The sequence below is a fragment of the Nerophis lumbriciformis genome, linkage group LG17, assembly GCF_033978685.3.
Source record: "Nerophis lumbriciformis linkage group LG17, RoL_Nlum_v2.1, whole genome shotgun sequence".
Lineage (NCBI taxonomy): Eukaryota > Metazoa > Chordata > Actinopteri > Syngnathiformes > Syngnathidae > Nerophis > Nerophis lumbriciformis.
In genome coordinates, this window is record NC_084564.2 from 35,815,824 (window position 1) to 35,960,002 (window position 144,179).

The window sequence follows — 144,179 nt, forward strand, 5'->3', positions numbered from 1 at the left end:
GTAAACCCAATTTAAGCTTGTACATCAGACTGATCCAAACCTGCTTTTAAACAATACTTACACAGTAGTCAGAGATTAGCTCCTGTCCACTCTCTCCCATGTATCGTATTTTTCGGAGTATAAGTCGCACCGGAGTATAAGTCGCACCTGCCGAAAATGCATAATAAAAAAGGAAAAAAACATATAAGTCGCATAAAAAAAACTGTGACTTATAGTCCGAAAAATACGGTACTCTATGAGGCATCTTAGAGTCACATCTCTCTTAGTCACTGCAGAGGCACTTGGGTCCTAGAGTTAATAGAAGAAGAATAAATAAATGAATTTTGTTGGCAATTTTACTCCAAATCTGTGATACCGTTCTTCGAGCATGATTACAGATTCAGTTTTAAACTTTTAAACCACTTTTAACCCACCTGTATCAGTTCCATCAACAAGTTCTGGTTGCGCTGACCAGTCACTCCTCCTTTTGCACTGAAGAGCTCCAGGAGTTGTGGCGTGTACCTGTCCAGCTGGGACATACATGTTGATTCCAGTGGAACAGAACAGCACTGCACCTTTGGAACTCTTCATTAATCTGTAAAACAGCAAATGTTGACCGTTACTGATATTAAGGGTTTTAGTATACATTTTCAGGCAAAAAGTGAGTCTAGTATGTCATGTCCAAGTCACAATGGAAACTTGGTCAGGAAAAATAGAATGATAAATCATTTACCTGGAATGGTTCGAAGAGGGCAGGCCATCGTTCCTTAAATTCTGCCACCCCAGGAGACTTGGCAACAACTTCCTGTCTTCTCCAACTGTATAGCCCACGTTCTGGCCATCAAATCATTGATGCTCCTGGCACAGTCCTTTTACACAGGGGGGCAGGTGAATGAAGGACTTACTTGAGGTGAGTTTACGAATTTGACTTCTGGGTGGTATCTTGACAGATGAGAGCGAAGGGAACTCCAGCATTTAAAAGAGCATGGGCAACCTATATGAATGCAAGGGAAGGCATGGCTGTGTCCAAAGGTCCCATTGTGCAGTCTGTAATGCTTTAAAATGTCACTCTTGGTTGGTACAACAGTGCTGCACAATTTACAGGGCCATCCCATCTGTCATTGGAGAGAGAGCAAAATGTCTAAACTCTTGGATATACAAACCCTGTTTCCATATGAGTTGGAAAATTGTGTTGGATGTAAATATAAACAGAATACAATGATTTGCAAATCCTTTTCAACCCATATTCAATTAAATGCACTACAAAGACAAGATATTTGATGTTCAAACTCATAAACTTTTTTTTTTTTTGTGCAAATTATCATTAACTTAGAATTTCAGGGCTGCAACACGTGCCAAAGTAGTTGGGAAAGGGCATGTTCACCACTGTGTTACATGGCCTTTCCTTTTATCAACACTCAGTAAACGTTTGGGAACTGAGGAGACACATTTTTTTAAGCTTCTCAGGTGGAATTATTTCCCATTCTTGCTTGATGTACAGCTTAAGTTGTTCAACAGTCCGGGGGTCTCCGTTGTGATATTTTAGGCTTCATAATGTGCCACACATTTTCAATGGGAGACAGGTCTAGACTACAGGCAGGCCAGTCTAGTACCCGCACTCTTTTGCTATGAAGCCACGTTGATGTTGACGTGGCTTGGCATTGTCTTGCTGAAATAAGCAGGGGCGTCCATGGTAACGTTGCTTGGATGGCAACATTTATTGCTCCAAAACCTGTATATACCTTTCAGCATTAATGGCGCCTTCACAGATGTGTAAGTTACCCATGCCTTGGGCACTAATACACCCCCATACCATCACAGATGCTGGCTTTTCAACTTTGCGCCTATAACAATCCGGATGGTTCTTTTCCTCTTTGGTCCGGAGGGCACGACGTCCACAGTTTCCAAAACAATTTGAAATGTGGACTCGTCGGACCACAGAACATTTTTCCACTTTGTATCAGTCCATCTTAGATGAGCTCAGGCCCAGCGAAGCCGACGGCGTTTCTGGGTGTTGTTGATAAACGGTTTTCGCCTTGCATAGGAGAGTTTTAACTTGCACTGAGCGACTCTTTAGGGTTCATATGTTTGTAAATCTGACTGTGATGAAGTCAGTGCCTCACCAGTCATGAACCTCACCGCACGTCACTGGGTTTAAGACAAAATAACTTATGCCTACACTGCCAAATACGACATCAAAGCGCCTGCGCCGATAGGTTTTTTGTACAAGTCACTATATCTTTAAAATGTTAAACTACCACGCAAATATAACGATAATTATAAACTGCACAGGTATAAAACATGTTTGGTTGAAGTTAATGAGCTGTTGGAGGTAAGAGCACATTCGAAATGGCGGTCGGCGGGAAAAGTAGCAAACAAAATATAACGTTGAGCAATGCTTTTGCAAATTTATACATTTCAATTCTGGCAAAATCTGACTTTTAACAATATAAATTGTTACTTACATGAGTTCTGTAAAGCGTTTTCCTTGGGCTCTGTGACAAAACGTGTCTGGGCTTGCGGATCCTGACGTTTTAGGTCTGATATTAACGTTTGAACTGAGTTTTGATAAAAAAGTTACGAAAATATTCACAGTTTTTACTTATAGATAACTCAAAAAACTATAAAAAGAAAAATAAATTGATTTTTTGCAATAAATATACTTTTAAAAATAAAGTAAAATGGACAATACCACTGAAAGAGTTTTTACAGTGCACAAACTCCTTCTCTGTTACCTGCCACCGCTGTTTCTCATCCCCCCACTTCCACCCCCACTGAGAAAGCCAGCCGGGTGTGTCTGACACCTGGACATGTGAAACGACTGCTGGAGAGAGTCAATCCAGCCAAGTCAGCAGGCCCTGACCGAGTCAACCCCTGGGTCCTGAAGACTTGTGCTGCTCAGCTAACTGAGATCCTGCACTTAGTCTTCAACCTGAGTCTGAAGTTAGAACGGATACCAGCGCTATGGAAAACATGCTGCATAGTACCGGTGCCCAAGAAGCCCATCGCATCGGGCTTGAATGACTTCAGACCTGTTGCCCTGACGTCCCATGTCATGAAGGTCCTCGAGAGACTTGTGCTGGATCAGCTGAGACCCCTGGTGGCTCCTTTCCTGGATCCTCTACAGTTTGCATATCAGCCCCATGTAGGAGTGGATGATGCTGTTATCTACCTGCCCACTCTCACCTGGATGGTAGGAAGGGCACTGTGAGGATCATGTGCTTTGATTTCTCCAGTGCCTTTAACACCATTCAGCCAATTCTGATGAGTGACAAATTGCTCAGGATGGGTGTCAGTTCATCCATTGTCTCCTGGATCACTGATTACTTGTCTGACAGGCCCCAGTTTGTGCGACTGGGGAGCTCTCTGTGGTCAGTGGTGTAGGTGCTCCACAGGGGACCGTCCTGTCTCCTTTCCTGTTCACCCTGTACACCTCAGACAGTGCACACATCGCACTGTATGGAATGGCCTCAATCTCGTTACCTTGCGTAATGACAATAAAGCTGATTCTGATTCTGATTCTGACTTCCGGTATAGTTCCAGGTCCTGCCACCTGCAGAAATACTCTGACGACTCTGCTGTGGTCGGGTGTATCAGAGAGGGACAGGAATTGGAGTACAGGACACTGATCGCTGACTTTGTGGAGTGGTCTCAGGTGAACCATCTGGTCCTTAATGTGGACAAGACCAAGGAGCTGGTAATCGACTTCAGGAAGAGAATGACCCCGGTGGAGCCCATCAAGATCCAGGGCCGGGAGGTGGCAGTAGTGGGGCAGTACAAGTACCTTGGAGTCCACTTGAACAGCAGACTGGACTGGAAGGACAACTGCAAAGCTGTTTACAAGAAGGGCATGAGCAGACTCTTTTTCCTGAGGAAGCTTAGGTACTTTAATGTGTGCAGCAAGCTGTTGGAGATCTTTTATCAGTCTGTTGTGGCCAGTGCCCTGTACTTTGCAGTGGTTTGTTGGGGGATGGGGGCGTAGCACCAGCAAAATGGACTCAAACCGGATTGACAAACTGATCCATGAGCATGAGCATGTTATGTTAATTAAGACCAAGTATTATTCCTAGTTTTATCAGGCGATTAATATTTTTTACGTCAAGGCCCGGGCGCACGTCAGTGCGCATTCATGTGTGTGCTGTACTGAGCGTACTTCCAGGAGCTCGCCGGGCGCATGTCAGTCCGGCGGCAGCAAGTGGCTGCAATCAATCACCAGCAATCAGCGCACCTGTGGCTGATCAGAGGACCTGACTTCTTAAGCCTGCACAACCTGCCATCCCGTGCCAGAACATAGTCATCTGTTCCAGTACAGTGAGCAATCATCTAGCTCTATGCAGTCTCTCTCTGTGTTTCTCCCCCGTCGTGTTGATTGTCTCGTGTCCTCCTTGTCGTCCTTCCTGCAGCCTGCCCTCGTTCCCACGTCACGGGCTGTGTGTCTTGTCTTCCCGCGTTCCCTTTGTTTTCCTGGCTGCCTCTTGGATCTCGACCTCCCGCTTGGACACGCACCTTCGATGCCTCTCTATCGCCCCGACTTCCTGCCTGTCTCACCAATCTACGAGCCTGTTCTGCCCCTATGGGACTTCCGTCTCTCTCGCTCAACACTCACGGTAACACTCAGCAGTTAATCCCCACACATAGTCACACACCACACACTGTTCGATTAGTTTCACTCTTCATTTATTATTTATATATATATAAATAAATATAGCGCTTATACTACGCCTCCCCTGTCTGTGCCGTCTCCTCCTTCTGTACACGTAACATTTCATCCTATTAATCAAAGGGTTATTGCCCTCCATGGGCAATAACCTCCATGTGCCTCCATGGAAATGCCCCCCTCTACCTCAAATAACTACTCACCCCCACATCCTCCACACGACACCTCCGCTCCGGACAAGCTAACCTCCTCCAACCTCCGAGGACAAAGCTACGAACAATGGGAGACCGGGCTTTCTGCTCCGCCGCTCCCAGTCTGTGGAACGCTCTCCCTGACCACCTGAGGGCACCACAGACCGTGGATGCTTTAAAAAAGGCTTAAAAACCATTCTCTTTAAAAAAGCCTTTATATATATTTATATATATATATATATATATATATATATATATATATATATATATATATATATATATATATATATATATATATATATATATATATATGCATACTAGTTCTAGTTATAAGGCTGTTCTAGTTTTTATTTTTATTTATTTTTATTATCTTTTTATTTTATTTTATTTTTTTATTTCTTATTTTTTTAATACACTGTAGCACTTTGAGGTTGTTTACTCAATGTAAAGTGCTTTTTACAAATAAAATCTATTATTATTGTTATTATTATTATTATTGTGGATTGATTTTGAGAGAGAGATTAAAATAGAAAGAAGGAAATATATATGCACTCAACGTGTTTATTAGACACCTTGAACATCATGTTCATGTCATCAAATGTATGTTTTTTTAAATAAACATTTATCCACATTTATGCATACTCTTCTTCCTGCAGAGTGTGCATAACATTTTGTCGGTCGACTGTTCCCTCATATGTTTTTAACTCAAATTTCTCATCGAGAGAGCGAACGTGCTGTTTAGTGCAGGGTTCTTCAACCTTTTATTCTTCTGAGAGCTACTTTTAAAAAAACAAAAAAAATGATGAGAGCTTCTCAATTTTTATTTTCGTAGCTTGTTTTAACCCAGGGGTGTGGAACTTGTTTTCATGGAAAGCCACATGGCAGTCATAGCTGCCCTCAGAGGGCCGCTTGTAACGGTGAATGTAAGACTTTAAAAGTATACTCGCCTCATTGTATTATTGCCTATATGCATTTGTTGATTTGAGTTTTGTACATACAAATTGATGGATAACTTGCTTTGAAATCGTAAGTAAAGGCGACAAGCAGATATTTAAGTATTCATTGTTATTTTTTACAAACTATCATACAGTAAATAATAATTAGGGGTAATTTTCAAAAATCTAATTTATTTTTATTTTTTTGACAAATTCATTTTAAAAAAATACATTGTTTAGGCCATCTCTATGCTTACTTGGTGCACGTATGTGTCATAAGTCAGCAACCAAAAGGAGGTTTTGTAATCTGTAAGCTGTTTTGTTAAGGTGTTGTCATTATTATACCAAATAATACATTGCAAAAATCAGTTTGAATCGAGTATCGATTATGAATCAAATCCTCACCCCAAGAATCGGAATCGAATGGCGAGGTGCCCAAAGATTCACACCAATAACAAATGAATATTTGTAGATACAAAACCCAAAACCAGTGAAGTTGGCACGTTGTGTAAATCCTAAATAAAAACAGAAAGTTGAAATCCTTTTCAACTTATATTCAATTGAATAGACTGCAAACACAAGATATTTAATGTTCCAACTGAGAAACTTCATTTTTTTGGGCAAATAATCAATAACTTAGAATTTAATGGCAGCAACACATTGCAAAAAAGTTAGCACAGGGGCATTTTCACCACTGTGTTACATGGCCTTTCCTTTTAACAACACTCAGTAAACGTTTGGGAACTCCATCCATGCATTTTCTACCGCTTGTCCCTTACGGAGTCGCGGGGGATGCTGCAGCCTATCCCAGCTGCACACGAGCGGAAGGCAGTGTACACCCTGGACCAAGTCGCCACCTCATCACAGACATTGGGGAACTGAGGAGAACACTTTTTGAAGCTTTCCAGGTGGAATTCTTTCCCATTCTTGCTTGATGTACAGCTTAAGTTGTTCAACAGTCCGGGGGTCTCTGTTGTGGTATTTTAGGCTTCATAATGCACCACACATTTTCAATGGGAGACAGGTCTGGACTACAGGCAGGCCAGTTTAGTACCCGCACTCTTTTACTATGAAGCCACGCTGTTGTAACATGTGGCTTGGCATTGTCTTGCTGAAATAAGCAGGGGCGTCCATGATAACTTTGCTTGGATGGCAACATATGTTGCTCCAAAACCTGTATGTACCTTTCAGCATTAATGGTGCCTTCACAGATGTGTACGTTACCCATGCGTTGGGCACTAATACCCCCCCATACCATCACAGATGCTGGCTTTTGAACTTTGCGCCTATAACAGTCTGGATGGTTCTTTTCCTCTTTGGTCCGGAGGACCAGACGTCCACAGTTTCCAAAAACAATTTGAAATGTGGACTCGTCAGACCACAGAACACGTTTCCACTTTGCATCAGTCCATCTTAGATGAGCTTGGGCCCAGCGAAGCCGGCGGTGTTTCTGGGTGTTGTTGATAAATGGCTTTCGCTTTGCATAGTAAAGTTTTAACTTGCACTTACAGATGTAGCGACAAACTGTAGTTACTGACAGTGGTTTTCTGAAGTGTTCCTGAGCCCATGTGGTGATATCCTTTACACACTGATGTCGCTTTTTGATGCAGTACCGCCTAAGGATCGAAGGTCCGCAATATCATCGCTTACGTGCAATTATTTCTCCAGAGTCTCTGAACCTTTTGATAATATTACGGACTGTAGATGGTGAAATCCCTAAATCCCTTGCAATAGCTCGTTGAGAAATGTTGTTCTTAAACTGTTGGACAATTTGCTCACGCATTTGTTGACAAAGTAGTTACCCTCGCCCCATCCTTGTTTGGGAATGACTGAGCATTCGGTGTGGGGACAGCGTGCCACAGTGGTTCGATCCCCACCTTCTACCAATTTTGTTGCGTCCAATGTGTCCTTGAGAAAGACACTTCACCCTTGCTCCTGATGGGTCGTGGTTAGGGCCTTGCATGGCAGCTACCGCCATCAGTGTGTGAATGGGTGAATGTGGAAATAGTGTCAAAGCTCTTTGAGTACCTTGAATGTAGAAAAGCGCAATACAAGTATAACCCATTTACCATTTTTCATAGAAGCTGCTCTTATACCCAATCATAGCAACCGCCTGTTCCCAATTAGCCTGTTCACCCGTGGCATGTTCCAAATAAGTGTTTGATGAGCATTCCTCAACTTTCTCAGTCTTTTTTGCCACTTGTGCCAGCTTTTTTGAAACATGTTGCAGGCATCAAATTCCAAATGAGCTAATATTTGCAAAAAAATATGTTTTCCAATTCAAACATTAAGTAATCAAATCAAATCAAATCAACTTTATTTATAAAGCACATTAGTATCTTGTCTTTGCAGACTATTCAATTGAATATAGGTTGAAAAGGATTTGCAAATCATTGTATTCTGTTCCTAATTACGATTTACACAACATGCCAACTTCACTGGTTTTGGGTTTTGTACATTAAAAAAAATTGTTTTTACAAGCATTCATGTCGACAATATAGGATTGAATAGGATTGACTTTATTTATCCCACAACGGGGAAATGAACACATGAAAACAAAGGAGAAAAATCTAAGATAACAAACAACATTAAATACATGAACAGTGTCAAGAGCGGATGGAATCAGCCGCTACTTTAACACAATAAAAAAACAAAAAATGAGCAATAAATACCGTATTTTCCGCACTATTAGCCGCACCTAAAAACCACAAATTTACTCAAAAGCTGACAGTGCGGCTTTTAACCCGGTGCGCTTTATATATGGATAAATATTAAGATTCATTTTCATAAAGTTTCGGTCTCGCAACTTCGGTAAACAGCCGCCATCTTTTTTCCCGGTAGAACAGGAAGCGCTTCTTCTTCTACGCAAGCAACGGCCAAGGTAAGCACCCGCCCCCATAGAACAGGAAGCGCTTCTTCTTCTACTGTAAGCAACCACCCGCCCGCGTAGAAGAAGAAAAAGCGCGCGGATATCACCGTACGTTTCATTTCCTTTGTGTGTTTACATCTGTAAAGACCACAAAATGGCTCCTACTAAGCGTCAGGGATCCGGTTCATGAAAAGACGCAATATCTCCATCCGCACACGGATTACTACCGTATTTCACAGCAACTGATATTCCTGTGAACCGCACTGTGGAACGGGAGCACGTACGGTGAATATTCGCACCACAGGGAATGAGAAGTCATCCTTCACTGTGGTTCTAGCTTGCCATGCTAATGAAACTTCCACCCATGGTGATATTCAAAAGGAAGACCTTGCCAAAAGAGACCTTTCCAGCCGGCGTCATCATAAAAGCTAACTCGAAGCGATGGATGAAGAAAAGATGAGCGAGTGGTTAAGGTAAGTTTAAGTTTACGCGAAGAGGCCGGGTGGCTTTTTTCACGCAGCTCTGTCCATGTTGATATACGTATGTTTGTGATTGCACATTTGCGTACATTTTGGGAGTGAACAGAGTTGTTAGAACGCTGGTTTTTAATATATTATTAAAGTTTGACTGACCTATCTGACTGTTTTTTTGACATTCCTTTAGCGCAGTTAGATGTGGCTTACAACACCGGGCGGCTTATAGGTGGACAAAGTTTTGAAATATGCCGTTCATTGAAGGCGCGGCTTTTAACCCAGGGCGCCTTATGGTGCGGAAAATACGGTAATACATTTTGCGCACATATCATTGCACCACACATAGACAAACAACAAAACAAAACCATACATGTCTTGCTCTATGCCATCATCTGCTGGGGTGGGTAGCCACATGGCCACAGACAGGAACAGACCTAACAAAGCAACCGAGAGAGCCAACTCTATCCTAGGCTGCCCACCAGCCCTCGGTCAATATGAGCAAGAATCCTTCCAGGGAGGCCTAACTGTCCAGTAAGTGCTTATTTAGCCAGGGCTCCGTGAAGCTCGTCCATGCCGACACTCAACGTGTTCTCCGCAGCCCCGTCGTTTCCTTCACATTGTCATGTCTGTGTGATCATGTTTTGTTTTAGTCATGTTCGGTTTTGTTTTTGGACTTTTTTTGCACTTTTGTTGTTTTGTCACCATAGCAACCATTAGTTTTCACCTGTCACGTCACGCACCTGTTTCACGTTTTGAGTCACACACCTGCTTTCACTAATCATGTCTATAGTATTTAAGTTCATTGTTTTCAGTTCGTCGTGCTGGCGACATCTGTCAGGACTTGGACTATGGCGTGGTTTGTTCTCCCGTGGTGCAAATGATTTGGACCAGACATGGCGTGAAGGTGAAGACATATTTAATTTTACTATAACAAAAAGAACAAACTAAAGGCGCGCACAAGGCGGAAGTACAAACTTGACAAATGAAACCAATACTTGCACGTGGGCAAAAAACTAAGGACATGAACAAAAGTCGCTAACTGTGGCATGAATCGAAAAAACTTACTTGGACAGGGCATTAAGTGCGCAGAGGTAAACAGAGTGTGACAGGGGTATGAATGCGGGTTGTCGCCAGCACGACGAACTGAAAACAATGAACTTAAATACTGATGACAGTGCCACACTATGTTGCACAGTCACAAAAGGGGCCGAAACAAAAATCAAAAAACACATGAAAATAAGAAGAAAACATCAAGAACACAAAAGTAGGCTACACAAGAGCACAGAGCTCCTGCAACCAGCAGCCACTACAGTGGCGCCACCTTGGAAGAAAAACAAAAACAAATATGCACATCCATCCATCCATTTTCTACCGCTTGTCCCTTTCGGGGTCGCGGGGAAATATGCACATACCATGATTATTTGAAAATAACCTTACCTTCTCTTGTGGTCCCTCACACCAAGTAGTAATGTAGGTAGTTAGGTAGGTAGGTCTTTATTGTCATTGCACAAGTACAACAGAACTTTGTTTTAAGCACAAACCCGTTCAAGATTAGACAAACAAACAGTTTACAGGGTTACAGAACAGGAACGCTGATGTGTCGCCACAAGGCGCCCCATAAAAGACCGGAAAAAGGTCAACGCTGGGGGAGGATGAGTAAAAAAAATACAATCTAGACTTGGCTCCTAAGGGGGCCCAGTCTGGAGTGGGGAAAAAACCTCCATAGCAAAGCACATATATGTCACGGCGGGGTTGCAGCTTACTGCGAGGTTCGTTCTCCCGGGATGCAAACGGACGACTCCGGACAGGACTTGCAGGTAGGAACATGATTTAATCTTGAAAAGTCCAAGCAGCACCACAAACAGAAAAGTAACAAGAGCATGAAACAAACAATGACGCCAGACTGAGCGTGGCGAGCAAGGTGACTAAATAGCTCTCTGATTAGTGGTTGACAGCAGCTGAGCGGGGGACTACTAACCAGAGGCAGGTGAACCCAATTAATCCCCATGGTGACCAAAATAAACCCAGGAGTGCACAAACAAGAACTAAGGGAGTCCAAACTAACAGAACATAACAAAACATGATTCGGACCACGGATCATGACAATATACATATTACAACATACATCTCGAGATATCTAGCAACAGAGGGGAGGGAGTGGGGGGCCACGGTGTGAGGCTGCAGCTCTTCAGGCGCTGCCCATCCGTCCATCACCCCCAAGGGATTTGCGTCAAGGGCGTTGGATGGGGTGTGGGGTATGTGTGTGTGGCGTATATTTTTTGTGGTGATGTTGTGCAGCCGATAGTCAGTCCAAAGTCAACAACAACAGGTGTGTGTCCATGAGAGACAAGAAGGGAGTATGTTGTGTCTTCTCCGCACTGTCCTTCGGAAGAGTCTTGAAGCCAGGGAAACAGTCCAAGTTAGAATGTTTTGTATGCGAGTGAAAATAAAATTTGCTTTTCACTCTAAATTGTCTATGACTGATCCTCAAAATTCATCCTGCGGGGCAGACAGTCCGATGTGATCCAAATCACAAGAGTGTCCACAGTTCTTCCCGCATCCTCCAATCATTTGTGGCAGCTTTGGGGTACTCTGAAGACTGCCAGCAACTTCCAATTTGTGGACAAACCAGAGCAACGCTTACTCCAATCAGCAGATGTCCTGTTGTCATAATTCCGAATACCCGTATTTTCCGCACTATAAGGCGCACCTAAAAACCACAAATTTTCTCAAAAGCTGACAGTGCGCCTTATAACCTGGTGCGCTTTATATATGGATTAATATTAAGATTCATTTTCATAAAGTTTCGGTCTCGCAACTACGGTAAACAGCCGCCATCTTTTTTCCCCGTAGAAGAGGAAGTGCTTCTTCTTCTACGCAAGCAACCGTCAAGGTAAGCACCCGCCCCCATAGAACAGGAAGCGCTTCTTCTTCTACTGTAAGCAACCACCCGCCCGCGTAGAAGAAGAAGAAGCGCGCGGATATTACCGTACGTTTCATTTCCTTTGTGTGTTTACATCTGTAAAGACCACAAAATGGCTCCTACTAAGCGACAGGGATCCGGTTCATGAAAAGACGCAATCTCTCCATCCGCACACGGATTACTATTTCACAGCAACTGCCTAAAGACTTTCAAGAAAAGCTGGCTACTTTCCGTGCATATTGTAAAAACAAGATAGCTGAAAAAAAGATCCGGCCAGAGAACATTATCAACATGGACGAGGTTCCACTGACTTTTGATATTCCTGTGAACCGCACTGTGGATACAACGGGAGCACGTACGGTGAATATTCGCACCACAGGGAATGAGAAGTCATCCTTCACTGTGGTTCTAGCTTGCCATGCTAATGGCCAGAAACTTCCACCCATGGTGATATTCAAAAGGAAGACCTTGCCAAAAGAGACCTTTCCAGCCGGCGTCATCATAAAAGCTAACTCGAAGGGATGGATGAAGAAAAGATGAGCGAGTGGTTAAGGTAAGTTTACGCGAAGAGGCCGGGTGGCTTTTTTCACGCAGCTCCGTCCATGTTGATATACGACTCCGTGCGCGCCCACATCACGCTGGTTTTTAATATATTATTAAAGTTTGACTGACCTATCTGACTGTTTTTTTGACATTCCTTTAGCGCAGTTAGATGCGGCTTATAACACGGGGCGTCTTATAGGTGGACAAAGTTTTGAAATATGCCGTTCATTGAAGGCGCAGCTTATAACCCAGGGCGCCTTATGGTGCGGAAAATACGGTAGGTAGATATCTTCACGTCCGCGACTGAAAAGGGTCGCCAGGCACGCAGCACTCCTTCTTCTCCCCAGAGTCCGTCGTGGGTCCAGCAACAACCGCTCCGTCATGACAGGCAGGTTCCCCCAAACCAAGATCTTGTCAATTTCGTTGAGGCCAGTTAAATAGTTCCAATGTTTAGATTTGGAGAGCAGTGCAAAAAGAGGCAACAAGACAAAGAAGCAAACAGGAGAGATAAGGGAGAGGAAAGGGGAGCCACCGCCCTCGACGAGTGCCAGTGAGAAATGTTGCAATGACGCCATATTTCTCCATCCATCCATCCATCCATCTTCTTCCGCTTATCCGAGGTCGGGTCGCGGGGACAGCAGCCTAAGCAGGGAAGCTCAGACTTCCCTCTCCCCAGCCACTTTGTCCAGCTCCTCCCTGGGGATCCCGAGGCGTTCCCAGGCCAGCCGGGAGAGATAGTCTTCCCAACGTGTCCTGGGTCTTCCCCGTGGCCTCCTACCGGTCAGACGTGCCCGAAACACCTCCCTAGGGAGGCGTTCGGGTGGCATCCTGATCAGATGCCCGAACCATCTCATCTGGCTCCTCTCGATGTGGAGGAGCAGCGGCTATACTTTGAGCTCCTCCCGGATGGCAGAGCTTCTCACCATATCTCTAAGGAGGAAGCTCATTTCGGCCGCTTGTACCCGTGATCTTGTCCTTTCGGTCATAACCCAAAGTTCATGACCATAGGTGAGGATGGGAATGTAGATCAACTGGTAAATTGAGAGCTTTGCCTTCCGGCTCAGCTCCTTCTTCACCACAACGGATCGATACAGCGTCCGCATTACTGAAGACGCCGCACCGATCCGCCTGTCGATCTCTTGATCCACTCTTCCCTCACTCGTGAACAAGACTCCGAGGTACTTGAACTCCTCCACTTGGGGTAAGAACTCCTCACCACTCCAACCTTTTCCGGACGAGAACCATGGACTCGGACTTGGAGGTGCTGATTCCCATCCCAGTCGCTTCACACTCGGCTGCGAACCGATCCAGTGAGAGCTAAAGATCTTGGCCAGATGAATCCATCAGGACCACATCATCTGCAAAAAGCAGAGACCTAATCCTGCAGCCACCAAACCAGATACCCTCAACGCCCTGACTTTGCCTAGAAATTCTGTCCATAAAAGTTATGAACAGAATCGGCCACAGCCATATTTCTCATCAGAGTTAAAAGCTAATCCACCTTCGTAATGCGCCGAAGTTGATAAAACGATTGTGTGTAGAATGTTGTGGACAAACATACACGGAAGTATTTATTTTATAGACATCAGGGAAGGCGGGACAGCATGAGAGGAGAGGGAATGACATGGGAGGCTGCAGGCTGTTGCCACAAGCTTGATCAGAGAAGAGGGGCCTGGTCAATAGCATACTAGGATGCCCACATAAGTTTTGATTGTCTGTCTGTAAAGGCAGAAATAGTCCTCTGTTCAGAAAAAAGACTGCAAAACACAGCGTTCTAAGGCATTCAAAACTGTGTGCAAGCGAACATCCTAAGTGTCAAAGTCAAGGCCCGTGGGCCAGATCTGAATCATCTATGTCCCCCAGGATGATATTTGATTAGTATTAGAACCGGCGCGCAGGCCACAGCCGCCTGCTGCTGTGTTGCACACACCAATACTCCATCAGTGTTGGTGCTAGGAATTTTCAAAATGGGGTACCAGGGACCCCATCAAGTCATAAAAATGGGGTACCGCTAGGGCTGCAAAGGGGTGGAAAGTTTACGTTAAATTTCCAGAAAGTTTCCGGAAATTTACCAGGGGAAGTTAAGCTCGGGAAGTTTGGAAATATTGACCATTTTTTTGATTATTCAAAGTTGGACACCGTCAATGGGAATTAATGGGAATATATGGGAATGAATGGAGAATTACAATAATGATATATTATTGGTCTATATGCTGCTGCATCTTTGTGGCATTTTTGACGTAGCTCTTTGCGCAGTATTTGCAAATGTACACAGCCCTTCCGCCTACATTGGTTGGGGTGAAATGTCTCCACACATCAGATGGTGTACGTGGCATTATTCTGTTTGTATTTATTTATTCTTGTAAAACACTAATGCAATGCCACACACAGATATAAATAGTCAGCTAAACAATTGGAGTAGTCTTTAAAAATATGTTACTGATGGACAAATGAATAGAAATAGGCTAGATGAATAAATGAATCAGCATGCTAAATCAAACTATAACCTACATTCTTGTATGACAACAGAATGGCTAGCAGAACAGAAGGCAGAGGAAACTACACCTTTTCATTTAGTATTTGCTAGTTGAACTTTACAGATCACAAAAAAGGTCAATTCGGTTCGCTAACATTGTTAGCATAAATGAATGGGATTCAACATAGAGAAAATTAGCATCGAGGCTAACGGAGAAATATTTTCGGTTCATTATGAGACTGGTGGTGGTACATAAACCTAGCTAGCTAGAGATATTGGCCCAAAAATCATTTAGCAAGTACAGGAACATCTAGCTAGCTTGAGTGGAAGTCTGCAGGAGTAGTCTACAGTCATACAGTAACAAGCAATTACACCTCTGTTACACTTAAATACCATAGACCAAATATATTTACCCCAGTAATATCATCAACACTTACCTGACTGGATGAAGTCTTTGGGCTCAAATACTAGTGTGGCCTCAATAGCCCTGTTGTAGTGTGTTGCATGCTGGGAATGATCTGTGCATGTGATAGAAGAATGCACTGCACATGTGATGGAGGAATGCACTGTGCAGGGTTGAAATTCTACTGAATTTGCATCAAATCAGGTTGTTTTAGCTAATAATCATGCTGCAAGATCTAGCATGTTGCATTCAATGTTTATTCCCATGAATTCTCGTTAATTCCCGTTAATTCCCATGGAAAGTTTCCAACTTTGAATATTCCCGGAGTTTTGCAACCCGAGGTACCACAGTAAATTTTTGGGGTCACACTTTTTTGTAACCGTTTTGAAAACAAATGATAAATGTATGCATTATCCTGTTATATCTCACATTCTGTATTGTGTTTTGGAAAAAGGTTGTCATTTATGCATTCATCTTGATATAAAAGGAACATATTTTATTTTCGAAGGACATTTACTTGTTTGCTGTTTGCCAGGTTTCCTTGAAATAACGGACAAGAGTCATAAGAAAATATTGCTTTATTCATTGAATGTCAGGACATGTGATTTTTCTTTGAAGGACGTTTGTTTTTGTCTCTGAGCCTGTTGAAAATTGTTTTCACTTTAAATTAGTGACAGAGCCATACAAAAAATGTTGGATTATTCATTTAATCATTACAGTACATTGTGTTAGGTCTTGGTTCAATAGATTACATGCTATTATTTTTATATATTTTAATAAACATAGAACCAGTCCGGTTTCTCGGCTGGTAGCAAATTTGATTTGTTGGCCCTCTGATGTATTTGACTTTGACATCCCTGCGGCCTAATGCATTAATATGATTTGACGCTTTGGCATTGTTTAAAACAAGTAACCAACATTTACTGCTGCTGCTGCTGCTTTTTGTTTAATGGTGGGCCACTCAACGTTAAAGGTGCATTACCACCACCTAGTGTATTGCTCGATTGTTGTTTCATCTGACATCATGTGGACAAAGATAAGACCTTCTGGAGAAAAGTTTTGTGGTGAGATGAAACAAAAATTTAGCTGTTTGGCCACAATACCCAGCAATATGTTTGGAGGAGAAAAGGTGAGGCCTTTAATCCCAGGAACACCATGCCTACCGTCAAGCGGTAGTATTATGCTCTGGGCCTATTTTGCTGCCAATGGAACTGGTGCTTTACAGAGAGTAAATGGGACAATGAAAAAGGAGAATTACCTCCAAATTCTTCAGGACAAGCTAAAATCATCAGCCCGGAGGTTGGGTCTTGGGCGCAGTTGGGTGTTCCAACAGGACAATGACCCCAAACACACGTCAAAAGTGGTAAAGGAATGGCTAAATCAGGCTAGAATGAAGGTTTTAGAATGGCCTTCCCAAAGTCCTGACTTAAACGTAAGGACAATGCTGAAGAAACAAGTCCATGTCAGAAAACCAACAAATTTAGCTGAACTGCACCAATCTTGTCAAGAGGAATAGTCAAATATTCAGCCAGAAGCTTGTGGATGGCTACCAAAAGTGCCTTATTGCAGTGAAACTTGCCAAGGGACATGTAAGCAAATATTAACATTGCTGTATGTATACTTTCGACCCAGCAGATTTGCTCACATTTTCAATAGACCCAAAATAAATTCATAAAATGTCAAGACAGCCATGACATTATGTTCTTTACAAGTGTATGTATACGTTTGACCACAACTGTACATACACCTTCCTATACTAAACAACATTTGTAAGTCAGAAAAGAGGAACATCATCATAGGTCTCCTTTAAGGTTGCAGTCATTTTAATGTAAGACACAGTAGTATGTACAGTAACACCCTTAGAAATGTACAGTATAATACAACAGTATTACAATTTGTTTGTTTCAATGACATCATGGTAAAAAAAAAAGCGGGCTGTTTGCAACCTGACTGAACCTTTTTGCGGATGCAAACTGTGCTAACTTTCCGGTGCATTTTGCACTTTGGGCCATTGACCAGAGGAGACCCAAGAAAGTGAACAAGAGAGCGGAGTCTGTCCTAGGCTGCCCACTAGCTCTCCAATTAATGCATCATGTTTATTCTATCATAACAAAAACACAACAGAAAAGTAGTAGATGTAGTTGCGTCTCTTGGACTAATTCCTGGGGCCGACGAGCTTATTTTAATCCATACAATTAGTAATTGCGGAAAATATAACCACTTAAAAAAATCTAGCTATTTTTATTCAATATAATTAGTAATTGCGGAAAATATAAACCACTTTAAAAATATATATATATTTCTGCCAAACCACTAATGCAGCGTTTCTCAAAGTGTGGGGCGCGCCCCACTGGTGGGGAATAGAGACATGACAGGTGGGGCGCGAGGAACGGGAGGACATTTCACTTTCATTATTTAAAAAAAAATTATATTCTTAGATTTTTTTTTTTTTTACTATGCTTTCATTTTCTATACACACTGTAAATCACTTTGTGATTCTGTCTGTGGAATCCGCTATATAAATAAATGCAAATTACTTATTTTTCCTGTAGGCTTTAAATGTCTCGGTAGGAGCGAAAGTTTGACAGACATAGCAACAGTAACTAATGGGGCGGGGCTAAGCGGATCAAACTTTCGCGCGGATGGGTAGCAGGCTAATGTGTGAACCACAATTACACAAAATGGATACATTTGTGACTGGCACCTCAAAGGTCGTCGAGCCAGAGCCAGAGCCAGCGCCTGCAGAAAAACAAAAATCTGACGGGCCTAATCAACCATAAAGCCAACCGAAAAGAAAATATGATGAAGGGTATCTTAATGCTCTTCGACTCACGGCAGCGGTGGTGGAGGCAGAGAGACCCCTGTGTGTTCTGTGTCTAAAAGCGCTAGCAGCAGACAGCATGAGACCCAACAAATTAAAGAGACACCTCGAGACCACACACCCCAATCACGTCAATAAGCCACTTGATTTCTTTCAAATAAAACTGACAGAGTGCCGTCAACAGGAGAAGCGCCTGGTAAAAGCTACATCAGTAAACAGTAACGCTCAAATGGCTTCATATAGAGTTGCATACAGAATTGCACAATGCAAAAAAACATGCTATGTCCTCGGTTTCACCTATGTGCTTATTTAGGTGTCTTAATTTAATAATAATCAGGCAACACGTTTCAACTCAATGCCTCGGATCGCTCCCGTTTATTAACAACTTCGAGAGTCCAAACTCTCCCTCCCTCCCGTGACGTCACACACTGAACACATGCTACGGTGGCTCGGACATGACAAAACAGTACATGACACCTCACACAATTGCTGAGCAGCTCATTCTCCCCGCTGCAATAGACATGGTGTCAGTCATGCTTGACGAGACAAGCGCAGCAAAATTAAAAGCTGTCCCACTGTCAAACGACACAGTTGCGAGACGTATATGCGACATTGCAAGTGATCTTGAGGAACAACTCGTCGACACATTAAAAGAAAGTCGTTTTGCTTTACAAGTGGACGAAGCTACTGACAGCAATACTGTTCATCGCATACGTCCGCTTTGTGAATGGCGAGTCACTGCGAGGATTTGCTGTTTTGCAAATACATCAAAAATAGAGCCACTGTTGATGAGCTGTTCAAGATAATGGACAGTTTCATCAAAGAACACGACCTTTAAATGTGAAAACTGTGTGGGCTTTTGCTGTGATGGCGCACAGACCATGGCAGGGTCAAGAAACGGGCTGCAGGCTCTAATAAAGAGGGTTGCGCCAAATGCGCATTGGACACACTGTGTCATTCACCGGGAAGCACTTGCGTCAAGGCAGCTCAGCCCCGAACTCAATGAGGTTTTAACAGATGTTGTGAGCGCGGTAAATTTGATCAAAACACGACCACTGAAAGCGCGAATGTTCTCTGCACTGTGTGAGGAAATGGGAGCTGATCATACAGCGGTGCTGTTTCACAGTGAAGCAAGGTGGCTCTCCCGGGGCAAAGTGCTGTCACTTGCCCTGTCTTGCCAAATGCATAGCTCCTCCTTTTTTTGTTGTTGCAAAGATTGCAAAGTGGCACTTTTATTTTATTTATTATTGAACTTGATGCAAGTTATAATACTTTTTTTGATTTATTATTGAACTTGATGCTAGTTATAACACTTTTGTTTTATTTATTATTGAACTTGATGCAAGTTATTTTATTTATTATTGAACTTGATGCAAGTTATACCACAGCTGCACAGTTATTTTATTTATTATTGAACTTGATGTTATGTTATGTTATTGAGTTTGAATGTATACAACTTGATGTTACTTGATGTTCAATAAATTTGAAAATGTTAAGCTTGGCATTAGCGTTCTGTTGGGGCGATGGGGGCAGGTGGGGCTTGAAAACTCCCCCTTGTCCAAAGTGGGGGATGACAAAAAAAGTTTGAGAACCACTGCACTAATGGTAAAATAAGCTAGCCGGTGGAGTTATTTTTATTTTTGGGTCTAAAAAATTTAACTTTGAGTAAGTTCTAAACAGCCCCTTTAACACATGCAATAAAGTGCTGATTGATTGATTGATTGATTGATTGATTGATTGATTGATTGATTGATTGATTGATTGATTGATTGATACTTGTATTAGTAGATTGCACAGTACAGTACATATTCCGTAAAATTGACCACTAAATGGTAACACCCGAATAAGTTTTTCAACTTGTTTAAGTTGGGGTCCATGTTAATCAATTCATTTGAAGCACAATCTCCCACTGTTAGAAAATGTAACAGGTGAACATGAAGCAAACTCTACTTCTTCCTACCACTTTTCTTTCGGACATGTGATGTTTCATGTTCCAAACAAATAAAATCATTAACATATGTCTCTTGCCTCCTCTCTGAGCTGCCACCTTACCGTGGTAGAGGAGTTTGCGTGTCCCAATGATCCTAGGAGCTATGTTGTCCGGGGGCTTTATGCCCCCTGGTAGGGTCTCCCAAGACAAACAGGTCCTAGGTGAGGGATCAGACAAAGAGCAGCTCGAAGACCTCCATGATGAATAAAAATAAAGGACCTAGATTTCCCTCGCCCGGACGCGGGTCACCGGGGCCCCCCTCTGGAGCCAGGCCCGGAGGTGGGGCACGATGGCGAGCGCCTGGTGGCCGGGCTTGTCCCCATGGGGCCCGGCCGGGCACAGCCCGAAGAGGCAACGTGGGTCCCCCCTCCAATGGGCTCACCACCCATAGCAGGGGTCATAGAGGTCGGGTGCGATGTGAGCTGGGCGGCAGCCGAGGGCAGGGCACTTGGCGGTCCGATCCTCGGCTACAGAAGCTAGCTCTTGGGACGTGGAACGTCACCTCGCTGGGGGGGAAGGAGCCTGAGCTAGTGCGCGAGGTCGAGAAGTTCCGGCTAGATATAGTCGGACTCACTTCGACGCACAGCAAGGGCTCTGGAACCAGTTCTCTCGAGAGGGGCTGGACTCTCTTCCACTCTGGCGTTGCCGGCAATGAGAGGCGACGGGCTGGGGTGGCAATTCTTGTTGCCCCCCGGCTCAGAGCCTGCACGTTGGAGTTCAACCCGGTGGACGAGAGGGTAGCTTCCCTCCGCCTTCGGGTGGGGGGACGGGTCCTGACTGTGGTTTGCGCTTACGCGCCAAGCGGCAGCTCAGAGTACCCACCCTTTTTGGATTCGCTCGAGGGAGTACTTGAGAGTGCTCCCCCGGGTGATTCCCTCGTTCTACTGGGGGACTTAAATGCTCATGTTGGCAGCGACAGTGAAACCTGGAAAGGTGTGATTGGGAAGAATGGCCGCCCGGATCTGAACCCGAGTGGTGTTTTGTTATTGGACTTTTGTGCCCGTCACAGATTGTCCATAATGAACACCATGTTCAAACATAAGGGTGTCCATATATGCACTTGGCACCAGGACACCCTAGGCCGCAGTTCCATGATCGACTTTGTAGTTGTGTCATCGGATTTGCGGCCTCATGTTTTGGACACTCGGGTGAAGAGAGGGGCGGAGCTTTCAACCGATCACCACCTGCTGGTGAGTTGGCTGCGATGGTGGGGGCGGATGCCGGACAGACCTGGCAGGCCCAAACGCATTGTGAGGGTTTGCTGGGAACGTCTGGCAGAGTCTCCTGTCAGAGAGAGTTTCAATTCCCACCTCCGGAAGAACTTTGAACATGTCACGAGGGAGGTGCTGGACATTGAGTCCGAGTGGACCATGTTCCGCGCCTCTATTGTCGAGGCAGCTGATTGGAGCTGTGGCCGCAAGGTAGTTGGTGCCTGTCGTGGCGGTAATCCTAGAACCCGTTGGTGGACACCGGCGGTCAAGCTGAAGAAGGAGTCCTATCGGGTTCTTTTGGCTCATAGGACTCCTGAGGCAGCGGACAGGTACCGACAGGCCAAGCGGTGCGCGGCTTCAGCGGTTGCGGAGGCAAAAACTCGGACATGGGAGGAGTTCGGGGAAGCCATGGAAAACGACTTCCGGACGGCTTCGAAGCGATTCTGGACCACCATCCGCCGCCTCAGGAAGGGGAAGCAGTGCACTATCAACACCGTGTATGGTGAGGATGGTGTTCTGCTGACCTCGACTGCGGATGTTGTGGATCGGTGGAGGGAATACTTCGAAGACCTCCTCAATCCCACCAACACGTCTTCCTATGAGGAAGCAGTGCCTGGGGAATCTGTGGTGGGCTCTTCTATTTCTGCGGCTGAGGTTGCTGAGGTAGTTAAAAAGCTCCTTGGTGGCAAGGCCCCGGGGGTGGATGAGATCCGCCCGGAGTTCCTTAAGGCTCTGGATGCTGTGGGGCTGTCTTGGTTGACAAGACTCTGCAGCATACCTCTGGATTGGCAGACCGGGGTGGTGGTTCCTCTCTTTAAGAAGGGGAACCGGAGGGTGTGTTCTAACTATCGTGTGATCACACTCCTCAGCCTTCCCGGTAAGGTCTATTCAGGTGTACTGGAGAGGAGGCTACGCCGGATAGTCGAACCTCGGATTCAGGAGGAACAGTGTGGTTTTCTTCCTGGTCGTGGAACTGTGGACCAGCTCTATACTCTCGGCAGGGTCCTTGAGGGTGCATGGGAGTTTGCCCAACTAGTCTACATGTGCTTTGTGTACTTGGAGAAGGCATTCGACCGTGTCCCTCGGGAAGTCCTGTGGGGAGTGCTCAGAGAGTATGGGGTATCAGACTGTCTGATTTTGGCGGTCCGCTCCCTGTATGATCAGTGTCAGAGCTTGGTCCGCATTGCCGGCAGTAAGTCGGACACGTTTCCAGTGAGGGTTGGACTCCGCCAAGGCTGCCCTTTGTCACCGATTCTGTTCATAACTTTTATGGACAGAATTTCTAGGCGCAGTCAAGGCGTTGAGGGGATCCGGTTTGGTGGCTGCAGGATTAGGTCTCTGCTTTTTCCAGATGATGTGGTCCTGATGGCTTCATCTGGCCAGGATCTTCAGCTCTCGCTGGATCGGTTCGCAGCCGAGTGTGAAGCGACTGGGATGAGAATCAGCACCTCCAAGTCCGAGTCCATGGTTCTCGCCCGGAAAAGGGTGGAGTGCCATCTCCGGGTTGGGGAGGAGACCCTGCCCCTAGTGGAGGAGTTCAAGTTCCTTGGAGTCTTGTTCACGAGTGAGGGAAGAGTGGATCGTGAGATCGACAGGCGGATCGGTGCGGCATCTTCAGTAATGCGGACGCTGTATCGATCCGTTGTGGTGAAGAAGGAGCTGAGCCGGAAGGCAAAGCTCTCAATTTACCGGTCGATCTACGTTCCCATCCTCACCTATGGTCATGAGCTTTGGGTTATGACCGAAAGGACAAGATCACGGGTACAAGCGGCCGAAAGGAGTTTCCTCCGCCGGGTAGCAGGGCTCTCCCTTAGAGATAGGGTGAGAAGCTCTGTCATCCGCGGGGAGCTCAAAGTAAAGCCGCTGCTCCTCCACATGGAGAGGAGCCAGATGAGGTGGTTCGGGCATCTGGTCAGGATGCCACCCGATCGCCTCCCTCGGGAGGTGTTTAGGGCACGTCCGACCGGTAGGAGGCCCCGGGGAAGACCCAGGACACGTTGGGAAGACTATGTCTCCCGGCTGGCCTGGGAACGCCTCGGGATCCCCCGGGAAGAGCTGGACGAAGTGGCTGGGGAGAGGGAAGTCTGGGCGTCCCTGCTTAGGCTGCTGCCCCCGCGACCCGACCTTGGATAAGCGGAAGAAGATGGATGGATGGATGGATGTCTCTTGCCATTCCTTCAAGATAAAACATTTTATTGTTAAAACCACTATTTAATCCTTAAAATTAATAATAAATCACTACACGCGTCATCCTGTCATTTGGGCCGCTGTGATTGAGCATTTTGTGCGTTTTTTTTTGTTGTTGTTGTTATCCTCAGCTGGATTGAGGTCAGTTCACGTATGCCCGGGCATAGACCAGAACAGACCCAAGAAAGTGAACAAGAGAGCGGACTCTGTCCTAGGCTTCCCACTAGCTCTCCAATTAATGCATAATGTTTATTATATCATAACAAAAACACAACAGAAAAGTAGTAGTTGTAGTTGCGTCTCTTGGACTAATATCTGGGGCCGACAAGCTTTTTTTAATCAATACAATTAGTAATTGCGGAAAATATAACCACTTAAAAAAATCTAGCTATTTTTATTCAATATAATTAGTAATTGCGGAAAATATAAACCACTTTAAAAAAAGATATTTTCTGCCAAACCACTAATGGTAATAAAAGCTAGCCGGTGGAGTTATTTTTATTTTTGGGTCTAAAAATTGTAACTTTGAGTAAGTTTTTAACAGCCCCTTTTAAAACATGCAATAAAGTGCTATTTAACATTTTGAAGCACATTCTCCCACTGTTCGAAAATGTAACAGGTGAACATGAAGTAAACTCTACTTCTTCCTACTGCTTTTCTTTCGGACATGTGATGTTTCATGTTCCAAACAAATAAAATCATTAACATATGTCTCATGCCATTCCTTCAAGATAATACATTTTACTGTTAAAACCACTATTTAATCCATAACATTAATAATAAATCACTGCACGCGTCATCCTGTCATTTGGGCAGCTGTGATTGAGCATTTTGAGTGGGTTTTTTGTTGTTGTTATCCCCAGCTGGATTTGGGGTCAGTTCACGTAAGCCCGGCCATAGACCAGAACAGACCCAAGAAAGTGAACAAGAGAGCGGACTCTGTCCTAGGCTGCCCACTAGCTCTCCAATTAATGCATCATGTTTATTATATCATAACAAAAACACAACAGAAAAGTAGTAGTTGTAGTTGCGTCTCTTGGACTAGTTTCTGGGGCCGACAAGCTTTTTTTAATCAATACAATTAGTAATTGCGGAAAATATAACCACTTAAAAAAATCTAGCTATTTTTATTCAATATAATTAGTAATTGTGGAAAATATAAACCACTTTAAAAATATGTATTTTCTGCTCGGCTGGATTGAGGTCAGTTATAGTGCACCTGCGCCACACTGGACTCATGCACATTCGGCCATAGACCAGAACAGACCCAAGAAAGTGAACAAGAGAGCGGACTCTGTCCAAGGCTGCCCACCAGCTCTCCAATTAATGCATAATGTTTATTCTATCATAACAAAAACACAAAAGAAAAGTAGTAGTTGTAGTTGCATCTCTTGGACTAATTCTTGAAGACGACAAGCTTTTTAAAAAAAATCAAAACAATTAGTAATTGCGGAAAATATAACCACTTAAAAAAAATCAAGCTATTTTTAGTCAATATAATTATTAATTGCGGAAAATATAAACCACTTTAAAAATATATGTTTTCTGCTTAACCACTAATGGTAACAAACTGGTGGACCAGAACAGACCCAAGAAAGTGAACAAGAGAGTGGACTCTGTCCAAGGCTGCCCACTAGCTCTCCAATTAATGCATAATGTTTATTCTAGCATAACAAAAACACAACATAAAAGTTGTAGTTGTAGTTGCGTCCCTTGGACTAATTCCTGGGGCCGACAAGCTTTTTTTTATCAATACAATTAGTAATTGCGGAAAATATAACCACTTAAAAAAATCTAGCTATTTTTAGTCAATATAATTAGTAATTGCGGAAAATATAAACCACTTTAAAAAAAGATATTTTCTGCCAAACCACTAATGGTAATAAAAGCTAGCCTGTGGAGTTATTTTTATTTTTGGGTCTAAAAAATGTAACTTTGAGTAAGTTCTAAACAGCCCCTTTAACACATGCAAAAAAGTGCTGATTGATTGATTGATTGATTGAAACTTGTATTAGTATATTGCACAGTACAGTACATGTTCCGTACAATTGACCACTAAATGGTGACACCCGAATAAGTTTTTCAACTCGTTTAAGTCGGGGTCCATGTTAATCAATTCATTTGAAGCACATTCTCCCACTGTTAGAAAATGTAACAGGTGAACATGAAGTAAACTCTACTTCTTCCTACCGCTTTTCTTTCGGACATGTGATGTTTCATATTCCAAACAAATAAAATCATTAACATAGGTCTCTTGTCATTCCTTCAAGATAATACATTGTATTATTAAAACCACTATTTAATCCTTAAAATGTATGATAAATCAATACACGTGTCATCCTGTCATTTGGGGCAGCTGTGATTGAGCATTTTGTGCAGTTTTTGTTGTTGTTGTTATCCTCAGCTGGATTGAGGTCAGTTATAGTGCACCTGCGCCACACTGGACTCATGCACATCCGGCCATAGACCAGAACAGACCCAAGAAAGTGAACAAGAGAGCGGACTCTGTCCTAGGCTGCCCACTAGCTCTCCAATTAATGCATAATGTTTATAATATCATAACAAAAACACAACAGAAAAGTAGTAGTAGTAGTAGTTCCGTCTCTTGGACTAATTTCTGGGGCCGACAAGCTTTTTAGTAATTGTGGTTATTGCGGAAAATATAGCCACTTAAAAAAATCTAGCTATTTTAGTCAATATAATTAGTAATTGCGGAAAATATAAACCACTTTAAAAAAAAAGATATTTTCTGCCAAACCACTAATGGTAATAAAAGCTAGCCGGTGGAGTTGTTTTTATTTTTGGTTCTAAAAATTGTAACTTTGAGTGAGTTTTTAACAGCCCCTTTAACACATGCAATAAAGTGCTGATTGATTGATTGATTGATTGATACTTGTATTAGTAGATTGCACAGTACAGTACATATTCCGTACAAATTAACCACTAAATGGTAACACCCGAATAAGTTTTTCAACTCGTTTAAGTCGGGGTCCATGTTAATCAATTCATTTGAAGCACATTCTCCCACTGTTAGAAAATGTAACAGGTGAACATGAAGTAAACTCTACTTCTTCCTACCGCTTTTCTTTCGGACATGTGATGTTTCATATTCCAAACAAATAAAATCATTAACATATGTCTCTTGTCATTCCTTCAAGATAATACATTGTATTATTAAAACCACTATTTAATCCTTAAAATGTATGATAAATCAATACACGTGTCATCCTGTCATTTGGGGCAGCTGTGATTGAGCATTTTGTGCAGTTTTTGTTGTTGTTGTTATCCTCAGCTGGATTGAGGTCAGTTATAGTGCACCTGCGCCACACTGGACCATGCACATCCAGCCATAGACCAGAACAGACCCAAGAAAGTGAACAAGAGAGCGGACTCTGTCCTAGGCTGCCCACTAGCTCTCCAATTAATGCATAATGTTTATAATATCATAACAAAAACACAACAGAAAAGTAGTAGTAGTAGTAGTTCCGTCTCTTGGACTAATTTCTGGGGCCGACAAGCTTTTTAGTAATTGTGGTTATTGCGGAAAATATAGCCACTTAAATAAATCTAGCTATTTTAGTCAATATAATTAGTAATTGCGGAAAATATAAACCACTTTAAAAAAATATATTTTCTGCCAAACCACTAATGGTAATAAAAGCTAGCCGGTGGAGTTATTTTTATTTTTGGGTCTAAAAATTGTAACTTTGAGTAAGTTTTTAACAGCCCCTTGTAAAACATGCAATAAAGTGCTATTTAACATTTTGAAGCACATTCTCCCACTGTTCGAAAATGTAACAGGTGAACATGATCGAGTAAACTCTACTTCTTCCTACCACTTTTCTTTCGGACATGTGATGTTTCATGTTCCAAACAAATAAAATCATTAACATATGTCTCTTGCCATTCCTTCAAGATAAAACATTTTATTGTTAAAACCACTATTTAATCCATAAAATTAATAATAAATCAATACATGCGTCATCCTGTCATTTGGGGCAGCTGTGATTGAGCATTTTGTGCGGGTTTTTTCTTGTTGTTGTTGTTATCCTCAGCTGGATTGAGGTCAGTTCATGTATGCCCGTCCATAGACCAGAACAGACCCAAGAAAGTGAACAAGAGAGCGGACTCTGTCCTAGGCTGCCCACTAGCTCTCCAATTAATGCATAATGTTTATTATATCATAACAAAAACACAACAGAAAAGTAGTAGTTGTAGTTGCGTCTCTTGGACTAGTTCCTGGGGCCGACAAGCTTTTTTTAATCAATACAATTAGTAATTGCGGAAAATAAAACCACTTAAAAACATCTAGCTATTTTTATTCAATATAATTAGTAATTGTGGAAAATATAAACCACTTTAAAAATATGTATTTTCTGCTCGGCTGGATTGAGGTCAGTTACAGTACACCTTCGCCACACTGGACTCATGCACATCCGGCCATAGACCAGAACAGACCCAAGAAAGTGAACAAGAGAGCAAACTCTGTCCAAGGCTGCCCACTAGCTCTCCAATTAATGCATAATGTTTATTCTATCATAACAAAAACACAACAGAAAAGTTGTAGTTGTAGTTGCGCCCCTTGAACTAATTCCTGGGGCCGACAAGCTTTTTTTAATCAATACAATTAGTAATTGCGGAAAATATAAACCACTTTAAAGAAATATATTTTCTGCCAAACCACTAATGGTAATAAAAGCTAGCCGGTGGAGTTATTTTTATTTTTGGGTCTAAAAATTGTAACTTTGAGTAAGTTTTTAACAGCCCCTTTTAAAACATGCAATAAAGTGCTATTTAACATTTTAAAGCACATTCTCCCACTGTTCGAAAATGTAACAGGTGAACATGATCGAGTAAACTCTACTTCTTCCTACCACTTTTCTTTCGGACATGTAATGTTTCATGTTCCAAACAAATAAAATCATTAACATGTGTCTCTTGCCATTCCTTCAAGATAAAACATTTTATTGTTAAAACCACTATTTAATCCATAAAATTAACAATCAATCAATACACGCGTCATCCTGTCATTTGGGGTAGCTGTGATTGAGCATTTTGTGCGGGTTTTTGTTGTTGTCGGTATCCTCAGCTGGATTGAGGTCGGTTATAGTGCACCTGCGCCACACTGGACTCATGCACATCCGGCCATAGACCAGAACAGACCCAAGAAAGTGAACAAGAGAGCGGACTCTGTCCTAGGCTGCCCACTAGCTCTCCAATTAATGCATAATGTTTATAATATCATAACAAAAACACAAAAGAAAAGTAGTAGTAGTAGTAGTTCCGTCTCTAGGACTAATTTCTGGGGCCGACAAGCTTTTTAGTAATTGTGGTTATTGCGGAAAATATAGCCACTTAAAAAAATCTAGCTATTTTAGTCAATATAATTAGTAATTGCGGAAAATATAAACCACTTTAAAAAAAGATATTTTCTGCCAAACCACTAATGGTAATAAAAGCTAACCGGTGGAGTTATTTTTATTTTTGGGTCTAAAAATTGTAACTTTGAGTAAGTTTTTAACAGCCCCTTTTAAAACATGCAATAAAGTGCTATTTAACATTTTGAAGCACATTCTCCCACTGTTCGAAAATGTAACTGGTGAACATGATCAAGTAAACTCTACTTCTTCCTACCACTTTTCTTTCGGACATGTGATGTTTCATGTTCCAAACAAATAAAATCATTAACATATGTCTCTTGCCATTCCTTCAAGATAAAACATGTTATTGTTAAAACCACTATTTAATCCATAAAATTAACAATCAATCAATACACGCGTCATGCTGTCATTTGGGGCAGCTGTGATTGAGCATTTTGTGCGGGTTTTTTTTTTGTTGTCGGTATCCTCAGCTGGATTGAGGTCGGTTATAGTGCACCTGCGCCACACTGGACTCATGTATGCCCGGCAGTGTCCCATCTGATCCTGGGTCAGCGGGGCGTCGCGTTGTCTCTGACAAGTTCCGCCATTTCCCCCCCACCTCGGGCCCCGTCTGCGTCCTTCTTCCTCCTCCTCCATTGCGCTGTTATCGGCTAGTGGCGGCGGTACGGGGAGGCGGAGCGGCGGCAGACTGACACAGGCAGGCAGGCAGGCAGGCTGGCTGGCAGGCGGGGATCCGGTGTGTTCCACAGTGGAATGAAAGTGGCAAACACCGCATCCCTTATGACAGCAATTAGGGGCGCGACGACATATTGTAACATTTGTTATTGTCTCCTTATTAGAATAGCCTGACTCGACTAGCTTAGCTTTGATTGCATACTTCCACTACGGCGGGGAAGGGAAGGAGGAGTCCGGCCGGGTTTCAGTAGTAGGTGGATTATTTATGTCACTTTTTTCTTCCTAGGGCTCATTTACGAAGATAAAACAACGGCCAGATCTGCTATTTTTGAAGGCTTTTTTTTTTGTCGCACCGAGTGAGCGAAGATGTCGGGGCAGAGCATCACGGACCGGATAACGGCAGCCCAGCACAGTGTAACGGGATCCGCCGTGTCCAAAACCGTATGCAAGGCCACCACTCACGAGATAATGGGCCCGAAAAAGAAGCACTTAGACTGTGAGTATGAGCTTAAATGTCTCTTTTTAAACAACTTGTTTTTAAGCTGAAACCATCTTGGATTCGTGGCTGACGGCGACTAGGCCGCAAAAGCCTGATAGCTAACATGCTAGCTCTCATCAAGGAGGTTGGACTCAAACCGTTAAAAAATGTAGGCACATTAACAGCATATTTTTCTATAGGTTGCTTTTTGTGTCTACTAACGTATATACGGGGTTCAAATTATATATAATACCGACACATTAAAATGAATACCAAGCACATATAGCAGCGTTTTGTTGCTAACAGCCAGTAGGTGAAACTATTGCAACAGTCAAAGGCCCAAGTTGACATTTTATTATATGATTTCCCTCTCAGTATCACCTGCTACATATGTTAGATTGCTGTAGAAATAATAAGTTGGTAATTATGGTAAATCCAGCCCCATAACAGTAATCGTAATGCACTTTTTTTGTAAGATATTGTGATCAATTGAACCTGTTGTGTGCATTAGAGCAGTGGTCCCCAACCACCGGTCCGGGACCGGTAGCGGTACGTGACGCATTTGGTAGCAGGCCGCAGAGGAACATTAAATAATTTATAAACGACTGCATGTGCCTCACAATACGAAGGTCCTGAGCAGTCCTGGGTTCAATCCCGGGCTCGGGATTTTTCTGTGTGGAGTTTGCATGTTCTCCCCGTGACTGCGTGGGTTCCCTCCGGGTACCCTGGCTTCCTCCCACCTCCAAATATATGCACCTTGGAATAGGTTGATTGGCAACACTAAATTGGCCCTAGTGTGTGAATGTTGTCTGTCTATCTGTGTTGGCCCTGCGATGAGGTGGCGACTTGTCCAGGGTGTACCCCGCCTTCCGCCCGATTGTAGCTGAGATAGGCTCCAGCGCCCCCCGCGACCTCAAAGGGAATAAGCGGTAGAAAATGGATGGATGGGTGGATGCATGTGCCTCACAATACGAAGGTCCTGAGCAGTCCTGGGATCAATCCCGGGCTCTGGATCTTTCTGTGTGGAGTTTGCATGTTCTCCCCGTGACTGCGTGGGTTCCCTCCGGGTACCCCGGCTTCCTCCCACCTCCAAATACATGCACCTGGGCATAGGTTGATTAGCAACACTAAATTGGCCCTAGTGTGTGAATGTTGTCTGTCTATCTGTGTTGGCCCTGCAATGAGGTGGCGACTTGTCCAGGATGTACCCTGCCTTCCGCCCGATTGTAGCTGAGATAGGCTACAGAGCCCCCCGCGACCCCAAAGGGAATAAGTGGTAGAAAATGGATGGACTGATGGATGCATGTGCCTCAAAATACGAAGGTCCTGGGCAGTCCTGGGTTCAATCCCGGGCTCGGGATCTTTCTGTGTGGAGTTTGCGTGTTCTCCCCGTGACTGCGTGGGTTCCCTCCGGGTACTCCGGCTTCCTTCCACCTCCAAATACATGCACCTGGGCATAGGTTGATTGGCAACACTAAATTGGCCCTAGTGTGTGAATGTTGTCTGTCTATCTGTGTTGGCCCTGTGATGAGGTGGCGGCTTATCCAGGGTGTACCCCGCCTTCCGCCCGAATGCAGCTGAGATAGGCTCCAGCGACCCAAAAAAGGGACAAGCGGTAGAAAATGGATGGATGGATGCATGGATGCATTTTCTCCGACTTAACTTTCGCCTGGCCCACGAGACACACCAAACTCATTCTCCTTCTATGCCACATCAATATGGAATGCACTCCCAACAGGTGTAAAAGACAGTGCATCTCTATCCTCCTTCAAAACCGCGCTAAAAGAACACCTCCAGGCAACTTCAACCCTAGACTTAACACCCTCCCCCCACCACATCCCACCTCCCCGGATTGTAAATAATCAAATGTATAAACCGTATTTTTCGGACTGTAAGTCGCAGTTTTTTTTCATAGTTTGGCCGGAGGTGCGACTTACATTCAGGAGCGACTTATGTGTGAAATTATTAACACATTACCGTAAAATATCAAATAATATTATTTAGCTCTTTCACGTAAGAGACTAGACGTATAAGATTAAATGGGATTTAGCGATTAGGAGTGACAGATTGTTTGGTAAACGTATAGCATGTTCGATATGTTATAGTTATTTGAATGACTCTTACCATAATATGTTATGTTAACATACCAGGCACATTCTCAGTTGGTTATTTATGCGTCATATAACGTACATATTCAACCTGTTGTTCACTATGCTTGATTTATTTTAAATTGTCTTTCAATTGTTTATTCTTGGTGTTAGGTTTTATCAAATAAATTTCCCCAAAAAATGCGACTTATACTCCAGTGCGACTTATGTTTTTTTCCTTCTTTATTGTGCATTTTCGGCCGGTGCGACTTATACTCCGAAAAATACGGTACTTGTTCTTATGCTTTCTGAGCTCACTATGTTCACTGCTCGCTGTACATATCCTACGAAGTCAGACCTACACTGTTTCAATGTCCATTTCTCAGATGATGCAATTGTTGACTGAAGTGCTGATATCAACCATATCTAACCTCTTCGCCCCCCCCCCCTCCACATCCTACCCCCCCCCCCCCCCCCCCCCCCGGATTGTAAATAATGTATATAATTCAATGTATATACTCTGATGATTAACTTGTGTGATGACTGTATTATGCTGATAGTATATATTTGTACCATGAATTGACTTACGTGGACCCCGACTTAAACAAGTTGAAAAACGTATTCGGGTGTTACCATTTAGTGGTCAATTGCACCTGGGGATAGGTTGAATGGCAACACTAAATTGGCCCTAGTGTGTGAATGTGAGTGTGAATGTTGTCTGTCTATCTGTGTTGGTCCTGTGATGAGGTGGCGACTTGTCCAGGGTTTACCCCGCCTTCCGCCCGATTGTAGCTGAGATAGGCTCCAGCACCCCCCGCGACCCCAAAAGGGATAAGCGGTAGAAAATGGATGGATGGATGGATGTACGGAATAAGTACTGTACTGTACAAAATACTAATAAAAGTTTCAATCAATCAAAAAAAAATGCTCAATGCTCCCTTCACCTCCCAGGGAGTGAGGGTGATGGGTCAAATGCAGAGGATAATGTCACCACACCTAGTGTGTGTGTGTGACAGTCATTGGTATAGCTCGGTTGGTAGAGCGGCCGTGCCAGCAACTTGAGGGTTGCAGGTTCGATCCCCGCTTCCGCCATCCTAGTCACTGCCGTTGTGTCCTTGGGCAAGACACTTTACCCACCTGCTCCCAGTGCCACCCACACTGGTTTAAATGTAACTTAGATATTGGGTTTCACAATGTAAAGCGCTTTGAGTCACTTGAGAAAAAGCGCTATATAAATGTACTTCACTTCACTTCACTTTTTTTATCAATAAAACTCCTCCATAGGAATTTTCCATTTGTTATATTTTTATAACTTTGTGACATGACATTAATGGACGTATACAATATAAATGTGACCGATTGTAGCCAAAGGCTGATTTCCATCTGCATGTCATTGCAAAGAAACAAGTCCAGGGCTAATTCAACATTATAGTGAGTTGTATTTTTCTTGCACTTATTTTTGCTCTATTTATCTGGCACAAGTGGAAAGCCGGTCCCTGAAAATAATGCCTACATTAAACCGGTCCGTGGTGCAAATAAGGTCGGGGACCACTGCATTAGAGCAGTGTTTTCCAACCTTTTTTTCAGCCAAGGCACATTTTCTTCATTGAAAAAAATGCAGAGGCACACCACCAGTAGAAATCATTAAAAAATGAAACTCATCAGCCGATATTGACAGTAAAAAGTCGTCATTCTCGATTAGATGTGACTTTAAATCATAACCAAGCATGCATCCACTATATCTCTTGTCTCAAAGTAGGTCTACTGTTACGACCTGTCACATCACGGCGTTATTTATTTCGAGTTTTTTGGTGTTTTCCTGTGTGCAGTGTTATAGTTCTTGTCTTGCACTCCTTTTTTAGTGTCTTTTCCTGTTTTGTTGGTATTTTCTGTAACAGTTTCATGTCTTCTTTGAGCGCTATTCCCCGCACCTGCTTTGTTTTTAGCAATCTAGACTATACGTTTTTTTTTTGTTTTTTTTTTATCCTTCTTTGTGTGGACATTGTCATGTCATGTACGGATGTACTTTGTGGACACCGTCTGCTCCACACGCTGTAAGTCTTTGCTGTCGTCCAGCATTCTGTTTTTGTTTACTTTGTAGCCAGTTCAGTTTTAGTTTCGTTCTGCATAGCCATCCCTAAGCTTCAATGCCTTTTCTCACTCGCCTTTTGTTTATTTTTGGTTTAAGCGTTAGATACGTTTTTACCTGCACACTGCCTCCTGCTGTCGTCCGCATCTTGTGATCACGACAAACCATGTTCCCGACATCAACAAAGCAATTAGCTACCGGCTGCCACCTATTGATATGGAAGATTGTAACGTGGTAAGTCTGCCGAGCTCTAGACAGCACAGACACTCAACAACGGCCCATTATTTGCGGATTATAATTACTGGTTTGCAAAAAATATTTTTAACCCAATTAAATGAAATTATATAATTTCCCACGGCACACCAGACTGTATCGCACGGCACACTGGTTGAAAAACACTGCATTAGAGATGGTAATTATTATATGGTCAAATTGCTCAGAGTCAAAGTTGTTGGGTGACTAATTCAACAATAGAGGTACTATGTTTGAGTACTTTGGATTATGCGTGTTGTTTTAATGCCTATAGTCCCCCTTATGTTGCAGGTTGCACACCTGTTGTCCTGCTCGGGTGACTCCCCCGGAGGTGTCATGAGTTGTTTGACTTTGTACTGTGTGTGTGAGCGTGTGTCAGTGTACTTTGAGCACAAATACACGTAACATGATTCATATCATTCCTTACGTGTGTCATCTCTTTTGTAATCTGTAAAATTTTAACCTTAGTTTGGAGATTTAAAGTATGATTTATAGTATATCATAAATATTGTAATGTATTTGTGTTTTGATGCACTTTACAGCCTGTGACATGAACACAGTCATGATACTATTTAAAGCGAAAGTCAAAAACTGAATATGCACTGTGACATGGCGGCGCTGTCAGTTCCTCCTCCATATTTGTCGTCCTCGCTCTTCACTAGGCAGTGCAGCCAGTCACCCATGCTAACGCCGCTTCTGGTGAAGGTTACCATGTCCTACTTAGAGTCCCTCGCCTTTTGAGGGAGTCAAATATAGGACGGTAAGGGAGGCCTAATCACCCCCACCTCACGCCCTGTCAATCTGATCCGTGCTGCGGATGGCATTGGTCGCTAGCGTCAACGGGGGTGGCGGCATCTTTTAACTCGCATCCCTCATCACTGCATGCGGATGTAAAAAAAATAAAAAAAATACGAGTGGTGAAGAAGTGGGACAGCACATGTATGATTTACTGATCTCTGGCAGTGTCCCTATGAGCTTGTCAGTGAGGAGAAAACATTAATTATGTGGGCTATACCGAGGATGTCGTTGTGGCTTGTGCAGCCCTTTGAGACACTTGTGATTTAGGGCTATATAAATAAACATTGATTGATTGATTGATTGATAATTCAACACACTATTTAATAGAAATAAGGCCGAATTTGAATGTGTTGAAAATGCAGCAAGGAGCACTCACAGTTTATCAAATGATGAGAAGAGTGTTGACATGACATTATTGAAGCAATTTGTGGGCAGTGAATCTTTAATGTAATGTTTACATTTTTAATAGAACTACCAAAGTAAAGTAGCTTTCAAAATATTTTAACTAATTCAGAGTTGGCGCTAGGAACCTTCAAAATGGGTTACCAGGGACCCCATCAAGTCATAAAAATGGGGTCCCACAGTAACTTTTTGGGGTCCCACTTTTTTGTAACCGTTTAGAAAACAAATGATAAATGTATGCATTATCCTGTTATATCTCACACTCTGTATTGTTTTGGGAAAAAGTTGTCGTAAACATTACTTGATTCATTAAAAAAATAATGCCGTATTTGTGATCGATTAAACTTTCGGTGAATCAAAATTGAAGAAACTGTACCAGAAAGTACATTACTTTGAAGTTGACCAAAAAAAAAAGTATAATTTGACCCGGCAAATATACTTTATTGTCCGGACCATCAGGCGTACTGCCGATGAATGGTTTATTTTTAAGCTTTTTTCATGTATTAGGCGCGCCGGATTATAGGGCACATTAAAAGAGTCATATTATTTATTTTTTTCCTAAATGTAAAATACTTTCTTGTGGTCTACATAACATGTAATGGTGGTTCTTTGGTCAAAATGTTGCATAGATGATGTTTTACAGAGCCGCTTTCTGACAGTCGCTTCAAGATGCGCCGTTTTGTCTTATTTACGTCGCTCACCTTTGATTGATTGATTGAAACTTTTATTAGTAGATTGCACAGTGAAGTACATATTCCGTACAATTGACCACTAAATGGTAACTCCCGAATAAGTTTTTCAACTTGTTTAAGTCCGGGTCCACATTGATAGCGTCTTTTCACCGTCATCTTTGTTGTAGCGGTGCAGGGTGCAAGAACGGGAGTGGAAGAAGTGTCAAAAGATGGAGCTAACTGTTTTAATGACATTCAGACTTTACTTCAATCAATAACGGAGCAGCATCTCCTCATCCGGAAACAACCACACCGGAAATGTGTCCTGTGAAAAACCGTCCGACCAGAACTCTCTAATAACTAAAGTTCCTTGGGTGATTAATGTAAACTCACTACACCGGTATGTTTTAATGCTTTCATGGTGAGTTTACTGATAGTTATAAGTAAGAACTTTACACTACTTTATATTAGAAATGGCATTAAAATGTTTACTACTAAAACAGTTTGATAGATTTTTGAGCGCCGTGTGTAATGTTCTATATTTTCAATGGAACATTTTTAAAATGTTGGTTTTGTTTACTTGAGACTTATCTCGTATGTTTGACTGCCATCTACTGGTCACACTTATAATTACACCCTGTACCAAATAAAATAGTGTAGCATCCTGGAAGAGTTGGTACTACAGGGAATTCTGGGTATTTGTTCTGTTGTGCTTATGTTGTGTTTCGGTGCAAATATTCTCCCAAAATGTGTTTGTCATTGTTGTTGAGTTCGGTTTTACAATATGGCACATGGTAATGACAGTGTTGGCGTTGTTAATACGGCCACCCTTAGTGTGACACGTATGGCTGTTGAGTAAGAATGCCCTTCATTCATTCATATATGGGGTGTTTGAAATCTATAAGATCATTAAAATTGGTCATGGTCATACAGTGTGACAGCTTTTCTTGACATCTTCCATCTAATAAGACCATTTTCACCCGTTTCAATGATTCAAAAGCTTTGAGGTGGGTAAGCTCAATCCTTATAGTCCGGTAAATACGGTAAACAAAACACTGGCGGAATAAATGAACCGCGGTTAAAAAATAAATAAAAAAGCCGCGTCTTGGGGATGAGTGGACTTCTGGAATTTCGCGTCCTTTCTGATTTTAATGCGTAAAAAGACACAAAACGTGCGTTAACGCCAACACTGTAATTGTACATAGACAAACATTTATCTGTTGTGAGTTGCTCGGATATTCCTCATAAGACATTATGGGAATCGAATCAGCCGGTTTCAGGGCAAATTTGTTGCAATTATAAAATTATTACTCCTGTAGTGAATTTAATAACTGTACAAACATTTTTTTTAACAGCCATGCAAATATAAAGATACGTTAGACACTCGGACAGGAGGTTCTGGCTATACAGATGGGATGTCCTAATTGTTCAATTTGGCAAAGAAAGGAGTAAATAAAATAACAAATAAAACCTTTTACAGCCTATGTCATTAAACTTATGTTCGATTCAGACCACATCTAGCCACTGGATGTTTGTCTACTTATTTACGTTTTACACCCACTTTGGGATATTGCACGGATCTGGAAGTCTGTTACTATTCGCCAAAGTTAATTTATTAAAAGTAATTTTCTCTGTTGCTATTCGTCTTGAATAAGTTGAGAAACTTGACCAGTATCAAAATGTTTGCATGTGCACTCCGTCATCAGTACTGTTAGCAAACAGTAAAAGGTTATACATGTTTAGATTTACAAGCAAATGTTCTGATGTCGTTTTTGTGTCACTAGACGGAAACGCCTGGGAGTGCTTCTCCGTGGGGGAGGGATCCACAGCATCACCCGCTGCTCTTGAGAAGAGCGATACGTGTTTTCATGTCACTCTCCAAAAGTCCCGTGCGTGCGGCTTAATTGTTACAGGACATATTTTGGGTGAACCTCTTAATATAAAGCTCAAAGTTGGTTTCAAATCCATTGTGACGGTATGTAAACAATGAAACCGTCACTGTCCAAATACTCTGGACTGGGGGTGTGATGATACACTCCTCACGAGATGATACACGATATTGAGATCACCAGAATGGGATGAGATTTTAACAATTTTAAGCCGTGTAGGGTGGTAAAGTGGGGACAATTTCAAGGGCTCCTGGCAGGTGTTGAGTGTGGTGGGAGGTTATGGGGCCCAGAATTCCTGACAGTGCTTTTAAGAAAAATATATGGCTGGAAAAGTAAAATGTTTTTTATTTTTATTTAACTGGGTCACAAAACAATGTCGCTGCACGTTGAAGTCTTTTATAACTTTGCATGGATTACCTACACTTTTGATTACGGATGTCCGATATTATCGGCCGATAATTGCTGTAAAATATAATATCGGAAATTATCGGTATCGGTTTCAAAATTATCGGTATCTGTTTCAAAAAGTAAAATTTATGACTTTTTAAAACGCCACTGTGTACACGGACGTAGGGTGAAGTACTGAGTGCCAATAAACCTTAAAAGGCACTTCCTTTGCGTGCCGGCCCAATCACATAATATCTACGACTTTTCACACACAGAAGTGAATGCAAATCATACTTGCTCAACAGCCATACAGGTCACACTGAGGGTGGCCGTATAAACAACTTTAACACTGTTACAAATATGCGCCACACTGTGAACCCACACCAAACAAGAATGACAAACACATTTCGGGAGAACATCCACACCGTAACACAACAGAACAAATACCCAGAACCCCTTGCAGCATTAACTCTTGCGGGACGCTACAATATACACCCCCCGCTACCCCCTACCCGACAACCCCCCACCTCAACCCCGCCCACCTTAACCTCCTCATGCTCTTAGAGAGAGCATGTCCCAAATTTCAAGCTGCTGTTTTGAGGCATGTTAAAAAAAATAATGCACTTTGTGACTTCAATAATAAATATGGCAGTGCCATGTTGGCATTTTTTTCCATAACTTGAGTTGATTTATTTTGGAAAACCTTGTTAAACATTGTTTAATGCATCCAGCGGGGCATCACAACAAAATGAGGCATAATAATGTGTTCATTCCACGACTGTATATATCGGTATCGGTTGATATCGGAATCGGTAATTAAGAGTTGGACAATATCGGATATCGGCAAAAAAAGCCATTATCGGACATCTCTACTGGAAATGTTTATTTTTATTTGACTGGGTCACAAAACAATGTAGCTGCACTTTGAAGTCTTTTATAACTTTGCATGGATTACCTACACTTTTGATTGCTTTTACCTGTTGAACTTGTTTCCATAAAATAAAAACTAAATTAAAAAAATACAAATGGTAAAATAACATGGGTCGGATGGTAGAGCGGTCGTGTCAGCAACTTCAGAGTTCCAGGTCCGATCCCAGTATCTGCCATCCTAGTAGTCATGTCCGTTGTCTCCTTGGGCAAGACGCTTCACCCTTGCTCTTGATGGGACGTGGTCAGTGCCTTGCATGGCAGCTCCTGCCATCAGTGTGTGAATGTGGAAAAAGTGTCAAAGTGCTTTGAGTACCTTGAAGGTAGAAAGGTGCGATACAAGCATAATCCATTTTCCATTTAAATATAAAAGTTAAATTAAAGTAATTATTATAAAAATTTCTTTTTTGATGAGCTTCTGCTTGTGCATCTCTGATATTCCTGTTAAGTCTATCAATGACTTGGCTGTATTGTTTTATCTATGGGCGGCTCACAGTGGCGTCTTGCTGCAGGTGGAAGCGGTGTGTCCAAATGCTTTTCTGTCGCATCTTGGCATCCATGATTGACGGTTTAGCCTGCTTGGACATACACACGGCACATTGTCTGTGGAACTCAAATGAAGGAGAGCGGACACTCGTCTCCCCCGCCAAGCTAGCTCTGTTTGCTCGCTCTTTGTTTATAGTGTGCGCAAAGCACTCAATATGCGTTTCCATTAGTCACACAAACTAACATAGTTAGATTAAGGAAGGGTCTGGTGTTGACCTTTCCTCTGGGCTTCAGGGAGTTAAGTCAAAAAGTGGGAGTTTAAAACATTTCAACTTTTTGGAGAATTAGCCGCATTGTAATGAGCAGGCCAGGACAGAGCCTAACGCTCATCTGTGTAACAATAAGGTACCATTCCAGTTCAATAGTTTCCACGACATGTTTCATTTTATGCCATTACGGGTAACCCTTTGTGTTGGTGTCACAAAATAAACAAGGGAACGCTGCATATTTTCAGAAGAACTTGGTTCTTGTTGCTCACATGCACGTTGTGATCTATGTAAGACAAATGCATAGCACAACCTTTTTTGGTCCAGGCATGTAAAATTCAATTTAGCCCTCCTCTGCCGTCACTTTACTATCTATTCATATTCCATCAGCAGCAGCAGGTGTTCGCTTGCTCATGGGCTCAACATGTGTTTAGAAATTATTAATAACGTCACCTCTCGGGTTTAAAAAAAAGACCACGAGCACAGCTTTGAAGGTGAAGCCTGCACCCTGAAAAGGCGAAATACTAAAAGCTCCTTGGTAAATCCTACTTTGGGTATTTTTAGGCTGTGTAGATCAGTGTTCTTCAAACTTTTTTGAGCCAAGGCGCATTTTTTTTCATTGAAAAAATCAGGAGGCACACCACCAGCAGAAATCATTAACAAATGAAACTCCATAGACAATATTAAGTCGTTGTCGCAATTGTTGGATATAACTTTAAACCATAACCAAGCTTGCATCACTATAACTCTTGTCTCAAAGTAGGTGTACTGTCACCACCTGTCACATCACGACGTGATTTATTTTGAGTTTTTTTTGCTGTTTTCCCGTGCGTAGTGTTTTAGTTCATGTCTTGCGCTCCTATTTTGGTGGCTTTTCCTGTTTTGTCTGTATTTTCCTGTTGCAGTTTCATTTCTTCCTTTGAGCGATATTCTCCGCATCTACTTTGTTTTAGCAATCAAGAATATTTCAGTTGTTTTTATCCTTCTTTGCGTACATTGATTGTCATGTCATGTGGACGCAATCTCTGCTCCACACGCTGTAAGTCTTTGCGGTCGTCCAGCATTCTGTTTTTGTTTACTTTGTAGCCAGTTCAGTTTTAGTTTCGTTCTGCATAGCCATTCCTAAGCTTTAATGCCTTTTCTTAGGGGCACTCACCTTTTGTTTATTTTTGGTTTAAGCATTAGACACCTTTTTACCTGCACACTGCCTCCCGCTGTCGTCTGCATATTATGATCACGACCAACCATCGTCGTCTCACACGACGTGTTTCCAACATCTACAAAGCAATTTGCTACCGGCTGTCACCTACTGATATGCATAAGTATTACACGGTTACTCTGCATAAGTATTACACGGTTACTCTGCCGAGATCTAAATAGGTGAAACTACATAATGTGCCACGGCACACCAGACTGTATCTCACGGCACAGTGGTTGAAAAACACTGGTGTAGATAATAATAAAATGATTCACTTCTACAGGACAGTTGACATTAGTTATTGTCTAATTATATGTAGATTAGCATTACATAGTTTACTGCTTTGTGTTTGCATATCACAACTTTTTGTTGCTTTCTTGTCTCAGACTTGATCCACTGCACCAATGAGATGAATGTGAACATTCCCCAACTGGCTGACTCGCTGTTTGAGAGGACCACCAACACCAGCTGGGTGGTTGTGTTCAAGTCATTGATCACTACACACCACCTTATGGTGTATGGAAATGAGGTGAGCCATGACCCCCCCAGATTATTTCAAAACACTGGACAGATATCAGCAGTGTTAAGAGAAAAGGCTGATTATGTGAGCATGCATGAATAAATTAATGGTTTCTAGTAAGCATTTTTCAACACTCTTATTTGCAGCGTTTTGTGCAGTACCTGGCATCGAGGAACACACTATTTAACCTCAGTAATTTTTTGGACAAAAGTGGCCTGCAAGGTAACACTCATCAAACTATCATGTTATACCATGTAACACATGTTAAAGTCGGTAATCCTCTGTTCATTTCAGGGTATGACATGTCCACCTTTATCCGGCGGTATAGTCGCTACCTAAATGAGAAAGCCGTCTCATACAGACAGGTTGCCTTTGACTTCACCAAAGTTAAGCGAGGGTAAGTAACTGAAATTATTGTTGTTGTGTTCTGCTTTGAGATCGACCGATATGTTTTTTTCTGGGCCAATACCAATTATTAGTAGTGAATGAGGCCGATAACAGATATTTGGAGCCAATCTTTATTTACAGTAAAAGTGACACAGTGTTTCCCACAGGGCAGGCATCTATTTGTGGTGGTGTGGGTGGGGGGTGGCGGCGGCAGCGGCGATGACCAAGAAGAACGCGGAGTTGGAATATAATTACAACACTTTATGTACATATTTATATACAGATTTGAACAATTAGTTATTCACTGAAATATATTTATTAATTGTGGTTCTTACAAAAAAATATATCTTATAAAATATAAAAGCTAAAATGTCTCTTGAAGCTCTGCCCCTTTAATTAGTGCATACTAAATAATTTAACTTTAGCCTACTACTACAACCATATTATTTACCAGCAACATAAAGTGAAACAGAGGCAGAGGTGGATGTTTTGTCGTGGTCCTCTCTATAAGGCACATAAGAATATAAATTAGGACCCTTTTCATGAGAAAAGTGCATTTCTGATCTGACCCTGCTTTATTTTTCAGTGTTTGCTGAGTCTCACCTGTTCCCTCCGCCCTAATTTTTCTACTTGCCCGACTTCTCAAATCTACTTGTCCCAATATTTTTACTTGTCCTGCCTAGGTTTTTTTCTGGCTGTGTAGTGCTCATGGCTTATATCTTACTAAAATCCTTCCCGTTGACTATTTACAACACTACACAGTATTTATTATTATTGTTATCTATAATTACATTTAAATGGCATTGCATACATGTAAAATTAAATGCTATTTCACATTATTTGACCAGTAGCAGTTACACCCATCTGAACAGGTCAGCCACCTGTTTAAAGCCCGATCACAGTTGAAATCTTGAAATGAAGGGCCTTTAATGGCCAAAACATTAACCTGGACAACATTTTAACAGCGGGTTGGCTCAGATTTTATTCTTTTCATTGCATTCACATGGTGCAGTGGACATTTTAGCTTGAGTATTAATGTAGTATCTGAAGCACCGTCTCCACGTGTGTTTATCGACAACAGGGTTATAACCTGGACACGTTAGCTCGTCGGTATGAAAACAGGTGATTGTTATTACGTGCGTCTGCCCCGGACCCCGAGTCAAACAGCGGCGGTGTTAATGAAGCAGCGTCAGGCTGCTCACCGTCAGTGAAACGCTCGGTGAACTCGCGGATTAACGTTAAATATATGACGAGCCGCGAGCGATGCAGCTATAACCTATCTACCTATAACCTATATTACCCTCGTATTTTGATCTCGCCCGTCCGTCTTCGTCTTCGTCTTCTTCTTCTGGCCCACCAGGTGAATTAAGTGCTATTGGCGGAGTTACAATGCATAGTAGGCTACCGCCACCTACTGCACCGGAGTTGTAACTACAAGGTACATTCACAGACAGAGTCCCATTGCTTTTATGAGCGGTCAAGCGAGTCAAAAGCCGAAAAATCCATTTGTGGCGGACGTAATTCTTTCGTGGCGGGCCGCCACGAATAAATGAATGTGTGGGAAACACTGTGACATCAGGTGTGTCAAAATTTTAAATACCCGGTACTATAACTCCAACACTTTTATTTCAATACCAGAAGCATGTTTATTTAAAAACAGACAGTTCTTTGGCACATTAGCATCTCTTATAATATTTAATGCAATTATAAATAGATATCTCCTTAAAGTTTTGAATCTCTGAAATAATTTTTATCCCTGCCACAAACACAGGCTGAAATAATTTGTATCCCTTAATAACGTCAACTGTGATTGATGAAATGATTCCAAATTCACAAGTTTTGATATTGTCAAACCATTAGCGTGCTGATCACCAAGCATTATTAAACTTTTTTCCAAAATGTTAAATATGTTTGAGACATTGTCATTCTACAACATAATGTACACATCATCAAAATCATTTTTAGATAGAAATATCATAGGTTACATTATTAACATATGGTATCAAGGCATGATTGTAACAATCCACAGTTTGTATTATTATGCATTATCAGGCAGCCTACACTAGGGATGTCCCGATCCGATATTTGGATCGGATTGGCTGCCGATATTTGCCAAAAATTGCGTATCGGCAAGGCATGGGAAAATGCCGATCCAGATCCAGTTTAAAAAAAAACTCCGGTCCGTGTTTTCCAACGCACCGATTTAAATAATACATTCCACTTTTCTGCTGCTCCGTAATTTCCGTTCCGCTTTTTCCAGCACACCTTCAACACATCCACACGTATGTGGAATCTCACGCAGTTGCTTTTAGCTGCTGGCATTACACGACAGGCTCTTCTCACTCTTTCCTGTGTCTCCCTCTCACAGACAGACAAGCGCACCTTCTTACACACGTCACATACTGTCACGTCATACGTCACATACGTATACGTCCTCTCCCAGCAGATAGGTAGCAGCATGGCTCACGTTAGCTGTGATGCTAGCGCAGCCGTGCGAGCAACGCTCCCTCTAAGGTGCTCGCATATCAAACTCTTTTGGCTGTCTTTTTGACACTTACATCCGGCGCCCCCCTCCACACCCTGGATTATAAATAATGTAAATAATTCAATGTGATTATCTTGTGTGATGACTGTATTATGATGATAGTATATATCTGATAGTATATATCTGTATCATGAATCAATTTAAGTGGACCCCGACTTAAACAAGTTGAAAAACTTATTGGGGTGTTACCATTTAGTGGTCAATTGTACGGAATATGTACTTCACTGTGCAACCTACTAATAAAAGTCTCAATCAATCAATCAAAACACATAGAATCATCATACTGCTGTGATTATATGCATCAAGTGTTCATTCAAGGCTAAGGCAAAATATCCAGATATATAATGTGTATCGCAATATGGCCTTAAAATATCGCAATATTAAAAAAAGGCCATATCGTCCAGCCCTAGTTCAATGATGCCATTTCTTTTTGTCATGTATAATTTTGTCTATTTTGTGTTTATCCTTGAATAAACAGGTCAGTTTCTTGTTACCAACCATTGTGTATTATTCAAACTCCCCTAATTCAGCTGGCTAGTTGTTATCAAGAGTACTAAAACCCTTTTCAACATGATTCTGACAACTAAGTAGGCTAAATAACTTTAAATTTTAATACATGCTCGGATAGGCCAGTATCGGTATCGGTCAGTATCTGTATCGGATCGGAAATGCAAAAACAATATCGGTATCGGATCGGAAGTGCAAAAACCTGGATCGGGACATCCCTAGCCTACACACACACACATGCACACACGTGTATACTGTATATAGCAGCATATATAAAATATTTCAGGGATACGAATCTTGCATGACAACTGTGCTTTGCAGTTCTGCAGCTTTTCGTGTTGCAGAAACTATTATCTATCCTTTTTGTGTGTCCCTGCAGTAAAACCAGACTGAGTTCAGTTTGACATTTTTAATCTTTCAATCACACAAACATGCTTCTACTCTAACGGGCTGTTTCTATATCGATATTTTCATTCACGTCAACGTACAAGCTAGGAGAGCCGCCGATAATGTTCATGAAGTTTTTAACGGTATTGTGCTCATAGTGACGTTACTAATAGTTGTCACATGTAGAGCAGGGGTTCTTAACCTGTTTGACCTTAGGGCTCAACTTTTCCACTACAGAGAGGCCCACTCAAATATTCACACTGAATTGGTAATCTTACTCTTGATTTTAATTGTATTCAATATTTATATACCGTATTTTCCGCACTATAAGGCGCACCGGATTATTAGCCGCACCTTCTATGAATTACATATTTCATAATTTTGTCCACCAATAAGCCGCCCCGGACTAAAAGCCGCGCCTACGCTGCGCTAAAGTGAATGTCAAAAAAACGCTGCGCTAAAGTGAATGTCAAAAAAAGTCAGATAGTTCAGTCAAACTTTAATAATATATTGAAAACCAGCGTTCTAACAACTCTGTCCCAAAATGTACGCAAATGTGCAATCACAAACATAGTAAAATTCAAAATGGTGTAGAACAATAGCAACATAATGTTGCTCGAACGTTAATGTCACAACACACAAAATAAACATAGCGCTCACCTTCTGAAGTTATTCTTCATTCGTAAATCCTTCGAATTCTTCGTCTTCGGTGTCCGAATTGAAAAGTTGGGCGAATACGGGATCCAAAATGGCCGGTTCCGTCTCGTCGAAGTCACCGGAGTCAGTGTCACTGTTGTCCAGCAGTTCTGTGAATCCTGCCTTCCGGAAAGGTCGGACCACAGTTGTGACCGAAACTATCTGCCCAGGCATTTACGATCCACTGGCAGATGTTGGCGTATGTCGACCGGCGCTATCTGCCCGTCTTAGTGAAGGTGTGTTCGCCTTCGGAGCTGTGTGAAAAAAGCCAGCCGGCCTCTTCGCGTAAACTTCCCTTAACCACTCGCTCATCTTTTCTTCATCCATCCATCCCTTCGAGTTAGCTTTTATGATGACGCCGGCTGGAAAGGTCTCTTTTGGATGGGTGGAAGTTAGCATGGCAAGCTAGAACCACAGTGAAGGATGACTTCTCATTCCCTGTGGAGCGAATATTCACCGTACGTGCTCCCGTTCCACAGTGCGGTTCAGTTGCTGTGAAATACGGTAGTAATCCGTGTGCGGATGGAGAGATTGCGTCTTTTTATGAACCGGATCGTTTTGTAGGAGCCATTTTGTGGTCTTTACAGATGTAAACAGGAAATGAAACGTACGGTGATATCCGCGCGTTTTTTCTTCTTCTTCCGGGGGCGGGTGAAGCGCTTCCTGTTCTATGGGGGCGGGTGAAGCGCTTCCTGTTCTATGGGGGCGAGTGCTTTCCTTGGCGGTTGCTTGCGTAGAAGAAGAAGCGCTTCCTGTTCTACCGGGAAAAAAGATGGCGGCTGTTTACCGAAGTTGCGAGACCGAAACTTTATGAAAATGAATCGTAATAAAGCGCACCGGGTTATTAGGCGCACTGTCAGCTTTTGAGAAAAATTGTGGTTTTTAGGTGCGCCTTATAGTGCGGAAAATACGGTATAACATACTTACAGTTAACAAACTTGTCAAATAATATTAAACCATGTGTTAATCGCTAAGATGATTATTTCTTTAACACATAAATAGGGATGTTCGATAACATCGGACTGCCGATAAATGCTTTAAAATGTAATATCAGAAATTATCGGTATCGGTTCCAAAATTATCGGTATCTGTTTCAAAAAGTAAAATGAATGAATTTTTAAAACGCCACTGTGTACACGGACGTAGGGAGAAGTACAGAGCGCGAATAAACCTTAAAGGCACTTCCTTTGCGTGCCGGCCCAGTCACATAATATCTACGGCTTTTGACACACACAAGTGAATGCCACGCATACTTGGTCAACAGCCATACAGGTCACACTGAGGGTGGCCGTATAAACAACTTTAACACTGTTGCAAATATGCGCCACACTGTGAACCCACACCAAACAATGACAAACACATTTCGGGAGAATATCCACACCGTAACACAACATAAACACAACAGAACAAATACCCAGAACCCCTTGCAGCACTAACTCTTCCGGGACGCTACAATATACACCCCCATCCCCCCGTCCCTCTTCCCCTGTCCACCTCAACCTCCTCATGCTCTCTCAGGGAGTGCATGTCCCAAATTCCAAGCTGCTGTTTTGAGGCATGTTAAAAAAAATAATGCATTTTGTGACTTCAATAATAAATATGGCAGTGCCATGTTGGCATTTTTTTCCATAACTTGAGTTGATTTATTTTGGAAAACCTTGTTACATTGTTTAATGCATCCAGCGGGGCATCACAACAAAATTAGGCATACTAATGTGTTAATTCCATGACTATATATCGGTATCGGTTGATATCAGAATCGGTAATTAAGAGTTGTACAATATTGGATATCGGCAAAAAAGCCATTATCGGACATCTCTACACATAAACCTTTGGTTTAGGTCAGGCTGCTTAGGAAATAGTAAGTACTAACCAAACATACTGCAGAAGAAGGTACTCATAAATAACATCATATTCAAGCACAATATTAAGTGCTAAAATAAATTGAATAAATTAATAAAATTAAACTGCAAATTAAAATACATCTTCACTACTTTGGCCATAATTTTTGCGCTTAAAAATTGTGCTCTAGACTTCTTCTGGAGCCGGGTTGATATTGTCGTTACTGCCGCAAGTGGTGAAGAAGTGTATTACAATGAGTGCCGCTGCGGCACATATGGGCCACAGCTGAGAAACAGATATTTTTGAGTGGCCCTCGAGCGGGGTGCTTGCAGAAAACAGTGATGTAGACGACTGGGAGGCTAATTTAAGTTTGTATGTGTCTACGTAATTTCAACACACACTGTATGTACAACCACTGGAGTTTCGCCACGCTTTTCTCTCCGTTGTGTTTGAGAACCCTGCAGAATTCTGTAAAATACCTCAGCTTCTGATTGGCCCTGCCTCTTTCCCGTGCTTGGTTTGCGTAGCCAATCAGATTGCGCCGTGGGCAGGGCAATGCTGAAGGCAGAGAGCAGGGCTGCACATGAGTCAAAATAACCAGTTTTATATGGGCAAATTGGATTAAAAAATACATTTGTTTGATGGTTGTTACATTAAAAATGATTTTAAAAAAATGTAGAAAATGGATCTGAATATTACTATTTATTATCAATATAAAAAAGGCTGATACAGATAAGAGGCCGGTACCGATATTCGTCAAAATGCCAAATATTGGCGCCGATAATCGGTCAATCCCGAGTTCTGCTGTTTGATAATAAATGCTTCTGTACTGAGTATTCAACATTCTTAGAGGCAACACTACTCAATATTTTTGTCTTTACTTATGCAGTTGCAATATGGTCTATAGAGTGTCTGGTTGCTTTTGATTCAAAACCCTATACCAGTCATTCTTAAAACTGTGGTTCAAGTACCACTAGCGGTACGCTAAAGATTCACTTGATTAAAATACTGTGTTTTATTTCCTATATTCAAACACAGTGTTACTGTTCAAACCGTGTGTAGTGTTACCATGGCCAAAAATATTATATATAATTTTGTTTAATAGTTAAATAAAACCTCTGCCTTTTTGTTAATAAATAAAGGCCTACTTCAATACTGTATTTTAATGTTGGTCATTGCGGTAGTACTTGGAGAGTCAAGTTTTTTTCCGAGGTGGTACTTGCTTAAAAAAGTTTGAGAACCACTGCCCTATACCATATATCTTCATACTTTGGGAAAAATAAATAATTGTTCGCATGCTGATTTTGTAAGTTAACTGCTTCTCAATGATATAGACTTCACAAAACTTTTACAATATGTTTATTGTAACCGAAAGAGACAGACTGTTAAAAATAAAGGTTATACTGTACAACACAGTTTTACAAGGGAGGAGCTGTTTCATGATCCCAAGAGAGCGCTTTGGCATCAACTCGACTCAAAAGTGTTTAAAGGTAGAGAAATGCTGAATATAAGCCCAAAAACACAATCCCAGCTGTCAAAGATTGAGGTGGAAACCATCTGCTACGAGGCTTTTTATCTGCTCGAGGTAAAAAAAGACGTCACCACACTGAGGGGTTGATGAACAGGTCGTACAATTTTGGATTTTGAGACCCTACGGGCTTCAGCCCTTCAGCTAAAACACTGAAGATGGGTCGTGGTTAAGTTAAAACCTTCTGCAAAGGCAACCAAGGGAAAAATTACCTTAAGATCCTGGAGTGGCCTTGGGAGAACTGCACTTTTTGGGGGGAATTTTGCCTATCGTTCACATTCCGTACAAGAGGTCAAAATGTTTTTGGTTTTTTTTTCATTCTAACTTGTAATAATCGACTCTTTCTAGGTGGCTAGCAATGCAGCTACTTATAGCCCATTCTGCCTCTAAATCACTTTGAAAATGCATTTAAAACCACCAACAATTAGGGGTGTAACGGTACACAAAAATTTCGGTTCGGTACGTACCTCGGTTTAGAGGTCACGGTTCAGTTCATTTTCGGTACAGTAAGAAAACAAAATATACATTTTTTGGTTGTTTATTTACCAAATTTGTAAACAATGGCATAACATAAATATACACACAGTGTCTGTTGCCAGGGTTAATGTGGTCAACCTATATAAAATAAAAACTAAATAAGACAAGGCTCAGAATGGTTTCTTAACAAAACCTTTCTACATATAAAGTGCTTTTTTTGATTGATTGATTGAGACTTGTATTAGTAGATTGCACAGTACAGTAAATATTCCATACAATTGACCACTGAATGGTAACACCCCAATAAGTTTTTCAAATTGTTTAAGTCGGGGTCCACGTTAATCAACATCAAACTGCCTCAAGTTGTTGCTCCGATTAAATAAAATGACAAAACTTTTCTTCTACATATAAAAAGTGCAACATTAAACAGTTTCAAGTCAACTCGGCCTCAGATTAACTTTTCTTTTCCCCCCCAGCCTGGCTAACTTGGCAGTAAGAGGAAATATGGGCTTATTGTTCTTCCACCATAGAAGTGGGTCAAAATCTAGTCTTTAATGCAATATGGACTTAAATCTGCTGCTATGAAAACATTTGTTATTGCCTTAGCCCTGCCTGATTCGCCGAGGAGAGGCTGCTTGAATGCGGTGGTGACGCTTCAAATGGGTTAGCATGTTTGACGTTTTGTCAGAAGCAGCTGCTGAACAATGTCGGCAAACCTCCGTCCTCCATTGTTGTATCGCGCAGCCAAAGTGTTCCCAAACGGGAGATCTTAACGAGGCAGGAGGTTCTTCCATCTCTGGCTTTTACATGTTGTCGTAGCCCAATCGCTGCTAGCATGCCGTTTGTTGTGCCTTGGTGTGCATTGTTTACACAACGTGCGGTACGCTACTTTTGTCCGAGTGGAAACTGGTTCGGTACACCTCCGAACCGAAACCCCCGTACGGAAACGGTTCAATACAAATACACGTACCGTTACACCCCTACCAACAATATATCATTTACGTTCCGTAACCTGTATAATAACCAAGCTTTAGCAACATTGTAAGAGCCAACACTAAGGCACTGTTTTGCTAGCGTTGTAACACATCGCCCTGCAACGGCAGGCTACGGCATTAGCCGTAAGCTAGCTACGGCAAGAGCTAAGCTAGAAACTGCATCAACAGCTGAATGACTTTTGAGTTTGTAATGAACAACACAATGTGATTGGTCATCAATCTCTACTGATTGAAAAAACATGAACAAATACATTACAATGTCTGTAAAGTATTAGCCCACATTCCATGTTTTGTTTGTACACAGCTAGCTTGACACCGTGATATGCTTCATGTATCATGATCAATATTATAGTGACTTATTCGAAGGACAGATGTCCGTTTGCTCAAAGGGGACGTTTGCAGTTGCACAACTTCCACATTTGCAGCGTCGAGTCACGCCCTCCTCACTCTCTCGGCTTCCGACTGCAACAGTGTTTCGCCCTCTTCTTAGGACTTGCTTTTATAATCAGTCGTTCATGCTCCGTATATTCATGTACAAAAACACAAGGTTGTGAATCCTCATTTGTCCAAAAATAATCGTCATCATTGTCTGTTACCAAGGAGTTCCAATATTGCATAAAAGGACCACAAAACATTAAATATTGTACTTTTACATATTGTTATGAATGTGTCTGTTACTATATACAGTGTGTATATATATAACAGGGAAAATTCCCAAAAAAGTGCAGTTCTCCTTTAAGGCAATTAAAAATACTGTGTGTGGCAGGATTTGAAGTAGTAAAGCCCATTGAGCAAAAAAATTAGGATTTGGACAAAATATGTATAAATGAGTCGACCAAAATCCCTCATGAGATGTGTGCAACCCTGGTGACCAACTACATAAGCATCTGTGCCTGCTATCCAAAACTGATCATTGCCGCTTTTTGCTTAGGGAGAAAAAACATTTCAATTCAATATAAATTAATTCCTGGCTTTAATGTAATGTTGTTTTTATGTGGGTATTTTTTCATATTCTGTCTCTGTTACAATAAACCTAACATACCTACAAATTGGGGATTTGTAATGTCGGCAATCAATCAAATACTTTATTAATTATAGTTGCCAGGCAAGTTTATTGACTCAACTGCAGAGAATGCCTAACATATGTTGGTGTAAGGCTGTAAATTAGGGCCTTTACTGTTCCTAATATACGTAAACGACATGTCATCAGCATGCGACTGTGAATTGTTCCTGTTTGCGAATGACTTGGCCCTGCTGGTATCAGACAAGGACAAGTCACAGGTGGAAAAAATCCTCAGTGCCGAACTCTGTAGAATTTGCACCTGGCTCGCTGACAATAAGCTATCCATACACTTAGGTAAAACGGAATCCATCCTATTTGGGTCCCAAATCAACCTTAAGAAAGTCAGTGACTTCACTATTAAAGTGGGTGACATTGTTATCACCAGGAAAGATGAGGTCACCTACCTAGGTTCCATTCTAGAGGCTGATCTTTCCTGTGATAAAATGGCCAACAAGGTAATCAAAAAGGTCAACCAACGAACAAGATTTCTTTACAGAATCTCCTCTCTGGTCAACAAAAGCACCATGAAGATTCTAGCGGGAACTCTCATTCAACCGTTTTTCGATTACACATGCACCTCCTGGTACCCACCTCCATAACACTCAAATCTAGACTCAAACATCCCAGAACAAGCTAGTCAGGTTACTTCTAGACCTCCACCCCAGATCACACCTCACTCCTACACACTTCTCCAAAGTGGGCTGGCTCAGGGTGGAGGACAGAGTAAAACAACTTGCACTGAGCCTAGTCTATAAAATTCGCTACACCTCCCTGATACCGAAGTACACGTCAAACTACTTCCATTACGTAAATGACCGCCATAACCACAACACCAGGGGTAGCTCCACAAACCACGTTAAACCCAGATTCCGATCTAACAAAGGTCTTAACTCATTCTCCTTCTATGCCACATCAATATGGAATGAACTCCCAACAGGTTTAAAAGAAAGTGCATCTCTATCCTCCTTCAAAACCGCACTAAAAGAACACCTCCAGGCAACTACCGTATTTTCCGCACTATAAGGCGCACCTAAAAACCACAAATTTTCTCAAAAGCTGACAGTGCGCCTTATAACCCGGTGCGCTTTATATATGGATAAATATTAAGATTCATTTTCATAAAGTTTAGGTCTCGCAACTACGGTAAACAGCCGCCATCTTTTTTCCCCGTAGAAGAAGCGCGCGGTGCATGCTGGGATATGTGACGTTTCATTTCCATTTGTGTGTTTATGTAAAGACCCCAAAATGGCTCCTATTAAGTGTGTTGTCTGTCTAATTATAAATAATGCAGACGAGGCGTGTTAACTGAGTTCTCAACGTTTACTCACAGCGTGCTAACTGCCAGCATACAACGCTTCTCAGGGCTACCGCGCATGCTCGTAACTATCGTTGCATGCTGGGTAGTGTAGTTGTTATATTTGCTAGCTCATAACAGCACATTGAGAGACACGCTTATGCGCTTAATTCAATACTCGCCGTCATTCCGGGTGGATTGACAAAAGACCTCCAGCCGCTAGATATTGGTGTCAACAGGGCATTCGAAGCTAGACTGCTAACTGCGTGGGAACAATGGATGACGAAGAAGCGCGCGGTGCATGCTGGGATATGTGACGTTTCATTTCCATTTGTGTGTTCATGTAAAGACCCCAAAATGGCTCCTATTAAGTGTGTTGTCTGTCTAATTATAAATAATGCAGACGAGGCGTGTTAACTGAGTTCTCAACGTTTACTCACAGCGTGCTAACTGCCAGCATACAACGCTTCTCAGGGCTACCGCGCATGCTCGTAACTATCGTTGCATGCTGGGTAGTGTAGTTGTTATATTTGCTAGCTCATAACAGCACATTGAGAGACACGCTTACGCGCTTAATTCAATACTCGCCGTCATTCCGGGTGGATTGACAAAAGACCTCCAGCCGCTAGATATTGGTGTCAACAGGGCATTCGAAGCTAGACTGCTAACTGCGTGGGAACAATGGATGACAGAAGGCGAACACACCTTCACTAAGACGAGGAGGCAGCGCCAGACGACGCCAACATCTGCCAGTGGATCGTAAATTTGCCCAACTTTTCACTTCGGACACCGAAGACGAAGGATTTACGAATGAAGAATAACTTCAGAAAGTGAGCGCTATGTTTATTTTGTGTGTTGTGACATTAACGTTCGAGCAACATTATGTTGCTATTGCTCTGCACTATTTTGAATTTTACTATGTTTGTGATTGCACATTTGCGTACATTTTGGGAGTGAACAGAGTTGTTAGAACGCTGGTTTTTAATATATTATTAAAGTTTGACTGACCTATCTGACTGTTTTTTTGACATTCCCTTTAGCGCAGCGTAGGCGCGGCTTATAGTCCGGGGCGGCTTATTGGTGGACAAAGTTATGAAATATGCCATTCATTGAAGGTGCGGCTAATAATCCGGTGCGCCTTATAGTGCGGAAAATACGGTACAACCCTAGATTAACATCCTTTGCTACATTGTGTGATGATTGACTTTTTTGAAGAAGTTTGACAAGACTATCCTTTGTTTCAATTCATATCTCTTGTGTTGGAACCATTATTCATGTCAATCCACCTGTGGCCACAGCTCTCTATGGTGTGAACACTCATTTTGAACTGCAGACTAATGAAAAGATAGAAATTTTGAGTAATTCCTTTTTTTTCCTCAAATTGATTGATTTTCTGCTTGATCTACAAATGAAACCATTACTACCACAATTTATTTTATAGTTTTTTATAGTGTTTCTTGAAGCCAGAAAGTTGCCATTTTAAATTAATATAGTTGTGTGTCATGTCTTCGATTGTAGGATTTTTAAAATGATTAAACAAATAGAAAAATTCCCCCATAAATAGATAACATTAAATTAGAGTACATTAAATTCTTCATAACTTTTGTTCAAGGTGTGGACGACACACCTGTGAATACCTGGAGCACAGGGCATATTTGAGCAAGGCCGCATACATTTCAGCAAATGTGGTATAACTTGTCCGTGTCTTACGGTCTGCAAACACCCTCCCGCTGTCTACGCAGAGTGGACGGCGTCATGAGGACCATGAATACAGAGAAGCTTCTCAAGACCATCCCTATTATTCAGAACCAGATGGACGCCCTCCTCGATTTCAATGTGAGTCTACGAGTGCCCTGTGAGGCAGCAGCTTTATACAAATTTGACAAAAAAAATGCTATCCATGTATGAGGCTGCTGTGTCGAAGCCTTTTGTTTGCTGCCACTCTTTGTATCGCAACAAAAAAATGTCAGGAATATATACAAATCTGGGCTGATTGCTTTCCTGCAGGTCAATGCCAACGAGCTGACTAATGGAGTCATCAACGCTGCCTTCATGCTCCTCTTCAAAGACTCCATCAGGCTCTTTGCCGCGTATAACGAAGGTATCATCAACTTGCTCGGTAAGACGCCTTCTCTCACATTCCAGCCTCTGTGGACAATTGTTGCGGTTCAAAAAATGTAACCAGCACCCTCTGTCACCAAACAGAGAAATATTTTGACATGAAGAAGACCCAGTGCAAAGAAGGTCTGGATATTTACAAGAAATTCCTCACCCGAATGACCCGAATATCAGAGTTTCTCAAAGTGGCTGAGGTACATTAGCGCCGTTTTTTTACCGCTTGGCTTTGGTGCAGAAAACAGTAATTCGTCTATCCTTCTGCTTCTGCAGCAAGTGGGCATTGACCGAGGAGACATTCCAGACCTTTCCCAGGTAAGCTTCATATTCTTACGAACTGATATCCTTTCTCTCTTTCCAGCTGCTCTTGATCTCAACACAAACCACCAACATTAGATACCATTGTATAATCGCCAATGCAGTTCTATACCACCGCATGCGACAACCACAATAATAAACAGATTTTGGGGTTAATATCTCTGAATGAGAAAAATATTGAGTATTGACATTGTTGTTAGGGCAAACATCTTAAACAACCTTACTGGATTGTACAGTTGTACTTAATAAGGTTTCTAGTTGGATTTGAGGTGTGGCCTCCAAATTTTCCAACTATTGTCAATCTGTAGGCAACCCGAGGCCATTTGCTCATTCTGGCTCAAACCCATTTTAATTTTTTAACACCGGGCCACGTTGGCCTTGCTCTTTTGGTTGTCTCCTTGCACTCTGCATGCTTTCCATCTTTAAGTGCACGTTTTCAAAGAAGGTACACTTCTTTCTGTCCTTTCTTCTTCATCCTTCTTCTCAAGATCTTCTTCCTTTGCTTCACCTTCTTCTTTGCCGCCTCCTACTACAGTAAATAAAGGTGTCTGGTACACACAAAGGTGTTGCTCACTGCGATTGCATTTACTCACAGTTGCACAGTGACAGTTGAGGTTACATGCGTTTAGGAAGGTGTGCTGTTGGCAGTTTATTTGCTGTGCAGCTCAAATGGATTCCCCTCTTGACTGTCACCACCTTTATATTCTGTATTCTCCCCTTATCTTTCCACTTTAGTTCACAGTATGTGTAAGTACTATCATTTCACTCTTCTTCTGTGTCTGTGACTTGCTTCGCTGTTTGTATTTTTGCATGCCTCTGCGCTGTCTCGCACAAGTCAAACAACTTGAATGAGATAAAAACAACTACCAGTGTGGTGACTCTGCGTCATTGTACATTAATGTGTAAAAGCAGAGTAGCTCATTTGCTGCAGTATGGCTGCCCTGTTGTGATTAGTAGTGGCCAATTTCAACAACGCGCCGGTTGTTGAGCGTGCCTCAATACAGCCATGCCATACACATGTTGCTCTCATCCAGAGTAAATGTGTGACTGGAATGCAGTCTTTGGTGCATCAGTGGTGGGTAGCTCCAAGTCTGGTAAACCATCTCACACACAATGGAAATGTAGAAAATGTGGCTTGTATTCAGCTCTAGCTTGGTTGCCCACCACTTTCCTTCATGGTGTCAATGTCCACACACACACAGACACAGTCGTCCATGTGTGTGCAAGTGACAGGCTGACTGTATTTTCTCACCACAACAGGCTCCCAGCAGCCTTCTTGAGGCTCTGGAGCAGCATTTGGCCTCTTTAGAGGGCAAGAAGGTGAAAGACTCTACTGCAGCCAGCAGGTATGTTAATCCACCTGTCACCATTTTTGTTCCTTGTGGGACCCCTTTGTTGTCTCTATTCAGCTTTGAGTTTTTGTCCCACAGGGCCAGCACTCTGTCGAATGCTGTGTCGTCGCTTGCGAGCACGGGAATGTCTTTCACTAAAGTGGATGAGCGGGAGAAGCAAGCAGCCCTCGAAGAGGAGCAGGCCCGACTTAAAGCGCTTAAGGTGCTTATATATTATATATATATGTGTATGTATGTATGTAGTATGTATGTGTGTGTGTATATATGTATGTGTATACATCCCATTTCCAGACAATTTGAATATCATGGAAGTGTAATTATTTCCATAATTCCACTCAAAATGTTAAACTTCCATAGATTATAGATTCAGGGCCCACAACTTAAACGATTTCAAGTATTTAGTTGTTTATTTGTACATCATTTGGGCTTCCAGCTCATAAAGCCCACAAAAACAGGATTTCAAAAAATTAGATTACTGTGAAGAAATCACCATTTACTTCTCAGTTTCTGCAGAAAAAAAAAGAAATTAGGATCGGGTCAAATCAATCAAAATATGGTACTTTCAAAATGATACGTCAATCTTCGGTACTTTGTACCAACACCTGCACTGAACATTGCACCCCAAATCGTGACTGACTGTGGATATTTCACTTTGGCCCTCAAGCAGCTTGGGTTCTGTTCCTCACCCGTTTTCCTCCAAACCCTTGGACCTTGAGTCCCGATTGAAAGGCACACTTTAGTTTCATCGGAATAGAGGACCTTGCACCACTGGCCAATAGTCCAGTCCTTCTTCTCCTTGGCCATGTTGAGACGCTTCCTACGTTGGCTCAGGCTCAGAAGCGGTTTGACCCTAGGACCCTGACAGTTGTAGCCCATCTCCCGGATGCGTCTGAATGTAGTGGTTTTTGGAGCTGTGACGCCCGCCTCATTCCACTCTTTCTGGATCTCTTCCAGATTCATGAATCTTCTCTGTTTGATAATCCGCAGAAGCCCACGGTCCGCTCTTCTGCTGGTTTATCTTCTCCTGCCCTATTTCACCCTTCCACTAGACTTTCCATTGATATGCTTGGACACAGCACTCTGTGGACAGCCAGCCTCCTTGGTTATGAACTTTTGTGGCATACCCATCCTATGGAGGCCATCAATGATGGTCTTCTGGCCAGTTGTCAAGTGTGCAGTCTTCCCCATATTGATTCTAACTAAGACAATTGAACCAAAGTGAAGCAAATTAATGACTGATGTAATGATGTAATTTTCGGTACAGTAAGAAAACAAAGTACCGTATTTTCCGCACTATAAGGCGCACCTAAAAACCACAAATGTTCTCAAAAGCTGACAGTGCGCCTTATAACCCGGTGCGCTTTATTACGATTCATTTTCATAAAGTTTCGATCTCGCAACTTCGGTAAACAGCCGCCATCTTTTTTCCCGGTAGAACAGGAAGCGCTTCTTCTTCTACGCAAGCAACCGCCAAGGAAAGCACCCGCCCCCATAGAACAGGAAGCGCTTCTTCTTCTACCCGCCCCCGGAAGAAGAAGAAAAAACGCGCGGATATCACCGTACGTTTCATTTCCTGTTTACATCTGTAAAGACCACAAAATGGCTCCTACTAAGCGATCCGGTTCATAAAAAGACGCAATCTCTCCATCCGCACACGGATTACTACCGTATTTCACAGCAACTGATATTCCTGTGAACCGCACTGTGGAACGGGAGCACGTACGGTGAATATTCGCACCACAGGGAATGAGAAGTCATCCTTCACTGTGGTTCTAGCTTGCCATGCTAACTTCCACCCATGGTGATATTCAAAAGGAAGACCTTGCCAAAAGAGACCTTTCCAGCCGGCGTCATCATAAAAGCTAACTCGAAGGGATGGATGGATGAAGAAAAGATGAGCGAGTGGTTAAGGGAAGTTTACGCGAAGAGGCCGGGTGGCTTTTTTCACACAGCTCCGAAGGCGAACACACCTTCACTAAGACGGGCAGACAGCGCCGGACGACATACGCCAACATTTGCCAGTGGATCGTAAATGCCTGGGCAGATATTTCGGTCACAACTGTGGTCCGAGCTTTCCGGAAGGCAGGATTCACAGAACAACAGCGACACTGACTCCCGATGACTTCGACGAGACGGAACCGGCCATTTTGGATACCACGCTTGCGCAACTTTTCAATTCGGACACCGAAGACGAAGAATTCGAAGGATTTACGAATGAAGAATAACTTCAGAAGGTGAGCGCTATGTTTATTTTGTGTGTTGTGACATTAACGTTCGAGCAACATTATGTTACTATTGCTCTACACCATTTTGAATTTTACTATGTTTGTGATTGCACATTTGCGTACATTTTGGGACAGAGTTGTTAGAACGCTGGTTTTCAATATATTATTAAAGTTTGACTGAACTATCTGACTGTTTTTTTGACATTCACTTTAGCGCAGCGTTTTTTTGACATTCACTTTAGCGCAGCGTAGGCGCGGCTTATAGTCCGGGGCGGCTTATTGGTGGACAAAATTATGAAATATGTAATTCATAGAAGGTGCGGCTAATAATCCGGTGCGCCTTATAGTGCGGAAAATACTGTATACATTTTTGGGTTATTTACCAAAATTGCAAAATCTTCCACATAAAATATTTTTCTTAGTGGAATATTTGGTGTGAAGTAATCGGAACTTTGGATAGGTCAATAATTCATAATAACATTGATTTTGATTCAATATTATGTTTTGAGCAATGACAGTTTGAAGGAAAAAAAACAGCTTTGTTTTATTAGTCAACATTGCAACTTTTTCTAAAATACATTTCACCTTTTAAGCTTTTTTATTTCACTTTTGTTATGTTTTTGTTTATTTTAATAGTATTTTTAGAATGTGCCGTGGGCCTTTAAAACATTAGCTGTGGGCCGCAAATGGCCTCCGGGGCACACTTTTGACACCCCAGCTCTAGATAATAAAAAATTAAGTCTGATAAATCTATCGATAAAAAGCAGAGGCTAGCGACGCATGCGCGTTTATCATAACTCTCTCGCTCTCTCTGTCTCTGCACCTCCCTCACGAATGCTGCTGCGCGCACAATTTTTGTTTTTAACATTGTTAATACACGCAAACCCTAACTCAAAATGCCAGACATTTGAGCCATTTAAGAAACTCCGCCCTAGAGAGCTCCGCAAAAGAGGACATGTCCGGTGAAAAGAGGACGTATGGTCAGTCTATCCTAGCTAGCCCGGTCGCTAGGATTCTTTTCACCGGACATGTCCTCTTTTGCGGAGCTGTCAGGGCAGAGTTTCTTAAATGCCTCAAATGTCCGGCATTTTGAGTATTGTTTACACAACATGCAGTACGCTACTTAATATGTCCGTGTGGAATCTCGTTAGGTACAACTACGAACCGAACCGAAACCCCCGTACCGAAACGGTTCGATACAAATACACGTACCGTTACACCCCTTATATATGTATGTATGTATGTGTGTATGTATGTATGTGTGTATGTATGTATGTATATATGTGTATATACATGTGTGTGTATATATATGTGTGTGTGTGTGTATATATATATATATATATACACATGTATATATGTGTGTATGTGTTTATATGTGTATATATGAATGTGTGTGTGTGTGTGTGTATGTACATGTGTACCGTATTTTTCGGAGTACCGTATTTTCCGCACCATAAGCCGCCCTGGGTTATAAGCCGCGCCTTCAATGAACGGCATATTTCAAAACTTTGTCCACCTATAAGCCGCCCCGTGTTATAAGCCGCATCTAACTGCGCTAAAGGGAATGTCAAAAAAACAGTCAGATAGGTCAGTCAAACTTTAATAATATATTAAAAACCAGCGTGATGTGGGCGCGCATGGAGTCGTATATCAACATGGACGGAGCTGCGTGAAAAAAGCCACCCGGCCTCTTCGCGTAAACTTCCCTTAACCACTCGCTCATCTTTTCTTCATCCATCCATCCCTTCGAGTTAGCTTTTATGATGACGCCGGCTGGAAAGGTCTCTTGGCAAAGTCTTCCTTTTGAATATCACCATGGGTGGAAGTTTCTGGCCATTAGCATGGCAAGCTAGAACCACAGTGAAGGATGACTTCTCATTCCCTGTGGTGCGAATATTCACCGTACGTGCTCCCGTTGTATCCACAGTGCGGTTCACAGGAATATCAAAAGTCAGTGGAACCTCGTCCATGTTGATAATGTTCTCTGGCCGGATCTTTTTTTCAGCTATCTTGTTTTTACAATATGCACGGAAAGTAGCCAGCTTTTCTTGAAAGTCTTTAGGCAGTTGCTGTGAAATAGTAGTCCGTGTGCGGATGGAGAGATTGCGTCTTTTCATGAACCGGAAACCTGTCGCTTAGTAGGAGCCATTTTGTGGTCTTTACAGATGTAAACACACAAAGGAAATGAAACGTAATATCCGCGCGTTTCTTCTTCTTCTACGGGGGCGGGTGGTTGCTTACAGTAGAAGAAGAAGCGCTTCCTCTTCTATGGGGGCGGGTGCTTACCTTGGCGGTTGCTTGCGTAGAAGTAGAAGCGCTTCCTCTTCTACGGGGAAAAAAGATGGCGGCTGTTTACCGTAGTTGCGAGACCGAAACTTTATGAAAATGAATCTTAATATTAATCCATATATAAAGCGCACCGGGTTATAAGCCGCACTGTCAGCTTTTGAGTAAATTTGTGGTTTTTAGGTGCGGCTAATAGTGCGGAAAATACGGTATAAGTCGCACCTGCCGAAAATGCATAATAAAGAAGGAAAAAAACATATATAAATCGCACTGGAGCCCGGCCAAACTATGAAAAAAAAACTGCGACTTATAGTCCGAAAAATACGGTATGTAAATGTGTGTGTGTGTGTGTATATATATATGTATATATATATATATATATATATATATATACACACACATTATATATATATATATATGTGTGTGTGTGTGTGTACATACATATGTGTGTGTATAAGCAAGTATTGTGTATAAGCAACTATTGTCTTCGTTGTTCTCTCTTTCGGCATGTTTGCTTGATCAGGACCTGCTTTCTTCCTCAGGAACAGAGGCTCAAGGAGCTCTCCAAAAGGCCCTCCTTTGCCACCACTGATACATCGCCTATCTCCACCACCGGGGGCACAATCAGCACGGCCCCAGCTATCGATCTATTTTCTACACCCAGCTGCTCAAATGGGTATCTTACGTTAAACCTTACTAGTAATTAGTAATGTATTACTCCTTATGGAGTAATACATTACAATCTGATACGTCATACAAATCTGACCATATACCTATTTTGACACCTAAGTCACTCCCAATGTTCACAAACCTCATGAAGGAAATATAAAATACAGTTAAAAAAAATTCAATTAGATCATTAAACAATTCCTTACCTAGATTGTAATTGCTAAAGATTCCTTCAAAAGGGCGGTACGAGACACAATTAACATTTCCGGATTCCTTGTTACACACATTGAGGAGTTGCATGAATTCCAGGAAGGTGCGTGTCTTGCCAGAACACCAGCTCCAACGCGTCATCTATCCATAGTGTGAAAACACTTCTAAGATACTAATCTTCACCACCATGGTGGAAAATAAACTTTAGTGTCTTTCATGCGTCATTGTAACTGAAAGTCAAGAGTAAAAGAAATGACTAAGCGCACACACACACACACACGCAGGACAACACAAAAACCCAACTGGCTAAAGCTTCAATGGAGAGTAGGGGTAATCCAGATGTCGGTACTATCAATATATAAATTGGTACGATTATATGAATGTTGTCTGTCTGTCTGTGTTGGCCCTGCGATGAGGTGGCAACTTGTCCAGGGTGTACCCCGCCTTCCGCCCAAATGCAGCTGAGATAGGCCCCAGCAACCCCCGCCACCCCGAGAGGGACAAGCGGTAGAAAATGGATGGATGGATATATAAACGATACTAAAGTGGGGGACGGCATGACGCGGTTGGGAGAGTGGCCGTGCCAGCAACCTGAGGGTTCCTGGTTCGATCCCCACCTTCTACCAACCTAGGCACGTCCGTTGTGTCCTTGAGCAAGACACTTCACCCTTGCTCCTGATGGGTCGTGGTTAGTGCCTTGCATGGCAGCTCCCGCCCTCAGTGTGTGAATGTGAAAATAGTGTCAAAGCGCTTTGAGTACGGTACCTTGAAGGTAGAAAAGTGCTATACAAGTATAACCCGTTTACCATTTAAGCCATTTAAAGTGATTATATAGATATTTTTCTTACTTTTATTGTTACAAAATAATGTTTTAGGTCGTTTTTGTTAACAAATTCGGCGAGATAGTCTTTGAGGGCAAAACCCAGTTGATTTAAATGGGAGCCATTAGTAGCTTTTGCTTGTGTTTACTACTGCGCACTGTCCCTTTTTATTTAGTTAAAATTGTATGTAGCATTCAATACCACACAATACATCATCTGATTTCCAATAATACTAGTAAATTCTGAATTTAATAAGATAAGCCTCACAAAAATGTGTTGTTTACTTTAGTTACTTGCTGTAAAAAAAAATGTTATTGTCAAAGTATCCAATTGGTACTCGGGATCGGATCAGGATTGAGGCCAAAAATGTTGTTCAGGACATCCCTTCCCAAGACTTGCGCGTATTCTTCTGTCACGTGCAAATAACCATCGGCCAAACTGCTTAGGGGCGAAACAACGTTTGTAAGTAATTTATGGTCGTGTGCTATAACCACGCAATGTCATAAAACATACTTCTGAAAATGGAAGACCTCTTGTGCAAATAAATGTAGCATGCTTATTACACATCTTGTAGCTTCAAAGTCTTTTGACTGATTTTATTTTCCTCATGAGGAAAATGTAAAAACTGCAAAATGTGAAGATACATGCATTGCATTGGGTGCCTACTTTCTTTTGAGTTAAAACAAACATTCATGTAAGAAATTGCTTCCTGTACTTTATAGTACAGTGAACGAGAAGCCTTCAGAAGCAGAGCAGCCATAGCTAGAGGATAATGTAAAACAATTTCAAAACCTGCAAAGCTAATTAGATGTGTCAAAGCCAAAAATATATTTTTTAGAACTTTTAAGGTCAAATTCATGTTTTGTCAAAATTAAGTATGCAGCGTACGTATCAATAGAGGGCAGCTTATTACTGAAGAAAAGTGCATTCAAATAAAGTTACTTTTTGATTTTGTGTACAGCGCAGTGAAAATGGAGAGCGACCTATTTGACCTCCAGTCAACGTTCCAGCCCTCCATGCAGTCCGCCTCATCAGGGCTTCCCGTGGCAACAGCGTGGGCAGGTAAAGCACCGCCAACGCAACTCGGAACGTCGCCTGTGTATCTGGACTTTTTTTTTTTTGGTTTGGTTTACCTCCTCTGCATGCTCTCTTCTTCTGATGTCCACCAGTTCCTCTCCACTCGTTTTTGGTCTGTTTCATGTTCTGCTGTCTCTTTTTCTCTCTTTCTCTCTTCCTCTGCCTGCTTAGATCCTTTCACCTCCGCTGAAGCTGGAGACGACTCCATGCCAAACCTTAACCCTTTCCTCTCAAAACTCGTTGTCGATGCCTCTCACTTACCTGTCGTGTCTTCAGACGGTGTTAGCTTTTCCACTAGGACATCTGCTCATGAAATGTTTGGTGGTAATGACTCATTTTGTTTTTTCTCAAGTCTCATTGCTCATGTATGTGTAGACGCATGACTAGCTTGCTTGTTCTCCATGCTGCCCTATTTTGAATGTTAGCGTTGTCTTCTTGTCTATGTGCTACAAAGCTAAAATCCTGCCTATTCCTTTTAAAAACATGTGTTCCTTGTATAAGTTAGTCAATCACCTCCCAAAGAAGATTATGCCCATATGGGACATTTTCTCATCTTTTGATAAACAGTTTGGTTCTGTGTTGTGTTATAGTAGAAACATGCTGTAGAGCTTTTAAGTTTAATTCTGTTTTTCTTTTACCAACACTATTTTTGATTCCCTAGATCGTTACAATCCCTTTATTGACACAAACTCTTCTGTTTCAACCAATTACAAATGCACAGTGCGGCTAGAACACTCCATCTCAGGTACTTTGATGGCTCAAAGCCTTGCAAACATTAGATCTTATGCATTTCGTCAAAAGTTCAATTTTTATATTCATAATAACATGCTGTCAGTCACTCCCTTTGGTAATTACAATAATGTTCTATAATATTTCACACTTGTGACTTTTCTTTAGATTTAAAAACCTATGTATATTAGCTGCATTATTTTCTTCCTGTCTCCTTTTGCCTGTTTGTTTGGCTTGTTCCTGAAATGCCTTTTACTTTATTGCTCTGGTTCTTCTTCTCCATATTCTTCTTCTTCCTGCTTCCTGTGGGTGTCAGACTCCTTCTGTGGCCCAGTGTCCATAGCCCAGCACCTCCCACACCAGGCTCCTTTCCCCACAGAGCCCTCTACTGTAGCTGGTCTATTCAGAGGTACTGAAGGCTCTCTCTGTGTGCATTCAGCTAGTGTGAATCCTTCTCCACTGCTAGCTGATGATCCCTGCTTGTAGAAGCAAACCCAAGCCCTATTTGAGAGGCATCACTTGTTTTAACTGCAGCTGTCGTCTTTTCATCTTTTTTAAGGATACTCAACGCCTCAGCCCCCTCCCCAGCCACCTGCAGGGAGTCTGCAAGTGGACTTTGAGTCTGTTTTTGGAACAAAAGCTACAGGCAGCAACAGCCACAGTGTCGATGGTAAGGATGTTATAATGACAATTTATTGTATGGAATGAACTACTTGTGGACCCCTTCCCAACTAAAGAATCTTCAACTTTTGTTATGTTTTTATTAGGACTGTCACAGTTAACGTGTTAACTATAATTTCCTTTAGCGGCGGTCATTTTTTGACGTGTGATTAATATGCATGCGTCCTGTCTGATCCTCGGTCCATTTTGTTGGATGGGAAAATGTATTTGTGTTTGAGCCACAAGCGGGAAAAAACATAGCGAGCTGAAATGGACAAAGAAAAGGGTACATTATAGAAAGTCCTAAGCCACGGCAAGTCGTTACTATTTTCATCCATGACCTCCGTGAGCCGTCATCACTGGAGCAAATGCCTGCTGAAGCGCTTGCATTTCGAGAGGTGTGTTTAGATTAAATGATAAATGATAAATGGGTTGTACTTGTATAGCGCTTTTCTACCTTCAAGGTACTCAAAGCGCTTTGACACTACTTCCACATTTACCCATTCACACACACATTCACACACTGATGGAGGGAGCTGCCATGCAAGGCGCTAACCAGCACCCATCAGGAGCAAGGGTGAAGTGTCTTGCTCAGGACACAACGGACATGACGAGGTTGGTACTAGGTGGGGATTGAACCAGGGACCCTCGGGTTGCGCACGGCCACTCTTCCACTGCGCCACGCCGTCCCTGATTACAGTAACAGTTTATTGCATTGATTTCCCAGATCATTTTTGAAAGCTGTCAGACTTTGTTCTGTGCAAATTCTTCAAAATGACTTTTTGTCATCAATGTTCCTCCTGTAGTTTTCGTCATAGATTATGAAAACTGGCAGATGATCACTGATGTCGGATATTAGCAGACCACTTATGATATTATTATCAAAATCATTTGTAAAAATGTTATCAATATGTGTGGCGCTGTGTACTGAGATTCTGCTTGACCTTGTGATTTTAGGATATAAACTCAGGCTGTACATTGTCGATAGTCATCTATGGACTTTTGTCAGGGTTCAAGAGGTCAATGTTAAAGTCTCCACATTATAAGAAAGGCAGCAAAACAGGTCCAGAGCATGATACTACCACCACTATGCTTGACGGTAGGAATGGTGTTCCTGGGATTAAAGACTTACCTTTTCTCCTCCAAACATATTGCTGGGTATTGTGGCCAAACAGCTCAATTTTTGTTTCATCTGACATCACATGGACAAAGATAAGACCTTCTGGAGGAAAGTTCTGTGGTCAGATGAAACAAAAATTAATATCCAGCAATATGTTTGGAGGAGAAAGGGTGAGGCCTTTAATCCCAGGAACACCAATCATACCTCTCAAGCATGGTGGTGGTAGTTTTATGCTCTGGGCCTGTTTTGCTGCCAATGGAACTGGTGCTTTACAGAGAGTAAATGGGACAATGAAATAGGAGGATTACCTCCAACTTCTTCAGGACAACCTAAAATCATCAGGAGGTTGGGTCTTAGGCGCAGTTGGGTGTTCCAACAGGACAATGACCCCAAACACACGTCAAAAGTGGTAAAGGAATGGCTAAATCAGGTTAGAATTATATTTTAGAATGGCCTTTCCAAAGTCCTGACTTAAATGTGCGGACAATGCTGAAGAAACAAGTCTATGTCAGAAAACCAACACATTTAGCTCAACTGCATCAATTTTGTCAAGAGGAGTGGTCAAAAATTCAACCAGAAGCTTGTGGATGGCTACCAAAAGCTAACCTGACTCTCGCCAGATCCTTGTAGTTCGCTGAGCTCCACACAAGGATCTGGTAATTCTCATTAGGAGATGTATTTCAGAAGGCGGGGCCTTGTAAAGAAATTATTGTGTGTGATTGGATAAACCACTTGTCCGTTATCTTGAATGACGTGCTACTTCAACCACTCACATTGAAATCAACCCGTGACGCTGATGAGAGCGACGCTGGGAAATCCAAAACAGAACAGCCGACATATTGGATAACGACAGAGCGAAAAGTTAATAAATGCCTTCAAAACCGTTCTCTGTTCATCTTTTAAAGAATGAATATTCGATAGATTCGACAAAACAGTTGCAATAGCAGAATCAATGTCGGCACACGACTCCTCACTGTGTACCGCCATTGTTGTTTGAATCAAACAGTCGCTTCGGCGCTACAGCACATCCGGCAATCCTGATTGGTTCATTATTTTTTGGTATCTTGAAGGAGTTTGCATTGCCCTCGAGCCCAGATCCTTGTGTGGAGCTCAGCGAACTACAAGGATCTGGCGAGAGTCAGGTTAACCAAAAGCGCCTTATTGCAGTGAAACTTGCCAAGGGACATGTAACCCAATATTAACATTGCTGTATGTATACTTTGGACCCAGCAGATTTGGTCACATTTTCAGTAGACCCATAATAAATTCATAAAAGAAGCAAACTTCATGAATGTTTTTGTGACCAACATGTATGTGCTCCAATCACTCTATCACAAAAAAATAAAAGTTGTAGAAATTATTGGAAACTTAAGACAGCCATGACATTATGTTCTTTACAAGTGTATGTAAACTTTTGAACACGACTGTAAATCGTCGAAAAGAAATACATTTGACTTTTGACATGTTAGCCTTTGTACTTTAACATATTTGGGGATATAGGTTTTAAAAATTGTAAAATGCTGGTAGTATGTCACATTTTTAAAATGTTTTTTATATATATTTAAAGATGCATGTACCTATGGGTTGTCTCATTATTCAGGTTATTGTTACTCTCATGGCATTCAACTGATTAGTTTTCTTAGTCGTTTGGCCTCTCATCTGAGTAGTTTTCATCAGTTCATGCTCGTCGACAAAGCTTGGACAGGGATAGTCTGAACGCTTGGTGCCAAGGTCCCAACTATTTATCCTCTAAGATAATGAGTGTATGCACAGGAAGGAATGCTCATGTTTTTGTGGTGTAAAAAAGAATGTGTCCATCAATAAATATTAACCATGGTATGGAATCATTCATACCTTAAATCGAATCGTTCTGTTTTTTAATTTGTATTTGAATCGCAGTGTGACCTGCGTATCGCGATGCTAATCGAATCGTCCGTCACATCCCTACAATTTACAACTACCATAAGCAATGATACCTCTTTGAGGATGCTCATTTGGATATAATGTGGTGAAGCATTTCTCGTTTTCCACATATTTTAGTATATTACCAGGATTTTAACAAGTCAGTTCAGCTGAAGCTACACACTACATTTGTTGTGGACTGAAACCAAATATACATGAACTTGATCAAAGGCAATCTTGCGTAACCAACAGAACGATGTCTGTTGCCATGTGACCTCTGACACAAGTTCTTTATTTCTAAGTTTGATCCTCGTGTCTTATCAGATATTCTGAAACCGACTCTCGCTGGCTCTAACCAGCCGTCCAGTCAGCAACCAGATAAGCTGGTGTCTGATGACCTTGACTCCTCCTTGGCCAACCTTGTGGGCAGTACGTATGCAACTTTGAATGTTGGTCAGTCGCAATGTCACCCACGATTAGTGGATGTCTAACTTCCACTTAATGTTCTCCGTAGACCTCGGCATCGGAAACGGCACGATGAAGAAGTAAGTCACGAGGCAACGTTTGCTAACTCGCAACACTGTGAATTTAACATGAGCTGTATTCATCCACAGTGACATCCACTGGAGTCAACCGGGCGAAAAGAGAATGACTGGTGGCACCAACTGGCAACCCAAAGCGGCACCGACGACAACCTGGAACCCTGTCTCCATGGTGATACAGGCTCTTTTTTTCCCACTGCATGTCCTCTGATGGACTGCTTTAACATTCTTTTTTTGTCCTTGCAGCCGCCATCCATCATGGCCTTCCCCGCCACCACGCCCACAGGCATGATGGGATATGGCATGGTTAGTAGTAGAATATAAAAATGGTTTCACATCCTTCTTAACATCCGATTAGATCACACATAATAATGTGATGGCCTCCATGTCTTAACCAGCCTCCTCCACCAATGGGGTCCATGGGCATGATGAATCCCCCTACAATGATGTACGGCCAACCTGTAATGAGGGCGCCCAACCCTTTTGGCTCGGTGTCCAGTACTCAGGTGGGTGCACGATGCATGACCGCAAGTTGGCGCAGTAATGTTGTTGTCTGTCATCATGCTGTGACGTATTCAAAAGTTAGTGAACACCGATGATGGCGGTTTGAACAAGACTTTGCCCTGTCTTGAGCAAACTGCGTATCATTTCCTTGTTCTTTATTTTTCCTTCCTTCTCCTTTTTATCAACCCATCCGATTTGACATCCCTGCTCTTCCCAACTAATCTCATCCCTCCTTGCGTCTACGCTGACTCTCTGACTTCTCCTTTGGCCCTCCTACTTCCTGTGTCTCTTCCTGTGAAATAGCCCTCGGCAGCCTCTAGCCCTTCCAGCCAGAGTCCACTCCGAGCCCCTGGACAGGACCCGTTTGCACACCTCTCTCTCAAGGATTTCTTGTAGAGCGTCTCTTTAGGTACAGCATGCCCCTCTTGCTTGCGGATACATCCGACACGCGGCTTGTTTAAACATCCGTGTGTGGCTGGTTTTCCTTTCTCATTTGCATGTTTTGTCTTTTCTCCATCTCACCAATAATTCCCATGCTTTTGAATCTTGTATTTGGTTGTTTTGTATGAGCACTGTAACAATAACAAGGTTTCTGCTGACCATTTATTCTGCCAATCACCACATATTGCAATAGACTGATTGTATATTGTATCCTTTATTTAAAATTGAATTGAACTGGCTCACTGAATTGACTGTTCTCTAAACCACACCCACAAGGGTGCTCACTGAGTCAATGTTGTGTCTCACATGTAACCAGTCCCACTTAAAGTACCAGTAGAGTGGAAAAACATGTTGCCTCTATATTAAATCTGCTATTATATATATCTAATGTATGGCACCGAAAGACTTTCAAAGTATGCGAGTAAATAAATATGATCAAAATAGTATCAATCTCATGGAGAGTCCCGAGCCACTTAAAGCAATGAGCTAGCCAGTTAGGTGATCGCGTGACGTAAAGGTAGAAACTGCAAATCTCTTCCCCACCAACAACAATGCAAATCATGCAGACTTTATGGGAGCCAACAACAATTACTTTAGAAAAAATTATGATCTAAAAACTTATATTGTTGATCCTTAACCCTTGTGTAATGTTCATATTGTTGTTACTCAGCCAGTGTTTGTGGGTCGGATGGACTCGTTGCATTTTGTGGCTTTTAATGCCTCACAATCAAAGACTTTTATGTTAAAATACTGAACAGATGTTTATTGGGATAAGGTAAACTTTTAATGCCTCACAATCAAAGACTTTTATGTTAAAATACTGAACAGATGTTTATTGGGATAAGGTAAATATCTGTTCAGTATTTTAACATAAAAGTGTTTGATTGTGAGGCATTAAAAGACAGAAAATGCAACAGGTCCATCCGACCCACAAACCCTGGCTGAGTAACAACAATATGAACGTTGCATGGAAATTTCTCTGCCAGTTTCTGCATCCCACAGGGATTCTTCTTTTGTGTTTCTGGGCCTGTGGTTCCCACACAAGGTTGCAAGGTGGGTCGATGCGTGTGGTACACAGAACATCAATTTCCACACTTCTATTAGTCCCGGGTCCAATGGACCCGGACATCTTATATGTAATAGAAATGTGTAGGGGGGTGTATGGTGTGTGTTCATTAAATATGTATTCGGATAATACATCTTCACAGAACATGAGCCAAAGGCAGTGAGTCTCAGTTTGAAAAATCAATTAATTGTATCATTTTTCTTTTAATAAAAATCGAAAACGGGTCCCACAGACCCGAACACCACACAAGGGAAAATGGGCTACACGTTTTAAAAGCTCTGCTAAACAGATCCAGCTTTAGTGAAACACTAAGCATCATGTAGCAGTATTGCTAAATGCTAAAAAATACAATAAATACAATCTACAAACCTTTTAAAAAGATACCCCTTTTAATTTATTAATAATGATGCACACAAAGGATTAACAAGGAAACGTCTCCCTGCAGACACGGTCTTCGGTTGTGTGTGTTTGTCTCCATCACCGGATATAATTTGAATGTCACAGATGAACAACTTCTAGAATTATGGCTAAATCCTCCTAATACCCAGATGAGAGGCATGGTTTATAATCTAGAATAACTTTGACGAGTCGAGACACCATGATGTGAGAGCAGCAAGACATCGCTGCCGGCTCACAGTAAAAGCAGCAAAGGGCTACTTAGCTTTGTGTATCAATCCGCCACTAAAAATAGTTTGTCGTTGTTCGTGCTTATTATAACAACATTGCTAATATTTGTTTACTATTCACGTCATAATGTGAATATAGAATATCGTTGGCAGGTTTTGGATGGTTATTTAGAGGGTTTTGTACGACAAATAGAGAGGTATTTATACATTTCTTTATGACTTAAAATGCCTAAAAAAAGAAAAACGTGTTTATGTCTTATATAGGGATAGTGAATGATAGACAATACATCTCAAATGTTTGCATATTACTAGTATGACTGATCTGATACAATGGTCAGAGTGCAGAAGTGTTACTCCAGTGACGTCAATCTACCGAAGACGTTCAGAGCGGAATATTCAAAATGGCTGACTGAATTTGTGGCATTATTGATGTTGTTTAGACGGTATTTTCACATACTTTGCAGATTGTAAATACAATTGGATATGGTTTAATGGATACAATGAAACACAATTAATTATATAAAGTTAACTTGTTTTTCCACTCGACTTATACTTCAAGTCACAGACAGTAACATCAAAGTGTGACTTACAAAGAAGAGCAAAAAGCTAAAAAAACATGTTGGTTGACTTCTAAATTTGGAGGACAGAACATTAGAAACACTACAGTACAGTGGTACCTCGGAAATTCATTTAATTTGGTGTGTGATGCAAACTTATATTGCCCCTTAAAGAAAAACAAACTTTTAGAGAATAAATATTATATGAAAACAACACAATAGAATGTTCTTTAAACTGCAGTAGTTTTAGTAATGTAGTAATAAGAGAGCGGACTTCTAAGGTACCTCCCTCCATCTGCTTCTTTGTCAAACACACCATCAGCATCTTCTCCATATTTTCATGGATTAATGTCTGCCGTTAAATGTTATTCTAATGTCATTGGCTGGCGTTAATCAGCTCATACGCTCCAACTGCTACACAGACGTTGAAAGAGTACAAGTGGAATTTTATAGGTGTTGTATGAAAAGGTTTTGGAGAAATCAAAACCGAACCTGTGCTAATACATTTTGCTGAGAAACAATATTATTGTCAGCATTAATTCGAGCCCAAATTCAGCACTAATGTGTTAAACTGATCATTCAAGTAACCCTTTAAAAAGTTTTTTGTAATGGTAATTGAAAGGCCAATAACTTTTAATTATTTTAAATAAACAAAGTTGACTGAAAATTTACTATCTCTGTCAGCAAAAAGCACTTAATTAAATATTGAACATCTTGTAATGCAGTTTTTTCCCGAGTTGGCAAAAACTGTGTCTGGTCTATTTTGTCTGTTTGTTGCCATAATTTTCCAACAAATTGAGCATACTGGCTTGTTTGTCTGTGTTGATCAGATCCTCTTGCTCATTCGATTTGAAGCTAAAATATTCCCTGGACATTCGGCTTTGGAATCATCTTTTTTTCGTTGATCGCGATTAATTCCAGTTCGATCACGGTGATCAGCTGTTAGCATAATTCCTTGATCAAACATGCCATGAATGTCTGTTAGAATATATATATATATATATATATATATATATATATATATATATATATATATATATATATATATATATATATATATATACCATATTTTAAGGATTATAAATCACTCCGGAGTATAAATCGCACCGGCCGAAAAATGCATAATAAAAAAGGTAAAAAACATAAGTCGCACTGGAGTATAAGTCGCATTTTTTAGGGAAATTGATTTGATAAAATCAAACACCAAGACTAGACATTTGAAAGGCAATTTAAAATAAATAAAGAATAGTGAACAACAGGCTGAATAAGTGTACGTTATATGAGGCATAAATAACCAACTGAGAACGTGCCTGGTATGTTAATGTAACATATTATGGTAAGAGCCATTCAAATAACTATAACATATAGAACATGCTGTACGTTTACCAAACAATCTGTCACTCCTAATCGCTAAATCCCATGAAATCTTGTACATCTAGTCTCTTACGTTAATGACCTAAATAATATTATTTGATATTTTACGGTATTGTGTTAATAATTTCACACATAAGTCGCTCCTGAGTATAAGTCGCACCCCCGGCCAAACTATGAAAAAAACTGCAATTTATAGTGCGAAAAATACGGTAATTGGGGTTATATGCTCGCGTTTCCTGGCCCCAGTTAAAAGTTGTGCTGCCGCGTTCTGGACTAACTGCAACCGGGAGAGAGCTTTTTAGCTAATGCCAGCATAAAGTGCATTGCAGTAATCCAGGCGACTTGAAATAAAAGCATGCACGACTTATTCAAAAAGGTTAAAAGATAAAAACGGTTTTACCTTTGCTAAAAGACGAAGATGATAAAAATACGATTTTGAAACGCCATTGACTTGTTTGTCAAGTTTAAAATCGCTGTCTATAGTGACGCCAAGGCTGGTGACTTTGGGACACACATAATTTTGCAATGGTCCCAAGTCAGTGAGGTCTGGACCAAAAACAAAAATTTCAGTTTTTCCCTCATTCATTATTAAAAAATTCTGGGCTAACCAAGCCTTGACGTCGCATAGACAGTTGAGAAACGGTGTCAGGGGGCTGTGGCCTTTTAAAATCGGCATATAAAATATTAATTTATTGACTATCAGTCCAGGTCTAAGCAAAACATTTGTATTCAGCTTCATTAGTTTTAAACTTAACGGTTGACTCATTTAGAGTTTCACTGTATGGTTGTAGACCAGGAGTTCTTAAACCCTTTTAACCTCGGAGCCCAACTTTTTCACTACAAAGGGGTCTAGGGCCCACTCAAATATAAACACTAAATTAGTAATCTTACTCTTGATTTTAATGGTATTCAATATTTATATAACCTGACTCTCACCAGATCCTTGTAGTTCCCTGAGCTCCACACAAGAATCTGGGAGATCTCAATAGGAGATGTATTTCAGAAGACGGGGCCTTGCAAAAAAAAAATAATTGTAGGTGATTTGATAAACCACTTGTCCGTTATCTTGAATGACGTGCTACTTCAACCACTCACATCGAAATCAACCCGCGATGCTGGGAAATCCAAACCCGGTCGGAAGAAGAGCCAAAACATCCTTGCCACCAATAAATGCCTTCAAAACCGTTCTGTTCATCTTTTAAGGAATTAATGTTCGATAGATTCGACAAAACAGTTGCAATAGCAGAATCAATGTCAGCAAACAACGCAGCAAGGGCTGCATGCCACCATTGTTGTTTGAATCAAACAGTCGCTTCGCTATATGGTTAAGAAACACTGTTGTAGACAACTCATTGCTCTGACCTGGATACACTGACATCACAGCGCTATCTCGTGGGGTTGTGTGGTAGTCGCGTTGTCTTTAAGCTTTTGGTCCAAATTAAGTATAGTACAGGCCAAAAGTTTGGACCCACCTTCTCATTTAATACGTTTTCTTTATTTTAATGACTATTTACATTGTAGATTGTCACTGAAGGCATCAAAACTATGAATGAACACGTGGAGTTATGTACTTATTTTATATTCTAGTTTCTTCCAAATAGCCACACTTTGCTCTGATTACTGCTTTGCACACTCTTGGCATTCTCTCGATGAGCTTCAAGAGGTAGTCACCTGAAATGGTTTTTATATCACAGGCGTGCATGAAGCTCATCGAGAGAATGCCAAGAGTGTGCAAAGCAATAATCAGAGCAAAGGGTGGCTATTTAAAAAAAAAATATATAACATGTTTTTAGTTTTTTCACCTTTTTTTGTTAAGCACATAACTCCATGTGTTCATTCATAGTTTTGATGCCTTCAGTGACGATCTACAATGTAAATAGTCATGGAAATAAAGAAACGCATTGAATGAGTAGAAGGTGTGTCCAAACCTGTGGCCTGTACTGTACATATTGTATGTTTTAGTGGTTTATCTTGTACCCGTATTGAGAGAAAATGGTCAAAATAGAAACATGATACGAGTAAATCCGGGATTTGCTGCACTACGGCTGGGCGATATATCGAATATACTCGATATATTGCGGGTTTTTCTCTGCGATATAGAAAATTACTATCGTAATATTCGAGTATACGTCCTCACGCAGTTGCTTTTAGCTGCGGGCATTACACTACAGGCTCTTCTCACTTTTTCTTGTCTCTCCTTCTCACAGAGACATAAAACAAGCGCACCTTCTTACATACGTCACATACTGTCGCGCGTGCATCGTCATACGCCCTCGCGGAGCAGAGAAGTAGCGGCATGGTAAAGTTAGCTGTGATGCTAGCGGTGTGGTAACAAATGAAGGAATAATTAATTCCCAAGAAAAACAGCAGGGAGTCCATCTGGTGGTGGTTTGGCTTCAAGCGGGAAGCATTGCTACAAAAAGTAGCATCACTGCTAATGTGTAGCATCATTTGAAAAGTCACCCTCTAGAGCAGTGGTTCCCAACCTTTTTGTAACTGCGGACCGGTCAACGCTTGAAAAATTGTCCCAGGGACCGGGGGGGGGGGATGGTTTTTTTTGTTTGTTTTTTATAAAAAAAATACAATCATGCATGCTTGTCCCAGGGACCGGGGGGGGGGGGGTGTTTTGTTTTGTTTTTTTTAATAAAAAAAATACAATCATGCATGCTTACGGACTGTATCCCTGCAGACTGTATTGATCTATATTGATATATAATGTAGGAACTAGAAATATTAATAACAGAAAGAAACAACCCTTTTGTGCGAATGAGTGTAAATGGGGGAGGTAGGTTTTTTGGGTTGGTGCACTAATTGTAAGTGTATCTTGTGTTTTTTATGTTTTTTTAATTAAAAAAAAAAAAAAGATGGATCCGGTACCGGATCCACGGACCGGTTCCGGGCCGCAGCCCGGTGGTTGGGGACCTCTGCGCTAGAGAATAATGAGTGCTTGAAACTCCGCATGTCAACATCTCCGTTCGATGCCACACCAACAAAATGCCCAAGCAACCATTTCCAGATCAACACCGTATGAAAGAAATAGTCAACAGAAGGAGATAACGCCCGCAGGAACCTACCACATAGTGAAGGACATACACTATTTGATTTCCTACTATGCAGCTCATTTTTATTTGACAGTTATTGAAATATCTTGTGTTACATCATGCACAAAAGTGCACTTTATTTACTTTAAACTATTGTAGTGGTGTTCTGTACAAAAAGTGCACTTTAATTTAGTGTTGTTTTGATATGTCATCTTAGTGACATCATGCACAAAAGTGCACTAATAGCTTGTTTTAAAATGTCTCTGACAATCTTGCACTTTCTGTTTTGGAAATGACATGAATGTTTGTGCCACTGCTTAATAACTGTTTAATTAATACACTTTTGGTCAATTGACTTAGTTGTGATTTCCCTCTCATCATGAAAGTTTAAAAGTAGCATATATTAATGCAATATGAACAAGAATGTTTTAATGTAGACACATAGAATCATCATACTGCTGTGATTATATGCATCAAATGTTCATTCAAGGCTAAGGCAAAATATGGAGATATATATTGTGTATCGTGACATGGCCTAAAAATATCGAGATATTAATAAAAGGCCATATCACACAGTTTTGCCTCAATGTGGGAGAGACTTATTGAATAGACCTTTCAATGATCTCACGTCTTTAACATCTTGTCGTTTCTCCTTGCAGACGCAGTTCATGTAATTTTGAGGAGCTCGTCTCTTGGGAAGATGAAGCACTTAGCAGCAAAAAGCTTTGTCCCCGTCGCAGTCCAACAACTCTTCTGAGTGACATTCACCCCCATCCACACCAGTCCCCCTAAAATAACTGATCATGTCAAGAACCACCACCACCACCACCACCACCGAAACGGCAAAGCGACTGTCAGAAACCATGGTAACCATGTCAAAAGTAAAATGACGTTTTGCTCACACACACAAACACACACACACGAGTCTCTTTATCCTGTCCCCCGAGACGTGGAGTGATGCTGCTGTCTGACACCCTAAATGGATTCCCTCTACATTTTACAGTGTCATCTCTAAGATCAAGATAGTTCTGGCTGCTGAGAACATTTAATGTTATGTATTTGGTAAAAAAAAAAAAGCAAAAAACCCAACAAACATTCTGTAATTGGATGTTGAGCAAAAGGGGAGCAGGGGGGATAGTATAGGGCGACCTTCCCCTATCTCGACGCCATCGTCAGTCACCCCTGCGGTTATTTAACCGTCACCGAGTAGTGATGCTAATGACGTTTACACCTGTTTAGCTTTTGTCTTTTTTACCGTGTTTACAGTAGACATTCCCTGCGTGTTTGTATTTATTTATGATTATTGGTTTAAGATTGAGAGGGTGGGTGAGGGGGCGGAATCTAATGTAAAATCAACAGTACATAATATTGAGCGTTGAACACGCGTGGGAGTGCTTAAGCATTAAACATGGACTATCATTAAGAGGTAGTGACCAATAGCTATTATATAAATGACACCTATTAAGCTAAGTGATAGAGCACTAAATATGTTATTTTTTCTTTTTTTTTGGTTTGTTTTTTACTACCACCGTTAGAAAAAGAATCACAGCCGCCACTGTACTGTGAGTGCAGTTTTTTTCCCCCCCATTAAGAGTCACTAAAGAGTACATTCTGTGCCTATAGGGATCTTTTTTGCAAGCGATCTGTTTCCTGTCTAGTTGAGTAACACTTCACGCACCATCCTGACGGCGGAAGGCTCCATTTGCTTTAAAGCTTGGCATGCCATCGACTCACTAAGCGTACTCAAGGCTGCCTTTACTATGAATGTGCAGAGTTGTCTTCATGTTGCACACATCTTTCCACGCCGCGCGCCCCCCGCCGGAGTCCAAACAATGTGGGTCTGCCTGCTTGCGTCAAGAGGGGCGTAGATTTGATGTAAATTAATTGTATAAAAGATCCAGACGATGTTTGGCGGAGGGGCGGCGGCAGTGGTGGAGGGGATGAGCGAGCACTGTTGATCGGTGCTCTTGTGTAAATATAATAATTAAAAAAAAAGTGACTGTTCTTTGATTGCAAAAGTGAAAGATGTATGAAATATGAACACAATTCAATCAAATTGGGCTCAACCTAAGTTTGATTCAGGAGTCTCCTCTGCGTTTTGTCGCTGCAGATCTATTCTCTATGTCATTAGAACCTGTAGCAGACATGACTGAAATATTGTTTTTCTTTTACAAATAAAGAGCAGCTTCCACAAAATGACTCAGCACGCTCTTGCTTCTTTACTGCGAAACAATAACTCCTAAAATACGACAAATATGAAACTCCTCTGACAATTTACGAGGCGCACAAATAGTTGTCTTTTTGCTTTGGAAGTACACGTGTCCTTTGACACATCATGGAGGTTTCTTTTTAAGTATATTGTACAATTTTTTTGGGGTCTAAATGAAGCATCTTCAAGCATAAAAATGTAAAAACTAGTAATACCAATACTAGAATAGTGTTGGCCAATCTGAGCCCGCTGCTTAGTACAGACCTGGGCAAAATACAGCCCATTCAGATTTTCAATTCAGCCCGCCGGACGTTCTACATAATTTTGTAGACCTTTAACATCAAAACTGTCGCCGCCATTATGATGTGCAGTGCTGTTTTTAAATGACCGTAAGTCTTCAACTATACAAAGTATTTAAATGGTCGAAATCTGCTTTTTTGAGTATTAAACGAGTTTATTAAGGTAATCTACGTCAGTGTTTTTCAACCACTGTGCCACGGCCCACTAGTGCAGTGGTTCTCAACCTTTTTTCAGTGATGTACCCCCTGTGAACATTTTTTTAATTCAAGTACCCCCTAATCAGAGCAAAGCATTTTTGGTTGAAAAAAATAGATAAAGAAGTAAAATACAGCACTATGTCATCAGTTTCTGACTTATTAAATTGTATAACAGTGCAAAATATTGCTCATTTGTAGTGGTCTTTCTTGAACTATTTGTAAAAAAAAGATATAAAAATAACTAAAAACTTGTTGAAAAATAAACAAGTGATTCAATTATAAATAAAGATTTCTACACATTGAAGTGCGTGCCCTCTTTGGGGATTGTAATAGAGATCCATCTGGATTCATGAACTTAATTCTAAACATTTATTCACAAAAAATAAATCTTTAACATCAATATTTATGGAACATGTCCACAAAAAAATGTAGCTGTCAACACTGAATATTGCATTGTTGCATTTCTTTTCAGTTCTTTTTGACACATTTTAATGAGAAACCTTGAGTTTATGAACTTACATTCATATTTTGTTGAAATATTATTCAATAAATATATTTATAAAGGATTTTTGAATTGTTGCTATTTTTAGAATATTAAAAAAAAATCTCACGTACCCCTTGGCATACCTTCAAGTACCCCCAGGGGTACGCGTACCCCCATTTGAGAACCACTGCACTAGTGTACCGTGAGATGATGTCATTTCACCTAATCGGGTTAAGAATATTTTTTGCAAACCAGTAGTTATAATCCGCAAATAATGTGCCGTTGTTGAGTGTCTGTTCGGTCTTGAGCTCGGCAAAGTAACCATGTGATACTCTTCCATATCAGTAGGTGGCAGCAAGTAGCTAATTGCTTTGTAGACGTCGGGAACATGGTTTGTCGTGATCACAATATGCAGACCGCAGCGGGAGGCAGTGTGCAGGTAAAAAGTATCTAATGCTTAAACCAAAAATAAACAAAAGGTGAGTGCCCCTAAAAAAAGGCGTTGAAGCTTAGAGTAGGCTATGCAGAACGAAACTAAAACTGGACTGGCTGCAAAGGAAACAAAAACAGAATGCTGGACGACAGCAAAGACTTACAGCGTGTGGAGCAGACGGTGTCCACAAAGTACATCCGAACATGACAATATCCACACAAAGAAGGATAAAAACAACTTCAATAGTCTTGATTGCTAAAACAAAGCAGGTGCGGGGAACAGCGCTCAAAGGAAGACATGAAACTGCTACAGGAAAATACCAACAAAACAGGAAAAGTCACCAAAATAGGAGCGCAAGACAAGAACTAAAACACTACACACAGGAAAACACCACAAAACTCCAAATAAGGTCGTGACAGTACACCTACTTTGAGACAAGAGCTATAGTGATGCATGCTCTGTGATGGTTTTAAGTCATAGCCAGAACAGCTTTTTATTGTCAATATCGGTTGCTGAGTTTCATTTTTTTATGTTTTCTGCTGGTGGTGTGCCAAAAAACACTGATCTACTCACAGCAGCTCAGACGTGGAACAAAGCAGAGTGGGCGGGGTTTGTTTTCAGAGCAGCCAGCCTTAAAACGCGTGTGTCAGAAACCGATACGGAAGCAGATTTGTACGTGATAATCTATCATACGGTCGGTGTTTATTACACTTTGCCTTCATATTTTGCTGTTTATTGCATTTTTGTAGTGTTTCGCTTGATTGTAAAAGATACACAACTATGGAGGAGCTGGTCTGAGAAGTAAAAGAGGAGCGATGTTCATATGTTGTTAATATTCAGTGTTTTATTGTTCATAATTAATATTGTAAATCCCACTTTCTTTACTTTCATGTACATTTTGGGTGTCCCATTCAGTAAAAACTGTAAAATTCCATTCCGTTTTTTAAAGTGGTCGGTCATAACTTTTTTAGAACTCTTAACGGCTATGTGACTTTTGGTATTAGTGTTCCTGAAAAAAAGGGACCCAAACACACATACTGTACAGCAGGTTTTTACAGCTAAATGTGTATATATCATTTATACACACATATACGTTGGCCCCCCAGACACATTTTTTTTCTCTCAATATGGCCCCCCGAGTCAAAATATTTGCCCAGCTCTGACTTAGTATCTTGGTCACTGATTGGCTCAACCTCAGGCAACATTACTATATTGGATCAAAAAGTATATAAGGATGATTTAAGGATGTTATGTGTTGGCCCTGTGATGAGGTGGCGACTTGTCCAGGGTGTACCCCGCCTTCCGCCCGATTGTAGCTGAGATAGACTCCAACGCGCCCCGCGACCCCGAAGGGAATAAGCGGTAGAAAATGGATGGATGGATGGATGTTATGTCTACAGGGTTCTCATAATGTTAAAGAGGTTAACAGGTTGTTTCTGCTCTGAAATTAAAATATTTGATTTTTCGGTGATTCCTACTCAGCGGAAATGAAACCGCCGTCATGTCTGGAACTAATAAACAGGACAACTGTACAGCATCATGGTTACTGCTACTGCCACTTAAATCCATATTTAGTGTGCAATATCACGGGCACTATTTCAGAACATTTACAAAACCCAAAACCAGTGAAGTTGGCACGTTGTGTAAATGGTAAATACAAACAGAATACAATGATTTGCTAATCCTTTTCAACTTATATTCAATTGAATAGACTGCAAAGATAATATATTTAATGTTCGAACTGGTAAACTTTGTTTTGCAAATATTAGCTGATTTGGAATTTAATGCCTGCAACATGTTTCAAAAAAGCTGGCACAAGTGGCAAAAAAAGTCTGATAAAGTTGAGGAATGCTCGTCAAACACTTATTTGGAACATCCCACAGGTGAACAGGCTAATTGGGAACAGGTGGGTGCCATGATTGGGTAAAAAAGTAGATTCCATGAAATGCTCAGTCATTCACAAACAAGGATGGGACGAGGGTCACCATTTGTTCGCAAATTGTCGAACAGTTTAAGAACAACATTTCTCAACGAGCTATTGCAATGAATTTAGGGATTTCACCATCTACGGTCTGTAATATCATCAAAAGGTTCAGAAAATCTGGAGAAATCACTGCACGTAAGCGATGATATTACGGACCTTCGATCCCTCAGGCATCAAAAAGTGACATCAGTGTGTAAAGGATATCACCACTTCAGAAAACCACTGTCAGTAACTACAGTTCGTCGCTACACCTGTAAGTGCAAGTTAAAACTTTACTTTGCAAAGTGAAAGCAATTTATCAACAACACCCAGAAAATTCGCTGGGAATGAGCTTATCTAAGATGGACTGATGCAAAGTGATCTGTGGTCTGACGAGTCCACATTTCAAATTGTTTTTGGAAATTGTGGACGCCGTGTCCTCCGGAACAAAGAGGAAAAGAACCATCCGGATTGTTATAGGCGCAGCGTTCAAAAACCAGCATCTGTGATGGTATGGGGGTGTATTAGTGCCCAAGGCATGGGTAACTTACACATCTGTGAAGGCACCATTAATGCTGAAAGGTACATACAGGTTTTGGAGCAACATATGTTGCCATCCAAGCAACGTTATCATGGACGCCCCTGCTTATTTCAGCAAGACAATGCCAAGCCACTTGTTACAACAGCATGGCTTCGTAGTAAAAGAGTGCGGGTACTAGACTGGCCTGCCTGTAGTCCAGACCTGTCTCCCATTGAAAATGTGTGGCGCATTATGAAGCGTAAAATACCACAACAGAGACCCCCGGACTGTTGAACAACTTAAGCTGTACATCAAGCAAGAATGGGAAAAGCTTCAAAAATTGGTCTCCTCAGTTCCCAAACGTTTACAGAGTGTTGTTAAAAGGAAAGGCCATGTAACACTGGTAAAAATTCCGCTGTGCCAACTTTTTTGCAACATTTTGCTGCCACTAAATTCTAAGTTAATGATTCTTTGCAAAAAAAACAAGGTTTCTCAGTTAGAACATTAAATATATTGTCTTTGCAGTCTATTCAATTGAATATAAGTTGAAAAGGATTTGCAAATCATTGTAATCTGTTTTTATTGACGAATTACACAACGTGCCGACTTCACTAGTCTTGGGTTTTGTAGTTTTCTACTTTACTTTTTTTTTTTTTTTTACTTTTTAAATAGGAAACATGCACATAATTAAATACACAGTTACATGCAGAAAGCAAACATAAAGGTAATATCGGTGACATTGGATTAATCGGCTCATACTTTTTTAAACTTATTTAACACGATTTAATTGAAAACTAACATGCGGTAATATTTATTATTTAAATATGAGCATTTATTTCATTAAAATACAAGGTTTTATGCAGAAAGCAAAATAAAGGTAATATCTGATGTTACCTGATATTACCATACTTTATTTTTCTGTCATTTAACGCAATTTTTTTTTTAAATACGCCACTTGCTATTTTTCTATGAACATTTTTGAATTGCATGCACTGTAATTTATTTAATGTTAATGTGAATATCTCGTTGGATGAAGCCTTGAGGTACACATGCCCAGACACTAGAGGGCGCTCACATAAAGAGTAAATACATTTTTATTCCGGCGAATCCAGATTTAGAAACACATTTGCAAATAATTTTACGGCGATAATACTTTCATAGAATGTAGTGGGTATCTTAATGCGGTGCTGTTAAAGTGCATAGCACAGGCTACGGTGAGAATATTTTTTGTGTGCTTTTAAAAAAAAAAATGTAAACAAGTGCTGATATGTAGCACATGCTATACCATTTTTAGTACAGTAGATGGCGGTGTATGCGTCTCTCAGACATTGAGCGCGAACCGCCATTAAACCATAGAAGAAGAAGCGTCACTCACGCTCAAGTGTGTTTTGGCGAGAAGGAAAATGGCGCCGACGATTCAGACGCAGCCTCAACGAGAGGACGGCCACAGGTAATAGAATGTGTTTAACCTCGTTTTGTCCTACTATTGTCACCCTCGTCGTGAATAATGCCTTACAATCACGTATTTGCCAGCGTTAACTAAATTGACTCCGTAAACACAACTACTATACGTCAGTGTTAAATGTCTGGTTTGCGACCGTGCAGGTAAATAAACATTTACTACAAAACATGTTCACGTCGCAACTGATAAGAGGTTAAATAGGTGAAATTTTGGGGGCATTTTTTGCCATTCCGTTTCGAACCTTTATTTGCAAGTTGTTTAGTGTGTAAGCTACATGAGGGTCTAAATAACAAACAGCTCTCAGCAAGGTTCCGCACTGCAAATTATAACTGCAATACAAACTGATAAGTGATAGAAAATCAATATTATTGCTTTTAAAATCACAATTTGAATTACAGATCCAATTCTTTCATATGTAGATCTAATTTTGATTACCCCTTAACTAGAGGTTTCCGATAATGGCTTTTTTTTGCCGATATTGTCCAACTCTTAATTACCGATTCCGATATCAACCGATACCGATATATACAGTCGTGGAATTAACACATTATTATGCCTAATTTTGTTGTGATGCCCCGCTGGATGCATTAAAGGTTTTCCAAAATAAATCAACTCAAGTTATTGAAAAAAAGTGCCAACATGGCACTGCCATATTTATTATTAAAGTCACAAAGTGCATTATTTTTTTAAACATGCCTCAAAACAGCAGTTTGGAATTTGGGACATGCTCTCACTGATACCCACTACAACTATGGGAAGTACTTTACTTTGACTTTCACAAAGTGCATTTTTTTTTTTTTTTAAACATAAATAAATAAATGATAAATGGGTTGTACTTGTATAGCGCTTTTCTACCTTCAAGGTACTCAAAGCGCTTTGACACTACTTCCACATTTACCCATTCACACACACATTCACACACTGATGGAGGGAGCTGCCATGCAAGGCGCTAACCAGCACCCATCAGGAGCAAGGGTGAAGTGTCTTGCTCAGGACACAACGGACATGACGAGGTTGGTACTAGGTGGGGATTGAACCAGGGACCCTCGGGTCGCGCACGGCCATTCTTCCACTGCGCCAAACATGCCTCAAAAGAACTACAAAAACAATGAAGGCACACAGCTTCAGTCCAGAGTATACTAGAGTAATAAAGTAAACAATAACATAGTCCTCCTTGTATACTGTATAACAGCAATTTATAAACTGGGCTCAATCTGCCCTGCTCTAACGTATTTGTATGGGTACCGGTAACACAAATGTGCTGCAAGCTAGTGGTGAGTGCTTGAAGTGGCCTAGCAGTCAGCCAGAGCTTCTGAAATGCTGGGTTGAGACAAGGGTGGTTTTTGTTGTTTATTTTAGTTTTTTCTCGGCGGAGTCTTTAAGCGACAACTGTGTGGTACTGCTTTTTTTCGCTGTTTGATTTTCATCCATCCTCCGCTTGTATTCATCGTGTATCTCCTTATGATTCTTGAAGAGGTGGGAGATCAAATTGCTCGTATTAAAGGAAGACGTCTTGGTTCCTCCTCACAAAAACAACTTTTTGCAGTCATTGCAAATTGCCAGTTTTTTTTATCCGTCAGACACATTTTAAAATAATCCCAACCCATAGACATGGTGTCGTTAGTCAGTCACCGAGCGAGCTGGCTAGGTAGCCAGGCTACAGCACCGGCAACAACACACTCTGGTTGTTGTTATGCTCCGCTCGCGACGGTTTGATGAGGTCATCAAGCGTCGCCATTAACCTCTCCTGCTGCAGTCGTGCTGCAACTCCTGTGTTGTGTGGGAGCGGGGAGAGGGGAGGGGCTGCTGACTGGGAGACGCAACTGCTCTGTACTTCTCCCTACGTCCGTGTACCACTCCGTACAGTGGCGTTTTAAAAAGTCATAAATTGTACTTTTTGAAACCGATACCGATAATTTCCGATATTACATTTTAAAGCATTTATCGGCCCACAGTCCGATATTATCGGACATCTCTACCCTTAACAAAGGCTGACTGTTCTGTCATTTCAGTCATTTTTGCTCTGCTGTATTTTTGGTCATATTTTTTATGTTACGTTACTCCAGTGTTTTTCAACCTTTTTTGAGCCGAGGCACATTTTTTTCATTGAAAAAATTCAAAGGCACACCACCAGCAGAAAACGTTAAAAAAATGAAACTCAGCAGCCGATATTGACAGTAAAAAGTCGTTCTCGCAATTGTTGGATATGAATTCAAACCATCACCAAGCATGCATCACTATAGCTCTTGTCTCACCGTAACACAACATAAACACAACAGGACAAATACCCAGAAGCCCTTGCAGCACTAACTCATTCCGGGACGCTACAATATACACCCCCACACCCCACACCACCACCAAACCCGGACAGTAAAAAGTCATTTTGGCAATTGTTGGATATGAATTCAAACCATGACCAAGCATGCATTACCATAGCTCTTGTCTCAAAGTAGTTGTACTGTCACATCACGCAGTGACTTATTTTGAGGTTTTTGGTGTTTTCCTGTGTGTAGTGTTTTAGTTCTTGTCTTGCGCTCCTATTTTGGTGTTGATTGTCTTGTACGGATGTACTTTGTGGACGCTGTCTGCTCCACACGCTGTAAGTCTTTGCTGTCGTCCAGCTAGTGCTGGGCGATGTATCGAATAGAGATGTCAATAAATGCTTTAAAATGTAATATCGGAAATTATCAGTATCGGTTTCAAAAAGTAACATTTATGACTTTTTAAGACGTAGTTGTACGGAGTGGTACACGGACGTAGGGAGAAGTACAGAGCGCCAATAAACCTTAAAGGCACTGCCTTTGCGTGCCGGCCCAATCACATAATACCTACGGCTTTTCACACACACAAGTGAATGCCAGTCATACTTGGTCAACAGCCATACAGGTCACACTGAGGGTGGCCGTATACACAACTTTAACACTGTTACAAATATGCGCCACACTGTGAACCCACACCAAACAAGAATGACAAACACATTTCGGGAGAACATCCTCACCGTAACACAACATAAACACAACAGAGCAACCTCTTGCAGCACTAACTCTTCCGGGACACTACAATATACACCCCCTGCTATCCCCCACCCCCCAAACTCCGCCCACCTCAACCTCCTCTTGCTCTCTCAGGGAGAGCATGTCCAAAAGTCCAAGCTGCTGTTTTGAGGCATTTAAAAAAAAAAAGCACTTTGTGACTTCAATAATGAATATGGCAGTGCCATGTTGGCATTTTTTTCCATAACTTGAGTTGATTTATTTTGGAAAACCTTGTTACATTGTTTAATGCATCTCGCGGGGCATCACAACAAAATTAGGCATAATAATGTGTTAATTCCACGACTGTATATATCGGTATCGGTTGTTATCGGAATCGGTAATTAAGAGTTGGACAATATTGGCAAAAAAGCCATTATTGGACATCTCTAATATCAAATATACTCAACATATCGCGGGTTTGTCTCTGTGCGATATAGAAAATGACTATATCGTGATATTCGAGTAAACGTCCTCACACAGTTGCTTTTAGCTGCAGGCATTACACTACAGGCTCTTCTCACTCTTTCTTGTCTCTCCTTCTCACAGAGACATAAAAAAGCGCACCTTCTTACATACGTCACATACTGTCGCGCGTGCAACGTCATACGCCCTCGCGGAGCAGAGAAGTAGCGGCATGGTAAAGTTAGCTGTGATGCTAGCGGTGCGGTGCGAGTGGTAATACGAGAGAGAGAAGATGCGAATCTGGTAACAAATGAAGGAAGAAGAATTGATTCTTAAGAAAAACAGCAGGGGATCCATCGTCTGGCGGTGGTTTGGCTTCAAGCAGGAAGATGTTGAACAGACAACCGTAATATGTCAAGTATGCGGCAAAAGCGTTGCTACAAAAAGTAGCATTACTGCTCATTTGTAGCAGCATTGAGAGCAAATGAAGAGTACTTGAAACTCCGCATGTCAACATCTCCGGCCGGTGCCACACCAACAAAATGCCCAAGCAACCATTTCCACAAGGCAAAATATCGAGATATATATGGTGTATCGTGACATGGCCTAAAAATATTGAGATTAATAAAAGGCCATATCGCCCAGCCCTATGTCCAACATTCTGTTTTTGTTTACTTTGCAGCGAGTTCAGTTTTAGTTTAGTTTTGCATAGCCATCCCTAAGCTTCAATGCCTTTTTGTAAATTTTTGGTTTAAGCATTAGATACCCTTTTACCTGCACGCTGCCTCCCGCTGTCTGCATATTGTGATCGCGACAAACCATGTTCCCGACATCTACAAAGCAATTAGCTACCTGCTGCCACCTACTGACATGGAAGAGTATTACACGGTTACACTGCCGAGCTCTAACCAGCACAGACACTCAACAACGGCACATTTGTGGATTATAATTACTGGTCTGCAAAAAATATTTTGAACCCAATTAGGTGAAATTACATAATCTCCCACGGCACACCAGACTGTTTCTCACGGTACACTAGTGTGAAAAACATTTACCTATCTGAACGGAAGTACAATTACTGCGGCGTGCCTCAAGGAAGCTGCTTAGATCATTTACTCTTTATTATTTTTACTAATGATCTTCCCTGTGTTACAACAAACACCAATATCAGTGTTTCCCCCAGAAAATTAGTTAGTTAAGGTGGTGTCTTTCCAGGGGGAAGGGGGTGGGTGTAAGGAACAGCGTATCTCGGCCTGTCGCCATCACGTCTCCATCTCATCGCTGCTACCACAGCCTGGGGGGGCAATAGACTACAGACTGCGGTGAAGTAGGCCGGCTTTGTTGCGTGAGGAAGCCTACAATTTTTGGTTGTGTTTTCCGCTCCATATGCTGAATGCCGATATAATATATATATCTCGATATATTTTTTCCTTAAAGTAAAAACAATACACAAACCAGTCCTAGTTACCTGAGATACTAAATATGTCATCATTATGACTTAGTAAGTCAATATTTTGACTTACTAATTTACTAAGTCAAAATAATGACAAAATAATGACTTAATAAGTCAAATGAATGACTTACTGTAAGTAGGCGTTTGCAATAAGCGTTTGAAAAAGAGTTAAAACTGGGGCCACATGCTGACATATGCTCAACTCGCCATGCTTATTTTATTACAGCATTTGGGAAGCCTGTAATTGATTTTTATTATGTAAATGTTTTATTTTTATCAACATGTGATAGCAGGGACCCTGCCATTCAAAACTAAGCTCACATTCATCTCTCATAAAGTAAATTGTCATTCAAGACAGCTTTAAAGATACACCTATTGCAGCTGCCCACGTGGCATTCATTTTTAATACTGGGTTTAACTAGCTTTTTTTATCTTATGTTTTACTTTTCTTTTGTATAATGTTTGGTAATGTATGTTTTATTTGTATTTTCATTTTGTGTGCTCCTATATGGACCCCAGGAAGACGAGCCTTGGCGTCAGCTAATGGGGATCCATCCAATAAACAATAAACAACCGCAATACAAAGTGATACGTGATAGAAACTCAACATAATTATTGCTTTTAAAATCAGAATTTGAATTACAGATCTTATTGTTTCATCTGTAGATCTAATTTTGATGTAAACAAAGGCTGACTATGTTACTCCATTATACAGGATTTTTCCTAAAAGGGTTCTTTTTAATGTAAAAAGATTTTAAATGCCAGCGTATAATTCTTTCACAGGTGTACGATGCACTGGCAGTTATTCGAATCCAAAGCCAAATGGGACTTAAAAGATATTACAAAGGGTATAAAAAAAAACATTTAGGATTATTTTATTTTTTTACTTTCCTTGCTCAAATCAGTATATCCATTTCAGTTTTAAACAAAAATACCAAACGTGATTTTTTTTTTTTAATTTTAACCCTTTGAAGGGCTTTTGGTTAAACGATGTTAGTTTTCAAACAGTAACAATTTGAGTTATTTTACTTATTAAAAATGTGACATTAACTGATCAAAAAGCCTTCAAATGGGTTAAAAATAAAATAAAACTTTAGCCGCTTTATATTTTTATTTAGTTGAGAAATTTGAGTTAAAAAAGCCAAAACTAATTGAATCCAAAATAGTCTTATGCTTTTGAGGACTTGTATGACCTGTTTGGCTTTGAAGATAATACAAAAAAAAGACATGTGACATGTAGTTCATTCTTTTTCTACATTTTCCCCCCATTTCAGGCCATCCTCTCACAGAACTGTACCTGAGAGGTGAGGTGTTTTGATAATACAATATTTTGGTGGAGAAAATAGCGGGTCAGCAAAAACCATGTTTGTGTCCACAACAGGTCGGGAGTGGTCTGTCGAGTCAAGTACTGCAACAGCCTGCCGGATATTCCTTTTGACCCTAAATTCATCACATATCCATTCGATCAGCACAGGTATCGCAAATGACCGACACAAGGACAACCTGATGCACGCACGAGACAGTTTGATTCCTGTTTTCTTGCTGTTGTTGGTAACAGGTTTGTACAGTACAAAGCTACGTCTCTGGAGAAGCAGCACAAGCATGAGCTCCTGACCGAGCCGGACCTCGGTGTCACCATTGATCTCATCAACCCTGACACATACCGCGTAGACCCCAACAGTAAGTGCTTATGTGCTTTTTTTTTGTTGACAAAATTCACATGTCAGAGTTTTGTGAAAAACTTGAATAGCTATTTTTGCTGCAGATTACAAAAACAGCACAGACCTTTGGCTTGAGAAGGTCATTCCAGAATAAGGATTCCATTAACTTTGCCACGCCAACACACATGGAATTGCACGAATGTAGTACTCTTGTAATATAGACGATCTTTGACTTGCGTCTTATGCATTTAGTGCCCTGTTATGTGCGTAAGTGAAAAAATCTGCGCAATTGCGCGGATTCTGTCTGCACATCATTCTCTGTCACAGAATCAGAAATACTTTTTTAATCCCCGAGGGGAAATAAACATTTTCATCACAATCCCATTCAAGATCAGACAAACATTACAGGGAGACAGAACTGGATCGCTGACGGGTCTGCCAACTTCCGGCGCCCCTTTCAAAAAAGGTTAAATATAGGTAAACAATGGGGGGGTGGGGGGCATGAGAGAAAAAAAATCGTTCTAAGCCTGGGCCCCTGGAGAGGGCGTCCAGACTGAGGCCAAGGGAAAAAAAACTCATAGCCATAGCACACATCCCTCTTACATGTGTGTAAGAGGGAAACATCAAGGAACACAAAGGATATTAAAGACATTAAAAGAGCAGAGCTGATGCAACCAGCCACTTCTACATACAGCTATGAATAAAAAATCTGCGCGCCTTCATCCAAGGTGCCCACTCTGGTAGGAACACCCCTTAAATGTGGGCGTTCCCTGTTAAATCTGTCCTTCCGTGTATTCTCCTATTCACAAGTTCATACAAAACCCAAAACCGGTGAAGTTGGCACGTTGTGTAAATCGTAAATAAAAACAGAATACAATGATTTGCAAAACCTTTTCAACTTACATTCAATTGAATAGACTGCAAAGACAAGATATTTAAGGTTCTAACTGAGAAACTTAATTTATTTTTGCAAATAATCATTAACTTAGAATTTAATGGCAACAACACATTGCAAAAAAGTTGGCATTTTTACCACTGTGTTACATGGCCTTTCCTTTTAACAACACTCAGTAAACGTTTGGGAATTCAGGAGACTAATTTTTGAAGCTTTTCGGGTGGAATTATTTCCCATTCTTGCTTGATGTACAGCTTAAGTTGTTCAACAGTCCGGGGTCTCTGTTATGGTATTTTAGGCTTCATAATGCGCCACACATTTTCAATGGGACTACAGGCAGGCCAGTCTAGTACCCGCACTCTTTTACTACTAAGCCACACTGTTGTAACACGTGGCTTGGCATTGTCTTGCTGAAATAAGCAGGGGCGTCCATGATAATGTTGCTTGGACGGCAACATATGTTGCTCCAAAACCTGCATGTACCTTTCAGCATTAATGGTGCCTTCACAGATGTGTAAGTTACCCATGTCTTGGGCACTAATACACCCCCATACCATCACAGATGCTGGCTTTTGAACACGACAAAGATGGCGCGCTTTCCTTTGCAGTACGCATATTTTATTACCTCTGCCAAAGAGGTTATGTTTTTGCCAGGGTTTGTTTGTCTGTTTTTAAGCAACATAACTCAAAATTTTGATTAGAATAGAATATATCTTTATTGTCATTGTACATCGTACAACGAAATTGCAAGCAAACTAATTTAGTGAAAATGAATGACACATGAAAAACATAAAAACATGGTACTGATAAATAGATGTGAAGTGAATTATATTTATATAGCGCTTTTCTCTAGTGACTCAAAGTGCTTTACATAGTGAAAACCCATTATCTAAGTTACATTTAAACCAGTTTGGGTGGCACTGGGAGCAGGTGGGTAAAGTGTCTTGCCCAAGGACACAACAGCAGTGACTAGGATGGCGGAAGCGAGGATCGAACCTGCAACCCTCAAGTTGCTGGCACGGCCGCTCTACCAACCGAGCTATACCGCCCCAAACATACAAAATAAAAAACATACATAAAAATACCAAGCACACAGCTCACTTGCACAGTGATTATTTTTGATTAAATGTTCAGGAAATGTAAAAAATATATATATATATATATGTTCCTCTCATCGACAGGCTTCCTCGTTTTCGCTCCTTTACAGCGTTCCTCCCTGCCGGGCCCGCGCAGAGGATTTTGGGAGATTTATTCTCAGACCGGCCAACGCAAAAGCCCCCAAAAAAACTACACTTGCGAGTTTGCGTTTGACACCGTCACATGTCACAGCATTATTGTGAGGATTTAAAAAAAACGCAGTACTGCGGAATTTAGAATACCGTTACATTCCTACTTTATAACCGTTACCGTATTTTCCGCACTATAAGGCGCACCGGATTATTAGCCGCACCTTCAATGAATGGCATATTTCATAACTTTGTCCACCAATAAGCCGCCCCGGACTATAAGCCGCGCCTACGCTGCGCTAAAGGGAATGTCAAAAAAACAGTCAGATAGGTCAGTCAAACTTTAATAATATATTAAAAACCAGCGTTCTAACAACTCTGTTCACTCCCAAAATGTACGCAAATGTGCAATCACAAACATAGTAAAATTCAAAATAGTGCAGAGCAATAGCAACATAATGTTGCTCGAACGTTAATGTCACAACACACAAAATAAACATAGCGCTCACTTTCTGAAGTTATTCTTCATTCGTAAATCCTTCGTCTTCGGTGTCCGAAGTGAAAAGTTGGGCAAATTTACGATCCACTGGCAGATGTTGGCGTCGTCTGGCGCTGCCTCCTCGTCTTAGTGAAGGTGTGTTCGCCTTCTGTCATCCATTGTTCCCACGCAGTTAGCAGTCTAGCTTCGAATGCCCTGTTGACACCAATATCTAGCGGCTGGAGGTCTTTTGTCAATCCACCCGGAATGACGGCGAGTATTGAATTAAGCGTGTCTCTTAATGTGCTGTTATGAGCTAGCAAATATAACAACTACACTACCCAGCATGCAACGATAGTTACGAGCATGCGCGGTAGCCCTGAGAAGCGTTGTTGTATGCTGGCAGTTAGAATGTGGTTATGAGCACGCTGTGAGTAAACGTTGAGAACTCAGTTAACACGCCTCGTCTGCATTATTTATAATTAGACAGACAACACACTTAATAGGAGCCATTTTGGGGTCTTTACATAAACACACAAATGGAAATGAAACGTCACATATCCCAGCATGCACCGCGCGCTTCTTCGTCATCCACTGTTCCCACGCAGTTAGCAGTCTAGCTTCGAATGCCCTGTTGACACCAATATCTAGCGGCTGGAGGTCTTTTGTCAATCCACCCGGAATGACGGCGAGTATTGAATTAAGCGCGTAAGCGTGTCTCTTAATGTGCTGTTATGAGCTAGCAAATATAACAACTACACTACCCAGCATGCAACGATAGTTACGAGCATGCGCGGTAGCCCTGAGAAGCGTTGTATGCTGGCAGTTAGAATGTGGTTATGAGCACGCTGTGAGTAAACGTTGAGAACTCAGTTAACACGCCTCGTCTGCATTATTTATAATTAGACAGACAACACACTTAATAGGAGCCATTTTGGGGTCTTTACATAAACACACAAATGGAAATGAAACGTCACATATCCCAGCATGCACCGCGCGCTTCTTCTACGGGGAAAAAAGATGGCGGCTGTTTACCGTAGTTGCGAGACCTAAACTTTATGAAAATGAATCTTAATATTTATCCATATATAAAGCGCACCGGGTTATAAGGCGCACTGTCAGCTTTTGAGAAAATTTGTGGTTTTTAGGTGCGCCTTATAGTGCGGAAAATACGGTACTTTAAAAATGGCTGCCAGTAAAGGTTTAGTTTGGAAACTGTTTTACTCTGAAAGAGATTAGACCAGCATCCTGGAACGGTTTGTGTTCTTCTTAGAGCTTCCACTGGATATTTCATTTCTCTTTCAGTATACCTGGATCCGGCTGATGAAAAACTATTGGAAGAGGATATCCAGGCACCATCCAGTTCAAAAAGGTAAAACCACAAGATATCCTTGTCGAGCCTGCTGGTGATGCCTTTTGGAAAGTTTGTATTTAAGGTTTTTCTGCATCCACCTTTTTAGATCCCAGCAGCACGCTAAAGTGGTGCCATGGATGAGAAAGACAGAATATATTTCCACAGAGTTTAACAGATATGGTGTCTCCAACGAGAAAGTGGAAGTCAAGTGAGTTGTTTCAATGTTTTTCCTTTGAAGACCAAGTGGAGAGGTTTGTGGTGAGTGCGATTGCAAAACCCGTTTTGCTGTGTGTGTCTAGGATCGGAGTGTCCGTCAAACAGCAGTTCACTGAAGAGGAAATCTACAAGGACAGAGACAGCCAAATCTCTGCCATTGAGAAGACATTTGAAGATGCACAAAAGCCGGTGAGAGAACACTATTGTCTGATAAACATCTTATTGAATGAATAACAGTCAATCAAAATTAAGAAATGTTTTTAAAGGAGGGATTTTGATTAGGGCTGTCAAAAATAAGTTAACTCATGATTAATCACAAACAAAATCATGTATATCTGCAGAATAAGTACACAATTTGTGGATGGTTACCTGAAAGGTGGTACGGGTCGTTATATGGTCAGTGATCAGGTCAATGCACACGTCAGTGCAAAGATTAGTGAGGAATGCTCACTGACAAATTTCCCCCCAAAATACACCCTGACTGGACTTTTAAAATACGTTTTGAGCAAATAAATGACATGCATTCAAGTTAGATTAGATTAGTTTATTTCAAAGGGGACAATGCAATTTCATAAAACTCATGACTACACAGGGTTAAAAAAGCCAAAATTAACCAGAAGGCTAATTAGTTTTGCTTACAATTTCGTTGTACAATGTACAATGACAATAAAGATATATTCTATTCTATTCTATTCATCTGCAGTCCCCTGGCCATGATGTAAAAAAGGCAGTAATATTGAAATGTAAAAGAAAAAGAAAAAAAGCACACATTACATACACAATATGATAAAAAATAAAATACAACATCACAACATAACTAGAGATGACCGATGAAATGCTTTAAAATGTAATATCGGAAATTATGGGTATCAGTTTCAAAAAGTAAAATTAATGCCTTTTTAAAACACTACTGTACCGGTAAAACACGGACATAGGGCATTCTTGCCAACCCTCCCGATTTTCCCGAGAGACTCCCGAATTTCAGTGCCCCTCCTGAAAATCTCCCGGGACAACCATTCTCCCGAATTTCTCCTGATTTCCACCCGAACAACAATATTGGGGGCGTGCCTTTAAGGTACTGCCTTTAGCGTCCTCTACAACCTGTCGTCACGTCCGCTTTTCCTCTATACAAACAACGTGCCGGCCCAGTCACATAATATATGCGTCTTTTACACACACATAAGTGAATGCAAAGCATACTTGATCAACAGCCATACAGGTCACACTGAGGGTGGCCGTATAAACAACTTTAACACTGTTACAAATACCAAGAACCCCTTGCAGCATTAACTCTTCCGGGACGCTACAATATACACCCCCGCTACCACCAACACCCCCCTCCCCTATCTCCCGTATTCGGAGGTCTCAAGGTTGGCAAGTATGCTCTAGTATACTCTGGACTGAAGCTGTGTGCCTTCATTGTTTTTGTAGCTGCTGTTTTGAGGCATGTTTAAAAAAAATAATAATAATAATGCACTTTGTGAAAGTCAAAGTATAGTATTTCCCATAGTTGTAGTGGGTATTAGGATTATCTCAGGGAGAGCATGTCCCAAATTCTAAGCTGCTGTTTTGAGGCATGTTTAAAAAATAAATGCACTTTGTGACTTCAATAATAAATATGGCAGTGCCATGCTGGCATTTTTTTTCCATAACTGGAGTTGAAGTTGTTCTCTTATTTTGGAAAACCTTGTTTTTGATTGATTGATTGAAACTTGTATTAGTAGATTGCACAGTACAGTACAAAGTCCGTACAATTGACCACTAAATAGTAACACCCGAATAAGTTTTTCAACTTGTTTAAGTCGGAGTCCACGTTAATCAATTCATGGTAAAGTTACATTGTTTAATGCACCCAGCGGGGCATCACAACAAAATTAGGCATAATAATGTGTTAATTCCACGACTGTATATATCGATATCGGTTGATATCGGAATAGGTAATTAAGAGTTGGACAATATCGGAATATCTGTAAAAAAAGCCATTATCGGACATCTCTAATATACAATATGATAAAATTAAAATACAACATCACAACATAACATGTATCTTAGCATCAAAACAGGCTCATCTTTTAGTGCTGGCAGCTGTAGGCGTAAGCCATTTGTGAGTAAACCATTTGAAAAGATGTTTCTGATGACAAAATTGCATTCATGTCCAAATATTGCGGTCTTCTTTAAGTTAATTGAAATTTTGCAAGCGAGTGACAACTGTGATTAATCAAAATTCAAAAGCGATTGGTTTCAATCAATCAATCAATCAATGTTTATTTATATAGCCCTAAATCACAAGTGTCTCAAAGGGCTGCACAAGCCACAACGACATCCTCGGTACAAAGCCCACATAAGGGCAAGGAAAAACTCACCCCAGTGGGACGTCGATGTGAATGACTATGAGAATAAATGATAAAAAAAACAATTTGACAGCACTATTTGTGATACAACTCTTTATTGGATCTCGTCAGATTGTTCAGGTGCACCTCTTATACCTTGTACTTTTTATTTTGTCCTAGATTTTACAGCACTACAGCAAACCCAGAGTTACTCCTGTCGAGGTTTTGCCTGCGTTCCCAGATTTCAAGGTGAGATAACTTTTTAAAGCCTTATTAAAATGGCATTCATAGGGCGGTGGGGCTCAGGCTGTCCAGCAACTTGAGGGGTTCCTGGTTTAAATCCAGCTTCCGCCATCCTAGTCACAGCCGTTGTGTCCTCGAGAAAGACACCATACCCACCTTGCTCCTACTGGTGTGTGAATGTGTATGAATTTTGGGTGGTTGGCAGCTAAGCTTCGGCTGCAAATGTGCATCAGTGAATGAGTAACGGGTTTCCAGTTCTCTGTAAAAGTGCTTTGAGTGTCTAGAAAAGCGCTATATAAATATAATCCATTATTATAATTATAATAGGATAGGATAGGTCTTTGTCATTGCACAAGTACAACAAAACTTTGTTTTCAGCACAAAACTCGTTCAAGATTAGACAAACAGTGTACAGGGTTACAGAACAGGAACGCTGATGGGTCGCCACAAGAAACCCCGTAAAAGATGGGAAAAAGGTCAACGCTGGGGAAGGATGAGTAAAAAATTACAATCTAGACTAGCTCCTAAGGGGGCCCAGTCTGGAGTGGGGAAAAAAACGCCATAGCAAAGCACATACATATTACAACGTACATCTCAAGATATCTAGCAACAGAGGGGAGGGAGTGGGGGCCATGGTGGCAGGCCGCAGCTCTCAGGCGCTGTCCATCCGTCCATCACCCCATGGGATTTGCGTCGAGGGCGTTGGATTGGGGTTGGGGTATATGTGTGTGGCGTATATTCTTTTGTGGATGCATGTGTGTGTGTAAGTGTGCAGTGTGTCTCTGTTCCGCGACCTTGGTGTCGTGCAGCCGATAAGTCCAAAGTAAAAAAAAACAGGTGTGTGTCCATAAGAGACAAGAAGCGAGTTTGTTGTGTCTTCGTCGCACTGTCCTTCGGGAGAGTCTCCAAGCCAGGGAAACAATCCAAGTTAGAATGTTTTGTATACGAGTGAAAATACAATTTGCTTTTCACTCTAAATTGTCTGACTGATCCTCAAAATCCTGCGGGCAGACAGTCCGATGTGATCCAAATCACAAGAGTTCTTCCCGCGTCCTCCAATCATTTGTGGCAGCTTTGGGGTACTTTGAAGACTGCCAGCAACTTCCAATTTGTCGACAAACCAGAGCAACGCTTACTCCAATCAGCAGATGTCCTGTTGTCATAATTCAGAATCGGTAGATATCTTCACGTCCGCGACTGAAAAGGGTCGCCAGGCACGCGGCACTCCTCCTTCTCCCAAGAGTCCGTCGTGGGTCCAGCAACAACCGCTCTGTCACGACAAGCAGGTTCCCCCAAACCCAAGATCTTGTCAATTTCGTTGAGGCCAGTTAAATAGTTCCAATGTTTAGATTTGGAGAACAGTGCAAAAAGAGGCAATAAAAGACAAAGAAGCAAGCAGGAGAGATAAGGGAGAGGAAAGGGGAGTGTCCGCCCTCGATGAGTGCCATTGAGAAAGAATAAATGTAGTGATACAGTAGTAGCCTATAAAACCCATCGATGTATTTCTGACTCGTCCAATTATGACATCCCATATTTGTTCCATAATAATGCATGATCTCTGCTTCCCTAGATGTGGATCAACCCATGTGCTCAGGTCATCTTTGACTCTGATCCGGCTCCTAAAGACATGTCAGGACCAGCAGGGGTGGAAATGATGTCACAAGCCATGATCAGGTATCTAAAAAAAACAAAACCTACTTAGAGTTATAAAAAAAAACCAGCAAAAGTTTTTAGATTACCCTTCGAGTGCATATTACCCTTCGAGTGCAATACATCCGACACTGCTTGTTATTTATTACTCCGGTACTCTTGTCTTGCTCTGTATATTGTACAGTATTTTGTATAGTGTTTTGTATATTGTATAGGATTGCTTATTATTTTTATTGGATAGTAGTCTGTTTATTTCAATTCTTTTTTTTCTTTTTTCTTTATTACCTATTGTGTAATTTATTTGTATCCCATATTTGTTCCCACTACCGCACCGGTAGTGGGAACAAATATGGGATAAAAATAAAGTCCTTAATCTCGTTATATGCAAATATAATGACAATAAGTTCTATTCTATTCTAGATGTAAACCTAGTTTTATTTGGTGTTACCATCATTAGTTTTTGGTGAAAAATTCCTTCTTGTAAGTGTACTGTACTTTGTCAGTGTCAAATATTTGGGCATTAACACTCATTATCTTTCACGCACACAGAGGTATGATGGACGAGGAAGGAAACCAGTTCGTAGCCTACTTCCTGCCCAATGAGGACACGATTCGCAAGCGTAAGAGGGACTGTGATGAGGGGCTGGATTACATGCCTGAGGATCTGTAAGGGCACTTTGTCACGCATTTATCATTTAATAATCACTGCCTTCAATTAGTCTAAACCCTGTGTTTAATTATACCTAAGTACAGTGAGGTATTTTCAATTGCAGGTACGATTACAAGATTGCCAGGGAGTACAACTGGAACGTGAAGAACAAAGCCAGCAAAGGTTACGAAGAGAACTACTTCTTCATCTTCAGAGATGCGGACGGTGTTTACTACAACGAGCTGGAAACAAGGTAACTATCACTTGGGTTAAGATGGCGTAAAAATGTGTTTGGTGTCCATCTGATAACCTTGCTTCCGACCCTCAGGGTGCGCCTGAGCAAGAGGAGAGCCAAGGCTGGCGCACAGTCCACCACCAATGCTGTGCTGGTGTGTAAGCACAGAGACATGAACGAGAAGGAACTGGAAGCACAGGTGACCCTTAGCCCGTTTCCCCTCTCTTCTGCTTGTTTCCATGAACCCCCGATTGCTGATCATAACATTCATTTGCAGGACGCCCGTAAAGCTCAGCTTGAAAACCACGAGCCGGAGGATGAAGAGGAAGACCTGGATAAGGACATGCAGGACTCTGGTATGTAGTCTTTCATTCTCTTCACGGAAATTTTTTAGGTAACTATAGAAGCAGTGCAACAATTTTTCGACACTCTTAATAAATATTGACAGTGAAATTTATCAGCCACAAATTAATTTGTCGTCAATGGTCAGTGACGTCATCCCTCGTGTTTTTTTTACGGAATAGAGTCAGCACGACCACTAGCAACACACTGCTAAAACTGAAATCTAAGTAAGATTAAATATCTCAAATAAGGTGATATTTTCTTATTATCCGTCTGATAAAATAATTCTTCTCACTAGCAGATTTTACTTGTTTTAAGGGTTTTGGTCCTAAATGATCTCAGTAAGATATTACAGCTTGTAGCTAAGATTTTATGACCTATATTGAGTAAAACATGCTTTGAAACTAGAATATCAAAGCTGTGTCATCAACACTCACAAGTATAAAACTACTTTTTTAAAGTAATAATTTCTTATTTCAAGCATGAAAAAAAAAACATGACTTTGACACAATTGTGTCTCATAATTAAAACAGATGCCAGCCAAATGGACTTTGCTGTTTTATTTTCAATGAAACAATAGAAAATATGCACTCATATAGTAGTACAGTCGGCACAGTACAGTAAACTGACAGTTAATATTTAAACATTTCTAACTATTTTGAACAGAAATAGTTAATTCACATTCAGATGAATTCTTCAAAATTACAATTAAAAATGTTTTGGCCGAGGACAGGGCTGTATATATGCGCACTAATTGACTGAAAAAGCACGCACTTGGCGCGATGATGTAATGTTATCGATGGAAAAATGCATTTTTAGACCATATGATTTGCCTGAGCGGCTAGGAGACCCCGAGAGTAAGAAGCGGTTGCCTTGTTGCCTTTCCATTAAGAACAATAAATTAGTTTTTAGTATAAAATTGCTGGTTTCAAGAAATGTAATGCCTAGTGCATATCATTAAGTCAAGATAATGGCACTAGCATTTACTTCGTTTAGGAATATTTTTCAACATATTGAGCAAAAAGGTCTTTTTTATTCTACCAAGAAAAGTGCACTTATTACGGTAGTGAGAATATACTTATTTTAAGGTATTTTTGGGTTCATTGAAGTTGGCTAATTTTACTTGTTTTGGAAAGTCTTGACAAGCCAAATGTTCTTGTTCTATTGGCAGATAATTTTGCTTAGTTCAAATAAAATACCCCTAATTTTTGTATTTTATTTTTTTTCTTGTTTTTGAACACTGACTCATCGCCAGTGAAAACACGTTCAAATCTGTGAACATTTCTCCCTAATGTTGTTAAAAACACGAATAACTTGCTCATTTTGCAAAGCAGATCTTGTTTTTAATGACACTACGTCTGTGATGCGTGGACATGTCAGACATCTGGAGGATGCGATCTTAACTCGTTATCGAGCCAGCTAAAAAGTGGTAGACTAAGGTAAAAACAAAAAAAAGCGGATACCTACGGTGGTCGAGAAAGGTCATACTAAATGCTAACACCACAAGACAATGTCATTAATTACAACACAAAAACTTTCAGCTACTTCATGATTGTAAAAGCCACAACAAATAAAAACGACACAACACAATAATAGAAAGCCACAGCTGAACTTTAAACCTCAAAGGATGCAATGGACAAAACAGAAGTGATAGCAGAGCAAGTTCACTGACGAACCAGTTTGTGGCGGAAGGTTAAAAACGGTCTAATAAACACTCACAATAAAAAAGTTTAAAAAAAAGTTACCGTACTTACATTTCCAACTTCATTCATGTGTCGCTGAAATTTGTCCGCTGTCACTTTCGATACGTCTTTGTGATGTTTGTTTATCAAAATGAGAGTACTGGTAGTAGCAGGTCAAACCACTCCTCATTTAGTCTGAAAAGATTTGGTTGCACTTCATTTCTCAGGTAAATCTACTGCTAATACAACCTAAAGAGATGGTGGTTGCACTTTATTTTTGGTATTAACAGCAAAAACAGTTAAAATGTTGATTACTGTACTTTGAAAATGTCTTGAATGTTGAAAATGTGAGCAGAAAAGGTTTCTTCCTGTTAATTCAGCCTAAAATGTTGGTTGCACTTTACTCAACTAAGATGTGAATGCATTGGTCATTAATTACTTTCTTGTTTATATCCATAATTCATTTATATCTAATTCCCTTACAAGAAATAACCGCAATATAGGAAACTTCACCCAGTATTTACTTCTCTGTTACACTGCTTGATTTCTTTTTTGACAAAAAGTTACCCAATCGATTTTCAACCACTGAATCGTTCCGGATCGTATCATTAAAAAAAGATGTATATATTGTCTCTGAATCGTATCAGCAGACACAAATTCTGATTTGAATCGTTGTTCAAACGAATCATTACACCCCTAACAATAGCAAACGTTAATCAAAGACACGAATAAGACACCACCGGCACCCGACACCATAAGAGAATAAATATACAATCTATTAGATCCTTAAAATGTTCTAGTTCCAAACATTGAGTCTATTGGATTGCTAAAAATCCCAGGAGTTAATCAATAATCAATAATATACCTGTGTGCTGCTTTTTATACACATCACAAAATGCTTGTTTCTTTTTGAGGAAATAATTTTCCTGTTTGTTGTAATAGCTGCTATTTTGATACATAGAAAAATGTTTTTATCAGCACTTTGCCTGAGCTCGCTTTTAAACAGACAAATGTTTATAAAATATGTTCCTCTTTGTAACAGCCTAATTAGCTGCGTAGTTACATTATAAATATTACTGAATGTATTACGAATTTATGTTAGTTGAGACATGCCAAAACATTTCTCAATTTGCTAAATTAGAGCCACTCAGTAGATGTACGCTTAATAATCTGATTAGTTGACTACCGTATCTTCCGAACCAGAGGTCGCACCGGATTATAATGTGCACTGCCGATGAGCAGGTCTAGTCAGGTCTATTTTCATACAAAAGGCGCATTAAAGTGGTCATACTATTTTTAAGTTTTTTTCTAAATGTAAAAGTCTTCTTTGTGGTCTACATAACATGTAATGGTTCTTTGGTCAAAATGTTGCATAGATGATGTTTTACAGATCATCTTCAAGTCGCTTTCTGACAGTCGCTTCCAGATGCGCCGTTTTGTGGGCGGTCTTATTTACGTGGCTCACCTTCGGAAGCGTCTTCTCCCCGTCATCTTTGTCGTAGCGGTGTATCGTGCAAGGACGGGAGTGGAAGAAGTGTCAAAAGATGGCGCTAACTGTTTAAATGACATTCAGACTTTACTTCAATCAATAACGGAGCAGCATCTCCTCATCCGTGGCTCACTAGTGCAACAACAAGGCCGGAAATGTGTCCCGTGAAAAAACGTTCGACCATAACTCTCTAAGTACCTTGGGTGAATAATGTAAACTCTAAGGCTGCAGCTAACGATTATTTTTCTATCGATTAATCCATAGATTATTTTTTCGATTAATCGGTTAATCTATAGATTATTTTTTTCGATTAATCTATAGATTATTTTTCCTTTTACCGATTTTTTTTTTTTTATTTAAAATGAAGATGAAAAAATAAATGTAGGCCAGTTTTTTCAAAAGGCATGGCTTTTATTTACAATAAAAAAAAGTATAGCCACTCAGTCAACATGACAAAATATTCTGTAACAATGTAAACATTTAAAACTTTTAACATTCAACAAAATTAAAAGTAGCTTATTTGCATTTTAATGTGCAAATATAAACGGAAACATCCAGTGCAAATCTTAATATTCTGCAATAGTATAAGCATTTCAAAAGTAAAAGTGTTGCTTATTTGCTTTAAAATGTGCAAAAATAAAGATAAAAAATCCAATACAAAAAAGTGCAAAACAGAAATATTCTGTAACAGTGTAAACATTTCAACAAAAGTAAAAGTATTGCTTATTTACTAAAATGTGCAAAAATAAAGATAAACATCCAATACAAAAAAGTGCAAAACGAAATATTCTGTAACAGTGTAAACATTTCAACAAAAGTAAAAGTATTGCTTATTTTGCTTAATAACACAACAATGATAGTATGATTAAAGTGAAAGTTAATTGTTCGTTTGTACATAGTATATGTAACTGTTAATGTTGTAAAAGGTATTTGCAAAACTAATTAACGTTAGCGTTAAAGAGGAGTGCGTCTTTGTAAACACTGAACAGGCAGGCCAAACGCTCCTCTCAGAGCGAAACGGTGCTTTAGTTTATGAATTTACAACGCAGATACAAATGACACATTCATGTTTTTGTGTAATGATGACAACGTATACTCACGCGGACGATTGACTAGTTGATGGTGATGGCAAGAACGCTGTCGGGTGTTTTCTTTTCAAATGTTCGTTCATAGCCGTTGTGCTGCTATGATAGACCATTTCCGCTCGACACAGTGTGCATACAACAACATTATTAGCAGAGGTGGGTAGAGTAGCCAGAAATTGTACTCAAGAGTACTGTTACTTTAGAGATTTATTACTCAAGTAAAAGTAAGGAGTAGTCACCCAAATATTTACTTGAGTAAAAGTAAAAAGTATGTTGTGAAAAAACTACTCAAGTACTGAGTAACTGATGAGTAACATACACACACATATCATATATATATATATATATATATATATATATATATATATATACATACATACATTGAAATATACAGTATATAATTTATATTTATTTATTTTGCCGTTTTTGTTTACATGTTAAAGGTGTTTTAATGAATATACATGCATGTTTAACACATATAGATTCCTTTCTTTCATGAAGACCAGAATATAAGTTGGTGTTTTACCTGATTCTGATGACTTGCATTGATTGTAATCAGACAGTAGTGCTGATAACGTCCACGTTCTCAAATGGAGGAGAAAAAAGTTCCTCCTTTCCGTCTAATACCACATGAAAGTGGTTGGTTTTTGGCATCTTATTTGTCCAGCTTCCATATTCGTTTTTATACACTTTACAAGAAATACATTGGCGGCAAACTCCGTAGCTTGCTAGCTTGTTTGCGCTGGCTTTCGGAGACTCTTATTTTGAAAGCGCAAGCGCGATGGAGCGGCACTTTTATTGTGAAGACAGGAACTGTGCAGTCAGTCTTTAGGCTTTTGACGGGATGTACGGTTGAAATAAAAAAGGGTCTTTTTTCCTTCACACTTTTGATTGATTGATTGGAACTTTTATTAGTAGATTGCACAGTACAGTACATATTCCGTACAATTGACCACTAAATGGTAACACCCGAATACGTTTTTCAACTTGTTTAAGTCAGGTCATGTGACCCCTGGCTCTGTTTGATTGGTCCAACGTCACCAGTGACTGCATCTGATTGGTGGAATGGAGTGAACGTCACCAGTGACTGTATTTGTTGAAACGCAGGCACTATGGAGGTCTGTCTGACAGACCAAAACAAACAAAGCGTGCATTAACAGATCGATAAAAATTAGTAGCGAGTAGCGAGCTGAATGTAGATAAAAGTAGCGGAGTAAAAGTAGCGTTTCTTCCTAGGCCGTTTATTGAAATACTCCCACACTTTTGACTACTTTTGGCGTGCTTTTTTCCCCTGGTTCGCACCGATCGCATCGTCTGCTTTGCGCTCCACCATGACGGTAGTGTGCCGTAAATATGTGACGCGTCGACGCACAAAAACGGCGTCGACATATTTACGTAACCGATGACGTCGACGCGTCGTTTCAGCCCTAGTAAACTCACTACATAGAGCGTTCATGGCGAGTTTACTGACAGATATAGGTAAGAACTTTACACTACTTTATATTAGAAATGGCAACAGCGGAGGATGAATGTCACATAACAAGAAGATAGTGGAAAAAGAAGAAGCTTATCGACTACAAAAGCGGATACGCGAACATTTTCAGGACTTATGCAGATCCCAAATACAGATCAGCAGGTACCAGAAGGTAAGAAAAGTTGCTTTTGCATAATATTGCAAAACAAAACGCCAGATAACGTCTTACCTTATGCACACACCATAATAATACTCCTATGTTGAAGCACAGTACAATCCATCAAGCGGTGCGGCTTCATAGCTTACCAAAGTCGTACTAAAACATTTTGATAGATTTTTGAGCGCCGTGTGTAATGTTCTATATTTTCAATGGAACATATAACATTTTGGTGTTGTTTACTTGAGTCATATTGCAGTCTACGCATATCTCTTATGCGTAGACTGCATAAGAGATGGTCACACTTATCATTAGAATAGAATGGACTTTATTGTCATATTTGCATATAACGAGATTAAGGACTCCAACTTGGTGGTGGGAACAAATAGAAATAAACTACACAAGAGGTAATAAAGAAAAAAAAATAAGATTTGAAATAAACAGACTACTATCCAATAAAAAATAATAAGCAATCCTGTACAATATACAAAACACTATACAAATACAATGTACAACGCATTTCACCATGTACCAAACAAAATAGCTTCGAGGTCAGAAAGCACAACCAAAATTGTTCTGTACATTAGGCGCACCGGGTTATAAGGTGCATTGTTGAGTTTTGAGAAAATGAAAGAATGTTAAGTGCGCCTTATAGTCCGAAAAATATGGTAATTGTTAAGATGGTTAAGATGATTCCGAACCAACAAAGGTCTTAACTCATTCTCTTTCTATGCCACATCAATGTGGAATGCGCTCCCAACAGGTATAAAAGAAAGGGCATCTCTATCCTCCTTCAAAACCGCAATAAAAGTTCACCTCCAGGCAGCTACAACCCTAAACTAAAACCTTTCCCGGATTGTTGTTAATAATCAAATGTAAACAATCAAAAGCAGATACTTTTTCTTATGCCTTCTGATCTCTCTCTCTCTCTCTCTCTCTCTCTCTCTTTCTTTCTTTCTTTCTTTCTGTCTTTCTTCTACTACTACTACTTGCTGTCCATATCCTACCAAGTCAGACCTACCTACACTGTTCCAATATCCATTTCTCTGTTCTCAATTGTTAATGACTGATGATAACAACCAAACCTAAACCCGTCCCCCTCCACACCCCGATTGTAAATAATGTATATAATTCAATGTGATTATCTTGTGTGATGACTGTATTATGATGATAGTATATATGATAGTATATATCTGTATCATGAATCAATTTAAGTGGACCCCGACTTAAACAAGTTGAAAAACTTATTCGGGTGTTACCATTTAGTGGTCAATTGTACGGAATATGTACTTCACTGTGCAACCTACTAATAAAAGTCTCAATCAATCAATCAATGGTCGACTATCAAAATAGTCATTAGTTGCAGCCCTAAACCACTGTGATTGTTGTCTTGTGCCTTGCAGGCGACGATAAAGAGAAGGGTAGCGGCAGCGAGGCTGAAAATTCCGGGAGTGAATCTGACCAGGAGGATGAAGACCAGTTGCCGAAGGCAGAAGACGAGGAAGAAGAGGAGAATAAAGCGAAGAAGAGGAGGAGATTGAGCGGCAGCGGAAGTGAGAGCGGTGAGGACAGGACGCGAGAGATGCGAGACGAAGAGGAGATCTTCGGCAGCGACGACGACAGCGGTGGCGACAACGAACCCAAGGACGCGGCCAGGAGCAGCGGCGAAGAGGGCAGCAGCAGCGAGGAGGAGGAAGGAGGAGGTCACAGGAGTCGCAGCGCCTCTCCGGCGCACAGCGAGCGCAGCAGCGAGCACTCCGAAGCGCAGGCTCAGAGTGGGAGTGGCAGCGAGAGAGTGTCCGACTCCAGCGAAGCCAGCGACAGCGAATGAGCGCCATGACGATTCTTCACTACGGGTTTGTCATTTCTTTATCGCCACTAATAAAAACATGTGCGAGAGATGCTCCTTATTACTTTTGGACTTAAAGCATCTCTCCTTTTTTTTAATACATCATTTATATTTGTTGTCACCCGGTTGCTACGCGTTCGCCCATTCCGATAGTGTCGCTTTTTAAATGATGTCGTGGCGTTACGAAGAATAAAATGTGGCGTGGAGTCATTTTTTGGAAAAGAACTTCATCTTTTTTAATACCCGCAAGAGTTGGTTTGGTGTGCAATAGACTCCAAAACTACACATCCAATTGTCACCACACGGTGGCGCTAGATCCAGGATTTTCTTACTGAAAACACAAATGATGGTGAACATTAGCACCACCTACAGGACATATGTCTGCAGTAATAGTCAGGACTGTAGGCAGATTTACTTTTATCCATTTAGTGCGCAGGTGTCAAACACAAGGCCGAAGCCTGGACATCATGTGCATTAATAAAGCACTTCATCTTTCGTACTAAACGTTGTCATTCTTTCAGTTTTGACAGAAAAAGTGCACGTATGTTTGCATGTCTTTTAAACTTGAGAACAATCTGGCCATGCAAAAAAAAACATCCATCCATCTTCTTGTGCTTATCTGAAGTTGGGTCGCGGGGGCAGCACCCTAAGCAAAGCATGCAAAAAAAAAAATTAAAAACGGGTGTCCAAAAAGCGACCCGCAGCTCCAGTTTTGTTGGCCCGGAGGATATTGTTGGTTTAAAAAATAACAGTTAAAATGTGGGGGGGAAAATTGTGATGTAATGCAAAATTAAGCTGAAGATGTGATACTAATAACTAGGGATGTCTGATATCGGCAGTCCGATAAATGCTTTAAAATGTAATATCGGAAATTATCGGTATCGGTTTCAAAAAGTAAAATTTATGACTTTGTAAAACGCTGCTGTGTACACGGACGTAGGGAGAAGTACAGAGCGCCAATAAACCTTAAAGGCACTGCCTTTGCGTGACGGCCCAATCACATAATATCTATGGCTTTTCACACACACAAGTGAATGCAACATACTTGGTCAACAGCCATACAGGTCACACTGAGGATGGCCGTATAAACAACTTTAACACTGTTACAAATATGCGCGCACACTGTGAACCCACACCAAACAAGAATGACAAACACATTTCGGGAGAACATCCGCACCGTAACACAACATAAACACAACAGAACAAATACCCAGAACCCCTTGCAGCACTAACTCTACCCCCTACCCCCCCCCCCCCCCCCCCCCCACATCAACCCCAACCCCGCCCACCTCAACCTCCTCATGCTCTCTCAGGGAGAGCATGTCCCAAATTCCAAGCTGCTGTTTTGAGGCATGTTAAAAAAAAATAATGCACTTTGTGACTTCAATAATAAATATGGCAGTGCCATGTTGGCATTTTTTTCCATAACTTGAGTTGATTTATTTTGGAAAACCTTGTTACATTGTTTAATGCATCCAGCGGGGCATCACAACAAAATTAGGCATAATAATGTGTTAATTCCACGACTGTATATATCGGTATCGGTTGATATCGGAATCGGTAATTAAGAGTTGGACAATATCGGATATCGGCAAAAAAGCCATTATCGGACATCTCTAATAATAACTAAGGCAGGGGGGCAGACTTCTTCCACGGAGGGTTGCATCCTGAAAGGGCCAATTTGATTTTTTTTTTTTTTTTTTGTAAAAAAAAAAAAGCTACAAAAACACATTTTATATCCTGTGTTTAAAGACAAGGGTCAGCTTTGTGTTATAAGTGACAAAGTACCGGTATTTCAAAATGTCAGCTTTTTTTCATTACATTACGTTTTTTGTTATCTTTACTGTTGTTTTCTTACCTGTTATAATTAATAATAGTACACTTTGTCACTTATAACTAGAGATGTCCGATAATGGTTTCAGGTATCAACCGACAGTCGTGGAATTAACACATTATTATGCCTAATTTTGTTGTGCTGCCCCGCTGGATGCATTAAACAATGTAACAAGGTTTTCCAAAATAAATCAACTCAAGTTATGGAAAAAAATGCCAACTGCCATATTTATTATTGAAGTCACAAAGTGCATTATTTTTTTTAACATGCCTCAAAACAACATATTGTAACGGAGCCTATCTCGACTGCATTCGGGAGGAAGGCGGGGTTCACCCTGGACAAGTCGCCACCTCATCGCAGGGCCAACACAGATAGACAACATTCACACACTAGTGTTGCCAATCAACCTATCACCAGGTGCATGTCTTTGGAGGTGGGAGGAAGCCACGCAGTCACGGGGAGAACATGCAAACTCCATACAGAAAGATTGAACTCAGGACCTTCGTATTGTGAGGCACATGCGCTAACCCCTGTTCCACCGTGCTGCCGAGATCAACAATATGTTATTTATATTTAAATAACGTACTGAAAGTAGAGCTGCAACAACTAATCGATTAAATCGATTATAAAAATAGTTGGCGATTAATTTAGTCATCGATTCGTCTATGCTATGCGCAGAGGCTTTTTATTTATGTATTTAAAAATATGTATTTTTATTTATAAACTGCAACATGTTCAAACAGCTGAGAAACAATAATCAAAATAAGTATGGTGCCAGTATGCTGTTTTTTTCCCAATAAAATACTGGAAAGGATAGAAATGTAGTTTGTCTCTTTTATCCGATTATTAATCGATCAATCGAAGTAATAATCGACAGATTAATCGATTATCAAATTAATCGTTAGTTGCAGCCCTAACTGAAAGGTATTCTATTTGGTTGCTCACTTATCGGCAATTTGTTTTGTCTTGAATCCCTCAGAGTAGTCTCAAGGCCAGAATCCGTCCCAGTATTGAAAGTGTTGATCGATGCACAAACACATTACTTTGAAATGGGTGATGCCCTTATATGGACATGGGAGGGGAACAGGTCCCAAAGAGAATCACAGAAAATATAATCGTGCTACTTCAATTTCAGTGTACTTCCTCCACAAAAAATGTTATTCTGGAGCATTTTTTTTCCTTTTAAGCATAACTGAAATTGACTTAGCTGGTTTGAAAAAGATGTATTTCTTCACTTTTCACCAGCTTTTGCACCTTTTTAAAACAAGCCACAAACGCTGGCTTTTTGTATTACAAATGCCATGTTTGGTACAGTTGTTTGGAAAAAGGGCGCCGGCTTCCACTGGTTCAACATCGTGGAGACGTGCTATCTTCTCCCATTGTAGCCAGTCAGTGTACTGTTGATGTTAGAGCATCTATCCATTTTTTTACCGCTTGTCCCTTTCGGCGGGGTACACTTTGGACAAGTCGCCACCTCATCGCAGGGCCAACATAGATAGACAGACAACATTCACACTCAATGGTTGTCAAAACCTTTTCCACCAAGTACCACCTCAGAAAACACTTGACCCTCCAACTACCACCAAAATGACCAATATTGACTTACAGTAACGTAGCAGGCCTAAGTATTCATTAAAAAGAAGGCACAAGTTTTATTTAACAAGTTTATTTAATATTTTTGGCCATAGTAACATCACACACAGTTTGAACAGTAACACTGTGTTTGAATATAGGAAAATAAAATGTTTTACTTTAAGACCTAAAAATGTATCGCTTCCACACACGTGCAAATTTAGTTAATTAAAAATTTTTTTTTTTACTCAAGTAGATATTAAAAAACGATTTTAATCAAACAGAAGATACATTTATTTGACAAATATATTTATTTTATGGTTTTATTATTGTTTTTCATGACTCTTACCTTGGACGCTCATCTCTGGGTGATTTCATCTATTTTTTTCTAGGGATTATATATATATATATATATATATATATATATATTTATATTCCTTGCCTACTAATTGACTGAAAGACAGTCTGTTATCGATGGGAACATGCATTTTTAGACAATATGATTTGCCTGAGTAGCTAGGAGACCCCGAGAGTAACAAGCAGTAGAAAATTAATTGGAAAAATACAAATGTAAAAATAATTGAATATGTAATTATTATTATTTTTTTAACTTGGGATTTCCCGTGGGTCGGATTTTAGACGCTGGCGGGCCGTATCCGGCTTGCGGGCCGTAGTTTGGGGACCCCTGCTCTAATATTTCGGCAGGGAGTTGTTTTTTTACAAGCTATAAAAAAAAAAAAAAGCTGTATTGTGTTATTTATTTCAACGTTTTTTAGAATTGGAAGTGTTATGATTAGATGTTATTACATGTGTGACCGCTAGGGGGCAGTACTGGTTAGTAGTCAACTTACCGTGCCATAGGCCTCATCCTTCAAACACGAACACACTTTTTCGAACTATTTCACCCCTCAATTACGTACATCAAAACTGCAATTTAAAAAAAAAAAACAGACTGTAATGCTGCTTTTTCCATGTAAACTTAATGAATTTCATTCATGCCGATTGACACATTAGCAAATTATGACTTTGCTGTAATTGCACCCCTAACCACGAGATGGCGCCAGAAACCCATGTTGGTAATTTAACAAAGCTTCTTTTTTTTCTTTTTTTCTTTAAAACATGTCCTGTCAAGTCACTCATTCGAATCATATCGTTGATGTACAGATTTACTTTACAAAAGACAAGTGTGGGATACTTCTCTTGTTGCCTTATTTGTATTTTACTTTATTAAATGGATGTATTTATTGTTTGGGGCAGGAGGGGATAGAAAGAAGAAGAAGAAAAAAAAGAAGTAGAGGGTGTTTTGTGCCGCTCTTATTTATTCCACTTCCTGCTGTCCAACCCACAACACATGCCATCATATCCGGTGTCCCCCGCCCTTAAGTTCACCCTACAATGGTTCCGGTATTGTCCCGTGACCTGAGTAACTAAAATATTGCATATTTTGCATTTTCCAAAACCTGTTATTTTTGACAAAAAGGCCATATATATATATATATATATATATATATATATATATATATTTGAAAATACAAAAGTATAAATACCAATAGATGGATCTGAAATTGTTAAAAGATTTCAACCGTTGAAATAAAAATAAAAAAACTAAATGTATTGTTGACTTATCACACTTACATTAGCGGATACATTTTAGATCTCACGACTGTAAGAGTGTGTAGTTATTCTTAAGGCTGCACAAAAATGTAAAACAATATACAGTATGTCATAATTATGTCGGAGAGAAAATTCAGTCAAACATGTCAATCGACAAAATAAATATTTTACTATAACTTATTTATTTTACATTTCCATGGATCTTTCCTGTTTATTCCTGAATGTGGCAGACGAGATACGTTCTTGTTGTCTTTAGTAATTAAATTAATTAACAGTTGTTAATTAATTAATTAATTAATAATTAATTAAATCTGTACAATTAACAATTGTACGGATTTAATTGAGTTTCTATGTTTATGAGTACAAACTGTGTAGTTGTCATCTAGATGACTTTAATTAGGTATCAAAACTTCTACTCTAAATTTGAACCACAAACCGGTCAAACCAGAGATACTGTTGCGTCAGCATTTTTCCCAAATCTTGCAGATCAGGTTTAGTAGGAAATTGTTGCTGGCTAAAGAAGTTAAAATACTGTATTTCTAAGAAAAACATTTCAATCAGTCATATGAATCTTGTAATTCATCTTAAAAAAAAAATAAACCTAAAATTGATTATTTGCCATTTTTTAAAACTATTTTGTTGAAGTTCTGTACATTTTGTTGTCTTTTTGTGCCCCTTTATTTCCTACACTACATTCCACAATCAAAACACATCATAATAATAAAAATCCTAAAACCAGTGAAGTTGGCACGTTGTGTAAATGGTAAATAAAAACAGAATACAATGATTTGCAAATCTTTTTCAACTTATATTCAATTGAATAGACTGCAAAGAAAATATATTTAACATTCGAACTGGAACATTTTGTTATTTTTTGCAAATATTAGCTCATTTGGAATTTGATGCCTGCAACATGTTTCAAAAAAGCTGGCACAAGTGGCAAAAAAGACTGAGAAGTTGAGGAATGCTCATCAAACACTTATTTGGAACATTCCATGAAATGCTCAGTCATTCACAAACAAGGATGGGGCGAGGGTCACCACTTTGTCAACAAATGCGTGAGCAAATTGTCCAACAGTTTAAGAACAACATTTCTCAACCAGCTATTGCAAGGAATTTAGGGATTTCACCATCTACGGTCCGTAATATCATCAAAATGTTCAGAGAATCTGGAGAAATCACTGCACGTAAGCGATTATATTACGGACCTTCAATCCCTCAGGCGGTACTGCATCGAAAACCGACATCAGTGTGTAAAGGATATCACCACATGGACTCAGGAACACTTCAGAAACCCACTGTCAGTAACTACAGTTGGTCACTACATCTGTAAGTACAAGTTTAAAACTCTACTATGCAAAGCCAAAGCCATTCATCATCAACACCCAGTAACGCCGCCGGCTTCGCTGGGCCCGAGCTCATCTAAGATAGACTGATGCAAAGTGTATAAAAGTGTTCTGTGGTCGGATGAGTCTACATTTCAAATAGTTTTTGGAAACTGTGGACATTGTGTCCTCCGGAGCAAAGAGGAAAAGAACCATCTGGACTGAAAAGCCAGCATCTTTGATGGTATGGGGGTGTATTAGTGCCCAAGGCATGGGTAACTTACACATCTGTGAAGGCGCCATTAATGCTGAAAGGTACATACAGGTTTTGGAGCAACATATGTTGCCATTGTTGCGTCTGACCAGCTTTTCCTCCCAGGGAATTAAAGTCACTGGTCAATCCCAAATTCTTTCGATGACATATATGCTGAGTAAGAAGGACCATCAAGACAGAATAGGAATATTATCAAGTTTTACTGAAGCTTCAGGAGGCCATCCCAGACCAATACAGTCATACCGTCATCTCGGGATGTTCTAACATCCCAACGGAAAAAAAAACGACTTCTTGAAAAAGAAAGCAGTTCCCCCCCCCCCCCCCCCCCCCCCCCCCCCCCCCTTCCCCAACACTGATAAGGCAAGGAGGGGGATGTATCTTCTTCACATTCCAAAGTCTAAAACACTACCCAGACCTCTGCAGACAAAGAGAAACTGGTATACAGAATATACAATGGAAAAGTACTAGCTAAATCAAACATGACTATGAATAAAGAAAAAACTCTTAAACATATATGCATTCTCCACACCATCCAAGCAATGTTATCATGGACGCCCCTGCTTATTTCAGCAAGAAAATGCCAAGCCATGTGTTACAACAGCGTGGCTTCGTAGTAAAAGAGTGCGGGTACTAGACTGGCCTGCCTGTAATCCAGACCTGTCTCCCATTGAAACTGTGTGGCGCATTATCCATCCATACATCCATCTTCAACCGCTTATCCGGAATCGGGTCGCGGGGACAACAGCTCTAGCAGAGACCCCCAGACTTCCCTCTCCAGAGCAACATTAGCAACTTCCTCCTAGGGAATCCCGAAGCGTTCCCAGGCCAGAGAGGAGATGTATTCCCCCCCATCTGGTCCTTGGCCTGCCCCGGGGTCTCCTCCCAGTGGGACGTGCAACGAGGACCTCCCGCTTGTGAGGCATCCGCACGAGATGCCCGAACCACCTAAGCTGGCTCCTTTCCAAGCGAAGGAGCAGCGACTCTACTCCGAGTCTCTCTCGGGTGACTGAATTTCTCACCCTATCTCTAAGGGAGATGGCAGCCACCCTTCTGAGGAAACTCATTTCGGCCGCTTGTATCCGCAATCTTGTACTTTCGGTCATGACCCACACTTCATGACCATAGGTGAGAGTAGTAATGTAGATAACTCGGTAGACCGAGAGCTTTGCCTTCTGGCTCAGCTCTGTGGCGCATTATGAAGCACAAAGGGAGACCCCAGACTGTAGGACAACTTAAGCTGTACATCAAGCAAGAATGGGAAAGATAAATATATTTTCTTTGCAGTCTATTCAATTGAATATAAGTTAAAAAGGATTTGCAAACCATTGCATTCTTGTCAGGTTCAAACACTGATGACATCTATTAAACAGGACAAGAAGCAAAGAATCAAACAGAGACAGAATTCAATTTGGCTCAATTGAGGAGAAACGTGTCGACCTGTAACCCCTTACAGTGTCACCCACGCTCTGGCGAAAGATTGTACGCCACTTCTTTTTATTTGGACTTTCCCTGTTTACATAACAACAGCTGTTTCTAAAGGAATAGGGGGTATGTAAACAGCCATTGTTTTCCGTAACATTAACACAAAAGAAAAAGATGCCTCGGGCTTGGGCTGGTCCTGGATCGAGCTTGGGCAAATCTTGGATCACTATAGATAAACCCCCTCCCGTCTCCTCCCATCGTACACAATGGAATTTTCCAAGCCTTTGGCTTGGGGCAACAAAGACAGCCTCTTGTTTGTTCACTGGGAACTGAGAGAACGGAAAGTGTTTTGATAATTTACATACAATTTTTCTGACTATTCTGTTTTTATTTACAATTTACACAAAGTAAATATATTTACTTCTGCTGCTTCTTGTGGTAGCAGCCCCCCATTCCTCCACCGTCTCCGGTGCCATTTATGTGCCGTAACTACCTGCGGCTGCAACTGGCTAGATAAATGAATAGACTGTCCTGACAAATATGAACATGAAGCATTAAATGCAGTGGTGAAAAGGGGAATTTGGTGTCCCTGCCTCGATTTGTTTACATTATTGAAATAAACTCAAAGCCCGAACGGCCACAAAGTTGGCGCGAGGCACCGCACGTTTCTGTCTTTAGTTCACTCTTGATACATTTCAACTTACGTACGCCAGGTTTTCTGTGCATACTCACTAGAGATGCGCGGTTTGCGGACACAACCGCGGAGTCCGCGGATTATCCGCGGATTGGGCGGTTGAAATAAAAAAAAATTAGATTTTAAATAGTTTCAGGTGGGTGGCAGTTAAACCAATTCGGAAATATATATACATAGTTAAATGTTGTTACCCACATACGAAAAACGAGCAGGCACCTGCAGCATATGCCACAACAGAAGAAGAAAAAAAAAGAGATGGACACTTTTACGGAGCGGAGAAGGGACGCCTCGCCGGGGTCCGGGACCGAGGCCCCTTCCCCCGAGAGGGCCCCACCGGGAGCCGTAGCTGAGGTGATCCGCGAGAAGGGCCCGACGCACGTCCAGGGTCACCACCGCACCGACACCCCGCCTCGTCCGCCTTCGCCGCGGCCGGCATCACGCGCAGCAGGTAAGCAGCTTACCTGCCCGCCACCCCCGTGGCCGGGGGCTCGTAACAGGGGTCACTCCGCGCGCTTCGCCCGCGCTGCTTACCTGCCCGCCACCACCGTTGCCGGGGGCGCGTAACAGGGGTCACTCCGCGCGCAGTGCGCTCACGAAAGGGGTGGGGCTCACCCTGGTGAGCCAAGTGGGCCACTTTTGGTAAGCAGAACTGGCGCTGCGGGATGAACCGAACGCCGGGTTAAGGCGCCCGATGCCGACGCTCATCAGACCCCAGAAAAGGTGTTGGTTGATATAGACAGCAGGACGGTGGCAATGGAAGTCGGAACCCGCTAAGGAGTGTGTAACAACCCACCTGCCGAATCAACTAGCCCTGAAAATGGATGGCGCTGGAGCGTCGGGCCCATACCCGGCCGTCGCCGGCAGCGAGAGCCGCGAGGGCTAGGCCGCGACGAGTAGGATGGCCGCCGCGGTGCGCGCTGAAGCCTCGTGCGCGAGCCGCCGCGGGTGCGAGGGACATCGCACCTCCACGCGCTTGGAGGTGCGCTCAGCGTGGCTCCCAGATGATTGCGCACTGGTGTGCGTCTGGGCCGTGACAGCGTGGCACGCATTGAATGTCTCTGCTCCATTGCATCAGTCTCCTTTCTTTAACAGGCAAAAGCTTTATAACCTCACTAATGCCTTGCATCGTCTATATTAGATATATAACAATGGGCGGGTGCGGTGTTGATTAAATGTTAATTCGGGTGGATGCGGATGGTTGACGACTTTTGTGATGCGGTTGCGGATGAAATAATTGCCTATCCGCGCATCTCTAGTACTCACCCTTAATACACGAGGCCCCACATCTTTTGGTTGGATCTTGCGAGACATTTGCTTGCCCGACTAATGGTAGGGATGCTTCTAACTCAAACTTTTGTTTGCAACATAAAGCATAACATCTAGCTTTTATCTCAAAACACTCTTAAATAGGGGAACTCTTAAGTTGGATCTATTTTTCCCACTTTAAACTGTGATGATCCGTTGCCCGGATCATGTTTTGTTTTAGTTCAAGACTCCCTTTGTTCTGTTTCAGCACCCCTGAATTTGGGTTTCTTGGTTGCCATGGGTGCTGATTATTTTCACCTGCCTCTGATTAGTGTTCGGGATGCTCACCTGCTCCCTGGCACTAATCAGAGAGCTATTAATTCCTGCCTTTTGCCACACTCGGTCTGGCTGTGTCATGACTTGGTCCTTGGTGTTTGCTTTTCCGGAAGGCAACGGAAAGTTGGCTCGGGCGAGACGGGAATGTGAGTACATATTTATTTAATATTATCAAAAAAAGAACAAACTAAAAGCGCGCACAATGGCGGAGGTACAAAACTTGACAAATGAAATAAATACTTGCACGTGGGCAGAAACTATGAACAATGAAACAAAAACACTAACCGTGGCATTAATAAACAAAAACTTACTTGGCATGGACTATGAAGTGCGCAGAGGTAAACAGAGTGTGACAGGGGTATGAATCCGGATGTCGCCAGAACGACAAACTGAAAACAATGAACTTAAATACTAGTGACATGATTAGTGAAAACAGGTGCGTGACTCAAAACGTGAAACAGGTGCGTGACGTGACAGGTGAAAACTAATGGTTGCTATGGTGACAAACAAACAAAAGTGCACAAAAAGTCCAAAAACAAAACCGAACATGACTAAAACAAAACATGATCACACAGACATGACAGGCTGTCTTGTTGGTGTCACGCAACACGTTACGTTGGTAAATCCTAGCTTTTTGTTCCTATTCCTGTTCCTGTGCCAAGCTTTTCCTTTAGCGTTACCATAGATTCCCGTGCTATCGGCATGCTCTGTTTTTGTATTCTTGCCTGATTTATTTATTAGAATAAATCACATTTCTTACCTGCACACTGCTTCCGGATGTCCATTTACATCTTGGGGGAAACGACCTGCGCATAACAATAATCAGCACCCATGGCAACCAAGAAACTCAAACCCAGGGGTGCTGAAACAGAACTAAGGGAGTCTTAAACTAAAACAAAACATGATCCGGGCAACGGATCATCACATAAACAAGTCAAATTGTTGAACTTGATACTGTATATCCAATAGTAATATTTTTTTGAAGGGGGATTTAGCCAATTAAAGACCAGTCTGCTCACAGAACTCCACGCACTAAATCACAGGTGTCAAACTCAAGGCTCAGGGGCCAAATCTGGCCCTCCACATTTTTTTATGTAGCCCGCGAAAGCCTGGAAGTAATAATGCTTAATCTTTTCTGACTAAATATATTAGTTTTTTCCCTTTTGACATTAAAAATCATGTACTGCATGCAATTGCATATCTTTTAAAATTCAATATTATCAAAATCAAAGTATTATCATGTATTCCAAAAATACTTTTTGTTCAAATAAAGATAAATACTGCACTTAAATATCTGCTTCACTTATGATTTTAAATCAAATTATCAATCAAATTGTAGACTGTAAAATTGCCAATAGATTTTACTGTTAAATTCTGCCGAGTGAGTTTGTTTTACTGTAAAATCAACTTTGGTACTGTTTTTTTTCCATATACAGTAAGATACTAAAACATTAAAAAACAAACAAAAGCAACATTAAAACAACAAGCTTTTACAATTAAAAAAAAAAAAAAAAGGGCAACTCTGTTGTTTGAATTTTACCGCTAAAAACAGTGGTATTGTTTCTCCATTCCATTCCATTTATAAAAAATGTTTATATGCTGTAAAAAACTCACTGCTTTTACTGTAAAATTTACCGTAAAGATTTTACGGTAAAAAACAACAACTGGCAGCTCTGTATATATCCATCCATCCATCAGTTTTTTACCGCTTGTCCCTTTCGGGGTTGCGGGGAGTACTGGAGCTTATCTCAGCTGCATTCGGGCGTATATACTGTATATACGTATATATGAGTTGGGAAATTGTGTTAGATGTAAATATAAACGGAATACAATGATTTGCAAATCATTTTCAATCCATATTCAGTTGAATATGCTACAAAGACAACATATTTGATGTTCAAACTGATAATTTATTTTTTTTTTGCAAATAATCTTTAACTTTAGAATTTGATGCCAGCAACACGTGACAAAGAAGTTGGGAAAGGTGGCAATAAATACTGATAAAGTTGAGGAATGCTCATCAAACACTTATTTGGAACATCTCACAGGTGTGCAGGCTAATTGGGAACAGGTGGGTGCCATGATTGGGTATAAAAGTAGATTCCATGAAATGCTCAGTCATTCACAAACAAGGATGGGGCGAGGGTCACCACTTTGTCAACAAATGCGTGAGCAAATTGTTGAACAGTTTAAGAAAAACCTTTCTCAACCAGCTATTACAAGGAATGTAGGGATTTCACCATCTACAATCCGTAATATCAACAAAAGGTTCAGATAATCTGGAGAAATCACTGCACGTAAGCAGCTAAGCCTGTGACCTTCGATCCCTCAGACTCTACTGCATCAACAAGCAACATCAGTGTGTAAAGGATATCACCACATGGGCTCAGGAACACTTCAGAAACCCGCTGTCAGTAACCACAGTTGGTCGCTACATCTGTAAGTGCAAGTTAAAACTCTCCTATGCAAGGCGAAAACCGTTTACCAACAACACCCAGAAACGCCGTCGGCTTCGCTGGGACTGAGCTCATCTAAGATGGACTGATACAAAGTGGAAAAGTGTTTTGTGGTCTGACGTGTCCACATTTCAAATTGTTTTTGGAAACTGTCTACGTCGTGTCCTCCGGACCAAAGAGGAAAATAACCATCCGGATTGTTATAGGCGCAAAGTTGAAAAGCCAGCATCTGTGATGGTATGGGGGTGTATTAGTGCCCAAGACATGGGTAACTTACACATCTGTGAAGGCGCCATTATTGCTGAAAGGTACATACAGGTTTTGGAGCAACATATGTTGCCATCCAAGCAACGTTACCATGGACGCCCCTGCTTATTTCAGCAAGACAATGCCAAGCCACGTGTTACATCAACGTGGCTTCATAGTAAAAGAGTGCGGGTACTAGACTGGCCTGCCTGTAGTCCAGACCTGTCTCCCATTGAAAATGTGTGGCGCATTATGAAGCCTAAAATAGCACAACGGAGACCCCCGGACTGTTGAACAACTTAAGCTGTACATCAAGCAAGAATGGGAAAGAATTCCACCTGAGAAGCTTAAAAAATGTGTCTCCTCAGTTCCCAAAAGTTTACTGAGTGTTGTTAAAAGGAAAGGCCATGTAACACAGTGGTGAACATGCCCTTTCCCAACTACTTTGGCACGTGTTGCAGCCATGAAATTCTAAGATAATTATTATTTGCAAAAAAAAATAAAGTTTATGAGTTTGAACATCAAATATCTTGTCTTTGTAGTGCATTCAACTGAATATGGGTTGAAAAGGATTTGCAAATCATTGTATTCAGTTTATATTTACATCTAACACAATTTCCCAACTCATGGAAACGGGGTTTGTACAAACCATCATGAAGGCATTGAGCTAAAAACAAAAAACATTTGTAATACAATAAAAACTAATCATCACACGTCGCTTCCCACTAAAGTGACTGCATAGCAGATATGCTTGTTTAAGAAGCTCATTTATAAAGTCAACAGCTAAGGGAACAAAGGATCTTATGTATCTGTTGTTTTTGGCCTTCCTATTACTAGGGACATACCTGCATCCTGAGGGCAAGAGTCTAAACTCTGAGAAGAGAGGGTGCTGAGGGTTGGCCAGAATGGCCTTTGCCTGGATTTAGAGGATAGGGGTCGGAGGTCACCCGACTCAAACCGATCACAGGAACTAGGTTGACTGGCCAAGCAACAAACTGGGCTTTGTCCAGACTGGCCGGCTCCAAGGCTAGAGTTACGAAGAGTGGGGGTCTTCGTGTAAAAGGTATTTAAGGACAGTGGACATCAGAAGAGTAATCAGGCCCATACTCTTTCTCCTGGAAGCTGTAGTTCCAGTCTGAGGCTCACTGAAACAAAAAAAGCTTTTTGTTCCGACGATTCCTCATCGGCGTCTTTGTTACTGTGGAGAATGTATATATGTTTAAGAGTTCTTTCTTTATGCATAGTCATGTTTGGATCATCTAGTACTTTTCAATGTATACCTGTTTCTCTTTGTCTACAGAGGTCTGTGTAGGGTTTTAGACATTGGAATGTGAGAAGGATACATCCCCCTCCTTAGCTTATCAGTGTTGGGGAAGGGGGAGGCATTGCTTTCTGGGGGGACTGCTTTCCGATTCAAGAAGTATTTTCATTCCATTTGAATGTTAGACCAATTCGAGAAGCCGGTATGAATGTATTGGTCTGGGCTGGTCTCCTGAAGCTTCAGTAAAACTGGTTAATATTCCTATTCTGTCTTGATGGTCCTTCTTACTCTGCATATATGTCATCAAAAGAACTTGGGATTGACCAGTGACTTTAATTCCCTCGAAGGAAAAGCTGGTCAGACGCAACATTACCTAGCTATAAATAGCTAAAATAGTTTTAACCATCAGTTTAGCCGAAGTCCGCCAGCTAAACTTAGTCTTTTTTTGTCAGGAACTTCAGGTGTAAAGCAGAAAAAGTTGCAGTGCAAAAGAAGAAAAGCACAAACAAAAGTCAATCGAACACACACAAATTAGGCACCACCGGCGCCAACATTAAAAACAAATAAACATACAATCTATTTGATGGATGAAAAGTTAAGAATTACTCAATGATACAATTCTATACAATAAGTATTAGATTGCTAAAGACGACAGGAGCTAAACAGTAATCAATAATATACCTTTGTGCAGCTTTTTGACTGCGTCATCACAAAATGCTTGTTTCTCTTTGTGGAAGTCGGATAGTTTTGTTTTATCGCTGCAATTTTTACAGTTTTTTTGTTTTCATAAAATGTATTCTTTGTTTTTGTCAGTACTTTTGTAATGGACCCGACTGGTGGAATATTTAAAATCTAATAAAATGTTGCTAAAAACTAATATAAATATTAAGAACCCAATGTAGTGAGAGCAGCCGTCCCAAAATAAGGGAAGATAATTATGCTTGTTCACAATTTATTATAATCTGAATTAGGGTACAGTCACGACAGGCGTAGTGGGTCAGTGTCCTGGCTCCGCCCACTTCCACGGCGTCCTCCTGCACACAGAATTAAAATGAAGGCAGGCCACGGGGATAAAAAAATCACACTTACACGCAAGGCAGGGTTTCCCCTGCCTCTGCTGTAGTTCCGCGTATAAATATTGAGTACGCCCACTCTCCTTACCAGTCTCCGGTGGGACCTACGTGGCCGTACTCGTCCCGTCTCGCTCCGCGTCTTGGTCGCTCCCGGGAGTCACCGCAGGTCTCTGGGTCCCGACCGCTCCTGCCCACAGGACCACACAGCCAGCGTACAACGCACAAGCCCGCAAGCCCACAGCCAAAGGCAGTTGATCACCCCCACAGATCCACAATCCACGACACTTACTTCGGAGCATTGGCGTTGTTAGGCCTATTTTAGGGGGGCTCAAGCCCCCCTAAAATATTCTTAAGCCCCCCTAAATAATTTGGTGTTATATTTTTTTTTTTTTTTTTTTTTTACAAGTACATATTCATTATAAAGTGGCCCGAATATGAGTTTAAATAAATAATAATAATAATAATCCTGTTATTATTCACTCAGTTTCCCCTCACCGGGCGGTATAGCTCGGTTGGTAGAGCGGCCGTGCCAGCAACTTGAGGGTTGCAGGTTCGATCCCCCGCTTCCGCCATCCTAGTCACTGCCGTTGTGTCCTTGGGCAAGACACTTTACCCACCTGCTCCCAGTGCCACTCACACTGGTTTAAATGTAACTTAGATATTGGGTTTCACTATGTAAAGCGCTTTGAGTCACTTGAGAAAAAGCGCTATATAAATGTAATTCACTTCACTTCACTTCACTTCGTAGCGTAAGGGAGAGAGCCCCTTTAGTGCGTCGGTATCCAATCCATTCTACTTGTTCATATAGAAAATGTCCACATCACTCAAATTCCAGTCCGCATTTTCTCTGCGACCTTGCTTGCGGTCCTGCAGGTGTACAAAGCACATTATCTTCCTTTACAATGAGTGAAGCTGCACGAAACCTTGTGTGTGCAATTGTAAATAATTTAGTTTTTAAGTTTTGTGTTCCTTGTAGAATCTATGTAAAGTAATGTACTTTAGCCTATTGTTAAAATAATGAAAAAAACATCATTAAATATATTTGTTTTATTGTATTGTTACATTAATAGCTGTTGTATTATTATAGGATGGCTTGTTAAATATTTCATAGGATTTTCAGAGGGAGGAAAAACCAAGACATTTAATATAAAATGTAAAATGAATAAATACATAAAAAGAAAAAGAAAAAAAATGGTTAAAAGCCATCGTCCCGTGCATTTAAAAAAAAATAAAAAAATAACAATGAATAATTTCTTAGTCTTTGTTTGCCGTTTGTGAAGTTGTGTGCTTGTGCGTAACGTTCGCTCGCATCCTGTGCATCTCCTAGGGGCTCAGCCCCCCTGTCCTTAAAAGCTAGTGACGCCCCTGCTTCAGAGGTAGAGTTTCCTCTGCCCCTGCATGTTGTGGGCTTCTTGGGGTTCACTCCGGTAGCTTGCGGGGTCTGCTGTGTAGTCCTGGACTCCTTCCCAGCCTGCGGGCTCCCACCGGACGCTCTTGGCAAAGCCTGTCGATACTCTCCGGGTCGCTCTTCCTTCTGTTCCTCTCTCTCGGTCGCTCTCTCCTTTAAATGTGTGCAGTCCTCATGCTCCACAGGTGCGTCTGATTTCAGGTGCCGTTCGATTGGCACTTTGGTTGTCAGGGGCAACAAGCTCCAAGGGGCAATGTCAATACCAGCAAGGTCCACAAGGAGTAAAAACATGCAATTAAAAATACAATCAAGGTCCACAAAGTGTAAAAAAAACATGCAACTAAAAGTACAATCAAATTCCACAGCAATAAAAACATGCAATTAAAATCCACAACAATAAAAACACTAAGACATGCATGGCAATGAAATGTAAAAAAATAAAATCCCCTAATTGTGTCCCATCACACTTTGCCTGTCCATGCTTTTTAACGGACAGACATTTAAAAGCATTTTTACTTTTGTAACAGCCTCATAGGCAGCTCATTTAGGGTATAAATAAATATTTCTGAATGAATTAGTCATATTTGTTGTCAATTAGCACATAAAGCCTAAAACTATCTCAATGTGGCTAAATCAGAGCGACTGAATAAGCGTACGCTTAATAATCTGATTAGTTTAGTAACCGTTAAAGGGGAACATTATCACAATTTCAGAAGGGTTAAAACCATTAAAAATCAGTTCCCAGTGGCTTATTTTATTTTTCGAAGTTTTTTTCAAAATTTTACCCATCCCGCAATATCCCTAAAAAAAGCTTCAAAGTGCTTGATTTTAACCATCCTTATATACACCCGTCCATTTTTCTGTGACGTCACATAGTGAAGCCAACTCAAACAAACATGGTGCATAGAACAGCAAGCTATAGCGACATTAGCTCGGATTCAGACTCGGATTTCAGCGGCTTAAGCGATTCAACAGATTACGCATGCATTGAAACGGATGGTTGTAGTGTGGAGGCAGGTAGCGAAAACGAAATTGAAGAAGAAACTGAAGCTATTGAGCCATATCGGTTTGAACCGTATGCGAGCGAAACCGACGAAACGACACGACAGCCAGCGACACGGGCGATCGTCTTCTAACCAACGATTGGTATGTGTTTGTTTGGCATTAAAGGAAACTAACAACTATGAACTAGGTTTACAGCATATGAAATACATTTGGCAACAACATGCACTTTGACAGTGCAGACAGCCCAATTTTCATCAATTAATATATTCTGTGGACATACCCTCATGTCAGCAGGCCAGGGAAGCTAGGGTCGATATTCTTCTCTTGATCACCTTCGGTGGCATAAGGGACGGTGTGAGCCAAGACATCCAGGGGGTTTAGCTCGCTCATCTGCGGGAACAAACTGCCGCCATTGCTTGCCGTGCTACCGAGGTCCTTTGTCCCTGAATTGCTCACACACTCCGGCAGATTCAATGGGGGTCTGGCGGCAGATTTCTTTGACTTTATCGTTGGAAATGCATCTGCTTTGAGTGTCGCAGGATATCCACACATTCTTGCCATCTCTGTCGTAGCATAGCTTTTGTCGGTAAAGTGTGCGGAACAAACGTCCAATTTCTTGCCACTTTCGCATCTTTGGGCCACTGGTGCAACTTGAAACCGTCCCTGTTCGTGTTGTTACACCCTCCGACAACACACCGACGAGGCATGATGTCTCCAAGGTACGGAAAACAGTCGAAAAAACGGAAAATAACAGAGCTGATTTGACTCGGCGTTTGAGAAAATGGCGAATTGCTTCCCGATGTGCTCCGAGAGCGAATACTAGAAAGGCGTTTAATTCGCCAAAATTCACCCATTTAGAGTTCGGAAATTGGTTAAAAAAATATATGGTCTTTTTTCTGCAACATCAAAGTATATATTGACGCTTACATAGGTCTGGTGATAATGTTCCCCTTTAAGATAGTCAATGATTAGTCAGCTATCAAAATAGTTGTTAGTTGCAGCCCTAAACAGAACAATCCATTCTGGACACACAAAGATGATAGCACAAAATAGAGCAAAATTGTAGTTTTACTCGATTCATGTTCCTTCTCTCTCCCGCAGTACCCGCCTTGTTCCGTGTGCTCCAGCCCTGTGCCTCGACCTCCCTCCGGATTTTGGACTGCCTCCCTCGATCCTCCACCCTCGCCTGGACACGGACCTTGTCGCTTCTCTCCTGCCCTCGACCTTCTGCCTGTTCCCGGACCTTCTTTTTGCCTCGCCCTCTTGGACTGTCGAAGGATTCATCCATCACGCACGTACAACATCCCCTTGTATTATTTACATGGTTAATATCACAAATAGTGCCGCAACCAACACATAAAGTAGCATACACCTCCCACTCACTCATCAAGGGTTACAACAAACCTGGTAACCTGAGTTTCTTCGTGGTGTCATCTCCTTCCACCCCTCGTGTACGTAACAATTTTGTCTCCTTGTATTTTTTTGTCGGGAACTTCAGGTGTGAAGCATATAGGCAGCGCATTTAGGGTATAAATAAATATTCTTTAGTTTAGTAATCGTTAAGATAGTCGATGACTAGTTGACTATCAAAATAGTTGTTAGTAGCAGCACTAAACCGAACAATCCATTCTGGACACACAACAATAATAACACAATATCAAGCAAAAATAATAGTTTTACATGCAGAAAACAATGTGAAATACATATACAATGTCCTTAGTGACCTTTTTACAGTCATACTTGGTTAAAAAGAAGTACAGAGACTGAGTCATCAAGGCGTTGGACATTCTTTGTTTGGGCACTCGGTTCCACGGAATAATACTTTGGCAAATGCACTACTTGGCTGTGTGCAATGCTTTTTTTTTGTTTTTTTTAACCAGTCCTGTCCAACCACATGGACAAATAATATTGTTGCTCTAGATACCCATATCTGTTGTACAAATAATAATAATAATAATAATAATAATACATTTTATTTATAAGGCGCCTTTCTGGGCACTCAAGGACACCGTATAAAATCAAATTGGATACAAACAACAATAATAACAACAACAAAGATAGAGAAGAAAAGATGATTACAATGAATACGCAGTCAGGAATAGGTGTGTTTTGAGTCTTGATTTGAAGAGGGATATTGAGTCCAAGTTACGAAGGTCTGGTGGCAAAGAGTTCCAAAGATGTGGGGCAGAGCGGCTGAAAGCTCGGGCACCCATGGTGGACAGTTTAAATAAAGGGACAGTGAGATGGATGGATGAAGAGGATCTTAGGGAACGTGAGGGCGTTGGCGACATGGATCAGGTCAGAGAGATAAGATGGAGAGAGGTTATGGATGGCTTTGAAAGTGAGGAGAATTATGTTAAAGTGGATACGATGTTTGATGGGTAGCCAGTGGAGTTTTGTATATGCACTTTACAAAAGAGAAGTGTTCGATATTTCTCAAGTTGCATTATTTGTATTTAACATTATTAAATGTTTGGATATATTTAGTGTTTGGCGGACCGGAGCTGTTTCTCTCACCTGTCCCAGATTGGCAACCTGGTGCAGCATGCTATGCCTTTGAGCACTTCCCTGCTGCAGTAGTCATTACATATTTAAAGGGGAACATTATCACCAGACCTATGTAAGCGTCAATATATACCTTGATGTTGCAGAAAAAAGACCATATATTTTTTTAACCGATTTCCGAACTCTAAATGGGTGAATTTTGGCGAATTAAACGCCTTTCTATTATTCGCTATATATCGGGAAGCAATCCGCCATTTTCTCACTTTCGTCGGTGTGTTGTCGGAGGGTGTAACAACACGAACAGGGACGGATTCAAGTTGCACCAGTGGCCCAAAGATGCGAAAGTGGCAAGAAATTGGACGAAATTTGTTCAAAATACGAGGGTGTGGGGAAAGCCGACGAAATGGTCAGTCGTTTGTTCCGCACACTTTACCGACGAAAGCTATGCTACGACAGAGATGGCAAGAATGTGTGGATATCCTGCGACACTCAAAGCAGATGCATTTCCAACGATAAAGTCAAAGAAATCTGCCGCCAGACCCGCATTGAATCTGCCGGAGTGTGTGAGCTATTCAGGGACAAAAGACGGTGCCTTATGCCACCAAAGATGATCAAGAGAAGAATATCGACCCTAGCTTCCCTGGCCTGCTGACATCAACTCCAAAACTGGACAGATCAGCTTTCAGGAAAAGAGAGCGGATGAGGGTATGTCTACAAAATATATTAATTGATGAAAACGTTATTCATTACTCGCGGTTTTACGTAAATTATTATACGTAAACTGTGTTTACCAATAATTTAGATTAAAAACATTAATTTTTTTCAATCATTCGAGTACATTCGGGTAGTCTTGTGTAATGCAGTATTTTGTGTCTATTTAGGTATGGTTAACCTGAGTGCTGAAATCGTGGAAAAATATATGTTCTTAGCGCGCCTGAAATGGGCTGTCTGCACTCTCAAAGTGCATGTTGTTGCCAAATGTATTTCATATGCTGTAAACCTAGTTCATAGTTGTTAGTTTCCTTTAATGCCAAACAAACACATACCAATCGTTGGTTAGAAGGCGATCGCCGAATTCGTCCTCGCTTTCTCCCGTGTCGCCGGCTGTCGTGTCGTTTTCGTCGGTTTCGCTTGCATACGGTTCAAACCGATATGGCTCAATAGCTTCAGTTTCTTCTTCAATTTTGTTTTCGCTACCTGCCTCCACACTACAACCATCCGTTTCAATACATGCGTAATCTGTTGAATCGCTTAAGCCGCTGAAATCCGAGTCTGAATCCGAGCTAATGTCGCTATAGCTTGCTGTTTTATTTGCCATGTTTGTTTGTATTGGCATCACTATGTGACGTCACAGGAAAATGGACGGGTGTATATAACGATGGTTAAAATCAGGCACTTTGAAGCTTTTTTTAGGGATATTGCGTGATGGGTAAAATTTTGAAAAAAACTTCGAAAAATAAAATTAGCCACTGGGAACTGATTTTTAATGGTTTTAACCCTTCTGAAATTGTGATAATGTTCCCCTTTAATAAACAGGTTTCCTGTTTCCTGTTTCCTGTTTGCCGTGCGTGACTGCTCGCTGTTGCCGCGAAAAAAGCTAAATATTATCTTGCTATCTGTCTGTTTGTAATTGTTTTCTATTTCTTTATTCCTTCCCAAACATATTAAGTAGTCTTATTGAACTTGCAAATCACCCTCTCTCTCAGCTAGCTAGCTGCTAAGCTAACACATCTAAGCCCGACGCGGCAAAGGCGGCTACGTGCTAAGGAATCTGCTCCCACTCCCACTTCTCCGATTTAGCAAGAACTTGAATCGGTGAAAGAAACAACGTGAGTATGACTCCCTGTTCTTCGTGCTCTGTTCTCATGGGTTGGCCCTACTAGAGGACAGTGTCCGCCAACTCCAGCCGAGTAATCTCGTAAATTTAGACGCTGTGGACACATTTGCTAGCGTTAGCTGTAGCGAGCTGACTAGCCCAGCTTGTAGCAGCCCTAAGCGGCCTACCACGGTGAACCGGTTGAGACGCATAATAGATTTATCCCTTTAGCTAGTCCTACACCCCAGTCTAACGGGCACCACACCTTAGTCATAGGGAACTCCATCACCCGAAACATACAGCTTAGTAAACCAGCCATAATTAAGTGTATTCCCGGGGCCAGAGCACCTGACATTGAAGCTACTCTTAGGGAGATAACTCACAACAGGCCTAGTAAACACGTACAACAGGCTAATCGCACCACTAGCTACGCAAACATAATTGTACACGTCGGCTCCAATGACACTAGGATGAGACAGTCAGAGATTTTAAAGAGGAACATAGCTCAGACTTGTAATCTCGCTAGAAAGATGTCCAGGCATTGAGTACTTGTCTCTGGCCCCCTGCCTGCGAGAGGCAATGATGAGAGGTATAGCAGATTAATCTCGCTTAACAAGTGGCTGGCTCGTTTTTGTAGAGAACAGGGACTGACGTTCATTGATAATTGGCCCTTTCTGGGGCAAACAGGGCTTGCTGATGAGGGATGGCCTTCACCCTAACCGGGAAGGCGTCATCACTCTGCCTAGGAACATAAATTACTGGCTGAGTCACACTTGACTAACTTCACTAGAGCAAGCTCGGACACAGGCAATTACAGTGTTTGTTAGTCCAGGCGAGGAGTCAGTTAAAGGGGAACATTATCACCAGACCTATGTAAGCGTCAATATATACCTTGATGTTGCAGAAAAAAGACCATATATTTTTTCAACCTATTTCCGAACTCTGAATGGGTGAATTTTGGCGAATTAAACGCCTTTCTATTATTCGCTCTTGGAGCGATGACGTCACAACGTGACGTCGCATCGGGAAGCAATCCGCCATTTTCTCAAACACATTACAAACACTGAGTCAAATCAGCTCTGTTATTTTCCGTTTTTTTGACTGTTTTCCGTACCTTGGAGCAGTGTTGGGACTAACGCGTTACAAAGTAACGCGTTACTGTAACGCCGTTAGTTTCGGCGGTAACTAGTAATCTAACGCGTTATTTTTTTTTATTCAGTAATTTAGTTACCGTTACTACATGATGCGTTACTGCGTTATTTTACGTTACTTTTGATGTAGTATCGGCTAGAAACAGGAGCGCTGCGGTGTCGTTCTTCTGAATCTTCCTCTGTCACAAGCCGGAGAGAAGAAAAGAGGCGCGGTCTATGTGTGTGTGGGTGTGGGTGTGGGAAAAAAAAGTTGTTGGCACGTTCAGTCCACACACAGCGTGGTCATGGCGAGCGGAGTAACGGAGGAGCTTGAACGCCCCCGCCATTGAATCGGTGTGTTTATAAGTGCAGACTCGGTTGTGCAAAACGAGGGTTTTAAACACATGCTGAACGTGCTTGAACCACGTTACGACATCCCGTCGCGCACCCACTTCAGCAATAAGATTGTGCCAGATCTTTATGAGCAGGAGAAGAAAAAAGTTGTGGATGAACTATCCCGAGCATCATCTGTTGCGCTCATGACAGACGGGTGGACGTCCAGCGGAACTATAAGCGCTCACTTCATCACAGCAGACTGGGAGATGAGAAGACACGCCCCCTCTACGAGAGTCACCTTGCGCAGGTACTGACACAAGCAGTGGAGGACTGGAAGATAAAGATATCCCAGTCACACGTGATAATGCCAAAAATCAAATAATTACAGAGAATGAGGCAGGACTGGGACCACAGATAGGTGCTTTGCACATGTAGTGAATTTGGCATCACAGAAGGGAATCTCAGTCAATAGGATGGAGCGCCTCTTTGGGAGGATCAGGAAGGTTTCTTACTTCCACCCAAGCACAACAGCTGCTCATGTGCTTAAGACAAAGCAAGAAATGCTAAAGCTGCCTGCTCATACATGATGTCCCAACGAGGTGGAACTCCACTAATGATATGTTGGAGCAGCAGGCAGCTATATACTCTGCATTGACCCACAACACCCTGAAGACAAATGTCACCCTGTCTGATGATGATGTGAGAGTGGCAGGTGAGGTCCTCCAGGTGCTTAAACCCCTCAAAAGTGTTCCATCTCTACTGAGCACTGAAACTTCACCATCTGTGTCAATGATCCTGCCACTGAAAACAAGGATTCTACAATCCATGGCTCCAAGTGTGGAAGACAGCAGCATCACTCCAGATGTCAGCCTTTATGTTTCAAGGAAGATGATGTGCCTTCTTATGTTGCACTTTAACTTGTTTTTTATTCATGGTCATTGGTCCAAGTTTAAAGAAAGGAGGAATGCCTTTTTATGTTGCACTGTTTTTCATTAATTATGTTAAAAGGAAAATAAAAATGTATGTCAAGTTGATCAACAGATTGTATTATTCTCCAGTGCAATAACAGTACTGAAATGAAGGCAAAAAGGGCATTAATGGGAGCTTTAAAAAAAAAAGAAGAAAAAAAGAAGTAACTAAATAGTTACTTTTCACAGTAACGCATTACTTTTTGGTGTAAGTAACTGAGTTAGTAACTGAGTTACTTTTGAAATAAAGTAACTAGTAACTGTAACTAGTTACTGGTTTTCAGTAACTAACCCAACACTGCCTTGGAGACATCATGCCTCGTCGGTTTGTTGTCGGAGGGTGTAACAACACGAACAGGGACGGATTCAAGTTGCACCAGTGGCCCAAAGATGCGAAAGTGGCAAGAAATTGGACGTTTGTTCCGCACACTTTACCGACGAAAGCTATGCTATGACAGAGATGGCAAGAATGTGTGGATATCCTGCGACACTCAAAGCAGATGCATTTCCAACGATAAAGTCAAAGAAATCTGCCGCCAGACCCCCATTGAATCTGCCGGAGTGTGTGAGCAATTCAGGGACAAAGGACCTCGGTAGTACGGCAAGCAATGGCGGCAGTTTGTTCCCGCAGACGAGCGAGCTAAACTCCCTGGATGTCTTGGCTCACACCGTCCCTTATGCCACCGAAGATGATCAAGAGAAGAATATCGACCCTAGCTTCCCTGGCCTGCTGACATCAACTCCAAAACTGGACAGATCACCTTTCAGGAAAAGAGAGCGGATGAGGGTATGTCTACAGAATATATTAATTGATGAAAATTGGGCTGTCTGCACTCTCAAAGTGCATGTTGTTGCCAAATGTATTTCATATGCTGTAAACCTAGTTCATAGTTGTTAGTTTCCTTTAATGCCAAACAAACACATACCAATCGTTGGTTAGAAGGCGATCGCCGAATTCGTCCTCGCTTTCTCCCGTGTCGCTGGCTGTCGTGTCGTTTTCGTCGGTTTCGCTTGCATACGGTTCAAACCAATATGGCTCAATAGCTTCAGTTTCTTCTTCAATTTCATTTTCGCTACCTGCCTCCACACTACAACCATCCGTTTCAATACATGCGTAATCTGTTGAATCGCTTAAGCCGCTGAAATCCGAGTCTGAATCCGAGCTAATGTCGCTATAGCTTGCTGTTCTATTTGCCATGTTTGTTTGTATTGGCATCACTATGTGACGTCACAGGAAAATGGATGGGTGTATATAACGATGGTTAAAATCAGGCACTTTGAAGCTTTTTGTAGGGATATTGCGTGATGGGTAAAATTTTGCAAAAAAACTTCGAAAAATAAAATAAGCCACTGGGAACTGATTTTTAATGGTTTTAACCCTTCTGAAATTGTGATAATGTTCCCCTTTAAGCTAGAACTAACCAGCCCCAGGCTGGAAAATTCCTGCACACATAGCCTTTCTTGTAGAATAATACACAACACACAAAATGTTTTTTTCTGTAGTGACTGTGCCAGAGGTGGACTTGCCGCGTTCAATTTATTGCAGCATCAAGCAAACAATATGAAGATCCCCAGCATATCAATTCCTAGATGTGATCGAAATTATTTAAGGCGCACTACACAAAATAAACATAACGTTATTAATATCACCACTACGGATACCATTAACAAAAATTCCTTAAAACAGCCCACTACCTATAATATGGGCTTTTTAAACTTCAGATCATTGTCTCCCAAAACGTTATTAGTTAATGAGGTCATTAGAGACAACAATCTTAACGTCATTGGTCTCAGCGAAACCTGGCTCAAATCAGATGAAGTTTTCCCGCTTAACAAGGCATCTTAGACTTAGACTTAGACTTAGACAAACTTTAATGATCCACAAGGGAAATTGTTCAACACAGTAGCTCAGTTACAATGATGGAAAGTGTAAGGATGGAAAGGACAATGCAGGTATAAATAGACTAATATAGCGATAAAAAAAACAAATCTAACATATATACGAACATATATATATAATATGTATAATATCCCCTCCTAACTATACGAATGCACATATTGCCCGTCCCCTTAAAAGGGGTGGAGGGGTCGCACTAATATACAATGAAAACCTTAACCTTACCCCTAACCTAAGTAATACATATGAATAGTTGGAGGTTCTTACTATGAGGTCTGTCACACCGCTACCTCTCCATCTGGCTGTTATCTACCGTGCCCCTGGGCCCTATTTGGATTATATCAGTGAATTTTCAGAGTTTGCCGCTGATCTAGTGACGCACGCAGATGATATAATTATAATGGGGGATTTTAATATCCATATGAATACCCCATCAGATCCTCCGTGTGTGGTGCTCCAGACTATAATTGATAGCTGTGGTCTTACACAAATAATAAATGAACCCACCCATCGCAACTGTAATACGATAGATCTAGTCCTTGTCCGGGGTGTCACCACCTCCAAAGAGATATTTGTCACGGCGCGGTCTCGAACCCACAATTCGCCGGCTGCAAGATCCCCCAACACTCAATCTGGCAGTATGCCGGGACACGCCCCGCACGCGCCGAGCGCTTCACGCCCACGCAAAGCCGCAGCTGCAATCCGCGCACCTGGAAATCATCAGAGCGGCAGCATAAAGACCAGTCGACCCTTGGAGTCGACGCCAGAACGTCGTTAACTCTCAGTAGTAAGCATTCACGTCTCTGGCTTCCCTCTCGTTGTCCTCGCTCTTGTTCTCCTTGTCCTCCTTGTCTTCTCAACTCATGTTCCTTGTCTCTCCCGCAGTACCCGCCTTGTTCTGTGTGCTCCAGCCCTGTGCCTCGACCTCCCTCCGGATTTTGGACTGCCTCCCTCGATCCTCGACCCTCGCCTGGACACGGACCTTGTCGCTTCTCTCCTGCCCTCGACCTTCTGCCTGTTCCCGGACTTTCTTTTTGCCTCGCTCTCTTGGACTGTCGAAGGATTCATCCATGACGCACGACGTACAACATCCCATGGTATTATTTACATGGTTAATATCACACATAGTGCCGCAACCAACACATAAAGTAGCATACACCTCCCACTCACTCATCAAGGGTTACAATAAACCTGGTAACCTGAGTTTCTTCGTGGTGTCATCTCCTTCCACCCCTCGCGTACGTAACAATTTTGTTTCCTTGTATTTTTTTGTCGGGAACTTCAGGTGTGAAGCATATAGGCAGCGCATTTAGGGTATAAATAAATATTTTTTAGTTTAGTAATCGTTAAGATAGTCGATGACTAGTTGCCTATCAGAATAGTTGCTAGTTGCAGCACTAAACCGAGCAATCCATTCTGGACACACAACAATAATAACACAATATAAAGCCAAAATAATAGTTTTACATGCAGAAAACAATGTGAAATACATATACAATGTCCTTAGTGACCTTTTTACAGTCATACTTGGTTAAAAAGAAGTACAGAGACTGAGTCATCAAGGCGTTGGACATTCTTTGTTTGGGCACTTGGTTCCACGAAATAATATTTTGGCAAATGCACTAGTTGGCTGTGTGCAATGTTTTTTTGTTTTTTTTTCAACCTGTTCTGTCCAACCACATGGAAAAATAATATTGTTGCTCTAGATCAGGGGTGCTCATTACGTCGATCGCGAGCTACCGGTCGATCTCGGAGGGTGTGTCAGTCGATCACCAGCCAGGCATTAAAAAAATAGTCCTAAAAATGAGCGATCATAAATCTTCACTATGACGTCACTTTCGTCACTTGATTGACATTCACGGCACCCGAGGGTCTTCTGAGATGACGCTGGCTGCTGCCAGCTCATTAAAATTACCGACTGGAAGGCGAGAAACACTTTATTTCAACAGACTCTGGCGCCGTACCTGTCGTCAAAACTCCAAGGACCGACTGCACAGTTGCACAATAAAAGCGCTACTTCATCCTGCCTGCGCTAACAAAATAAGAGTCTCAGAAAGCTGGCGTGCACAAGCTAGCAAGCTCCGGAGTTTGCCGACAATGTATTTCTTGTAAAGTGTATACAAAGGAGTATGGAAGCTGGACAAATAAGATGCCCAAAACCAACCACTTTCATGTGGTATTGGACAGAAAGGAGGACTTTTTTCTCCTCCATTCGAAAATGCGGACGTTTTTAGCACCACTGTCTGATTACAATCAATGCAAGTCATCAGAATCAGGTAATACACCAACTTATATTCTTGTCTTCATGAAAGAAAGGAATCTATATGTGTTAAACATGCTTGTATTATCTTTAACCACCTTTAACTTATTAATAATATTAACTATATGTATTAAACATGCTTGTATTATCATTAAACACCTTTAACTTGTTAACAATATTAACTACATGTATTAAACATGCTTGCATTATCTTTAAACACCTTTAACTTGTTAACAATATTAACTATATGTGTTAAACATGCTTGTATTATCTTTAAACACCTTTAACTTATTAATAATATTAACTATATGTATTAAACATGCTTGTATTATCATTAAACACCTTTAACTTGTTAACAATATTAACTACATGTATTAAACATACTTGCATTATCTTTAAACACCTTTAACTTGTTAACAATATTAACTATATGTATTAAACATACTTGTATTATCATTAAACACCTTTAATTTATTAACAATATTAACTATATGTATTAAACATTCTTGTATTATCATTAAACACCTTTAATTTATTAACAATATTAACTATGTGTTAAACATGCTTGCATTATCATTAAACACCTTTAATTTATTAACAAAAACATATATTTCATAAATAAGTAAATATAAATTATATATATATGAATGAGGTAGATCCCCACGACTTGATCAATTGAAAAGTAGCTCGCCTGCAGAAAAAGTGTGAGCACCACTGCTCTAGATCATACTTGCCAACCCTCCCGAATTTTCCGGGAGACTCCCGAAATTCAGCGCCTTTCCCGAAAACCTCCCGGGACAAATATTCTCAGCCGGAGCTGGAGGCCACGCCCCCTCCAGCTCCATGCGGACCTGAGTGAGGACAGCCTTTTTTCACGACGGGAGGACAACAGGGTGACAAGAACTAAATCATCCAGACTAGAGATAAATTGTATTATTATTTTTATCTTACCTAAAAATAAATATATCTATTAATTTAAAAAAAAAAAAAAACTAAATACATTTTTACTATATTTTGCTACAAACATCAAAATTAATTGTATTTTTATTTGTATTTTTTCTGACTCCTTATTACATCCAGCCATAGAATTATACATTAAAATAAACATATTGGAAATAATTAATTTTAAATTATCATAATAATTCATTTAAAATGACCATATTTAATTATTAAAATAATTGCATGTTTATCAACAACTTTAACATTTTATTCATTACATTTTAAAGCTCTCAGAAGCCAAGTTATGTTATATTCCTTAAGATTTATTTATGCAAGTTTGAAGTATCAATTATCTAAACACAGTTTTGTTTGCATATTTTCAGGATGTAGAATGGTGAATTCTAGCTGTCAATATACTCCTCCCCTCTAAACCACGCCCCGACCCCGACCACGCCCCCCACCCCACCTCCCGAAATCGGAGGTGTCAAGGTTGGCAAGTATGCGCTATATACCCGTATCTGTTGTTCAAATGTACTTTACAAAAGAGACGTGTGGAATATTTCTCAAGTTGCATTATTTGTATTTAACTTTATTAAATGTTTGGATATATTTAGTGTTTGGCGCAACCGTCCCTGATTGGCAACCTGAGCACACCTGTTCGTGGTTGCCAATCAGGCATCTTTGTATGCCCGCCTGCCCTGCAGTCAGGTCTGACAGATTGTCTATGTCAGTGTTTTTCAACCACTGTGCCGCGGATACAGTCTGGTGTGCCGTGAAGGATCATCTAGTTTCACTTATTTGGGTTAAAAATATTTTTTGCAAACCAGTAGTTATAGTCTGCACATTATGTGTTGTTGTTGAGTGTCGGTGCTGTCTAGAGCTCGGCAGAGTAACCGTGTAATACTCTTCCATATCAGTAGGTGGCAGCCGGTAGCTAATTGCTTTGTAGATGTCGGAAACAGCGGGAGGCAGCGTGCAGGTAAAAAGGTATCTAATGCTTAAACCAAAAATAAACAAAAGGTGAGTGCCCCTAAGAAAAGGCATTGAAGCTTAGGGAAGGCTATGCAGAAGAAAACTAAAACTGAACTGGCTACAAAGTAAACAAAAACAGACTGCTGGACGACAGCAAAGACTTACTGTGGAGCAAAGACGGCGTCCCAGTCACTTCGTCCAGCTCCTCCCGGGGGATCCCGAGGCGTTCCCAGGCCAGCCGGGAGACATAGTCTTCCCAACGTGTCCTGGGTCTTCCCCGTGGCCTCCTACCGGTCGGACGTGCCCTAAACACCTCCCGAGGGAGGCGATCGGGTGGCATCCTGACCAGATGCCCGAACAGCCTCATCTGGCTCCTCTCGATGTGGAGGAGCAGCGGCTTTACTTTGAGCTCCCTATCTCTAAGGGAGAGCCCTGCCACCCGGCGGAGGAAACTCATTTCGGCCGCTTGTACCCGTGATCTTGTCCTTTCGGTCATAACCCAAAGCTCATGACCATAGGTGAGGATGGGAACGTAGATCGACCGGTAAATTGAGAGCTTTGCCTTCCGGCTCAGCTCCTTCTTCACCACAACGGATCGATGCAGCGTCCGCATTACTGAAGATGCCGCACCGATCCGCCTGTCGATCTCACGATCCACTCTTCCCTCACTCGTGAACAAGACTCCGAGGTACTTGAACTCCTCCACTTGGGGCAGGGTCTCCTCCCCAACCCGAAGATGGCATTCCACCCTTTTCCGGGCGAGAACCATGGACTCGGACTTGGAGGTGCTGATTCTCATCCCAGTCGCTTCACACTCAGCTGCGAACCGATCCAGCGAGAGCTGAAGATCCTGGCCAGATGAAGCCATCAGGACCACATCATCTGCAAAAAGCAGAGACCTAATCCTGCAGCCACCAAACCAGATCCCCTCAACGCCTTGACTGCGCCTAGAAATTCTGTCCATAAAAGTTATGAACAGAATCGGTGACAAAGGGCAGCCTTGGCAGAGTCCAACCCTCACTGGAAACGTGTCCGACTTACTGTCGGCAATGCGGACCAAGCTCTGACACTGATCATACAGGGAGCGGACCGCCAAAATCAGACAGTCCGAAACCCCATACTCTCTGAGCACTCCCCACAGGACTTCCCGAGGGACACGGTCGAATGCCTTCTCCAAGTCCACAAAACACATGTAGACTGGTTGGGCAAACTCCCATGCACCCTCAAGGACCCTGCCGAGAGTATAGAGCTGGTCCACAGTTCCACGACCAGGACAAAAACCACACTGTTCCTCCTGAATCCGAGGTTCGACTATCCGGCGTAGCCTCCTCTCCAGTACACCTGAATAGACCTTACCGGGAAGGCTGAGGAGTGTGATCCCACGATAGTTAGAACACACCCTCCGGTTCCCCTTCTTAAAGAGAGGAACCACCACCCCGGTCTGCCAATCCAGAGGTACCGCCCCCGATGTCCACGCGATGCTGCAGAGTCTTGTCAACCAAGACAACCCCACAGCATCCAGAGTCTTAAGGAACTCCGGGCGGATCTCATCCACCCCCGGGGCCTTGCCACCGAGGAGCTTTTTAACTACCTCATCAACCTCAGCCCCAGAAATAGAAGAGCCTACCACAGATTCCCCAGGCACTGCTTCCTCATAGGAAGACGTGTTGGTGGGATTGAGGAGGTCTTCGAAGTATTCCCTCCACCAATCCACAACATCCGCAGTCGAGGTCAGCAGAACACCATCCTCACCATACACGGTGTTGATAGTGCACTGCTTCCCCTTCCTGAGGCGGCGGATGGTGGTCCAGAATCGCTTCGAAGCCGTCCGGAAGTCGTTTTCCATGGCTTCCCCGAACTCCTCCCATGTCCGAGTTTTTGCCTCCGCAACCGCTGAAGCCGCACACCGCTTGGCCTGTCGGTACCTGTCCGCTGCCTCAGGAGTCCTATGAGCCGAAAGAACCCGATAGGACTCCTTCTTCAGCTTGACGGCATCCCTCACCGCCGGCGTCCACCAACGGGTTCTAGGGTTACCGCCACGACAGGCACCAACTACCTTGCGGCCACAGCTCCAATCAGCTGCCTCGACAATAGAGGCGCGGAACATGGTCCACTCGGACTCAATGTCCAGCACCTCCCTCGTGACATGTTCAAAGTTCTTCCGGAGGTGGGAATTGAAACTCTCTCTGACAGGAGATTCTGCCAGACGTTCCCAGCAAACCCTCACAATGCGTTTGGGCCTGCCAGGTCTGTCCGGCATCCTCCCCCACCATCGCAGCCAACTCACCACCAGGTGGTGATCGGTTGAAAGCTCCGCCCCTCTCGTCACCCGAGTGTCCAAAACATGAGGCCGCAAATCCGATGATACAACTACAAAGTCGATCATGGAACTGCGGCCGAGGGTGTCCTGGTGCCAAGTGCACATATGGACACCCTTATGTTCGAACATGGTGTTCATTATGGACAATCTGTGACGGGCACAAAAGTCCAATAACAGAACACCACTCGGGTTCAGATCCGGGCGGCCATTCTTCCCAATCACGCCTCTCCAGGTTTCACTGTCGCTGCCAACATGAGCATTGAAGTCCCCCAGTAGAACGAGGGAATCACCCGGGGGAGCACTCTCAAGTACTCCCTCGAGCGAATCCAAAAAGGGTGGGTACTCTGAGCTGCGGTTTGGCGCGTAAGCGCAAACCACAGTCAGGACCCGTCCCCCCACCCGAAGGCGGAGGGAAGCTACCCTCTCGTCCATCGTGTTGAACTCCAACGTGCAGGCTCTGAGCCGGGGGGCAACAAGAATTGCCACCCCAGCCCGTCGCCTCTCATTGCCGGCAACGCCAGAGTGGAAGAGAGTCCAGCCCCTCTCGAGAGAACTGGTTCCAGAGCCCTTGCTGTGCGTCGAAGTGAGTCCGACTATATCTAGCCGGAACTTCTCAACCTCGCGCACTAGCTCAGGCTCCTTCCCCCCCAGCGAGGTGACGTTCCACGTCCCAAGAGCTAGCTTCTGTAGCCGAGGATCGGACCGCCAAGTGCCCTGCCGTCGGCTGCCGCCCAGCTCACACTGCACCCGACCTCTATGGCCCCTGCTATGGGTGGTGAGCCCATTGGAGGGGGGACCCACGTTGCCTCTTCGGGCTGTGCCCGGCCGGGCCCCATGGGGACAGGCCCGGCCACCAGGCGCTCGCCATCGTGCCCCACCTCCGGGCCTGGCTCCAGAGGGGGGCCCCAGTGACCCGCGTCCGGGCAAGGGAAATCTGGGTCCTTTATTTGTATTCGTCATAGAGGTCTTCGAGCTGCTCTTTGTCTGATCCCTCACCTAGGACCAGTTTGTCTTGGGAGACCCTACCAGGGGGCATAAAGCCCCCGGACAACATAGCTCCTAGGATCATTGGGACACGCAAACTCCTCTACCACGGTAAGGTGGCAGCTCAGAGAGGAGAGACATGAGACAAGAGCAACATTGATGCACGCTTGGTTATGGTTTAAAGTCATATCCAACAATTGACTTTAAACTTTTTACTGTCAACTGTGTTTCGTTTTTTAATGATTTCTGCTGGTGGTGTGCCTCCGAATTTTTTCAACGCAAAATATGTGCCTTGGCTCAAAAAAGGTTGAAAAACACAGGTCTATGTTACTGACTATTGTCTAATGTTGCCAGCTGACTACTGTTGCAAACTCTATGTTTGTTTTTTATGTTTGCTTTACTTTTGGTGCAGCCTGCTATGCCTTTGAGCACTTCCCTGCTGCACTTGTTAGTACATAATTAACGACTCACACCTGCATGTCGCCACCTGTTTCTTGCATCTTGGGGTCATAACCCAAGATGCAATGTTTTTAGCATTTTAAATGCTAAAAACATATATATATTTAAAGACAACACTCTGTGTTATAAGTGACTAAGTGTATCATTAAGTATATAATTATCAATTATTAGTTTAAAAAGTTCAGCTTTTTCTTACTGCATTTCAATTGTTTTGCTCTTTTAACTTACATTTTTTACTGTTGTTGTTTTTGTTTTTTTGTAGATACTGTATGTCAGTGACGTGCAGTCACTAGACATACAAAGAGTGGGACATTGGAAAGAAAAAAAATGTAAAAATATTTTTTTTTAATTAAATTGTTATATGTATCCAGTGATTATACTATAAAGTTATTTTCCATTTAACTTCACCCGTTTTAGATTATTTTTATTTAAAATCGCTGAATTTTCACATTTGCCGTTCAAATACTGAGAAGAGACGGTGCGGTGAACAGCAGCCAGTTGAGGCACATCACTCAGTGCCTCAACATGGATTCCGGACTCGGCTAACTGCTGGCCTGCTGTGCAGTGAGACCGTATTGCTATATGAATTATATTATACATTTCCATAGTTTAGTTAGCTGAGGTATATAATGTACAGTGTATTTTGTCAACAACTGTATGTGTGTAACGTATTTCTTGTGCTGAGCGATCATAAAACGGCTGCAAAAGACGCACTGGCTGAGGCTCCAGTAATCCCGCCTCCTGCACCCCCGCCGTAGAATTGTTATATCAACTAAAGCCCACACTTAAACTTTCCATGTGCAAGATTGAATCTATTTAAAAAAGTTATTTCATA

At 41.4% G+C, this 144,179-nt stretch overlaps 2 protein-coding genes across 15 annotated transcripts; both read left to right on the top strand.

The window, feature by feature from the left end:
• Positions 1-29,472: 29,472 nt before the first annotated feature.
• On the top strand, positions 29,473-79,719 carry LOC133614838 (phosphatidylinositol-binding clathrin assembly protein-like). Of its 14 annotated transcripts, none has more exons than XM_061973144.2 (23): positions 29,474-30,210; positions 42,031-42,173; positions 42,311-42,386; positions 42,459-42,561; positions 55,628-55,721; positions 55,893-56,004; positions 56,091-56,197; positions 56,274-56,315; positions 57,579-57,664; positions 57,749-57,872; positions 62,730-62,857; positions 64,843-64,943; positions 65,130-65,282; positions 65,620-65,703; positions 66,004-66,096; positions 66,247-66,357; positions 69,694-69,798; positions 69,884-69,914; positions 69,984-70,083; positions 70,158-70,217; positions 70,310-70,417; positions 70,719-70,824; positions 78,180-79,719. In XM_061973144.2, the coding sequence occupies exons 1-22, from the start codon at positions 30,081-30,083 to the stop codon at positions 70,809-70,811; spliced, it is 2,184 nt and encodes a 727-aa protein (XP_061829128.1). In that variant the 5' UTR covers positions 29,474-30,080; the 3' UTR covers positions 70,812-70,824; positions 78,180-79,719. The 14 variants fall into 14 exon arrangements, with proteins under 14 accessions (XP_061829124.1, XP_061829128.1, XP_061829122.1 ...); XM_061973138.2 differs by having other exon boundaries at positions 29,474-29,964; positions 30,049-30,210; positions 42,311-42,561; positions 62,724-62,857; XM_061973139.2 differs by having other exon boundaries at positions 29,474-29,964; positions 30,072-30,210; positions 42,311-42,561; positions 62,724-62,857.
• Positions 79,720-84,944: 5,225 nt separating this feature from the next.
• Positions 84,945-109,218, top strand: paf1 (PAF1 homolog, Paf1/RNA polymerase II complex component). The gene is made up of 14 exons (XM_061972129.1): positions 84,945-85,076; positions 91,253-91,282; positions 91,360-91,452; positions 91,537-91,658; positions 95,544-95,610; positions 95,699-95,800; positions 95,892-95,997; positions 98,319-98,387; positions 99,952-100,055; positions 100,581-100,697; positions 100,805-100,933; positions 101,009-101,114; positions 101,193-101,271; positions 108,548-109,218. Exons 1-14 carry the CDS (start codon positions 85,030-85,032, stop codon positions 108,973-108,975), a joined length of 1,599 nt encoding a protein of 532 aa, XP_061828113.1. The 5' UTR covers positions 84,945-85,029; the 3' UTR covers positions 108,976-109,218.
• The last annotated feature ends 34,961 nt before the right edge of the window (positions 109,219-144,179 follow it).

Excerpts from the sequence above, each read along its gene's own strand:
- LOC133614838 (XM_061973138.2), top strand. The coding sequence starts at position 30,081 with ATGTCGGGGCAGAGCATCACGGACCGGATAACGGCAGCCCAGCACAGT. Across the intron at positions 56,198-56,273 it reads AGTTTCTCAAAGTGGCTGAG|CAAGTGGGCATTGACCGAGG; the intron begins GTACATTAGCGC and ends CTGCTTCTGCAG. Across the intron at positions 69,915-69,983 it reads GGAAACGGCACGATGAAGAA|TGACATCCACTGGAGTCAAC; the intron begins GTAAGTCACGAG and ends ATTCATCCACAG.
- paf1 (XM_061972129.1), top strand. The coding sequence starts at position 85,030 with ATGGCGCCGACGATTCAGACGCAGCCTCAACGAGAGGACGGCCACAG. Across the intron at positions 91,283-91,359 it reads CACAGAACTGTACCTGAGAG|GTCGGGAGTGGTCTGTCGAG; the intron begins GTGAGGTGTTTT and ends TGTCCACAACAG. Across the intron at positions 95,611-95,698 it reads GCACCATCCAGTTCAAAAAG|ATCCCAGCAGCACGCTAAAG; the intron begins GTAAAACCACAA and ends CCACCTTTTTAG.